Raw genomic sequence first — 112986 nt, forward strand, 5'->3', positions numbered from 1 at the left:
ATTTGCTGTATTACAAACTGGGTATGTGTGCAGAAATTAATGTCTTGCTGTATTGAGTTACTACTAATGCAAAGCAAACATTTCACACAGCTGCAGCTTCACACTGACAGCATTTCACCAACGAAACACAAGTTGACTCATGAAGTTGTCACAGGAAGTGCAAACGTGTGACACTATCGTCGCCTCCAACTTGTCAGCGAGGTAACCAACTACTTCCACAGACTCCTGCCATGTGCAGCATAATATCAGGTCACGGTTGCTCACAGAATGAGATGAATGTCAAGACGCATCCTGACAGCCACGTTTCCATTCAACTGGTTTCAGTTCTTTGAGACCATAGTCGCAACCAGCTGGTTGACAATCAAAGAGCTCTGGATTCACCGCGGTTGTCTCCTCTGTTAATGATCCACAGGAGAAAAGACGTGCACTAGATTCCAGCTCAGACTGCATACGCCGATGCCAAAGCGAGTGGCACAAATTGGCTCTCACCCTCTTTTTCATCCACATAGGATTGTGTGTCTTCCACGCAACAAGTATGTAATAGGCTTAACGGATCACAGCTGAAAGATCCCCGGTCCTGAGCCTAAGCCAGTCTTGAAGGCAATTACAACCACAATGCCTTCACGCCACACAGGAGGAGCACAGACAGGGGCGGAGTGGTTAAAGCCTTCATCGCTGTCACACATTCCCTCACGGAGGCCGTCGGCTTCATGCGACTCCTCCAGCGAGGGAAGATTGTTCATTTCAATATTCAAACAAGGAATTGGAAAAAGGCAACCGACATTGCTACCACATCAGCCTATAGTCATTTTGGGTCTGACAGGTGACGAGTTCCCCCTCAGGCACATACAATAGGCAGACCTGTCACGGTCCATATCTCATCTCCGCTGCCCGTCAAAGCCATTTTCCCCAAATACAGGCAGGAGAGTCCAAAACATTTTCTACAGCTGCAAAGCCTGTCCCTATAGTTTATAAATGTAAATCTGACATTTAAACTCGCTGCAGCTCAGAATACTGAGCGACAGAAAGTTAAACGTTTGGGGTTCGAGACTTCATTTAAAATGTTTTAGGAAATATGATTTTTTTTTTTGTCGGTATGCAATTGGAGCCAGCAGTTGTTTAGCTTAGCTTAGCACAAGGACTAACTCTTGGCTCAGAGTAGTACATACATCCAAGTAGAGTGGAGACAATTAGTTTTTACACGATACTTTTTGGCTTTTGTATGCTTAAACAAACTTAAAAGTGCTACTAGGTGGATTTTGTTACCTTTAGATGGAGCCAGGCAAGCTGTGAACTCCTCTTTTAGTCTTTGTGCTAAGCTAAGCTAACCAGCTGCTAGCTGCTACATTTAACAGCCAGATGTGACAGTGGTATTTTCTGAAATCAAAGTGAAAAACTTCGTCCAATTGCTGCCTTAACTCAGGACTAACATTTTAATACCATGGGCCGCACCTTAAATCCTCTCTTAACCGAATCAGGTTTGAAAACAGCCCATAATGAGGCTCTACCTACAGAAACAACCACAGAGCATCCTTTTCTTCAGAACTTGAGCCACAGGGAGCTCCAGCAGTCAGTGCCAGTTTGGACCAATCAGCTGTTCCGTGTCTCCTCCAGCAGCTTTTAATGTTTCGCAATAAGACTCAAAACGATAATTAACTTACTGTCTGCAGAGAATAGGTGTCCATTTATGCTGAGAACAGTTTATTTGAATTTACACAGCGCAATCAAGCAGGTAGTTCAAACAACGCCAGGAAGACAGAAGTCACAGGCAGACTGAGCGGTGTGGTGCCAGCATGCATCTGGGGATCGCTTATGGGCCTGGCTTACAGTAACTACCTCATAATGTTAGAGAGAGAGAGAGAGAGAACATTCTCCCCCACACACTTTGGCTGTGTTTCATCTGCTCTTGTTCTCTGCTTCACTGCGTCTGTAAAGGCTGGTCTGAAACAACAAGAGGCAAGGGCCAGGCTTCTTCTGGGTGTATCGTTCTGTCTCAGTCGTCTCAGTTAAATGTAGGACACTCCTGCACTTTAACACTCACTCTAAGGCAGCAGCCTATACCTGCGCCTTTGTAAAAGTCAATTTTGGAGATTAAACGTTTCAAGATATAAAAAAAAAACAAACCTGATGCCCTGTGCTGAAAATAAAGATTGGTCCAAATGTCAGTAAATAGTGCACAATACTGGCACAAACCGGCAGAAAAATAACCATACATTCTGATAATTGATTGACTGTTTAATACATTTATTCAGCAAAAATGCCAAAATTGTCTATTCTAGCTTCTCAAATTCACAGATTTGCTTTATGTCTTCATCTTTTCTTTATCTTATACAGTTTGAATGGATGAAAAGGGACCAGCAGACAAGATGGCAGCCAGTCCCATGAGGAAGCCCATAGAGCTCTTCAAAATCTACATTTGCCTTGATCGCCCCGCTCTCCTCTTTTCTTTATTCAGTAGACAGACACATCGTCGAGGTGGAGGGGATTCTTGCCAGCCTCTCTGCCTGCCAATAAGGCAAAACCTGAGTTCGATGAGGGGCGGTGAGGGGGTTGGCAGGTAAGAATGCTGCTATTTACTGTCTGCTGGCAGGAACAGTGCTCCAGGTGATCACTACGGACCTCCAGGCCTATGTTAGGCATGGCCATGAGAACATCTCATTTGAGCAACGTCATTAATTTTCACAGCACTTGGAAGTGATCATAGCAGGAAAACCACAGGTAGCGTTCACGGAGCAGAGCCACCATTCAGTCAGCGCTGACACGGGTTAAGCTAAATGGATTGCAGCCCTCATTATTAACCACACTTGTGGTTTTTCCTGCTATGACACGTTAAAAAGGCTCATTGCACTGTGTGGAGATTTCACACAAAAAGACAACAATAGAACTGTAGCAAGATTGGAGTTGAGTGGAAAGGGTTACCAAACAATCGCTAATGTTAAACTACTGGAGGTCACCAATAGTGGAACAGAAACACACATTTCACAAGCAACGCACTATTTAAGCAGCCTGATACAACACACTGATGCGTGCTTCAGTTTGCACACGTTCAGTTTTATTTTCACTTTCAAAACAAAACAAAACATTTTTTTTTTAAATCAGCTGCACGCTACACTTTTGCTAGTTGCCCAAATGTGTGTCTATAACGTACCCTAATATCATAGTTTAATAGATTTATTTTAATTAACGTTAATTGATAAATCAATTGTTAGTCTGTTAGCCACACAGAGATAATCCTTCCGCGGGTTTACTTTTCACAACACGTACCACTCTTTTGAAGAAAGGTCCCGATTTCCAAAAGACCTCTTTCCGGTTGAAACATTAAAAATAATCCGTTCTTCGTATTTCTTGGAAACATGTAGCGTTAACGTGACACTTTTCAGACACGTGAACGATAACGTGAACCAGAAGTGACATTCGTATCGCAAAAAAAAAGAAAAAGAAAAAAATGCACACGTTAATTTATCTTTAACAGTCTTATTTGTTAATTTAAACAGATTTAATTTTGTAATAATTAGGCCACTTTTCATCAGGTGAACACTGAAGAATGTAATTCCTTAGAGTAACCTTTTTCAAACATGTTATTTTTGTGTCTAGCTGGGTTTCATAACTGTATCGATTTACATGCATTAGATATTTGAGAAGCCCTCTTCAAGCGATCGATATTGTGAGATTACCATAGATACACTCCAAGTCTGGTATTCTGTCCAAACACGCCATAGATAAATGTGTGTTCCCTACTGTAACACTTAAGGAGGGCAGGCCCACACTGACCTGCACAGTTCAATGCCCATTTAGAGTGAGAGGAATGGAAACGTCAACCCTGGAAGTCAGGGAGCCAAGAAAACACCAGAGAAATACAGTGAAGTCGGTCTGATGTTGGAAAAACCAATAAAAAAACAACAGATGACTTAAGTAGAGCCTTGACAGTTCTTTGCAAATGAGGGCAATGCTCAGAAATTGGCCTAAATTGAAGCTAGATAGATTGATGGTCTCTCTTGTAGCGGAGAAAATCAATGTTAGAAGATATGAGAGCCGTGAAGCATCAGAGATAAATAGATGTGACTGTATCTATTTGTTTGTGGACATATTAATCAGGCCCAGCGCACTAGTAGCCTACATCAAGTCAGAAAATGAATTTCAACCCAGTCCATATGAGATTAGTTAAATAGACAGGCCCACAACTCAGATGGAGGAGGCATTAAACATGCACTGTTTTTCAGGTTGCACACGTCACGGTAATACAAAAGGCCTCGATTGGAGCTCCACATTCACGCAAAAACAATCCCGGACGAAGTTTCTCTTCCAGTGCGTCTAGCCTCCTAAAAATAATCCAGCGCTCTCCGTTTCAATTAGCGGGGAGGTCAGGCTTGTGAGAAGGAAGCAAATGAAACACAGGCTTAGGTTTGAATGAAGAGCGCTACAGTGAGCGTGACAGGATCTGTAATAAAATACAATAGGAAAAAAAAAAGCCATATTAACGGCTGATTTGATAGGCTGAGAAGTTAGGTGGGTTGATATAGTTTTATTTTTAATTAAGAGCGTTGGTATTTTGACATGGGGAAAGTGGTTCACGAGTAATTATTTTGAGAAAAACTAGAATAAAAACAACCCCCAAAAAAATCAGCCCCATGTTGACTATCCCCACGCCTGCCTCTGGTGCTTCTGAGAGCTTATTCATTACCATGTAGATATTCCCAGTGAAGGCTGGGATGTTTATATCTGTAACAAGTCGGAGACTGTTTTAGCAGCACATTATCAGTGCATTCCTCCTCCTTTGCTTGCTGTGCTCATCAAAGAATTAAGAGATCTAGTGTTCCTGGTTGCAGTTTTACTCCACATTTTAAATTGACTGCTGCTCAACCCTCAACCAGCAGCTGATGAGGCAGACTAAGGGAAAAGAGCAGATTCTGACAGACTATGTAGGTGGGAGTGAATCTTTAGGCCCGTTTCTTCTGAGACAAATTCAAAATGATCTTGTTGTGCTTGTGATGCTCAGTACAATTAAAGGATAGTAATACTTTAAACCCATTAAACTGACCTGTGCACCATACCAGTTTTCTATTTTGCTTATAATAGAAACGTGAGGTAAAAATCATCCCATAACAAGAGGTCCAGTGTCTGAACAGAAAATGCATTTGTCACAAAAACTACAAAGATGACCTCTTATTCCAGGATTGATGCACAGCCATGTACGGTTAGTATTAAATACGACTCACAAGATGAACTTTACCAGTTTAGTACAAACATTTATCCATCTGGTTTGAGGAAGAGGGTGAAAAACAGACTCCCAGTGAAGGGATATGTGGATATGTCACACATGGTCCTCAGAGTTTACGAATGACTTTGGTGATCCCATGACTTTTTGATACACACATTCATGATCCCCCCCCTCCACCATTTGTAATAACGTGATCAGATGTTCTTCTGGGGAATGAGCGAGACCCTACAGAGCTGCTAGGCTGTAGACTCTCAAAACCACGAGTTCCCCACAAAGCAGATTTTAACTCAGCGGGGGGGGGGGGGGGGGCATGTGGAGCTACTGCCTCCCCTGATGCCCCCGTGTTCAAAACAAACCGCAACTGAAGAGCCCTCTTGGATGCCTCTATCGTAGATAAAACCCGATGAGGTGCCCTCTAGGACCGCCTTCAAATTCAGAAAACATGACGCCATAAAGGCTGCCCAACATGCGACATAACTTTATGTGTGCTGGTGCCACACCACAGGCCTCCCAGCCAGCCTCAGTTAAGTTCTGATAAGATCAACACAGCTTCTGTTGAGCGCCTTTTATTTCAGACCAACTCTGTGATCAATAAAACATCATGTGACCCCGTAAATCATTCCACTTGGCGGGCCGTAGGTCAGCTCCCCGTCCCCGCTTCACAAAGTGGTGTCAGGCCAACCACAGATGTGGATGCATTATGAGGTGATGCATTATTTAGAAGTAGTTGATTGACTTACCAAAATGTTGTTGTTACCCCGTATAATACACCTTGTTTTTCAAACCCTGCGAACGGCAGTAAAATAATTCCGCCTTAAATCACATCACTGCTCGGGAAGAGGAGGTTTTAATAGCAGACGAAGTGTATCAGGAGAAAGAGGCGCTGCTATTTATCTGGACAATGTGTGTCTTGGGAAGTCATTAGAGCAAGCTGGGTAATTCAGTAAATAAGCTTCTGGCAAAGTCACTACACTTCCTCTTTCTAACAACCCTGACATCACCAGCAGGAAGTCAGGCTCCGGTTCAATCAATCCCTCAGAAAACTAAATCCACCTGACTTTGTGAATAGCGTCGGGATAAGCAGCAACACGACAAGTTTGGAAACCAAGAAGAAGAAGAAGAAGAAGAAAAAAACAACACTGGGAAATTCAATTAAGCTTTAGCTGGAAGCATCTGATAAGTTTATGGAAATTAAAGTTTTATGTAAATCAGTTGTCTGCCTGGCCCTGTGCCAGATCACAAGGGGCTGCACTATATTGCATTCAAATTAGCAGCCTCAGAAAACTCAGCAGCTATGACTAACAAGTCCAAAAAAACAAAAACCAACATGAGATCTAGAGAGTACGCTGCATATTTTAAGAGATTTCTTACCATTTGCTCGCTCTTAACGTCTCACCTATTGCTGTAAAAATGATTAATAACCCATCTTTAGAATTACTCAAAATTACTAGCGTGCTGCAGCGCTGCTACTGCAGTCATTGTTTTCTAAAATCCAGTATAAAGACACAAACACACTCTGGAGGTTACATCAATATTAATGCATGTGATAAATTCTTTATTTAAACCATTTTTTTTGGGGGGGGGGGATCTCTTAAAAGAGCAGACAACGTGTGCGAGTGTAACTGCAGATCTGAGAGCAGTGAAGTCACAGAGTACACTGACATCTTGTGGATGATAGAAGCAGCTGCCTGCGTTGCACAGACACTTTGAGTTTCAGCTTCATCTCATGTAAGAACTGCTGCTTGTGACACATCTGATTTTTACATGTATCGATCCAACACATGCACAGCAAAATGTTACGGACACACATTTACTGTAATTACAAAAACAGATTTGAATTTGTTATGTTGTGCTATTATGAAAAAAACAACAAGTCAGTCATCACATGGACAGAAAACTTCAATTAAAGTTAATAATACAAAGATTTGTTAATTTATAAACATTTCCATAAAACTCTCCTCACCTCCATGTGTCAGGTTAACGTCTCATTAACAGAGTATCAGTATAAGGCTCCCTCTCATTGGAGGCGTAAGGCACAGTCGAAATAAGACGTCGGGTCACTGCTGTTTCAAAACAGCTGGCGGGCAGATGCTACCTCGAGACGGTGGAGCTGGCGTGTGATTGGCTAGAGGAAGTAGTGGCGGCGCTGAGCTGGGAGAAGCCACTATGACTGGACCCCAGACTGGTCATGGATCCCCTGGAAAGAACAGAAAAAGAGACAGAAAGGAAAGAAATGTTCAGGCATGATTCTACCCAACTGTCAAAACAAACAGGTAACATATGCACAGTATAACAGGTCTGTAAAACACAAGGCGAGTGGAATAAATAAACTGACCTGAAGTCATGGGAGGCCAGCACCTCGGTGTAGTACATGATCTTACACTTGTGGGAGGAGACCTGCAGCGAGGCCAGCACATCATCCACTCGAGGCAGGCTGGAGGCGGAGCAGGCCGGGGAGCTGTGGAAGCGCCACTGGAGGATGTAGAAGCCGGGCCAGCGCGTTACGTGGGAGCCCTGTTTGAACAGAGGACGAGCTGCAGGATCAGTCTGCGCTGGTGGAGACTTTCATTTCCTTTGATGCAACAACAGCAAACGAGGACCAATAAAGTTTAGTTGACAACCGCAGAAGAAAAGAGCGAGAGCAATCTCTCTGACCTGAACGCTCTCTCCCTCCCTGCAGGTGAGGGCTTTCTCCACCATGCTGTAGTCCTGGCCCAGCACCCAGTTCCGGTCGATCATCTGGGCGTTAGCGGCCCCTGGGGACGCGATGCCGTGGGCTCCGAGAGTGTCTTTCTTCGGGGGCTGGGGGGCCCTCTTGGAATGGTAGATGTTGAAGATCACATCTCCTTTAGACACATCGAAGTCCCAGGTGATGACGGAGGACGCCTCGTTGATCTCGATCAGCATCTGCAGGAGGATGTCAGGAGATTGGAAACAGAAAAATATTAACCATTAATCAAATAGTTCTCGCTTGCTGCAATATATATATTTCTACCAGCAGGTGGCATCCTCATCCACAGAATATGATCCATGCACTCATCTCTATGCACCATTAAGGTAGCCTCGCTCTTTGCTACATGTGGGTTTGAGTCTGTACCTCATACGGGGCTCCCTTGAAAATGCTGGCACTCTTATAGATGGAGTCGGTCAACAGGCGGTTTTCCTCACTCTCCAGCTCCTCTGCTGTTCTGTACAGAGATTTGGGAACCAAACCTCCTTCAGGGATGTCACACTGGAGAGGGCAGAAGGATTAAAAACAACACGTGTGTTAATGTGTAATTGTCTTGTTTGTATATAGAGTTGAAAGAGAAGCCAAATGAACACTGCACACTAAAGACCTGGACTAAAACTCACCATGCAGTCGCCTCCCAAGAAGTCGGGGATGATTTCTTTGTCGATGTAGTCCACTAATCCTCCTGGACCCTGGTAGTCGTTTCCAGCGTAAACGAGGAACTTCTTGCGGGTGTTCTCGTCGATCAGGGGGCTGACCTGGAAACAAGACCCCAAGAGTCACGAGAGGAACAGCAGCTTCACGTTACGAACCGCAAACGTAGATCCAAGAGTATTGGAATCATTCATGTTTAAGAAATGAACAGGTTGGCTGGTTTATGGATCTGTATGGGAACTTTATATTGCTTTGATCATCATAATAACTGACTATATTAGCATTTCTGATTCAATTTTCTATTAGTCGATAGTTATATAGTTCTGCATCTATGACATATTGCTGTACAGTAGCAATGATCAAATCCCCATGAGGATCTACATTATCGCCATCATCGTCATGATTTGTTCTCACCAGGGTCCAGAGCACTGGAAAGACTCTGGGCGCCCTCAGGATGAGCAGGCGACCCAGAGTCTCGGGGTAGTTGGCCTCCACCACCTCGATGATTCTCAGCAGAGCCTTAACACCCGGTCTCCACAGGTGACGCATGTTAAGACCCTCCAGGTCCACCAGGCAAGTCCAGCAGCTGACCAGCACATTGACAGAGACGTTATACGACTATAAATATATATATATATATATATACACATATACATACACATACACACAAGCACGTGTAAACCTGATGAGCTGTGAGCCAATGAGACACTGACAGAAGACAGATTCATATTTAGGCACCTAATGGGTCGACCGAAGACTCGGGTGTTTTCTTCACATCGCCTCAGTCCCTCCTCATTGATGGACAGGACCTGGGTCACATTAGATTTATAGCATTACCGATACTTTAAATTCAAATGTTCACGCTAAGGCTTGAATCTGGTGCGTGTGTTCATGTCACCTGTCTCAGCAGCCCCTCCTCTCCTGAGGCTCGCACCAAGCCCTTAGTGTCCATCAGCCCCAGACGCAGGATGTACAGAGGACGGCCGTCTAAAGCACACGCACGCACACGCACACACGCACACACACACACACACACACACACACAATCAATCAATAGGCAGAATGAGTCACAAGGGCACTTCCTGGGTTCTGCCTAAACCCTGGTGGATCAGCTGAGCGGTAAAAAAAAAAAGAAGCAATGACTCATTTTCAAAGATGGGAGCTACAGCAGATGGTGCTCAGACTTTTTACAGTCAATAATTAACAGGCCATTTCAACCCATGAGGACGTTTTAAACGTAGAAGGCTAAATATCTTAAGGTTCACTTTCAGTCGTCTAGACAAACCACAGAGAGACAAACACAACGGAAATGAGACGAGGTGAAGATGGAATTGGCAGCGAGCCGGCGGTGTTCTCACAGTACCTCTGTCGTGGTGGTGCCAGCCTCCAGTGTAATAGTCCTGAAGCAGTTGAGGGCGCTCCCATGTGTCTAACAGGAAATCTACCTGATGCTGCTTCCTCCAGGTCAGCGACTGGCACAAGAACTCTCTGGCCTTGTCCAGGTTGAAGTCTCTGGCCCTCAGGAAGCGGAGCACATGCTGATCCTTTGGAATCTGCAACAAGAACAAGCAGGGGTCACAACTCTGACGTAAAGCTCCAAGTCAAAGTTACTAATAACCGCAAAGACACGTCGTGACCTTTCAGCCAATGGAGGCTTGTTATTTTCTACTCGTAACCTACAGCACATGCGAGAGCGGAGCAGAAGTCTGGCTTGCTTGTGTCAGTGTCCAGGAATAAATGTGTATTTTACATAACTGCACAATATCAAAATCAGACAATATAGGTTTGTGTTTAAGTGACCTTTCCCTTGTGGGTTTCCTGGAGCCACTGGCGCAGTCGAATGAGACAGCTCTCCTGCAGAGGTGTTAAATCACCAAGGTAACGTCTGATGTAGTCAGCATCCAGCTTGTCTGCGGGCCAAAAAAAACCAACCATGTCAAGTGTAAAGTTAGGACATATTGCGTGAATCTGAGACACCAGGAGCTGTACAATAGCCATTAAAGTAATGTAACATACTTAAATACGCAACCAAAGTTATACAAGTAACAAACACACTAAAACATGATTCCTTAAACCTGACAAAGTAGCTCCAGTTTCAGTTCAAATTCACAATTTTATCCGCGTGTTTAAAGCTGCGACTTTGTTGCTGGTACTCTCCAAAAGTTATTATACGTGTCTTTTTGGGAGTCACTGGCAAACAACCTATTCTCAAAAAAATAATAGGTTAAGTTGGTTCTGCAAGCTTTGCCTTGTATCCTGCTTTTTCAACATTGTTCTTAGAAATAGAGTCAAGGAGGGTTAGTGCTGTGAGATTAAAAGCTCGGTACACATCAAATACTACATGTAGTACCTTTAAATCAATGGAGTTTCTACCCTCTGTAAAGATCTCGATCAAGTCGATGAGGAAGGAAGAGCATGAAGTATACGTATTTTAACTTGATCACGTCTGTGTTGCGTGTCGGCTGCTGCTCTGTACCAGTGAGGAAACACTGACCGTCTGGAGAGCCGGCCGCCAGCTCTGAGGGACAGGCCGGGTCTTTGCTGTCCGGGCCGGTCTTAGCACCGCTGACTGGGATGGCTCTGGCGGTGGAGCGGGGCAGCAGCTGAAGCCTGGCAGCGCCGGAGACAACAGGGGGAGTCCAACGAGGTATGTGAGTCACTCCTTCCTCCTCCAGCTCTTTGAGGTAGTACTCAATCATTTCTTTACCCTACGACACAGGAAGGAGACTTCAGGTTCATCACCGATACATGTGAAGCAAGAACAGACCTGCTCAACAGATCGCAGAACTCCGATACCGTGGGCACATGACATTTTTTACCTTTTTACCGAAAAGATTGGAAGACGCAAACCTTTTTAATGCTGCTGGCGTACTGTTTCATAGCGAGCTTCTCTGCCGTGCTCTCAAAGCCGAAAAAGGACTTAATGTCCAGACTGGCCGTCTGTTCGAAGCACGTCCAGTCCTCGTTCTCTGGGTGGACCTGTTGGGAGAGGACACACACATCTGTGACGGGGCCACCAAAAAACCTCAACTAAATACATCATAGTACTTGACTTCTCACTCCTGTGTCACAGCGAACTACGAAAGCAGCGATAAAATACTAAATGACAAACGCGCATCACAGATGAAGTGATCACATGCAGCCGAAACGATATTGCTGGTGAGGGTTATGTGCTGGAAATTCAACAAATGTTTCGGCAGGGTAGGTATTATTTGAGTGAGTCACGCTACATTGACTTTAAAGACTCCACCTGTTGACACAAGCGTTCAGTGCATTTGGCACACTATGAGAGGATCATTAAGATCAACGATAGGAGCGCTGAATATGAAGAAAAAAACAAAAAAAAAAACACATGCGCATTTAACAGAGGGGATCTGGACTGACACTTCAACAAAGGAAATGAAAAGAAAGAAATGAAACTGTGCAGCTCACCGTGTAGTTGCAGCACTCTCGGATGACGACCCGGTTGGAGAAGGTCTCGTTGTGGACCTCGATTCGGAGCGTCCTGTCTCTGCGATTCAGCGTGTTCTTTTGCAGAAAGTACAGGTAGTCGACACCAGCAATCTGCAGGCAGAAACAAAGTCAGAGGTGTGATGGCTTATAAAAAAAAAAAACAGGACAAACGTTCCTTTTGTTGTTCTTCGAAACAAATGATGTGACTAAATGATGGGATCGCTTCGTGAGGAGAGGTACCCGCTTCAGGAGCCGAGGAGCCTCGATGTCGATCACACACCGCCGCTCGGTTACCAGCGTGGATCCGTCCTTGCTCGGGCTCTCGCTGATGATCTCGCTGTCGACGAACACCGGGATCAGCGGCGACTTTGGGAACCTCCTCACGTAGGCCTGAGAGTGGAGGAAATAAAGCCCGTGTGAAAGAAACGCACTGAAGAAGTTGATGTTATGAACATTTAGGCATTTGGTTTCGATGAAAGACTTTCAGGAAGTTCACATTGACGTGTTGTTGTTTTTTTGGGCTTTCTTTACAATAGTGTATGTGTGGATTCTCCTTTAAGGTGTTTCCTCAGGTTGATCACATCTATTTCAGGTCAAATTGATCAAAATGATTATTATAACCAAATTTCTTTCTTTCGTTTTCGTCACTTTCGCTATTTACTGAATTTTATTGACCGTTTCAAAATTAACAGGTTACAATGAGAATAACTGTAGTCATTATTATTCCTCCATATGCTGTCATGTATGGAAAGACCCCACATGAACACTGTAAGCGGACTACTTGAGCACTATGAGCCCATTATTCAAGCAGCGTTTGTGTCGGAACCATTCCGTCCCGAGCTTTCAGATCCATCGCTGTAAACGGGATCACTGTAAACCGTTTCAACTGCACTTGTGTTCTTTTTTGAGGAGCGCTGGTCCTCCTGGTTCTGTACATTCTGTTCCCAGAGAGGGGTTTTTTGTTTTTGTCCTGCCCACTTTAAAAAAAGGCAGCTCTCTGATTGGACAGGAGAGTCTCTTTGAATGGACCCATTATAGGGTCACTTGTATTTGCCAGAAGAGTAAAGCGTTCTGCTGCTGGACTTGAGACGACAGCGTGTGATTTACAGCACATCCTTTCTGTGTCTGGTTAGGAGACGCATTTACCAGTTAGTGGTTTTAACAGATTATATCAACACAAGCTGCTGCTGCTGTGGCAGCTTTTTACAAGCAGCGAGTTGCTTTTTTTACTGCCCACAGCCCGCTGCATGACCATCTGTCCAAGCAGCTGTGACCGCAGCTCACCTGTAAATATGGATTGAGTCACTGGGTGCAAAAAAAACCCCCACAGTCCTTAGTCCATGGAACTAGTAGCTGTGTGGTTTTTACTGATAACACACTGACAAGATACAGACGGCAGGGAAGGAGCTCCACCATCACAGTAAAGACAGCTGTTCAATGTTTAGAGTAATATTAAAATGAGTAGAAAACCTCGTCTTCCACTCTTGAGATGAACTGACAACCTGAGCTGCTACATGTGTGCAGAGTTCAACCTACTATAGTATTAAAAAAAAGGTTACAAATAAAAACACACATATTCTTCCACTGAACTGTGGTGCTGTTTATCACTCTCGACCGTGTTGGTGTGAGTTGTTTAGTTCTGTAGTTAGATGCTGTACAGATGTCGGCCTTCTCTCAGTAAAACTCAACAGCAATGTCTCTTTCCAGGAATCATGACCCGGTTTGAAACCGCTTGAAACCGCTCATAACAAGGTTATTATGTAACACGGTTTGAGATTTGTTGTTGTACAACAGGGTCGCACAACAAAGTCCCATTTTGCTACACAGGGGGAATGATATATATATATATATATATATATATATATATATATATATATATATATATATATATATATGGATATCATATGGAGGATGACAATCTACTTTGACCAATAGCACTACAGGTAAGGGGAAAAATATGTCTTTTTGATTTGGGGGTGAACTGTCTCTTTAAGCGCTGGTGATTCAGCAACACACACACACACACACACACACACACACACGGCTTGTATTGATATTTCCCAGCATATTATATATCTAATCAATAAGATGACATTATCCACTCAGCCTATGAACAGCAGAGGTTGCCTTTGGTAAGTAAGCAGCACTGACTCAACGGTGTTGAGCGTCGTTATGTTTCACTGATTGCCGACTAATTGAAACGGTCGTCCTTCCTATTCTTCTCAGAGCTTTACGCATTAATTGGAGCACAAAATAAAAAAAAAAGGATGAGCAGAGTAGAACTGTCAATGTTCCCCGGAACATTTTGTCTGTAATGTCAGGAAAACAACATTTTCCACCATCATATTTCACATGTGAGCTGTGCAGCAATGCTTTGTTTCCTCAGGGGATGTCGATTAAATGCACTTCTTCAGGCGTCAATCACGCACAGCTTAGCACATCTTCTGCATACAAACCACAGGAAAATGAAGCAGCTGTGTCATTAAAAAAGGGACACCGGTGATGTAACTGGTTAAACATTCAGTGCTATCCAGGACACAGATTGTGATACCAGCCAGGGGACTCATGACAACGTCCAGAGATAACTGGGGGCAGACTATACACTGGAGTCTGTCCTTCAGGCTGTCGAGGCCTGGATCTTTTCACAGGAGCTGTTATTTACTGCTCACAAAAGGGCCTATTATGAGATCCCTTTCAATAACGTGCAGTGACGCGAGATGAATTTCAGAGCCGGGATGTTTCATTGGAAATGAAGTCGGTGTAGGCGTCGACTTGGACTGCCCGGCGAAGGAAATACAGTCTGCAGAGCGTCAAAGCCGCGCTGCCGTCTAAAGACATCGCTCACATCTTCGGCTGCAGAGAGACGACTGTCAAAGTGGGTGAAGACAGGATCTTGGAAATTTTTCCCTTTGTCCTACTTTTGCTTCAGAGAGCCTTGAGGTGAAGAGACTATATCAGCATCATAAGGAGACATCTCCCTCCATAGCTTATCATCCACCTCTGTTTCAGTGCATTTCCCTGGTATGACTGTTGAATGCTGCTGACATAAACATGTTGAAAGCTACATTAAAAAAAAAAAAAAGCTAGAAAAAAAAAATTCTGCTGAATAACTAAGCCCAGATAATCAATAAAACCGAGTTTCTCCACCAAGAAGCACCAAAGATGTGCTCACAAGTTTCTTGGAAATAAATCATTCAGCATGAAAAAGCATAAAAACACTAAATAAATCTCAGTAGACTAAAACCAAATGACAGATCAGACGACTGACCGGAGGGAAATATATGCTACAGTTTAATAAGCAGCTTCTCACAGTATTCACTGAGCTGCATATTAATGCATTTACCACCAGGAGGAAACAGTGTATTCTGTGAATTCACTGAACACCAAGCATTAACGCGGGTACGTTTCTATCATAAAGGGAGAGACAGGTGACCCTGAGAGGCAGACACTCTTCTTCTGAAAGTGTCTGGCTTCCTGTGAACTGACACAGACCAGGCCTGGACCACATTCATCCTTCAATATCTCTCCGTTTCACATTTAAAGTGCTGGCCACAGCCTCACAGATGCACCGTAAACTCCAGTTTAGTTATGAAAGACCCCGCATCATTTTAATATCCTCATAGTAAACAATGTCACAGCTACTCACCGCCATTATCAACTCAAACGGGTGCTTGTAGACCCGGACCGGGGACTGGTACTCCTGCACCATGGTGGGGAAAGGGTTTCACAGGGAGCCTCTGGGAGAGAACCACAACACACCGGGTCATGACGCAGCGAGGACATCGTTAAAACACAGAAGCATGACACGGTGCGTTCACTTGTAAACAGCATCAGCTGAGAGTGCAGAGACAGGAAGACGTTCACTTGACTCTCATTTGATGCTGCTGGGGTGAAACCGTAGAAGAAGAACCATTACGAGCCATCCGGGGGGGTTTAGCATCGTTACATAATATCAAGTAGGCGACGAGAAGAGATACAATCAGGCCGAGCGCAAAAAAACTAGAAACACCGCATATTAACTGCGCATATTGTGCTATTTAGAGACAAGCGGCCTGAGCAGCGGAACACAACAACCAGACGAACCTCACTTACTTTGTTCAGAGTCCTGCCCGCTGAATGTGTGGTGCGTTATATCTGCGTTTATGCTCGCTGCTAACTTGTATCGTCCATGTCGTCAGCTGACCGACTGTAGCGGACTAGTTCTCCGCATTATGAACCCGAAAAAAAGAAGTCAAACAGTCATTTTGGGTCCGTCAGTTGGTCCGTTATCACACAGACTGTTGACTCCGCCTCTTCCTCACAAACAGGAAGTCCGCGTGACTCTTTCCTTTGTGTGACAAGTTGGAAGTTCAGTCGTTTTATTGTGAAAGGCCCGCACACGTCTGTTACATTTCCCAACTGATGGCCTTTACAAAAGTCATTTTACAGCAGACTAAATAATAAATACAAGTAGGAAGCTTTTAATTTGAACATATTTATATTAATGACGTACTGTGGTTTCATTAAGACACTGATTGCAGCAGAGCTAATTTGCATACATTTCACATAACTGTCTAGTAGAGTCAGTCAATAAGGCCAGGGGTAAAATGTACGTTTCCTCAAGTACTGTAGGCCTATTTAAGTAACCTGCACTTTTAAAATTAGTAGTAAACAAAACGAATATGCAGCAGAATAACTCTGCTATAGCCTGCATCAGACGTTCCCTTTAATGGCTTCATATAATAATTTGTATAATCATTTTGTACAATAAAAAGGTTTAAGGAAAACTTTCTTCATTTCCAGCCATACTGACGTTTAAATAAGTGATTTTAAACCAAAAGCAGCACTTTAGACTGTTGTCCACAGAGTCTACATACATGTATGATGGACATTAAGACTTTAGAAGAATTTAAATTAGGGTTAGCCAAAGTCAAAGTCAAATGAATTTACATTAATGTACAGCTTCAACCAGCTGCTTGCCCAGGTGGCTCTGCCCCTGACTGATCTGATCTTCACCTTACAGGTGACACTAGGTGTCCATAAATATTGCATATATCCATATATTTTTCACAAAGTAAATATTTATTTAATTTACATTAAATTCCTGGCCTGATTATGCCTTCCTAATTCTCTGTTATAGAGGTGAGTGATATTGTTACTTTGTAGTTGTTTAGTTTTATAAGGAATCATCCCTTTGTATTGATCAGTTCTGTCCTCCACAGCGAATAGACTACAGATTGACAGCATTACACTAACAGCTGACATTTCATCCAGGAACATGATCTTGTAGAATGATCCAAACGAGTTGGTTCAGATTCACAAATAGGCGACAATTTCATTTTAAAATGCTAATTCGATGATTTACAAGTGAATTTTAGGATTGTGAACGTTGTTTAAACATGCAAATGGGGATGTTTGAGAAACATTATCTCAAGCAAACTGTTTGTGTTCATTTACAAACGATGATATAGAAGTTATAGAGGCACAGATACAAATCCTATTTATGAGACTGTTTTGACACTGTATATATTCGCTGTCTCTTTACTGCCTCACATCAGCTGTTCCAGGGAGATGCAGCTGCTCCCACACTGAGACTCCTGAAGCAGCATCTGTAGGGGGTGGGATTCAAAGCTTCTGGATCTGGCAGCCTACAAAAGGTACTGGAGTCCAGCAGGGGACATCCTGAGAGGGGGAAGTAGAGTTCAGATAAGCTCTTATTCCTAATCAGCCTCAGGCACAAAGAATAATGTTTCCATCAAACAAGCTGCTCTCAGTAACCGTCTCCACGTTATTTGGGATAAATAATTGAACCGCCTCAGTGCAACACAGTGGTCTCTCTCTGAGAACACCACCAGTGGTGTAAGAGAGGTACAACGGGCCCCAGCGCACAAACACACACCATCAAATCTATCGTCACATAATACAGAGATGACATTGGACAATATCAACATTCATATTACAGGCGCTTCTCATACAGCGTTTGTATCTGTACCTGAAAATCAATGCGCTGGAATTCTTAGATATATCCCACAAAATCAATTTGGATATAAATCATGTAATCATGAGCCAGAAAGTAAAAAAGCAGCGAAAGTCCACACGGGGAGGTCGGGAGTGGAGCTGGATGGGTCAAACAGAGGTCGATCTTCAGGAGACCGTTGTTTGTGTCGCTTGTGAAAAGGAGAAGTCACTGTTGATTTATTTGTCACATATCTTCCGTAGTTATTTTAACCCAAAACACAATATTTTCTTAAACCTAACCAAGTAGTTTTGTTGCCTAAACCTAACTAAGTTGTTTCCTGTGAAGACAGACGTTCATCTTGGAAAGAGTGTATGCATGTAACAAGCGGAAATTGACACATGTTGCTGAACGCACAACAAATGAAGAGCAACTTTTTTTGTAAGATGTGTAAGAACAGTTGCATGAGGACACGTTGCATATTACCCAGCAATACTCATTGCATATCTGCATCTGGTTTTTCTTTATAGTGTTTATAGTTTTAAATGATGCTGTCTATTTCCCCCCAAAAATAAAAACAAGACTGAGATGGGTTTGCTTTTTGGAGGGAAAATATGGCAAATGGGAGCAATCAGAGGACTGGAGCTGTAATTTTAATGCTGATGGTCAGACAAAATCAAATCATCTTGTTACAAAAAAAGACCAGGGACTGACTGTACTGTATAAATAACACATCCTTCCTGCAGGCCTCAAAACGTCTTCCTGTCTGTGGGTGATTTCACAGAGTGTATAAAAGTCATTTTCATTTGATACTCTTATTATGATCAAGGGCCATAAATACCCTCCTGACTCTATTATGACAACAGCTATTACTTTGAAATTCATATCCTGCCACATCCCACCGCCTAGTCGAAGCAATTCACAAACGCAGTGACTCATCTATTCCCTCTGATTTGAATATTCACCTACATTCTAAGTCGTTGGTGGTAATTATAGTCCAACAAAGTAAAATGTGAACACTGAGGTTTACTGTCCGTCTCCTCACAGCGCGGCTCACCAGCTCTCTGAGCTCATCATCCTGTTTTTTTAGAATCCTCTTAGCACTCCTGTTTAATTAACTCTAATAATGACAGAAGCATATTGCTTGTATTTCTCTCCAGACTTCACAATGACACCTCAGGCACTGTTGAGCTGCAACCTCTGGCAATAACTTTCCTGGAGATTAGGCAACCTTCTGCAAATCGTTTAGTGCGTGCATCGGTAATCCAGAGCGTGGAGAATCCTCGTTTTCAGCAGCTCAGATGCATCAGTGAAAGAATGGCGCGTGCAGAAAGAAGGATCTGTTCATTAATATTGCACATATAACAAGCAATTACAGATGTGACCTCCAGTTAGTGGTCATTATACAGCAGATATGCGCAACTATTAACCAACATAAAGAAAGCGATGCCCGTGATGTTCAAGCTGCATATCAAACACGCCCTCAGTCCACGCTACGGTCTAAGGTTTCCCATCTCCCCCTCTATGCTGCTGCTGCCCTGCATCAGCATCATCGTGCTACCTGCTCTTTCAGCATCCACCTCCAGGCTGCCACCGGGGGGGGGGGAGAGTGTTTCATCATCAAGTCCTAGTATCTCATGTGTTCATATCTGTGGGGAACGACGTTGGAGTCCAGACGCCAACGTTTTTTAAAAAATAACAAACATGTCTGACTGAAATGTTAAGTTGTTTGTTTTCTCTTTGAATGCAACTTAAGCTCTTAATGAGTAAGATGGGAGGTAATGAAGCTCGTCAGCATTGCTACTTGTGGCCGTCAGCTCCAGTGATTACTGTTTCATTTGGCTCCTGAAATCATTGTTGTTTTCCTCCTCTGCTTCTCTGGAGAATGCACCGCAGAGAAGAAGTCAGTTTGAATTAAAAAGGAGAGCCATCTCAGAAAAAAGATAGACCAAGCTTTAAGGAATTTCAAATGATTCTCAGACGAGGACGGAATTTATCCAGAGGCTGTTTAGCGTTGTGAATTAGATCATTTAAATTTAAACCCTCTGACCCTTTCCTACCCAACTTTCAACTCCCTGATGACATGAAGCGTGTCTATGTGTGTGTGTGTGTGTGTGTGTGTGTGTGTGTGTGTGTGTGTGTTTGTCCATTTACTTTGAGAAGAATACTGATTCTAGGACAAATCCCAAGCAGGGGAAGTAGCTATACTTGTATTCGTGCATTAGCCAGGAGGGAAAGCTCAATTAATTCACTTAACTCAACCAACAAAACTGAAACATAGAAATTGTGATTTGAGAGGGAGAAGCCATTAGAGATGATTGTGATACTGGAGTATCAACTTGAGTAGATTTACAGTGCAAAGTTGAGAAAGTTAGCTGAAAGTCGTGAAAAAGTTGAAAGTTGGAAACATGAATAAATGGTTGAAACATTCAGCAATTAATGGAAACTTCACCAAAGGTTGATCAGTTAATCTGCTTCAGCTGCTTATTAGAGCGAGCGCTCTTTCTTGATATCAAAATGAACATTATCACAATGCAATAACAACATCGAGTGACAGATTTCACTTTCATTGAAAAGTGAAATCTTCATTCCTTGTAGAGGCAAAAGGATTCAACGATGACAGTTCACAAAGCAAACATAAAACAAATCACACAAATTCAGTTTGTCATGAGAAGGTATTGAAACTATGAAGTGATCTGTCAGCCAGTTTGTGATTAAATGTGTTGAACAGGTGACTCTGGAGATTGAATGAGCATCAGAGAACTTTTCTTTATTTGTTTTCATGTTGCAGTGCTGCTCTATCTGCTCTGTTATCATTATTAGATTGTAATATTTACTCTCACTTTAATCACTAATCCTCAATACAAATATGTAAAGATGGAAACATACATTTCCCCGATGAAAACACGTTCACCTGCTGTAATAAACAGTCGATCTGAAGATTTGCCAGCTGGTTAGACGAGACACCAACACACTTAGTGCGACAGTGTAAAGGTCAAACTACAAGGAGCAAGCGTGGGAAGCTTATTACCGTCATATCCGGAGAGGGATTCGTCTTTCATTTGAGTGGGAAGGCTGCAGGTCATAAAGGACGACAGCAGCGGCAGCGTCTCCCCAGGTGAACGCCGTTAACATGGTGCGTAGTGACGGAGCTCACGGTGGAGCGTGCTGTTCATCAACCGTCCACTTGAGGTCCTCAGTCAATTACCAACAATTGGGAAATTGAAAAGTAATCAACAGGATATTAAAATGAATGTGTTAAAAATAAATACACAAGGATACTCTTTTATGTCTTTCAGGTGGGAATCAGCGCTGATGGGCAGACGCACCGGACCAGAACATCAACTATAAATGCTCCACCACACTGCTGGTATGAGATTAATAATCTTAATTAATAATTGCATGTCTCTGTGTTTTGTAAGATGCTATGTTTCTCTTACCAAATGTTCTTATTCTGGATCCCAGCCGGCAGACTGAAGGTCAAAACAAACCACTTATTAATAATAGTGAGAAGGATTTTGTGTGTGTGTGTGTGTGTGTGTGTGTGTGTGTGTGTGTGTGTGTGTGTGTGTGTGTGCTCTGTTAGTTTTAAAGGAAGGGCATTTCATGCATTGTCTGAACCTCAAGGATGTTTCCTGTTATTGTGTATCTTATTGCGGTGAAAAGAAATCATGTAACTATTTATTTCAAATGGTGAAATATAAATGCAATGGCTGCTATTTGTTTGTATTTTTTTTTTTTTTTATTAACAGCGGAATTATTTCCTCTCCTAGTCTCTTCCGCCCACACACTGACCCTGTGGAAGCGCCGTGCGTCTCGCTCTGCACACTCATGAATCTAATCTTGAAGCATGCTGCTGAGGAACAACAAACCAACAAGAGGTGAATCTCTAAGCTTGGATGATAAAAATAGATTATTGTTTTATTAATTAAGACGTGTTGTAAATTCATTAATGCACAGATATTTTGGTCATACTTAATTGTTATTTTGCACAAGAACAGCAGAAAGAAGTTCAGTATTTGTTAAGATAACAATTTTGTCTATTGGACAAAGATGAGTTTATTTTTTTTGACATTTTTGCAAAAATCCAAAGTATGTCAGCAGTTATATACTGTACATCTATATTGCAGAAAGAGGTGCTACATGCAGCGCACATGCAAAGGCTAATTAAATGTATCGCATCCATCCTCTGTAAAACCCCACATCACACCGTGGCAGCCTCTAGTTCACCCTCAAGGATCAAATTTGTAACAAGAGAAATTCGGTGTGATTTATGAAACCCCATTCCTCTCATCTAAGGGGAAATGGAGATTCTTGAAGTGCGGACTCGTTCAAAGACACATCAAGCAGAGCGGGAACGCTTGAAATTAGCCTTCTAAAGTCAGTGTGAGACAGAAAATCACATTATTGCCTGGGAGCGGGCTAAAATAATTACGTCTGAGAGCAATGTATTCCAACATTGGATTAAAGAGGGACGTGGAGGGAACCGACCCAGCAGTCACTGAAACAAGAGGCAACCCGATATCCCACACATCCAACACATCCAACACTGACCCCGAAAAACCTACAACAGATGCCACGTTCGAGCTTCTTCCAGCTCAACGGGCATGTTGGCCTTCACCACAGAACATGTGACATTTTAGGAGAAAGGCTGCAGCTTTCAGAGCGTGCCGAGATGGTGAAGGTTTGTCCACACACATAGCAGGATGTGCTGCGACAGCATGCTAAGTGTTTCCAGGTTGGGCTGGGTACTTTTCATTCAGCTGGGAGAAAAAGCGTTGGACTGGTAAATTAAATTTGGGCTGCTTTCGGTTATGGCGGGGCAATAAAAAATATTGTAAAAACAATGTCACCAAACAAGCTTTCGTTTAATGGCAAAGACGTCATCAATGACACTGACATGGAAATATGAGGGGCTGCCTCAGCGTACTTATGCAACATTTTATCTTTGCTTATTTGATGCGGATTCAAATCTGTTTTCTGTGGCGTGTGGGGTGACAGTGGCTAAGTGGAGAGCAGGGCCGCCTTTCAATCAGAGGGTTGGTGGTTCGATCCCCGGCTCCTGCTCTACTAGTCTCATGTCAATGTGTCCTTGAGCAAAACACTTAGCCCCTTAACCACTTAATTTGCTCCCGTAGCTGCGTCTACAGTGTGTTGATAGATACTGAATTGTGAGTCATTTTGGATAAAAGCGTCTGCTAAATGACAGTAATGTAATGTGGCTCAGGTAATGGTTTTACACATGGTTCCTGACAAGATGAAGATTTGAGCTGTTTGTTATTGAACTGGACGGGTTTTAAGTTGTGATTGGGCTGGAAACTGTCTGATCTGGCAACACTGGGCACGCGGCTAGCAGAGCAATGCTAACGGGCGCAGACGTTCAGACAGCTACGGTTGCCAAAATACATTCGTTATCCATAGAGTTGGCAGCTGCAGCTCTCATCCAGATGTGACGATGATCTCTGAATCGCTACTTAATTAGTAGATCTATATGTTGGCCCTCTGATAGAAAGACAGATTGCAATGCTCTGGACTCTGAGGCACAACGTGACAAATGACTCTTTCCCCCCCAATCTGCTCAGAATCAATCTTCATGATGGATGCTTCCAGTGCCCTTTCATATTCAAATGAGCAAGACGTTGGGAGCGTGCGGGACCTGGGCAGGTGTGGAAAGAAGAACGAAGGGGGATCACTGTGCAATATCAGTCGCCTCGTCTTCGCCCCGTTGTTTTATACCAGTCCAGAACCCCAGTAATCAGTGAACGCATTTCTTTATGGAGTTTTTAACTTGTTAAGGCAGAAAATACCATGTTGACTCAGGTGTTCATGGTCACTGGTTGCTGGTTAGTATCACATGGTATGAATTATTGAACTCATGCATAAATTCCTGTTAACAGCCTGAAGGTTTTATTAATCACATATCATTACAGAGACATTTATTTGTATATATATTTACCATTAACCTGGAACAATATAAGAGGAAGAGTCTTACTTTTTGATAAATATGCTTCTTCACTATCTTGCAGAGAGTTAGACGAGAGACACGATTCCCTTCTTGTGTCTTAGTGGGCTTAGTGTGAAGCAACAGCCATGAGACAGTTAGCTTAGCTTAGCATGAAGACTGGAAACAGGGGGGGCGGGGGGTGGGGGTGGGGGGGAGACCCTATCACACCGTCTAAAGGTAACAAAATCTAAAGCTCACTCATTCCCATGCTTCACGTTTTCTTGGCTTCTTGTTGAAACTTCCTGGAGTTGTGTCAAGACTTTGGGTTGCCAGGCAACCAGATACTCCAGAAAGTCCCTGTACCCAGTCACATAATAGTCCACCTCATAAGCCCCCCCGTAAAACCTTTTTACTTTGTATTTTCTTTGCTGGCTGCAGATATGTTACAGTGATATTGATCTTCTAATCTGACTGCAAGGAAGCAAATAAGCAAATATCCCAAATGTCAAACTATTCCTTTCTTTCACTGAATGGATCTTATTACATCTCCAGAGGGAAAGAATTTGGTGATTAGCTGTGCAGCGACTGGAAGGCATAGCCTGCCTAAAGATCTTATTCTCTTTTCATGCCCTGTCATTTTCAGTAAAGATATCACCACGCAGAATATTGCATAAGACACCCAGATATATTCTGTATCAACATTTATTCTTCCGTGTGAACAGACAGCAGAGTGTGTGGGAGAAGATACAATGCGGTGTTCTGCTTTCGGCTGCCGACTATCTCGGCATATACGTCGGGCTTCACAGACGATGTTGGAAAGAGGAGAGCCAAACAGAAACCCTCCGGTGTGCTTTTCTGTGAGGCCACACTGTGTAGACGTAGATCTGTGTCACACGGTGGAGGTAACATGTGATTAGTACGTTCCAACAGTCAGGCAGCAGTTGTGTCCAATTTAAACAGCTCGAATTAGATCAATGACACACTTATTCTCACACTTATTCTCACACAGCTGCTTCATTTTAGTGTCATCACGAAGATCCAACACCTCAGGAAACTTGTGCATGAGGCTTAAGCGATTGGGATAACTATCTCCTGCAGCTCCATTTGTTAGGGTTCTCAAAATAGCTGATATACCATACAGAGACAACAAACAATGCAATTATGTCTCTCTTAAATAATTGCTGACAGAAAACAAAGTAACCGTCAGGAGAAACAATGAGGAAGACACAAAGTTCCCTGCGAGCTCTCTCTCTTGTTGCTACCGATTCATTTGGGGATATCAATCAATCGCGCACAGGTCGCTTTATACGGCAACAAAACACAAGTTAGCATTATTAGACCCTTAACTGAGTCATGGTTTAAATCCACAGCAACAAACAGGAAGTCAGGAGAATTGATTAGCCAAGCGTCGACTCATTTGTCAGACATCGTCTTTTGCCGGCGAACAGTGAGCCGAGGTACTCATCAGAAGTGTTTCGAGGAGATGGACCGTCTTTAATCGCGGGTAAACAGCTTAATCATTTACCACTCAGGATGTGCGTTTTGGCACGAGGCCATTCGCTGCTTCAGGGACGTCATCTGCGACCGGGGCCTTCGCCAAAACAAGCTGGGCTAAGCTCACAGATTTCCAATTTCACAAATGCTCCAGATGAACACAGAGGAACACGGGGCCATGCAGGGGAAAAGCCTAAGGTAGGAATCATGCTCATGCATAGATTAACATTCATTATTATAGCTGAATGAGAGCTAAAACATTTCAACGAGGACGCATGAGACACTCAAGCTTTACTTTGTGGTTTATCAGTAAACTGATTCTGTTTGTTATCCAGGAACACGCTTCATGTTCCCAGAAACAGCAATGAAAGGAATGCTGAGTGAGCAATACATGTCACTCATTCATGCCTTTGGCTCCAAAGACAGAGGCTAAAGCTAACAGACAGCTAAAGCTAACAAGTCAGGCAAATAGTCTGTACCCTCAGCAGTTAATGATCAGTGAAGAAGATATGCAAATAAAGACACAGCATTGTTCTTACTACATACTATAGTATATCGAATAGTATATCCAATATAGATAACTAGAGTTAACATGTTTTTTGGTTTTTACATAAACATCAACTATGTTTTGAGTAATGTCTGCCGACATGCTTACAGGCAAAATGTTCAAATTGTTGTCGTTCAGTCTCTCTCTCTCTCTCTCTCTCTCTCTCTCTCTCTCTCTCTCCCTCTCTCCCAAATTGCTTAAACTCTTTAAGCCGGTCAAAATAAAACATCTATCTTATGATTGTCACGTAAAAAGAGGGATTGATGCATCTGCAACACAATACATAGTCTACAAACATTATGGCCTTTGAATTAGTTGCACTACGAAGCTGATATGAAAAATGACTTTACTGTACATCAAAACATTTCCTTGCATTTTCTTTCGCCCGACGGTATCTTTGACCAGCTGTAAGTAGAAGCATTCACACACCGTTGCCTCACTTTTCTAGCTTCAGGGACAAACTTGAAGCATTACTGCTGGTACAGCAGCTTCTTAACTCTATAGCTCTCTCTGATCTGATTCGGCAGCCTCTTCACCTCCCACATCAATCCATAGTTCACTGAATAACTCATAAGAACATGCAGCATGCTGGCTGGAAAGCTGCATGGTACTTTTGATCTCGGCAAAAACTTTTACATCAAGGTCCTGACAACTAGATTCAAGATCAACATGTTTTTCGATGAATCCCATTTGAGACCTTTTACTGCATGTCCTTCTTATGGCGTTTGTAGAGGACCACTTTGAAGTCGCCCAGAGACGAGAGCTGTCATGTGCACACGCTGCTCTTTCCTATTTCTACCATCTCTTTCCAGACTTTTATAAAAAAAAACTAAAAAAAACAGCCTCTAATCCTTCAGCCTTGATTATTTTTCCCACTTTTCAATCATTTCATCTTTTTCTCTGCAGGTAGACTTTTTTCCCCCACTTCTCTCTCATGCACCCCACCGTCTCAATCACTGCTGTTACAGCTTGACAGTCCACTCAGACAGCTGGGTCACAGGGCGGACTGTCTATACGGGGCCAGAATCTCTCCCGCTCTCTAACCCCCCCCCCTCCCTTCAGGCTCTCAGCCTTCCTTATTTGTCAGGATTAAAAGGTATATGTGGCCACCAAGCCTCTCAGATCTACCCAAAAGCTGAGGCAACCCTCCTCTTATGTCCGCCACACAGAAACCATGGAGGATTAGTTCTTATACGTCTAGTGTGCTACACACCCAGCTCTATGGATTCAGTAATGGAGAGGCCTTTTGCAATTGCACAGAGGCTGACAGTGAGACAGCTGTGACAGACGCAGTCTGGGCGTCTGTTGCTGGAGCTGCCAGCTGGCAGAGGGACCCATGACTCAGTGCGAGAGAATGACTGTGGAGTAGCCTCTTGACTTCCTCATTGTGCTCTACACTGCCACTCAGGACATGCATTACTGAGGAAATGCATACAGATGTGTCTAGTGGGAAATGGGTCCATTTAATGAAAGAGGACGGAATATCCTGCAGAACGAGACACTGCCCGGAGGCCATAACTCAGCAGGAGGCTGAAAATGTCACAAATGTGAACTTGAAGACATGTGAAAAAGGATTTCCCCGGACTCTTGACTCTCCTCTGACTACAGGACAAATGTCATTTAAAGTGGAACCTCCACCGAATAGATTCACACAAAAAGGCACCCTGGCCTGCGCTCCAGACAAACTTTACTGCCACTGAAATTTAAAGGAATAGTTTAAACATTTTGGGAAATACACTTCACTCACTGTGTTGAAATAACATTATTTTTCTCCTAGTAAACACTGCAGTTGGCCTTTCACAGTAAGCAGTGTTGCATGCAGTATGCATTCATTTGGGAGATACTTCTTCCTCATACTGGCTGATGTTCACTCTCCTCTGAGTGAATGCAGTAGTGAATGAAGCATAGTGTGAGAGTATATTGTTTCCTATCAGAGGATGTGAAGCTGAAAAAAATCGACATGGACCTTTGTGATTCCATATATTTGCTCCGTTTGCCTGCCTCACTTATGAAATGAAGCGGCCTTCACTGTGCTGGACAACAGAGCTTTATCACACGGCAGCAGAGCGCTTTGTAAGTGGGCAGCAGCAGTGTTACCTCAGGAGCTACACACACATCCAATCCTGCAGAAACAGGCACACAGAACCCCGAGCAAGTTTCCATTTCACTTATTCATGTTGTCAAGTGCAAACGGAATATTGACCGTCTGCAGCCAAAACCTGGGGAATGCAGAAAAGCACAAAAGAAGAGAGAAACAAATCCAATTTTTCAAACCAGCCAATTAATCTGCATAACGGACAAGAATGCAATTACAAAATGAAGTGTTTTCACGTTCTTTAACGGCTGCTGAATTTTACGTTATCGTTTGCATTCACATGTGATGAAGAAGCTGAGGGCAGAGAGATGATGAAGAGGAGGAGGGAAAAAAAATAAACTCGCAGACAAAAACAGATGTCTGCTAATAATGTCTGAGCCATCATAGATCTGTTTATGACTGCACAGCCTTACTGTTAAAACTCCTCTACTACCGTTATAACTAATACGACTACAATGTGTATCTGCACATCACTGACCTGCAGCGCCACAGTTTATAGTGAATGGTCTCTCAAATTGACAACTATTTCTTCCACTCTGCAGTTGTTTGGTCATAACAGGTGCACGCTATTTAGTGTCATATTTTCAGACACCTATTATTATGGAGAAAGGCATTAGCATACAGGGTTCACACACACACACACACACACACACACACACACACACACACACACAGAGAGAAAGAGAGAGAGAGCGGAGCAAAGAGTCATTATGTGTGATGCATTTATCTTTGTGGGAGGCAGCCACAGAGTCTCCACTCTGCCCCACATACTAAAGAGTCAGAGAGAGAAGTGAAAAGAAAGAAGCATCAAATACACAGCATCCATGTAAAGGGTGGGTAATTGGTCACGGGGAAGGTTTCAGCATCTAAAAAAAAATAAAAAATGAGGTGAGGATTGAGAGGGGAAAATAGAACCTGGATGAATTGAGAGACAAAGAAAAAGTGAGAGTAAAAGCGTAGGTAAGCGGAGAGGGAACGGGGGAGGAGGTGAGCGTGAGGCAGGAGGGATGAAGACGCCTGCTGTGTGTGGAGAAGAAGTGATTAATGGAGGCCTGTGTGACCTCTCTTTTTCAGGATCGCTGGCCAAGCCATGCCATGAATCATACCGTGTCATGGTCCACCGTCTGATTCACAAGCCAAGAGAACACACCTTCACAGCGCCGGGAGAGCTGTTGTGTTGCAGCTCTGAAACAACCCACCCACACACACACACACACACACACACACACACACACACACACACACACACACACACACAGGACATTATAGACAATATATACACAATGCAGTCGTATGTGTAAATGAGACGGGGCCCATGCTGGGTAATTGCGTGAATGGTTCTAATGTTCAAAGATAAATCTTCTCTGTTACACCCCGCAGCTTGATTTGTACCATTGTTTTCTATATATGAGAACTTGGGAGGATTGCTACAACAAAGTCTTTTCAAATTAAAAATAAGAAAAGAACGATCTGAAACAACTTTTAAAAAGGAGGTTAAACCACAGACTGGATATATGAAGTGGACTTAGTCACAGTGACGTCACCCAGTCGCTTTGAAGCCTTCAGTTCGGTGTTTTCACCGTCACCATCTTGATTTTTGACCGTCACCATCTTGCTTTTTGGCCGTCACCATCTTGATTTTTGACCGTCACCATCTTGATTTTTGACCGTCACCATCTTGCTTTTTGACCGTCACCATCTTGATTTTTGGCCGTCACCATCTTGATTTTTGACCGTCACCATCTTGATTTTTGACCGTCACCATCTTGCTTTTTGACCGTCACCATCTTGATTTTTGGCCGTCACCATCTTGATTTTTGACCGTCACCATCTTGATTTTTTTTCATCTATAAGTGACACTGGTGATAAGTACAACTCTGAATAAGACATTTGACAGTCATGAAGTAAAAGCACAGTGTGAAAGGGTTAAAGTTGTCAGACGGACACACAGACGACCGGACAGTGCCGCTGTAGTGAGATAGCTTTACGGTCTGTTTGACTCTAAACGGATCATAATTTACTAAACGAACATCACGCTGTACTGAAGAAGACTTGAGACTTGGAGTCCATAAACTCATGTTTACAATGTTTACTGAGGTAATAAATCAAGAGAGAAGAAGGGTCATTGTCTGACTTACTGCAAGTACGTGTGAGAGCCGGTCTGTAATCTGTGAAGGATGTTTACAAGGACGGTTTTATGTTTACAGATCGCTTTGATTTTCTTAAAGTTTGGCTATTCAGGCAGAATTCAGAGTTATCCTTCACCATAAAGAACAATGGCTCCTGGCATTACAAACGTAGCTTTAAAACTCACCTCCTTTCTTGTCCAGGTATTATCAGACAGAAAACAGCATTTTAAGTTTGTTATGGTTAAGTGTAGGAGGATGGTATAACATGTTTTAAGGCCCCACTATACCTAACATCTGCATAGACTTTCTCTCACATGCAGACTAGTTTGTTTAGTTATCGACAGGCTGTGTTCTTCTCGTCACTCTTTAATTATTTGAGTTTTATTGTTATCTTTTGGCCAGCAAAGCTTTCCCCCCAGCTTCTCTTCCTCCTCACTTCACCGTGTTTACCTGAAACAGTCGCCGCTGAGCCTCCCATCCGGGGCACGCCGAGTCCCAGACCGATCCACATGGATCCGCATCTGTGCGGAGGACCAGATCAACAGGTAGTCGGGACAAAACACCCGCCGAGGGAGCCCATCTGATCTGCAGGATGTGAAGCCGTCATTGTGGGGATTCTGCGGTATATCTGACAGTTTCTTATTTTGGCATTTCTTTCTTGCAGGTAAATCAACAGAAAGTGGTGAAAAACATATACAAAGGTGAGTTTTTTCTCTCTCCGTGTAGCTGAATAGCTAAATACTTAACTGTGGATGCAGCATTACAGAAAAATACCCTTTTCAGAAAACGCTAAAGTGGTGGATTTAAATCCTATTTCTTTTCAACTTTACAAAGTTTTTGTTCAACACCTGAATTCACACCATGAAAGCCGTGAAGGATTCAAAGCCTTCCCGACTGCAGCTGCCGCACATGTACTCTTTTTCCTTTGGCGTTAAGAGAGAAAGTTCAAAATTAGTTCAGAGATTATGGATTGCAGAGGCGAAATGGGCATATTGTGAAATGGTCCTTACTATCAGTCAAAGAGACACCAGCACCATCATGAAATGAAAAGTGTGACTGTCTTTTGAGGATGTCTCATTAAAACCCTCTTATCTTAGCGGAGGGTTTCTGCTCCAGTGGAGCAACAGCTCACACGATAACGACTTCAGTGACATCGCATTGTTTCTGCGCATATCATATCATATCATATTAACGTCTGTAAAGGTGATTTAAAATAGCGCTGGATACTCAACTTCACTGAACTGTTTCATTCACGAGGACGACACAAACCAAAGAGCGGAGAGGAAAGGATTACAATGGAAATGAAGCTTTAGTCTTAAAATTAATCTGTATGTTGATATGGCTCACAAGAAATATGACTGGATTAATGAATAGAAAATAACATGATAGTTGTTACTCATGCTACTGTCATGCATGAGTTTTTTGTTTGAATTAATTGTCCGTGTGACAAATCTTTTGTTTGTCTTTGGAGGATTAGTTATTGTGAAAGATGGGACTGTACTGTTTGCTAATGTTGATTCATACTGTGTGAAGAAACAGAAAAAAAACATTGAAAACTCAGAAAATAATGACTGTACATTGTTAGTGGGCGACTGGGGGGGGGGGGGGGGGGGGGGGGGGCAGTACTTTACTGTCATCTTCTTGAAAAAGAAAGTCTTTCCAGGATTGTCTCATTAGGTCTACATACCTTATTTCTCTCTTTTCTTCCTTTCACTATGTGACGCGTGATAACTGGACGCCATGCTGTGAGGTTTGAAATGAGTCCTATTGTTCTCTTTGGTGCTAAAGCTACAGTGTTTAGTCATTAAAACCCTGCTGCAGCTGCCTGTAGGCCTCAGGTTACGTTCATCTTTTTTTTACCAGCCTAGTCCTTAAATGATAGACTTTGAAAAAAAAAAAAAAAAAGTGAACCTATCTTAACACACACATTCACATTTTGTGCACTGACACACTTCTTCATTTCTTACTAAAACCTATTCCACAGTAAGAGGTAGGGAACAAAATCCAGTCTCACACAGAGAGACAGAGATTCATCCTGGAGGTCGACTAAAGCTGACATGAGACATAAGGAGGTATTACTATTTCCTCTTTGTGCTTAAACTGCTCCTTTTAGCTTCAGCTCTGGTTTGGAATTAATTTGCACAGAATGAGGACGTTGGAGTTTACATGGACATGAATAACCTGTTTATGAGGGTTATCCTGATTATTATCACACAGGATATGATGTTTACATGAGAAATCAGATTATTCATATCCTGAGGATAAACGACATGATAATACTAGCAACAGGTGATCAATAACTGTGCTCTATTCACACAGGACTAATGGCTAAAACGCTACTTACAGAGTGACAGACTGATGATCGGACACCGAGTCAACATAAACACACAAACTGAACACACAAGGGAAGGAGGCCGTACACGAGGGACAGGTGAAACTAATCAATCACAAAGGCGGGAAAAGACAGGAAATAAAACAAGAAAGGACACAAGAGGCGAGGACTTTCAAACTAAAACAGGAAACGTTGCAAATTTCAGACCGTCCCAGTTTGGTGTTTAGTGTGAAAAACACCTGCAGTTGTTCTCTGTGTCTTTGGAACACAGCTGCAAAGTCTTTCGTTCTTGCTGCCACCAGCGCCCCAATTTCACACGACAGTGACATAGTTGGTGGTATGAAGACCTCCAGGCTATTTCACACACACAACAGGGTTGTGCTGCGAAACGCAGTTTGTAGTCCCATTTCTACTACAATAAGAAAGAAAGAGCTGCATTATATGTGGAGGGTGGAGGATGAGTTAAGTATTTTCAAAGACGTCTGGTGGTACGGCAGCTGATACTTCTGTGTCTCTTGCCAGATGGCAGCCGGGTGAACAGGCCGCGGATGGATCTTAAATTCTTTGGGCTCTTTTCAATATCACAGATACTCGGTCGATGGTTATCAATGATGTTCTGGGCGTTTTTTGTTTTTTTTATCACCGGTTGTAGAGCCCTCCTGTCCTGGGCCCTACACCTCCCATCCCAGTTTGTAATGTTTCCAGTTTCCAATATTGCTCGTCTGTAAAAGTTAAGAAGAACGAGGAAAGGACTTTTTTGCCCTCTTAAGATTCCTTTAGAAATACATATGATGATTCGTCATCAAGACTTGACCAATCAGATGTGATTATGTAAATTCTTAATCAGGGACATCCATACCTTTACAGGATGGTAAAAGGGTCAAAACTAAAGAACTGGACCAAGTGTTGCTTACGTCAGCAGGGGAAGAAGGAAGATCCATAGCATCCCCAGGCCAATGCTGCCGAAAGAGGAGATGAAAGCTATGTGAACTTGGCAAGGAATATTCCTCTGTTTCACTCTCTCTATGCTCTACCAATCAAAGTTAGACCCTGGAAAGACCTGACAGAGGTGGTGGGACAGAGGACACCTTGAGGCAAAACAAGGCATGATATAAACAGAGGCTCCTGTTCAACAACACAATCTTACACAGAGCTGTAAGAGATGAACTACTGGAGACGAGGGCGGTAGAAGCAGGATCCCACGAAAAGGTCCACAAGACAAAACCACTCGAGTGTTTCCTATGTGAGACTAAAGGAGGTGAGCTGAGAGAAGCAATGACAGCGACAGTGAATCAGAGAATAATTAAATGTGAATTGAAATATCACCCGGCCTGCTTAGATTGATGACATCTTATAATTATGAATTAATCTTACATTTTAAACGAAAAATTCTTACGATTATATATAATTTCCACCCACATCCTCCTATAAATAAGGGCATCAACTATACTCTTCCCCTGTATTTTATTAAACAACACTTATGTACAAATATATTCGTTACAGGACATGTAAAATAGTACATCTCAACATGGTGTAAATGGCTTTGGGTGCATCTAGTACAAATATCCAAACTCCACTATGATACTGTAGGTATTCACACAACACTGAGTAAACACACTTGTGAATTTCAAGCATTTGCAATATATATATATATATATTTTTTTTTTAATCAAAGCTCTCCGTTTGATTGTTCATGGTTTCTCTACTAATCTAACTGCTCCATCAAATGAGACATTTCATCACGACTTTAGTTAAGACTGTGGTCCTAATGCAGCCATGTAAACCTTTAACCCACCACATTCAAAAGTACAATCATGCAGCTCCCTGAGAGGTTATACCGTCTTACAATTTTGGCAGCCAGTCCTTGTTCAGAGGTAAAGGAGTAGAGTTTATGTCTTACACCGTTTCACCGTCGACTCTCCTTTTCAAAGGGATCTTGCCGAGCGCTAGAAAAGAGTCTCACAGATCCTCCTCTAGTCATAGGCAGTCTCTGCACAGCGCCACCTGGCCGATGCGATAGTCTCTGCAGGGGCAGAGGCGCTGGTATTTGGCACTGGAGCCGGCGCAGCTGAACAGCAGCGGATCCTGCTGCAGGCCACATTCAGCATGCTCTGCTGAGAAGGCAGGGAAGAGGTGGTTCATCTCCGACTCCACTCCGTCACACTGGAGCTCCAGCCTGGAGACAAAGACAGAAGAGGAGGACACAGATTAGGAGGCAACTATAAAGACTTTTAAAAGGTTATTATTCCACTAATACACCGCAGTAATATAATTCATATTAATGTTAACAGTGCTGTCCCTTGAACCTCAAGGAATGAAGGGAGATTTGACAGGAAAAAGGGTGAGCTTTGGTCTTCCTCTGGAGTTTGTGCCGCTGCATCATTTTGAAACTAGAAGCGCCAATGAGCCGTGATGCTGTGGAGAGGGAGAGTCACTGAAACCAATTTATTATTTTGCAGAATGAGCAATTCAAGAAGTCCAGAATTAATCAAGATGAAATCAATAGTGCGGATGGTGCATCGGGCAAGGACACAGTTCAAGATTCATTTAGTATTTGAAGAGGGTCAATGTACTGGACATCACTATCATGGGTAGAAAGATGACTTGAAAATGGTGAATGGACTTTTTCAACCTCTCACCGATTCACACACCGATGGCAGAGGCTGTCATACAAACTGCCCATTAGGAGCTAATCTATATGTTAAATTCACACACACACACACACGCACACACACACACACACACACACACACACACACACACACACACACACACACACACACACACACACACACACACACACACACACACACACGCACACACACTGATGGACTTCGGCAGCAATTTGGGGTCCAGCATCTTGCCCGAGTACACTTCGCAATGCTGAATGGAGAAGCCAGGGATTGAACCGCCGATGTTTGCATCCAAAGATCACTGCTAAGTTTTTTTCAATTCAATAAAAAAAAAAAAAAAAAAAATCTGCATTTTAGAATAATGGTTTGGGGCCAAATTGATCGTCAGTCAATTTGTCAGTCAACAAAGCATCCATCATCTTACGCGCTGAAGGCCTCCTTAATGTTGATGAAACGATACAACGCCGGTTCACAGATGAGCCCTGCACTCTGGCACGCCCTCACACACGACTGGCCCTCCAGCGAAGCCAAAAGGCGCAGAGCGCTGAGGGGCGGCCAGGACGAGTAGGAGCTGGCGTTGGCGGCCCAGGTTAGGATGCTGGAGTTGGGCAGGAGGACAAAAGGACCGGGAGCGCTGCTCAGCCAGGACGAGTTCACTGGAGGAAACGGAGCTTCAGGGGAACAGAAGTCCTGCGGGTGAAAAGACAAAACGGCCCAGATCAGAAATATGTTGGGCGTTATGTTGCAAACACTTTGACCTGTCGTCCAAAAAGAAACTCCACACTCTGACAAATCATGCATTCAGCTCTGGTACACACGGTCTGGACAGCTGATAGAGGAAATAATAAAAGAACCGTTATGATACAGAGGTGCTTATCAGAGCTGACAAGTCCTCGTCAATCTTCCAGGAAATGATATGAATGCAGTTATGCCACCCAATAACAAATGATGTTTGGAGGCAGAATTAGGCTCTGGTGAGAGGCCTGATTAGATTCCCCCTCCAGCTGAAGCTATTCATAAGACCCAGGTAATAACATTTCTCTGACATGTCCCACTGGCCTCCAGACCCGTTTATTAAAACAGGCTCCCAGCGCCCGCAGGCAATAACTAGGCTTCTGATCTCTCCATCTCCGCTGCTCTTCCACTCCTAAACACAGACAGCATCTGTGACACACACACACACACAGTGACACACACACAGTGACACACACTCACACAGCTCATCGGGAATGTAACGAGGCATTGAAAGGGGCAAGGTTAAGAGACAGAGATGAATAGCAGGGGCATGTGGAGACGCTACTATTTGTAATTATCGGGGTTTTTTTGTGTACTCAAATAGTTTATTTTGAATGTCTGCATGTGTTTTGTTTTGAATGTGGGGCTTGTGAGAAAATTCCCACAATTCTTAGGTTTTATTTTGTCCGGTAATCATTGACAAGGTACATGTTTATGGGATTATTTCAATTTTATAATTATATGTTATTAATACAAACCTGGGTTGTATTTCTGTAGATCTGAAGTATTTATACTGTAATGCTGCTGAGGTCTGGAGGAGCCATTTGAGCCGTCAGACGCCCACACAGGTGTGTTTTACCCGCGTCATGGACTGTACATGTGCTCTGTGCTTAATAGGAGGATGTGCAGGCGAGTCACGTGACACCTTCTTACTTATCATGTAACTCCTAAATCGTAATTCTTCACATTTTATAATGCAATGGATGACTATAATAGATACTTTGCACATTTTATTGAAAAAAAACACAACAGGCTTTTTTCAAATCAGCCATCTTGACTGGTCAGAGTAGTAAAAGTACACCAGCATGCACAACCGTGGTACCCTGAAGCTGAAGCAGCTAAATGGAATCCAGCCATCACTAATCTTATCATACACACCTGTGCTTTTCCTGCTTAAATATGGCTATAAAACAAACACTGCTTTTACATTGGCTATTAGCATCCATTCCATTTCACCGGAGCCACCGTTGTTTGTTGATCTGCCATAGAGCGGGGAAAGGTGACCTCATCAGTAAGTTTCACGTTCATCCAATCCGGCATCTCAGATCTACGTTGTCTAGTTGGATTAAGCTCCTGCTGTAAAGGGTCAGCGGGTCATTGTCATTCTGAACCACGATATATATCAAAATGGACGACGCCACGGCCCGTCACGAGAAATCGTCCTCACTGATTGTTTTTCACAAACGTCTCTGAATGTGTGTGACCTCCACCAGTGTGTCTCTGGAGCTAAATGAGAAAAGTCGATCAAGTGACTCCCCAGCTACGGGGACACACAACAAAACAAATGTGTGCCATCAGGCAATCATCCAGACAATGTTTACAGAGGAAGAGACTGAGCTGTCATCACAGCTGATTGTAAAAAGGGACAGATGAGGAGGAGAGGTTCAGTCACAGGGCAGAAAAGAAGTTGTAAGTGACTTGAGAAGATAGAAATAAACTTGAAAGTTTGAAAATGGTGGTAGAGAAGTTTAAGAAAAGTGTAAGAAAAGAGAGAGAGAGAGAGAGAGAGAGAGAGAGAGAGAGAGAGAGAGAGAGAGGAGAGTCTGCTGGGAGTCTGACAATGTACATGCCAGACGGGCAGTGTGTGTGTGTGTGTGTGTGTGTGTGTGTGTGTGTGTGTGTGTGTGTGTGTGTGTGTCTGACAGCCTGGGAAGTGACGGTGTCACTTTCCTTCAACCTGCCACAGACGGACACTATAGCAACCATCCCATGACGGATGTACCAGAAGAAAACAACATCTGTAAAAAGACAGAATAAAATGTGTGTGTGTGGGTGTGAATGAACAGGAAGTTATACAGACGGACGGGTAACTCGTTGATACATGTCCAGCCTTACATATATATATATATATAGATTTCACATTCAGCAGATGGATTTTGAAATCTCTAAAATCACACAGCTGCGATCATAAAGTCCTGTGGTTGGTGCGTTCGATTGACGGCTTTCTCAATCAATAACGCGACATCTTAACGACGGACTCATTTACGTGTTCATGTGCGTAAAAAGGTTGGATAACTAGTCCATTTTTAAGTGCGAGTATCATTTGTCTCTTTCATCGCCATCCTCGAGGACCATCATTGCGAAAAATGAGTCACCGCGCTCGTCTATTGAACTCGCAGCTGCTGCCGCCTGCAAAGAATTTAATAGCAGACCCGGGCAGTGTGGCCGAGGAATACGCATTGTGGCTGAGTAAATAAGAAATCCCAGAAAAGGATCTTCCTCAATAGAAGTTCAGTTTATTAGTTGAATTCTATGAAGGCTTTTAATGAGAAGAGACCTTGTGTAAAAAATCCTCGTGCTGTTTCTGTTCTTAAATGAACTAAATGAAATGAATACAGACACCGACACCCTTTTGACGAAAAACTTAACCATGAAGGTGAGCAGGGGGACAAAAGGTGTTTTGTGCACCTGTTCCTAGAGATGGACAAATGATCAAATAAGGAAAAGTGCCTCATGAACACTTAAGAAAATAAAATGGATCGGCCGAGGATCAAGGACCCAACATGCCACAGAGAATCTATTCTTCTCTCCTGTCAACAAAGAAGGTGAGACGCCTCGCAGTGAAGACTGACCGAATGAGCAGAGGTGAAGACACATTTCCTTTGTAGCGCTTCATTAGCCTCATTCATATTCCGTCCTGGTATTGTGTTTACTACCAGCGACACGCATCTTTTTGAAATGGGGAGACTGTGGATGTTTGGAAAAGCTGATGTTTTGTGAGAAGGCCTAAAGCTTATTTTCAGGCTTGTTCAAATTCTAGAAATGGAGTGAAACCACTGCCAAGCTGCAGCTTAGCAGCCTATTTAATTGTAAACAACACAAAACCCTTTTAGACTGTAGCCTAATTATTATCTGTTACAGCAAAAACATTTGATATGCGTAGGTACTGTACTATAGTGTATCTGAATTATACACAGTACAGTTATTCGGTTTGTACAGTAATTATTAGCTCCGCCGTGAGAATCATGCGATCGCTGATGAGTGAGTGAGTGAGTGTGCACCTCTGTGTCCATCCACGGCTAGTCCCAGCAAACTGAATAATATTTTGGATTCCCAGTTATGGCTGCATGCTCAAGGACCTCTCATAGTTGTGTTGACTCACGCTTTCTCAAAGCACCTTTTATTGCCTGTGTTACACGTCCATCAAGTGACCGCTGAGCCCTCACTCACTACTCTGGCCCCGGTTGGATGGTAGGGGCCGATAGTGATAAGACAGCTGAGTGGATCGCTGAATCCCTGCTGCTGCCCTGCGCCCAGAGACACAGTGGGGGGGGGGGGAACACTGTTTGCTCACTTTAACTGTTTTTGGACTGGATGTTTAGCCAACGGAACTACTCAAACAGCTGACTGCATCGCCGCCGCTCCGCAGTTTTTTTTTGTGCCTTTTTTTGTTGACAATCAAACTCACGTTTTCCATGCGTACGAACGCTGCAAGCCGCGGTTTCGCCCACGGGACGGAGCTGAGACTGCAGAGAGCTGATGCAGACATCTGCGGAGTTATGAAACGGGAGCGTATCGGTTGTGGGAGACGTGTGAGTGAAAAACGTGTCTCGTACTCTTGTGACGAGCAGTCAGCCAACTGACGGCCGTTGCAGACACACACACACACACACACACCTGGCGGAGAGCTGCCCTCTACTGAGAGCACCTTTGTGGTTAGAAAAGTGTTTGGAACAGCTGCACTGTCAATACAATTTTGGAAATAATGAAGTCGTCCTTGTCATTACTTTATATTCATGTCATAAATATGTAAATGAGATGGTAATCTGCATGAGAAATAAAGCAAATGAATAGTGATGAATTTGACCTAGACAGATCACTGTCAGCAGTGTTCACTATATACAAGACATGTACTGTAAAAGCACATATTAGACACACTACTACTTCTACTACTACTACTGGTATTTAACCTAAACTCCCTTTGTAGCAATGATTACAATGGTAATTTAGTAACATCATTTATTAACTAAGCTGTTATAGTTACAGGAACACGGTATTGCACTTCTTCTCTTCTTTTATAATGAGCCACATTGAGCCAGGCACAAGCAGCTGAACAATTAATCTGGTTTCTATTTCTGTGTTTCATTCACACCACCAAACTGCGACCAACCTGATCTGCTATGATGCAACAAATGCACCTAAAATATATATATATATATTTCTCTTGCATCATCATGACCTTACCCAGCATGCCTGCTGGCTTGGTTGAGTTTTGAGAACCCACCTGGTTCTGAATGTAGGCGTGGACTCTTTCAAGCATCCCCTCACAGGTGTACTCATAGGGCAAGAAGGGCTCCACCTGCAAACACAGATGTTCACACAGATGAAGAAACAGTGTGTGTGTGTGTGTGTGTGTGTGTGTGTGTGTGTGTGTCACCACAGAAATAAGAAATTATAATCACAGGAACAGAGCATCTGATAGTTAATCAAAGCTGGCATATTCATTAGCGTGATTGTGAGAGGCTTATATCATGCCACACATTAAAATCAATGGCCTAATACATCACAGGTGACAGCTATGAAAACTGATTTCATTATGTTTAGTGACGACTACATCAAAATGTCAAACGATGGATTAAACTGAAAGCGAAGCACAGGTCACCCCGTACTGAGGGGGGCTGATGCTTTTGTGCATCCTTTGTCCTTTGGATGCCGTTATCAGTGCCGCTGTTCAAGCCTGTCGCTCACTGTCTGACTCTTTGATGACAGGAAATATATTCTAACTCCCAGAGACACCGATCAATAGCTTTCTGGTGTTTTATGCTAACAGGAAGACATTCTGCTGGCGCTGTAGAAAAATGACCGCAGTTTAACGTCTTTGGATGTAAGCAGGTTTATATTACCGTAATCACTGCATTTCAAAAACCTATTGTATTTTGATGGTTTCGATTATTATGAATATATCAGGATACATTCTGTCAGGAGTCTCAGCGCAGGAAGTGATTGTGCAATGAATCTCTCCCATGGTACCTAAAGTGAGATCTCATTGTTTACTATCAGGCCACTGAAGCACTCAGGCTTTTAAACTGATAAATGGTTCCTTTTAGTGTTGTGTTCCTTTTAGCACTCTCTTATTACTTTATTTCATCTGAGTTTAATGAAATGTATCTGGCACTTCATCAGATATTCCACAGTGCAATTTGCCTTTTGGGCATATTTATATAATAGAATCTGAGCGAGAGAGAGAGAAAAAAAAGCTTCATTGAGGGTGATTTGAATTCAGCGGTGGAAAACTTTTTTTAAAATGACTTCTATACATAAACTGATTGCATTGCTCTGCCACAAAAAATAAATAAAATAAATGCGAGAAACAACCATCATTTCATGCTATCATCGATGACGATAAAATTAAACTTCCTCCACGTTCCTGAGGTGGAATATGTGAGGAGCAGCCATGTCCAGAAAAAGGCAGACAAAGCTAGCTAGAGGGTGAGATCGGACCGGTGTCTCAGGCAGTTTAGTGCTTCTTTATCAGCTGCTTGTTGCCTCATCTCCATCATGCACTGTTGCCATGGAGCCGTTAAAATCTGAGGTAATAGTGTGTAAGATGGCTCTTGAGCTCGCTGACAGAAGAAGGTATCTAACATCAACAAGTTGAGTAGCAGCAGGAACAAACCCTACCTAAATATGTGTTGAGCAAAAAACATTATGTGCTTTGATATGATATTAGTAAACTAGCATCTCATTAAACTTAAACATTTCATCACATATACTCAACTGCTATTATCCAAATACTACAGAAGGTGAAGGAAAGCTTTGTTATTTTTGGGAAATGAGCTTATTTGTTGTCATATGAATATTGACTCTCATGTTTGTACTGTAAATACAAAGCTACAGCTAGCAGTCCGTTAGCTTAGCTTAGCACAAAGAGTGGACACGGAGGGAAACAGCTAGCCTGGTTCCTTTACAAACTCCACCTTCCAGCAACTGTAAAACTGCCTAATTAACATGTTATATCATATTTGTTCAATTAGTACAAAGACAAAAGGGTAATCAAAGTGACCAGTTGCCAGGCAACCATTGGAGACAGGAAGTGCTCTCAGCCAAGAAATAGTCCGACGCACCGCATCATTTAATTAGTGAGCTTTAGAGGTGCAGATATTTATTGTTTGCACAGAGCCAGGCTAGCCGTTTCCCCCTGCTTCCAATCTGTGTGTTAAACTAAGCTAAGCTAAGCTAAGCTAAGCTAAGCTAAGCTAACTGGCTTCTAGCGATCAATCAATCTTCTCATCTAACTCTCAGTAAGAGAGCGGATCTCCCAAAATGTCACACTTTTTGATGCTATATTTACAGGTATTATCTATACTATGAAAACAAATCGTAATTATTTTACAACTGTGTCTGAATTGAACACACACGTATGCTTAGGGTATGATGGGAAATGAAGCAGCTGTTACTTTCATTTAATCCTTTAAAATGAAGGGGAAACTTGCCCAGTCAGCCTTCGTGATTAGTATTGTTTTTTCTTTCACTAGGATCCACCTTTCAAGCACTTACCAGCGCCACAAGTGGTACTTCATTTTGCCTCTATCAGCAGGACACACAAGGTCTATTTAACGAACGTGGCAGGTAGAGGAACACACTGCGAGAGGCGGCGGCGGCGGCTCTGTGTTGTTCTGGCGACAGATTGAGCACAGCGTGATTGATTAATATGATCTGCTGTGGACAATGCCTCTCTGTCTGTAGGGCTGGCCTCTGGAAGGTTGCCATGTAAACCCAGGTGTGGGCGCAGTGTACCTCCCGAGTCGCATAATATCTCAAGCAATTAGCAGCACGGAGTGCGGAGAGCGGGCCAGCTAAGCATCGCGCTGTAATGCATGACGCCATGATGAAGAGGTCTATTAAAGGCTGAGGGCTTCAAAAGTGGGTCAAGGCAGGCTTTAAAGCGTGCCAGAGCACACTATTATGATCATTATGCAGCGGTGCACTGTGGTAGACTATAATATTATAGGGCCGTTATTTTTGTTGAATGACTAGTGCTGAGCTTTGGATAGTAAACACCAATAAATTAACACACATTGATTCTTATGATCTCACGGATGGTCGCCTCAAACTCCTCAGAGTTATTGAAGTCGATAGTGATGACATGCGGCCTGCCAATGTACTGCTCTGCATAAGGATGCTGAGAGGACACCTGGGGAAGAACAAATGGGATGCGTTATTCACAGTCACAATAAAACAAGTGAAGGCAAGATCTGTGTACTTCATATTTATTTGCTTGTATAAGTGCCTTCATCCTCATGGCCAAGGATAAAAAATAAGAGCATCTACCTTCCTGGAGGTGGGCTTCCCTCTGAAGAAGTCATGATTGAGGGAGCTGTGAGACGGATTAAACTTGGGTTGTAGGAAGATGCAGCCATTGGCTATGGCCTCCAGAGGGGCGGGACCTTCGTAGGGGAAGCCGAACCCAATGAACAGCTTGACAGGAAAATAAAAAGGAGATCATGAGTCTGCTCATATCCAGGTCAACACACACATTTGCTCAGATCATGAAAGCCTCAGTGATGTTCCCACCTTGGCCTTTCTGAGGAGCTGCTGCAGCTCCTGCTGAGGCAGCAGACCGTGGTTCTTAACAAAGGCAGGCACCTCTGGAGGACGCTGTGTCTCATAGTAGACCGTCCCATGGATCTCCATGTAGCGATGCAGAATGGCCAGGAACTTTTCCTTTCCCTTTGAAACATACGACATACAACATGAGCTTAAAAATGGACGCTGTGGAGTTATATCGTTGCCAACACTGCTACAAGGGTGGGACTATTTTTTTTCCCTATTGGTTGATTTCAGCCTTTGATTGCTCACTTTGTTTGGCAATATGGTTGCAATGCCGACACACTGTGAAGTTTCCCCTGCAGCACCGACATCCACTATGTCCGGTTGAATTAATTGAATAGATTCATCAGTATTACACACAACCGCTCTTGAAAGGGCAGAGGAGAAAAGCCCAAAGGTGTTGGGGAGGGCAATAGTATCACCCCAGCCTGAACAAAAGTATCGGTTAATGGAAATGAGGCAAGCAGATCAAATGAGGTGAGTCTGCTTTTGTTAACTTCTTAGCTCCAACATCATCAATTTGGTAACTGTCCAGTACCCGTGAAGTGACGAAAGACTTAAATCAATGTGTATATCTTCTGCGTTGCCCCGTGGAAACAATTTGCTTGAATTATTTCACTGACGTAAAACTGAATTAGTTTATCTCAAAAAAGTGTTTTTGGGGGAATGATATGAATTATTCACTAATGATGTGTCTTCAAGGCATAAATCATTTATAAATGTCATCTGAGTGTTATTCATCGTTTTTCATCTTGGGCCATTTTAATGTCTTCGAGCAACATGGAGATGAAACCACACTTTATTTTACTTCTGCTTACATTCAATGAGTTACAATGAATTTCAATTATGACCAAATTTATAGTGAAAAGGAAAGAATGACACACCTTCTCAACCTCATTCCTTCATTTACTGAAATGTGTTTAAACGTTTTTATTTTTATGCTTCATTACAGAAGAAGCTCATGTTTTAGTAACAGATTTAGATGTTGGGAGATATTTTCAGGAAACAGAACTGATATTCAAAAGTTAGGCTCTGATAAAGTCATGCCAACACAACTGAAGAGAATTATATATTTTTTGGCAACAAAAAGCAGAGAAGTCTTTTTTTTTTTGCTTTTCGAAAAATCAATGATGCCAGTGAAAAGCAGGTGTACTTACTTGAAGCTGTGGGAATCCATCAATGATGCATCATGGGATGATGAATGTAGAATAGTACAGGGTGAGAAGAAAAGTATGGAGAGGAGGGCAGTGAGAAGCAGGTGTAGAGGAAAAGACAGAATATGACATCAAGTATTAGTCCTTTTTCCTCTCATAGGACCTTTACAGATCCCAAATCTCTCATGTGAAACTCAAAACCTCAAAAGATGAAGGAAGAGGCAGCTCTCATCGGGGGGGTGGGGGGTTTCACTGTCTGGAGAGACCCCAACACAACCGGCTTCACGGTGCAAATCTGTATCCGGATGCACAAATGTTACACTGCAGCTCAAGTTGTTCAGAGAAACAGGGAATGTTGTGTTGGTGTAGGAACAAAGCTGCAGTCAGTGAAGTGAAGCAAACCTTGAGGGAGGCTGCAGCACACTTCAAAGATACAGCAAGAACGAGAAATCTTGCCAGCAGCTCGGAGGGAAAATTTACTCTCTAAACAAAACCGATTGTTCCTCTACCATCACACTTCAGGCCAGATTCCTGGAGGACAAACCAGTAACATCCAGTGGGGGTTGTGCAGGTTGGATTAGGAAAGTGATATTGAAAAGTTCTCCAAACTTTACATTTACCTTGATTTGATCAGATTCACAGAACCTCATGAATGCAACAACTGTAACGTGCGTTAGATCTGTCAGTGTTATGTGTAGGGGTATAATAACTCCCCTAAAGCAGAAGTTTCAAAGTATGACGCCGTGTTCCAGTGGAGCATAAACAGAAGTTCAAATCTTACCTGTGGGCTATGACTTGAGCTCTCCATTTAGCCTATATTTGTTCAAATTTAGGCAAATTGGCAGATTTAAAATGACGCCAGATTAGCAAATAGCAGTTCCTGTTTGCAATGTCACCATGGATGTACAGACAACTTTCACTGGTTGTCTTGATACTGGAGAAAACTTAAAAAGTTCTGGAGTTATAAGCCTTTCTTCTATAATTTCTGAGCGGATTTATAGATTTTATTTGTGATCAACATCGGTGTTATCGTGGGTTGTAGGTCACACTGAATCTAGAAATACATTGTAAGTATTGTGTGAGTGTTCTGAGCTCAGACTCAAAGGAGGAGTACAATTTTTTTTTACTCAAATTCACCTCATGCAGTGTCTTTGCGTCACGTTTCTCCTTCCCCACCTCCCCTTTAACTCTCCCGAGCCCCAGTGGGGAGGCACGGCTCACAGTTTGAAAAGCTCTGCCCTTAATCATGGTTCTATTAATACGTTGCTGGTGTCGTAACCCAATGAGAGCCCAAGAACGTGTCCTACTGGCAAAGGACATCTAGCAAGATGAATGGGACTCAATATCTCCCCCACGTATTTCAGGCCTTTACACACAAAGCCCAATTTCTCTTCTGAGCCACTGCGAGTAGACGTCATCATCCAAAATGTCCCCTGATAACATTCACCTCGTCCCCCAGCACTTTGCGTCAAACAAAGTCAACAATACGGAGCTTGTTCATTTAAACATTGTGGCAGGCGATTGCAGAACCGCTTCGAATCGTATCAGAGAACTCAGGATGTACGACGGATCGTACAGGAGCGATTGTGCTGCAGGCAGCTAAACGATTGCTTCTCGCCAATGTCATGAATTCATTAGCCCTGTTTGGGAACAGCGCTGTACATCGCACCCTTCTTAATACATTCAGCTTTGTCTCATACTGCCAATTTTCACCACGAATAGAATATTAAAACGCATCAGACTCGGTGAGCAAAGTTTGTGTTGCGTAGAAATTGTTATCGGAAGACGGATTCAAAAAATGACATACGAAAAATATGAACTTGGTGTGCAAAGACCTCAAATCTGTTCTACTTTAATGAGAGCCATGGAAGCCATGTGAAAGCCTCCAGCAGGGTGTGAACACTCAACAGGATCACCTTGAGTTCTTTGTGTCTCTCTGTGTGTCCTTTAAATCTATTTGTAATTATTTATTGCAAAGTCACAGACTAAACGTTTCAAAGTTACCAAATTACACAAATTCCCGTCTCACAAATTAAAAACATGCAACATGCAGGGGATACTGTGTGACACTGACCTTCCACATGCTGGCTTCTTTGCCGTAGACAACAGCCATGTTGTTAACCTTGTTCCGCTGAATGTTCAGTCTCTCCGTCTCGTTCAGCTCCTCCGCCACAAAACCCATAAAGGAGTTATCTGGAGTGTGGGCTGCCAAGGATAAACAAAGCAACCGGCAACACAACCATAAAAGTCCAATTTCATGTCTCAAAAGAATACGACTGAACTAAAAGGACCCAGAGTGGAGAACGAAGGGACGACTGTGGGGATTGTGAAAAGCTGAAATGTGTTTTATATGAATAATTGTTCCATTGATTTGAGTGGTAGAACAATGCCACTGATAACTTTATCAGTTAAATAAACAAGACAGTGTATTTGCATTCACATCAATTGTGCTGGTTGACTTTGGTTGCACACCAAGAATGAGGTGAAACAACTTTACAAGACACTTCCTTCGCCCTCATCTTTGCTATAGTTTTAATCTTGAAAGACTTTTGGATTGCAGCTTTAAAGTGCCACAGCTTACAACTTTCAGGATTCAAAACAACACGATGAATGAACACACACAAAGGAAGTCTACTACAGCGGGGAGCTATCAAGTGGGAAGGTAAAAGAAACAGTATTTTCAGTCAACTCAAACCCGAGATGAAAGCTTTCACACTGTCTGTTATATTGTGGAAGCAGCGGGGCTGCCGATTGTCTCTGAATTAATCAGAGACGACACGAACAGCTGAAGCTTCTCCTGTCACCAATTTCACCAAATGTGCCCTGAAGGCTGGTGTGTTTTCTAGCGTTCTCTTCCCGTGTCTGACTGGCGGTGCTTGGCCTCGCCTGTTACCGTCTGAAGACAATCTGCTCGCACGTTCAGTCACACGCGAACAAATCAAGTTTTTGATATCATCTGGGGGACTTATGCAGATCATCTCCCTTCAGCAAAGAGACAATCTGTCTGAGAGTAATTAAAGCCCACATACGGAACATGGTCATGTACTGCTGCCCGTGAAGGTTCCAGTAGCCCCAGTTGGTCCTGTAGCCGTGCAGAGTGGCGTACTCCTCGTGGTTATAAGCAGGCTCCGTGCCGAAGGTGTCAATCACTCGGATGTGGCACCTGGGACAAAATGAGAATTAGGCTGAGCTAAAATGAGATCACAGTTGTCTCTCAAATAAAACTCATCGCTCCTAGCCTGGTTTATTCCACCTAATGTAGCACATACGCCTGGAAACTTTGGAAACCAGGCAAAAAGCATTGGAAATTGATAGATCCATTAGTTTCTGAGCATGACTAGCTGCCACTCTGGTGCATTTTTCCTCCAGAGAACCAGAACAGGCATATTATTGCACCAGCGTTGCACTAGTTCTGCTACAAGAAGAACGAGCAAACTGCATGTGAAGCTTTTCTTGAGAAGAACATGTTTTGGCTGTACTTTCGACAGGATTTGGAAAAAGTTTAATATTCAAACTAATAATGTACCAGCTCATCTCTACTCACTGTAGTATGTTTACATTTTCCGTTGCTCCGTTTACATTTTTTCCCAAACTGCTTTTCATCAAGTACCGCCCTAAAGTGCTGTGATTGACTGGTAGTTAAGTGCTGTGATTGGCCATCTATCGCACAAATCAAGTTCTATTGGCAGACCTGGGTCACTGGTCACTCAGCGCCACAGCAGGTCACATGTTGATGACTCGCTGATGAAGCCCCTTGGAAAAATCGAAAATGAGCCGAGAGGTTTCCAGACTATTTCACATGAGAGATTTGGTCTGTCGATGTCAGTCTACATAAACAGTATGCAAAAAAAACAAAAAACTGTCGACAACACGACGGCCATGAAAAATGGCGACCCCATTTTGAGCGATAAGAGTTCATTTCAGCACGACGACTGTCTTGTTGCCAGACTGTTGGTTTGTAAAGCTGTCAGCGGTGATGGATACCAACGCCCCCCTGCCAGTCCCTCCTCACTGAGCCGAGCTTACGAGCCTCAAGGTGAGACGTCTGAGGCTTAAATCACGGCCGTGTTTCACAGCCACCACGAGGCCCTCGGCTGGAACGGATCATGATGCAACCCGGACCAGTCTGAGATGGATTTGAGTCAAACACTTGGACCGATCTCTGGAACGCATGTGAAGGAGATGCTAAACTCTCTTGCAGTGCGTGAGTCTGTTTGGTTAGACTGGAAACATGTTTAAAATTCTCTCTGATAATATGAAGGCAACGCTTCAACGGGGAATAGATTGCACTCCTTCGACAGCATCAACACTGAAACGTCTTAAAAGATGTCGTGTTAATGTCCTCCCAAATCGAAATCAAACAGAAAAAGCAGGGAGGAACAGAGGAGGAATCATGCTTTTAGTTTACAACGAGAGAAGAAGAAAGTTACATTAGCACTTTAGAGGCAGTGAATATTCACACGAGCAAATCAAAAATCAATTGATGTAATCCAATCTGAGATTTATCAATGTCTTGCCTCCCTAATCAGTGTAAGGGCAGGAGAGGAAATTAAAGTATTGGTCTTTCGCTGCGTGACAGCTGAGGAGTGCTGGTCGATCAGCCGCCCTTGGTGGACTGACGCTGATTGGAATCAGCGAGGTTTCCACTGCCGCTCTGCCAGCAACTCGTCTTACAGAGCTCAAAACGCAGGAGAACCACGACGGATTATTGGGAAATGTGAATTCTTTTAAAGAATGTACCCTTCTCCTCTCATAAGTAAAAACAAACCGCAATCCAGCTCAGTAATACTACCTAACAACATTACACCCAACATGATCACTATTTACGCACGGCTGTGACCTCTTTCCCTCTTTGTAAATAGATTTTCTTCCCAGAGTTGCAATTTGCACATTGTTTTTCTGTGTTTGGATAAAACAGAGGATTTGCTTTCACACTGCTCTACTGCTGCTCAGCTGGAACAAAAGAACAAAAACTGGATTTTCAGAAAGAAACAATTGCCTGGAACCGTTCAGAATAGTTTTTTTTTTAAAAAGCATTTACAAATACATGAACTATATTTTAATGTAGTACATATCTATGTACTTGTGTACAGATTTATTCATTGATTTTAAGCAACCCTACTCCAACTTCCCTATGTGATGCATATAAAGACCTGGTTGATTAATCACTGTGTAAAGAGGCCAAATAAGATCCCCCATAAGGGAGAATTTTGCTGATGCACAGTAAAGTTTCCGACCCAGTGTCCCCCAGTCTGTAACACCAGCCAGTCAATAAGCCAATAATTAAGTATTTCAGCAATAAGACAATTACTGGTAACAAAAAATGGGAATGACAAGACACACTCATGAGAGAGAGAGAGAGAGAGAGAGAGAGAGAGAGAGAGCATCACACTGACTTGTGCTTCCTCAGTGACAGACCCATGTGCTGCTTCATTTGCTGCAAGCCGTGGTAGTCGGTGTAGATGAGGTCAAAGGGCAGCGGTCCTGTCAGAGGGCAGCTTCCTCTTCCTGGAGGGACCCCCAAAAACCTGCAGGCAGGTCAGATGTGATTTTACTGTCGAACTGAGACAAACAGTGTGCACAGCGGCATACAACAACAACAACCTCTGTCGCCCCAAAGAAGAGATGAAGCACACAAAACTAAAGGGGAAGAAAGAAAGAGAGAGAGAATTTAAATAGCCAATGTGCAGTAATGACAGAGGCTGATCCATGAGTGGACAATGGGAGTCATAAACTGTTAAATTAAACGTAACAGTTGTTGTACGTACATTTCCTCATTTGCACAGATACAAACATATAGGGAGGATTCTGAGAGTCCCACGTTGTTACAGCTGTACTGTGCAACTTCTCCCATTTCTCTGAATATGTGTGGGTGCTTGTATAACTTGAGTTTGGTTGGGTGAGAGACACAGAGAGAGAGAGAGAGAGAGAGAGAGAGAGAGAGAGAGAGAGAGAGAGAGAGAGAGAGAGAGAGAGAGAGAGAGGGGAGGACAGGAAGAATGACAGAGTCCAGTTCCGTTGAAGCATGTCAGTGTTCTCAGCGAGACGGCTTTAACCGCGCGTCTTTGACTGATACTGAGGGATGGATGCTTTCAAGCAGTGTTTGTGCTCGATTCGCCTTTGTCATGACGCCTTCCAAGCAATTACTGCATAAACGTCGCCACACACAGAGAGAGCCACAATAGTGACTTTTTCTCAAGTTTTTCTTCTCTCTTGCACTGCTGGCTTTCTTTGTTTACAGCTGTGGGTGAAATTGTCATCCTGTTGGTCGGTCGATCCTCTGCTTCCAGACTGAAATGTCTCAGCAGCTACGTGACTGCCATGAAATCAGGCGCACGCGTTCATGCTCCCCAGAGACTGAACTGTAATAATGTTCATCCTCAGACTCTCCATCGTGAACCATCGTCAGGTCATAATTTCAGTGAGTCCAATTTTTTGGTTTCTAAAAAAATGGCGGGCAGTAAATGTGGTGTATGTAATGAAAAGATTTTGGACACAACATTGCTTACAGCATGTATTAATTTAGCTTATGTATTTATTTATTTATTTTTTTTTCCACATAAGCCACATGTGCGAATGATATTCTTTCATATTCACTATATGATACAAAAATATGTGAGCTTGCAAGTCAGTGTTGTATGATCCAATTTGTCCTCGTTAGTGTTCTGTTCATTGCAGTTGAACGAGACGGGCTTGATCAGTCGCGAGAAAGAAGGCATGAGTGAAACCCAGACGAGAGCCTTATCTCACCAAAACCAGGAAAGACAGCAGATATACATTTGTTGTCCGCTATGACAGAGTACAGCGCAGACTTCAGAGCGCTTCTGCTTTCAGCTGGGATCAAGGCAGCGCTCCGTTTGAGGAAAACACAATCTCGTGTGTCTGTTTTTATTACGAGAGGAAGCGCCGCTTTGTCAAACCTCAGCAGTCCTTTAGAGACGCGCCACAGTGCAACAACAGTACGGCAGAAGGAGAGTAAGTGGATGTGCAGATCTGTAAAGCACTCAGCGGTGTACTAAATGCAATTTACTGAATGTCAAGATAATACAACAAGGGGCAGTTTGTAAAATCTTTGTTTTAAATATGATAACGCAGCTCTGAGGGACCACTACAGACACAAAAACAGACTTTTACTACAAAACATTTACATTTTCTTTTGACAGAAAATGAAATGAAGATGTGAGAAACTTAGCCTTGGTTTCTAGCTAAATAAAAGAAAAAAAAAAGAAAAGGGCCTGGATGTTAATTCCTTTTTAAAAAAATAACAATGTAAACGTTCTGTGATCAAAGAAGTTCATATAAAAAAAAAAAGAGCTCTGTCAAGGCTTCGTATTGAGTCTCGTATATTTCAAAGAAAAGCAAACCAAAACCAATGTAAGCAACTCTGTCATGGACAGAGTTCAGACCTGTACAGGAAGCAGTGAAGAGAAGACCGTCTTTAGTCGCTGTGCTGGAAAATATCAAAGCTTTCAGTGTTGTCAAACTGCATCCACTTCAAGAAAGTTTTGCAGCGGGCCGATGACCTCACACTGCACTCCCTCTTCCTCTCGCTGCTTGGCTCAGAAACACACGCCGCACAACCCAGCGGCCACACACACACACGCACACGCACACGCACAGAGATACCTGCGGAACGAGAGCCTGTATCGATCTATCTTTGGACAGTGAACATGTTCAGTCAGCACCGCAGCCTTTGGAAACAGACATGGCGGCCGGTTCCCCTACAGCAGATGGGATAATGAGCGAGAGTGTGTCAGCCGACGGTGCTTTAAACTGCGGTTTCATCAGTCATAAGGTGGACGCCCAGGCAATTCAGCGCTTACACAAACAAAAATGCTCTTCACTTCTTCTTCTTCTTCTTCTTCGCGCTGTATTTCTGTTCTATATATTGTGTGCAGTACGCAGCCAGGTGGGCACAAAGCAGTCCAGCTTATCACACCAAGGCCATCATACAGGACATTTCAGCAACGTTTGTCTGCTATCTACTATGGCCGCGTTTTAGGGTTATTGCAGGTTAAAAAAAAATTAATCTTTCGCAGCCATCAAAGTCGTGCATTTACGAGAAACGAATCTGAAATTTGCAAGATTATAAAGTTTCATATTTATGAGAAATAATTCAGAAAATGGTGGATAGTAAATAGTTTTATTATGATAAGGATGACACATATACATGTGGTTTCATGTTCTTTCTGTGTTCCTTTATGAACATAAATACATTCTAAAATTGTACAGAAAAGAAAAAAACGAACAACTTCTATCTTTGATTACACTTTAATTCAGCACAGTAAAAGAAGGCATTACCCTGAACACACTGCTGTACTCTAGTTACACAGTGAAGCTCTTAAGGGACTGTGCCCAACTGTTACTGTGCCAGTTTGAAGGGGAAACAACACAGAAAAAGGTCCATAACACATCTGTGTTGAACCACAGATTATGGTGAATTATGTCCTTAGAGTTTGTCGGGGGAGAGGGATGTCCAGAATGCTCTGCTGAGCCTGCTGCTGAGACCCAACACTGGATAAGTGGATGAGAATGGATGGATGGATGGATGGATGGATGGATGGATGATGGAGAGTCTGCTCCGATGTAATATGTTGCACTCAGCGGCTCACGTTAGCGCGGTGTTTAACGGCGCCATCTGTGGTGTGATGAGGTCGATTCCTCCTCGCAAAGTGAAGCAATGTGCTACCTTAACATCCTCTCCCATTATTTGTCATTACCGCAGTTTCGCACTCTTCATTTTACACATTTTTCCCAGTTTTTTCCCCTCATAAATGTATGAGACTTTATAATCTCAAAAATTTGCGGGTTTTTTTGCTTGAAAATTTGCCAATTTATTCTCAAACAATATCCGAATTCTGTTCTCATGCATTTTCAACTATTCCCTCCTCCCTCAGCTACCTAATTATTATTATAATATTACTCCCTAATACTCTGTTGTACTAAAAAGGATTGAGACTATTTTAAAGTTATTTTACATATTTTTGACCTTAATTTGGACGTTTTCTCCCAATGACAATGCTAACATGCTGATGTTTATCAGGCATAATGTTTACCATGATCACCATCTCACTTTAGCATGCTAGCAATTGCTAGCGGTAAACACAAAGTACAGCTGAGGATGATGGGAATCTCACCTGTTTTTAGTTGGTCATAAATCAAAGAATAAGCAAATATACATTTTGACAAGATGATGATGGGACTAAACCCAAAGTTAAAGGACAACCAAAGTTTTTACAATTCATTCTGAGGGGAACAAGACATGTTGGACACTGACATTGACTGTCACACGAAAACATCACATGCACTAGTGAAACTCACTTGCACATGCTAAAGATGCCTTTTGTGATACATACACATGTATTCTGTATATCTTTCAGTCACATGTCCAGCTGTGTGTCTGTGTGTTTAGGGTTGAATCGTGGCCGGTACAGCCTCTCACGGTTAAATGTGAGAGCAGATGTATTACAGTGACTGAACGTGACTCCGCTCCTCACAGATCCACTGAAGCTGCTGCTGTTCAGAGGTTTAATTGGATATATGCAAATCCGGGCAAACTTTAAGAGAAGAGTAAAGGGATTAAAGTGCATTAAGGAGCCAGGAGTCTGGAAATGGGAGCACACACATACTGTAACACACAAGCACACATACTTATATAGTACGCATATACAAGCAGGCACAAACAACTCTATCGCTCGTTCTTTTTTTTTGTTTTTCCTCTTCACAGATGCACACGCAGGCTGGCATTATTTAATCTTTTTATCATCATCAACAAATCCCATAAAAAGACGACAACCAGCAATGAATGTATCCCACTAACAAGAACTGTAGCCATGATTTACAGCTCCATTGTCCTCTAAAAACGATTAAACACACATAAAAGAGCCGTTCTTGTTGGTGAAATCTATTGATATATGGTATATTGGTGTTGTTTGGTCTACTGTGATGAAAATGTAGTTTATTCCTCTCAGCAGCATAAACACGTCCATGAGCACGCTCGACAAGACAGAGCTGCTCTTCAAATATTCAAAATGCAATTACAGAGTTGTTTCAGAAGAGATCACACAGGCGGTGTCCTTCAGAATGAAGGATTACGTCACTGTGTACTATTTTATGTTTCCAATTGTGTTTTTAACAGGTTTTGGACAACATAAATTGTGAGAAGGATAAATTCAGCTTTTATTTTGTATTCTAACAGTATGAAAGTGAGCTCTACAGAAGAAAAACCATCTGTTTTAATGACCTGCTCAGCCTTTAAAATGGAGAAATAAGTCGAGAGAGTGCGACTGCAAAAAGAGGAACAAAGGTGCTAGACTTGCATAAATTTCCCAAAACCATTTGACAACCATCGGGCACAATTTTCTCTGTTTCACAGCTGGCCACTGGCACCATGGCAACTCACCAGTTTGGGGAAAAGGGAGAGAGTCAGACAAAAGAGTGTTAGAGACTCCTTAGTGAGGGGAATTGGCTGAGGCAGATTTGCAGGTACATGTGAGGGGCAAGGGGTTTAGTGATAGCAGCAGGGCGGCTTCTCAGTGAGGGGGGGATGACAGAGAGGAGGAGAGCTGATGTGTGTGAAGCCGGCCTGCCAGAGGGAACAGAGTCTGGCATGCTAATCGACCACTTGAGACTGCAGGATAACAGGGGAGAAAATCTCAGATGTTGACGCTGTTGTGATCAGAGACAGCTGATGGACCACTTTGATGTGTGGTATGGCTCCAGCTCAGCCCGCAAAATGGTGGCTATGGCAGCCTTACTTTATGTGAATGTATGGAGTAAGTTGTGCTCATTATCTTCAGCTTTGATTCAAAAACTGGAAATGTGTCTGCATTTAAGAGGGGTGGGATTTTAAACTGCTCGTTTGTCTCTCCTCATTTCTTTCTTCAGTTTTGATTCTGGAAGCACTTTCTGAGCTGTCAACATCACAAGAGGGCCTCGTTTTCTTAAAATGTAAACAAAGTCCTTATGCTGCAGAAAAAAAACAAAACAATTTTTGGGTGAGTACGGAATCTGTGTGGTCATTAAAAAAAAGAAGAAAAAAAAGTGTTTTTCTGTGGAAATCTATAAAAACAAAAAAACGGAGCCTTAAGGGCAACATATATTTAGAAACACTGCCTCTAACAACTCTATTGTTAAATTAAGGAATATCACAGAAGCACTGCACTGTTAACCTCAATTAGTCACCATGCAACACAGTGCCGAAGACAAATCCTTAAGATGTTACCAAACTCATGGCCTGCACTGGCTATTTTTATCAACGCTGCTGTGTTTGCATTTAATCTGAAAGCACGCAAAGAAAGGCACATCAATCAGAAGGCTGCAGGGTGAGAGAGGGCATCAGCACTTATGGAGAGGCACAAGCTGAGACTGGCAGCACAATAAGGCTCTTTGTTGGAGCTTCGAGGGAAAAGACAGCTTTGATTTTCCAGTGTTTTTTTTTTTTAACACTTCAGAAAGCCCTGCACATGCCCGTCATTACTCCCACTGCTCTGGCTGCAGGATTACACACACGATTGACCACCAATTTGTCATTTGTCAAATCATTTCTTAGGATCACACAGACACGTCTGTATCGTTTGCAGGGAGAAACGAGGAACCAATCACCTGGCGTTAACGTGCTCCGTCAGGTGAAGCCTGCTACACATAATTAATATAGAACCACCATCGGCAAAATGCCTATAGGCACACAGCAGCACTCGCATATCGTGCATGTTAAACCAGAGCCAGAGATACAGTAGCGTGTAAAATACAGTGGAACTAGATGAGCACCAGTCAGGCAGAGAGAGTGTGAGAACCATCTGGGGATCACAACACTACTAGGTGGCAGTGTGTGCTAACATTGCATCTCCGCTCTGCTTGCTAACAGAACTTGCTAAAAACCTGCAGCTACCTCCTCCCTCCTTATCCTCCCCCTCCTCTGTTTTCTCACTCCGTCCTCCCCCCCCGTCATCCACTTGCTCCTCAGGTGTTGAGACGCCATGCTCTGTCGCCGGCTAATTACCCACGTCGCTGTGGGAGGGGACGAGATCCCCCAAGCGGAAGTGACAGCTGTCTTTGCCGCCCTGCAAAACCGCCGAAGGGCCTCCCTCCTCGGTGTGCCGGTGTTCCTGACAGAAGTGATGTCACAACCGCTTCAGTCTCCAGCTCAACTACAGTAACTGTGCTTCCTCTCTTGAGCCTCTGTTACTGCTCTCCCTTTACATGGATCTTCCTGCTTCTCTTCATGACTGAAATCTTCAGTCAACCAGTATCAGATTCCACTATGACGACGCTCCTGAACAGAACAATATCAAAGATATAAGTTCACAGTTTCATTTACAATTTGCTGCGCAGTTGAAACCAGCAAAGTCGCGAGTAGATGATAACGAGGACGAAGTGAAAGAAACGCAATATATTTAGGCTTTTTTACGGAGCAATGGCTGCTACTTCTGTGAGTGCAGAGCCAGAGCTCGGAGTGCTGGGATTGTGACGTGAACGGCTTTCACAGCGCAGGATTGTCGATGACTGTTCAAGACTTGAGGTCGCATTGCAAAAAAAAACAAAACAGAGTGTGTGGAAAGAGAAGAGACTGTGACCGGTTTGTTCACAGATGGCACCTCGGTGAAGCATCAGCAGGATCTTGAATGGACAAGACTGGCTTGAAGGCGGGATGTGTGAGCATAACTGATTTCAAAGACGCCAGCCAAAGTGAATACTCAGTGAAGCCATCAGAGAGAATGAAGGTTGCCAATTAGAGGCAATTATGTGATGCAAACCAACAGCTCGACTCCCACCATGGCTAAGCAACCGTTGTGACTAATCTTTCCGTCGGAGAACACGCTAAACATATCAACTATCCTGTCCACGTACGAACCACAGCAGGCGGTTTAGTGGGAATAAACCTTCTTTCCAAAGCCTGGGTAGGAAAGTGAAGAGCAGGAAATGTAAATAGATACAAGCCCGAGGGAATCTGTAGGAGCACATCCCACATAATGATCTGTCAATTTGATAGCGCGTGGGAGAGTAAGGGATGGAGAAAAATGTTCCCTTTTTATATTCGCTAATAGTCACAGGAAAGGGATTTATGGGTGTTCAGCGTCTCCCATTAACTGGCCAATTCAAGATGGCCATGAAAAGAGTGGGATATGTACACGGGGTTGTGTTTCGTGGGGAGAGTGACTGTGGTCTGAGCCTGATAATAAATCCACTTGCCTTCAATTTCGGCTTTCCCATTATATTTTCTCTAAGGCTGAACATTTCATTTCCTGATGAATAGAGACCAATATCAGCCCTAATGGAACGCCGCAGCACACTTATATAAATGTACAAAATCCATACAAATCTCCAAAAAAAAAAAAAAAAAAAAAAAAAAGTCCATCTCTCGCTCTTCAGTGGCACACACACATGAACACACATGGACATGCACTACATTCATCTGTTGGAAAGTATTAGCCCGAACAATGGACGATGTTTCTTTGTGAGTCTTCAGCAGTTTTTTTTTTAAACATTTCTGATTTTATTCCCAACGGAGACGGTCTGCAGTGATTCAATACACCATGACACCAATTAGCGGGGTAAATAATAGCACGGTTAGCGGAAGCATTCCCACTGCGGCAGCTTACCCACCTCACTGCTCTCCCAGGGTCTATAATTATCAAGGCAGCTTTTTCTTCGCACATTTTTGAGATCAAAGGGCAGCTCAAACTCATCAATGCCCTTACCTCTCGCCGACAGCATTGGATACAGTGCTCAATAACAAGCGGCCATTATCATCAGCCGGTCTGCCTCAGCTTCACGTCGCCCACCGGCAGAAAAGAATCGACAGAAAATCCCATCTTGTTCACGGGCCGTTTTCCTGAACCAGCCAGCGCGAAAACCGGAGCCTGCTCTGGAAGATCACGACGGCGAGAAAACGTCCCGAGACAGGACCGGACCCGCCTGAACTCTTGCACCTCGCCGGCGTGACAATCAATAGTCTTATATTTTTAGATGTGAACATCTCGTCGGCCTGACCGGATGGTACTTTGTGCAAACACACGTGTGAGTGTGTTGTCAACTGGTAGAAGCACTTGTGTTTGCGATGACAAGCGACAAGCCCGTTATCACTCTGCGGCGGGAAAGAGGTGCACAAACTGTAGAGATGCTGTCGAGCCCTCGGGCTGAAACAGCATCTCTGCAGGAAGGAGAGATAGCTTATCTGTGCGGCCAAAGGTGATCGAAAACGCTGTGTGAGCAACGGCGCCGTGATCGAGCTGCCGATCCCTCGCAGAGTGCGCAGAATGGACAACAAAAGCATTTTTCATTCAACAATTAATAATAAGAATACATCATAAACCAACGGGCGATTCCTGCACCGATGCCCCACGGAATCTCACATTAAATATGGATGTGAGGAACATCAGCACACAAAGCTGAGTGTTGTACATTGACTGCGGCCGTTCTGCCTACAGCTTGAAAAACAACATGATCAGAGAGGAATAAATCAAATCTAAACTCACCCGTGCAGCTCCTTGAGAGAAACCGAGATCTTGAGGTTGTGTCCCAGCACATGGAGGGCAGTGAGGATGTCGGCCCACTGCACCATCTCACCCAGAGGACCCCCCTTCAGCACTTTGGGACTGAAAACATCCCCAGACTCCTCTGTCAGAAAGCCCACATGAACTAGAATCTGAATGCAAAATGAAAAGGAATAAAGTCAAGGCAAGAGAAGAGTGCAGCGCACGCCAGCATTGTGTTGTTGTTGAACCCTTTCTGCACTTGTTATTGTAGAGAACAAGTCATTATTTCCATCATTCTTTTAGATTTTTAGATTTGGACATTCTCTAGTTTTTGTTCGGTAACTGAGACTTTGTGGGAGCAATTTTCACAAATGCTTTAAAAGGATTCAAACGGAAATAATTTCAAATATTTGTCATGGATCGGTGGTGTCAAGTTTAAAATATCATTTGAGTGTCCAATGAAAGCGAGAAAGCAGAGTGACAGCAAAGTCACGCCACGCAACTCCGAAGAATTACAATCAGCTGTGCGTGGAGTTGAAATGAAAATTGACCTGCGGAGAGCTAATTGATATGCAGAACGACGCGCCAGCGCTTTAATTGCTGATGGGGAAGGATGGAATTTCCAGGCTGTTAAATATGTAATGGAATTAGATTCTTTTCTTTCTCCATTTTCTTTTCTTGAAAAAACTTTCCATTTTATTCATCTACTAGAACACTCATTTATTCAACTTTTTGTTTAAAGGTGTGACAGAGAGTTCTCTCAACATGAACCCCTTCCACACGTGTTTAAACAGACTGTCTTATGTTACTATTCCCCAAAATACATTTCTGAATAGAGCAGCGTATTCATGTTTAAAAGACTTTCCCCATGTTTCACTGACTGGTCTATTCGTAGCTGACTGGGCTCAATTGCTTTTCAAATGGGTGCTTTTCAGACTTAAAAGCCAATAATTAGAAATTCAAAAAAATAAATAATTTCAGTTCTGATACAAATACCAATACATTACAAAATGTCATCTCCCTCAGTGCTGACACAATGGTGTGTGAGCCACAAAGCTGTTTAGCCTGCAGCGCTGCACACATGTACGAGTACCTCGTGTCAGATGTAAAACTCGCCGCCTGAACAACCCTGCCAAATGCGGTCGGGCAGATTTCTCCGTTTAGTGAAGGAGGGGAAGGGAATAGCTTATTACATTTGATAGAAATAGAAAACACACAGTGCTCACATACAGTATACCGTTTCAGGTCCTCCTGAAGGCTAGTCACCCTAGCCATCCTAAAATGAAGTCCAAAGGGCCTAAAGGGGAGGGGGGGGTCTGTGTTTGACAGCAGCTGGCAGGCTGAGAACAAGTCTTGTGTCGAAGTCTGTTTTACCCAGAAATAGTGTCTCACGCCTGTTACGTTTTTTTTCCCATACCGGCACCAGCAGGAGAACCAGAGACAGAGTAAACAAACTTTGGCTGTAGCTTCCAAGCCTTGGGCAGACCGTTTGTTGTTGGCGGTGGTACCGAAGAGTCAGGACGGCACCAGCATCTAAACGGGTCCGAGTGACGATCGCAGGTACGTTTACTGTACATGTCCTTTACTGAACTGAGTTAGCTAATGACTAATTAGCTACCTAGCCTGCAAACTGACATTCACAGTGCGCTTCACCCCGCCATCATGTTCAAGTCATTGTGCTTCCAGTTAAGAGTACAACCTGATACAACCAACACAATACTGATGATTCATAACATCACAGAGATACCAGGTAAAGAGTGTTAGGAGCTAAATATGGGTTATAAAGTGCACACTAAGAACAACCCGGGCAGAACAGGAAGTAGAAAAAACAGACAAGCTGGCAGGTTCCATAAAGCATCTCTCTTCTCTACAAATCTTTCTATTTCTGTATTTGTGTTTCAGCGATGGAGGCCGAGCCTGCAGGGTCTGGTTAATGGACGGTAACTATTACTGTCAAACACACCCTTACAATAGACAAAGCCCTCTGCCCAGTCGGGAAGAAGCAGGCATTTTGGAAGAGTGAGTTATTAACAGAACGGGCTTTGATTTATCCAACTGAAAACGAGCCGATGAAAGAAAATGTTAAAAAGGAAAAAAACCTACTCACACCAGGATACTGTCAGCTTGTTTACACAAAGCAAAAGACTACAAATGAATGTCGTTCATTCCTTTTGTTTCGTTGAAGCTTTTTCAGTATCAAGCCGGTTTTTAGCTACAGAGGGATTTGTAGAGCGCTATTCACAGCATGCTCCGAAACCATTTGGTGAAACTGATATCAACAATACAGTCCTCCGCCTCTTCACTATTAGAATGAAACATAATGACACTGGTCTTTATCAATACACTACACTCCTTTGAGCCATGCATCTAAATGAATCACATATGTCAGGTACATGAATGAGGCTTCAAGCTACAGAAACATGAAATCCCCCAGGTAAGGTTGTGTTTTTGTTTTATGAATCATTTTATACATATGAAATTATAAGGTTACTGTACATTTCCTCCCCGCAGTGCCGTTAGCATGTGTTGAGTATACAGTATGTTTATACTAGGGTGCTGACTTTGATAACTAAATTTGACACTTAAAAGAGCAACATAAGTCACCACAATATGGAACCCACGGTCAATAACTGCATTCACTGCCTTTTTTTTGCCTTGAGTTTGGCATTTTGGCCATTGCACACTTGGTTTTTGACTGTTGCCGTATTGTTTTTTTGCAACCAGAAGTGACTCTAGAGGGTGAAGGTAAGTACAAAATGGGACTCCATAATAAATAAAGTGAGCAGTAGGGCCATTCTAATCACAGACTTCTATACGATCAGACTTATAACCAGAGGAATCGAAAGTTTAAGGCACTTCCTCATTGGCTTAACTTTTCAGACCCGGAGGTTGCCGCCTGGTTTTTGAAGGATGTTTCCAGGATGTGAAACTGAGTCTGAGCCTGAGAGCCTGCTGAGGGGCGTGGCTTAGCGAAGGGTCGATTACAGTGAGTAAATGTGGAGTGTGGCTTTAATGGACAGTGGAGATACTGTATATATCATGAATATGATTACTGCATATTCTCTGGCTAATACATACAGTGAGTTTCACATGTGTTCAACAGATATGAAGGTCTCTTATCTTTTAAATGACCGAATGTCTCATTTATTGCTCACCTATATAAAAATAGTGTCGCTACAATGACGCCGTTACGCACGCCAATATTCTACGGTTAGTCATATGTTCGACAGCGTAAATGATCCCACAGGTCAGGCAGTGGAGCCTTATGTTGTGTATGAATGTGGGTGTCGAGTGCATAGGGTAGAAAAGGGCACTCAAAGCTGCACACATTCTGGTGGCGCTATTTCAAATCTATAATCTCTGTGGGTCTGAAACAAAATGGACTGAAAAAAATGAAGCAATCCAAAGTAAAAAAGAATGCTGGCACAGCGCCTGGCAGCAGTTCAACACAAACAGCTACATCCATACTACTCCGTCCACACAGTGTTTCAGCCATCGTTTCCGAAATGATCTCCGTCCATACTACACGCCTGGAAACCGACTCTTCACGTACACTGGGCATGCGCCGATGTAAACAGGAAGTAGATTGTCGTATTTTGTAACTAAGCAACCAGAGTAATAAAGTAGTCTTTAATGATCGTAAGTATGTGTTTGATACTTAAGATCTTCTCTCAAATCTTCCTCTATAAACTCAAACAGATACAGTTCGTGGGAAGTTTAATAAGTTGTATTTTTCAGACTTAACGTTAGTTACAGCGCTGCGGGTCTCTCTCTCTCTCTCTCTCTCTCTCTCTCTCTCTCTCTCTCTCTCTCTCTCTCTCTCTCTCTCTCTCTCTCTCTCTCTCTCTCTCACGCCGCTCACTGATCGCTACAATAACAGCTGTTTCCTCCGCAGACATGCAGACTTTAACCGGACAACAGCTGCTAGTAAAGACAACAAGGTCAGTAATGCCTGTAATCAGTTGTCCGCGTTAAATTAACCTGGTAGTCGATCGCGGGTGTCTACGTCATCGTTTCCAAACTTATGCGTTTTACGTCCGTCCACACGAATACGCTACCCGGAGTTTTCAAAGTTATCCGCCTTCGGGATCGTTTCTAAACTCCTCCGTTTACGGTGCTCGAAAACGCCGGCGTAGTGTGAACGCTCAGTGTAAACGGAGCAAAACAGTAGTGTGGATGTACTCTTAGTGATAGACATCGAAACATTAACTTTTTTTATGGGTTAATCTCTTACAAGTTATAGTGTCTGGTGACACGCTGGAGGGGTCTAATGTCATTTCATCAAACGTGTGTTCCAGCAGGCAGCGCTCTTTGACACTTTGTGGAAATGTCTCCGTAAATGTCAGCGATGAAACAGCATGAAAGACAACCAATGCCTGCCAGGAGTAAATCTGCATCGTCTGCCGTGTCTGTTACTCAACATTCTGCGATTCACGTGAAGTAGCTTAAGATAAAAGAAGACGTTAGTCCAACAAACTCACTGGTGTTCTGATCACTTAGCAGACTAGCATGTGGGCTTTAAAGGACTGTCTGGCTTTCTGAAGTTTGATCCAAAACATCCTGAGCTAAGAGGGTTTTTTTTTTTTCTTCCTCTCTTTAATGCCTAAATTTGGAGCCGAGGAATATGTTTCCAGAGTTACAGAAAAAAAAAAACAAGAAAGAAAATCTGTTGAAACTGTAGAAAAGCACTTTTTACTGGCTCGTCATCCGCAGTCTGTTTGCAACCACAAGGCTTTGAAAAGATGAAACCGCAAAACACAGACTCCTTCTCTTATCCCACTCTTTCATCCTCCAGTGTGTGCAGAAGCATATTGGTGTGTGTGTGTGTGTGTGTGTGTGTGTGTGTGTGTGTGTGTGCCTCATAGTCACCCTTTTCTGCTCTCTCCAGTGGTTGCGGAGCTTGTCATCCAGCCGTCGAGCGGCGGAGGCCCACTGCGCCGCCATCCTTCGTATGCGTCTCTTCATGAAGCTCAGTGACTCCTTCCCGGTGCCCACCTGCTCCAGCAGAGCCCCGATGTCAGACTGGAGTACAGCCTGAATGACAGGAGAAGTCAAAATCACTGCAGAGAATCAGGAGTGTAGAGAAACTTCTGACGTGTTCTTTTAATGAGCCGCTGCTTCATTTCTCTTTGTGTAGACCTTGTGCAGACGTTCTACACCAGAAAACACTAAAGAACAGGTATTTATAAATGTGAATACAGGAGATAGGAGGTGGGATACTGAAGAAGTGAAACCCTTTTCATTAGAGGAGACTGCACAGACAGCCTGTCATTGCCTGTTATCTGGTACAGCCCTAGGCTAGGCCTCTCAGACAGGTTGCCTGAGGGATTCCTGGATCATCCTCATAAATAGTCTGCTCTCATTTTACACCTCCTCGTCTGCCCGCTATAATCACTGCATCGCATCCCAATAACAGCGTGCGAGTATTAATCAATGGAGTAAGTGCATAAGGGAAGCACAGAGGACTTAGAAAATGTACAGAAGAGAAAACTGAGGCACACAAACGCAGACCGTCCGCCTCTCTCGACGACACGTGCGCCAGAAAAGAGGCGGAGATTCTCTCAAAGGCAAAAATCAATATGCAGAGCTGTGCTGTACTGTACTCTCCCAACGCAGGTGAATTATCGCTCTCAAGAGCAAGTTGTGTGCGGCACGGCAAAATGCAGAGTACTCAAGGGAAGCCCTGGGATTAGTGTCAGTGAATGCAGGCTGGCAATTAGAGCAGAAGTTAGACCTGCAGAGTGAAATCACATCAGGGCCTGTCCTGCTGGCTGTACATTACTCTGGGGAAAAAAGGGGAGGGAGGGAGGGGGGGGGGGGGGGGGGGGGGGACAGACCTTGAAAGCTGCACAATGCATCATGTGTTGATGCTGGAAAATAAGAAGTAAATGATGCAGAAAGGCAAACGGCAATGAAAACTGGGAATGACAGCCAGCTCGCTGTGAGAGACGGTGTGCAGCTGGGTGTTCATATTCTCCCCGGAGCTTTTGATCAAAACATGAAGTAATAAATGCTCCACTTGAACTTGGGGAATAACTTAAAAGCATTCTGTAGCATCTAGCGTCAAGCCGCTAAAGTTACAGAAGCAGTATTTAAACAGCGCCTTGGTGTTAATCGTCTTTCTTTCTCAATCGACTATGAATAATTTTGTCAGTTTAGTTACTAATTTATACCAGATTCCTTGTCACTGCTAGATGATGGACACCTTTGTTTGAGTGAAGAGTGCACACGTCCATGAGCCTCCTCAGATGCCTCTGCTGTCGTCTTTTTTTACTCCCAGCTGTAATTTTTAGTTCCATCAACCTGAACAGGTGTGAAACTAACCAGCCGATAACCTCCCACTTGAGAAACTACTGTGCCGCAGGCTACTTGTGCTTTCGAGGAATCTTGAAGTCTCTGCAGTAATAATTTTACCTTTACATCAAACTGTCGCCCATGTGTTCCGTTCCTATGTCTCCCCTTCAGCTAGCTGATTGATGAAGGAATGATGAGGAGGTGTTGCGTTACCTGTTTCTTGGGCGGAGGCTTCAAGGTGGGTGTAGCAGTCTGGTTCCTCCAGGCCAGTGGGGGGCAGAACCACTCCACCTCGCTCAGGTAGACCAGGAAGGAGCAGTCTGAGCCGTCCACACCATAAAAGGCATAGCAAGGGTCCGAGGTCCAACGAGCCCGCATCCACTGGAAGACAAAAACCCCCCAAACTCTTGTCTCTCTAAAATACTACAGGTCACAATGTGGACATCAGCAAACGCTTCCATTTGACAAAGGGCTGTTTTAAAATGCATCCCTTGTGTCCTCTTATCATTTTGAAACTGACTGGGTAATTTTTATTCACTCTCTCATTATAACTTCAATTTGATGCCTCTGGTCCTTTAATGTGGGATACGTGCACAGAAAAAAAAAATCCTGTATCAATAAGATGTTATCTGGGTTAAGCTGACGACATGAACCTGTGATGCAGTGCCCCAGATAATTGGTACTTGAAGCCAGTTTAAAAGTTGAAAAAAAAAACAGCACGGCGAGGTCATCACCTTTAAGGTGATAAAGATGTTAGACGGGGGGCAGGCTTTGTTTGTGGTGCTCATTTTCTGACGTTCACTGCAGGCTGCAAAGAGTGGACATCCAAGGGGAAGGAAGCAGGCAGGACACTTAAACTGTGCAAACGACTAGATGGCTTTTAAAAGATAGTTGGGAGCTGAAGGAACATCTCCACCTCCAGGGTGGAGGCGCTTCTGTTTTTTTTTTTTGCTGACGGACCAGAAAACCATTTTCTGTTCAAAAAACGCCTGAAACTGTGAGGTTGAACTACAGCAGGTGGCCTTTACGATCCACACAAACTAGAGCCGTTTCAAATGAGTGTGTGCGTATAACGCATTCACACGTTCATATGGTGAGGGACTAACTGGCATATTTATGGAGGCCTACTTCATGCATAAACATGATTGTGATACTTAGAATGAACAGCGGTGCGCCTAGCACACGTTTTTCTTTCTATATGCTACGGTTTAGCTAACATAAGGCGCATATTTATCACACTTTTCTTCTTTGATATCCACACGTTGAGAGTAAGGAGCACACTTTGGACATGCTTTATTGTTTATGCTTATATTGTACACACTGACATTTTCTGCTGTTGGCTACAGCTGCTGGCTGTGATTCATACAATGTATATAGAGTATAAGCAGTGTGTTTATAAAACCATATTTTGTTTTATTCTTTTCTATATTCTGTTTGGTTTTTTTCAGACAAGCTGTTCTCCGCAAAAGGAGCCTTTATTCATCCTCTTGACTTAATATACAGAATTGATGTCGCACCAGGATGAGTCCCCAGTGAAGGACGATGAGATATTCGCTCGCTGTGTGAAATAGTTTGGACTTAAGTGAGACACAGTGTGGATACTTACATCCATCTTGCTGGGGCAGTCTGGATAGCGGCGATCTTTAGGAGTCTCACATTGTCCTAACGTTCCTTCCCTGACTGCATGGAGAACAGAAACAGAGCATTTATCAAAGCCTACAAGCTCCAACAAAAAGACCACAAACATCAGACACAATCAGGCACAAATCAACAAAAAGGCTGCATTGTTTTTTTGTTATTTTTTATACCATTATCTCGAAAATTCCGTCACTATATTAGATTTTGTGTGAGGTTAAGTGTGTGAATGCAACACCAAGCCTCCACAACACATACGTATATATGTATAATTACCACTAGCCTTGGACCTCTCGAGACTGAACAGTGCTCGTTTTGATCAAACATGGATTAACGGTGCTTCTCCTGGGCATTACGTCTGTTTTGTCTTTTGCATTACAGCACATATCCTCCAGCCTTTGGGATGAGCAGAGATAAATTAGAGAGTAGAGATAGCTAACAAGCTCCTGTAAAAGCTCGGCGTCCCCTGCTGAATGGCCAAGTCTCTGTTCCACCTCACTCACTGGATTTACTATACATAGACTACACCCCCCACCGTGTCTTCTGTCCTCCCTTTTCCTTCTCATCCCATCTTTCCTGTCTCTTTCTGCTGCTCTCACTGCCTCTCCTCTCCTCTCCTCTCCTCTCCTCTCCCTTCTTTCTTCTCCTCGAAGCCCCGGCTCTAGTGAGTCTAATTAAAGGAGCAGTTGCAGCTCCTCCGCCAGCATCCTGCCAAGCGTCGAAGAGCACAATCACAGACAAATAATTGCCAGCCATTCTGTCTGATTATCACGATGACGGCAGAACTCTCCGGATGAAAAGTGCTACTGCCTGCTGCTGTCAAAACTTAGCCGGGTTTCACATGAGCCTCATTTAAATGATATCAGACATTATGACAACGGGAGAATTATCTGATACATATTAATGAGACACTGAGGCAAATAGCTTTCAGTCATAAAGTGCAATGTGGCGGATACAGGAGGGGAATTGAATTGTGAATTAAATGGCGCTGTCCGATTTCTATTCTGCGCCCCCAATAAAGAAATTGAGAGTGGAGGCTAATAAAGAAAGCTGACAGGCCCAGATCCCATTAACCAGGCAGTAATTCATCATCATGATTTAAACATCCTGTAGTCGTGTTGTTATGGTACGGCGGCAACAATGGAGCGCCGTGCTGCGCCGCACAGGGGGGGGGGCTCCTACACCCTGACACTAACAGCGGCTCTCCGTTTGAGCGAGTAAATGTGCCGTGAATAATGTCTGTCAGATTCTATATGATCAACCAGCGAGTGAACATGTTGGACATAAATCCTGCATTCAAGTGTTGGGCAGGATCAGGGCTCGACGGTCGGGTTTACGTGGGCAGAGCGGAAAAAGTGTCTTCAGACTGGATGGATTTGAGATGAACGGGGGGGGGGGGGGGGGGGGAATTCATCTGAGGGGTGAAAGCTCTATTTGGTATTCTCCAGGTGTGCGAGTGGGCAGGAAGGGTCCGTGTGTTTTAAACCGTACCTTTGCTGCTGGCCATGCTGCGCTGAAGGATCTGCTCCACCCTCACCGCCATGTCAGACATGTTCTGGGCTATGGCCTGAATCCGCTCCACGAGCCCTATAGGCTGAATCCTGATGAAGAGGAAGAGGGAATATCTCACCTTATTCCACAACAAACACCTTGTTATAACCTGAATTATCTTTAACCTGCAAGCAGGACACTATTTCTCTTTTATAGCTCCCTTTCATTTCAGCTGTATTTGTTGTTTTCCCACTGATGCTACCTCTCTAGAACTTGAGGCGTGAAATCGAAAAAAAAAAAAAAAAGCTTTTAAAACACTGACAGATAATTCATTTGTTAAAGATAAAAAAAGTAACTTGGCATATTAAAGCGGGTCCCTGGGAGGGATGAAAGCAGAAGACAATTAGGTTGTTAGACCTCTGTGACCTGAAAGCTGTTGGCAAAACAATCAGGAAGCAACACTTACAACGCAAACGGAGATAAAGAGAAGACAATGGTTTTACAATATACTGTATGTGCGGTGTTATAGTTCTGAGAGATTTGGGAAATATGTACCGTGTCTATGAGAAGCAGAGCAACGGCAATGTATCTGAATCGTAGTTAAAAGTTTCATGTTACAGCAGAGCCTAAGTTCATCAACATACATTGACACCTGCTGCTAAATCTGCTCTATGAGCTGCAAAGAGACGTCGTCTCACCAAATGTTAAACTTTCCGTGGAGCAATGAAGCTTCAAAAGAAAGAGCTTTCAAGAGTTTTCACATTTACGCTGCAACACCTGGGGAATGCACTGCAACACCTCCATTAATGGTTAATGGATTTATGCAATGAATTATTAAATGTTCTCCAGAACAACCTCAGAGAAATAAAAATCTTCTTCCTATTGGTGTCCGAAAGAAGAAAAAGAAAATAGTTTGAAAAGTCCGGTCGACGTGAGATCTGCTTCATGAGCAGCGGTGTAAGGCTGGTGCAACTCTTCATGAAGCTAGTAGTGACTAAACCATTACTGTCACTTTACTGCCAAAGACAATAAGAACATGTTCACATTTGAGAACCTGGAGCCAGCGAGTTTTCAGCCAAATGTTAATTAAAAGACTAATGTGTTACACAACTTCTTGATTATTATTCTTTTGTTGATCTACAATAATTAATGAATCGACTAATTGTTGTCGCTCCAGCCACAAATAACAATTATTGTGATTATCCATTGATCCGTCCATTATTTTACCAGGGAAACATTCGTCACATTTCGAATTGCTTGTTTTGTCTCACATACGTCCAAAAGCTCAAAAGTTGATTGAATTACAAACAGAAGTAATCAGCAAATGTTTGTCATTTTCACTTGATAAATAATTACTAAAATTGCTGGCAATTAATTTTCCGCCAGTTGGCTAATTAATCAATCAACTTATTGTTTCAGCATCACAAACTATAGTGTTCCTGTAACATCCAGCAAACCAAGAGGAAAGTCCATCTTAACCTCAAATCTTTGCACCGCAACACATGACTTCAATGCTGCCTTCGTTATAATCAACCAGCATTCCTCATCCTCATCCTCATCCTCATCCTCATCATCACGGAACTGCTGTATCGCTGCCTTGTTTGACATGAAACCAAACACGCAAATGGATTATTTTAATGAGCTCTCTTGCTATGTAGTAGTAGTTCTGGAAATTAACACAAGTCCTTTAAAAGAGCTCTGAACATGGAAACTCAGGAAACTCACCAAAACGAATGGAACAGCGGTTCAGAGAGCAAGCAGTAAAACTGGGACTTTCGTTGAGGCTGCATGCGTTTCTGCGAGTGCGTCAGGGTAAAGCAACCTAACCGTGCTCATGTGCATAACTTAACATAATAACCTAAACCGCAATTTCATTTTTCCATGCGGTGCCCAGGAGGCAAGTGGTAGCCAAACCTTCTCATCTATACTTTAGACTAGCAGGTCAGCACAAATTAATTGCCAATTACACAGACACACATACGAGTAAAGTACACACACACACACACACACATAGTTGTGATTATCATGCAGTGGCACAGAAGCTGCAGACATTAGTGGTCAGAACCATCCCGTATTTACAGGAGCGGCTATCAGCTGTTGAAGAGCAAGAGGACAACCTAATCACTTTTTTTAACGACATACCAGGTGGGCAAAGTTTGTCCTGCCTTAAGCTCCCACAGTAATCTCCAAGGTCAACCCCCCCCCCCCCCCCCCCCCCCCCCCTGACCTTAAGCCATGCAGAGTTTTTTAATCATCGGAGTGAGGTAGAAGAAGGAAGCGAGCATGAGATACATCTTTACCACCGAGTCAGTTTTAAAACTGTTTGGCCTTTGTCACTGTAGCATTTTCCAGTTTAGTCCCTGAGAGGCCAATTAAATGATTGTAAAAACTATATGACTGAGAGTAGATCCATGGGGCATTTTCAAGACAAAATAAAATTCTGTGTAATATTAGACCGCCAGTATAAAAATAAAACGCGGCGTTTTGGCCAGAGCGCAATACATATTTCCCCCAGGCTTCTGAAAAGCAGGTCAGGTGAGGCGTCGCCGCCTCTTCTGTCATTGTTCATCATTTTACTGCCAACAACAGTTACACCGCGGCCAGACAAAGTGTAAACTTCATATTTTATTACAATATCTTTTGTTTTTATGATCAGAGGGGGTTTCATTGCTGTGTGAGGCGGCGCAGCCTCCACTGAAGTGCCTTTCAGAAGAGACATTTCCCCGGCTGTGAGGCAGAGGGAGGTGATGTCCAGGAGCCAAACGAACAGCCAAGGCAGAAAACAGGAGGAAGCTTCCTCTCCTCAAACCCAGAGCAGGTGCGGGTGTATGAGGAAAAAGGTCTGTTGCCAAGGCAACCGCAGAGCACACACACACACACACACACACACACACACACACACACACACACATATATACACACACATATATATGTATAACTGAAGAGAGGAGGAGAGGTTTGCTCTTACAATCTTCTTCATCACCAGTTATCCTGAGCACACGGCGGCTCTCTTCACTGCATGGACCTGCTCTACCGGGATGTCCCAGGGCTCCTTGGCCTTCTTCAGCCTCCATGTTTTTATCTTACCATTACTACGCCAATGAAATTCACCGTTGGCCCACAGGTTGAGCTGTAGAACTATAGACAGAATGTTTAAACTGGACAGCTTTGAGCTGCTGTTACTATACCGGCCTGTGACAGCATCTGTATATGATCACTGACAACCTCCGAAACAGGAACATCTTATTTTTGTGTTACTTTTAATAAAATTAGCACCATTTAAAGATCCCAGGGTCAGTTAAGAAAAGAGTATTTTTTGACAGGCTGCCACATTAATAATCCCATCCGTACGAAGCACAGCACCTGATATTCAATGCAGCTGTCATGGAATTATAAATGTTAAAACTTAAATTTTTCTAAGCATTTTAAGTGCAATACAACCAGGCAAAGTCTGCCGATAAAGATTATTTGATTTGATCGAAAGGCCCTGAACAGTTACAACACGGACTCTGAAGCAACACTGTTAGTGGAGGATTTTTCACTCAGCGATCGCCTCAAGTGGGGCCTGAGGTTCACGATCCCATTTCCTCCAGTTCTTGAAAAATGCTTTTTTGGCCGAGGTGAGCAGAAACAGTGAGTGAGCGCTATCACTCGTAAAGAATGAGAAGAACGTAATGTTCAGCCTACCTCGGAAACATACAGCGAACTATAGGGCCAACCCTACCTGTGCATTGCAGCATTTTACCTAAGCTGTGTCTAATTGAAACACCAAACATCTTAGAAAAGCATTAGAAGCTGGGGCTGCAACAAGTCATCGATTAAAAGAGATTATAACAATAGTTTATGTTGCTCCTCCGGGGGGGGTAGTAAACCAATGCCTTTGTAACTGATGAATGATTGTGACTGTCATTACTTTTTTTATTTATTTTGTGGTTTTAATTTGTATTCTCCTTTTATTACTCTTGGATTTTAGTCCCCACAGATCGTCTGTATACGTTCTCCCTTTAATGTGTTTTCCGAGGTTTTTAACAAGACAAATGAGCGAATGAGATGAATGGATTATCAACTGGTCGTTCTGTTAGCAGCCCTATAGAAACCGAGATGCTGTACCTGTCCAGGGCCGAGCTGAGCTCATCTATCCTGTGGGTGTCTGTGGTGTTCCCCAGTTTAGACAGAGCGTCCATCCTCTTCATAATGACCTCCAGCATGTCACTGATTTTCCTCAGCACCCCACGAGATTCATGTCCACCGAGCACTGAAAAACACACAGACAGACAGTGTGAGACAACCGTTACTAAAGGACATCATAGAGATGCGAGAGAGTTCTAGACATTCTAGAGAAAAGGAGAAAGTGATGAATAAATAAAAAGTAAAGGTAGGTTACAGTGTGTTTACAACAACATCTCACGTACAATATATTTCTCTTCTTTGAATTGCTTTAGTGTAGCAGCAGCTTAAATCCATCAATTTAACACCGATTCACTCACCGTCCCACTTTCAATCTATCCATTTTCTGTTCCATTTTACTGATTACTTTAAAACATCACTTAGTTTCTACTTTCTTTTGTCCTTCTTTACTAAAGCAGCAGAGCCATGTTTTCCAGCGAAACACAGGAACGGGTGAATTAGTGTGACAGTATCGGATTTGTCTTCCCCGCTCGGTTCAAATTATTAACGAGCTGACAGGTGGTAAAACAGAATGATGCCGTTAGTGAACACCTAGTTAATTAATGAGCCTGCAGCTACAGGCAATAAAAGGTCAAAGCAGGTCTCCAGACTGCATCGCTTGTGAGACAAGTTCCTGATCCTGAACCGTTTTCTTGATCACATTTAAGCTCTACGCTGAATACCGAGAGTAATTATTTAAGCGGTTTAAAAACACCAAAGGGTTCATGTGCACCTAGAAGGAAACACAATTCTAAGCATCAAAGTCCTTTTTGATGAAGAAAATCCAAAGAATCAAGATGACTAACGGCACTCTCGGGACTCGGGAGTGAATTATTTGTTGGTTTGAACCGGAGAAAATACTGGCGACCAACAACGGCCTCATATTGTTCTCGGGGGCTGTGAGTGAAAATAAAGCCTCACCTCTCAGTGTTCCCTCATCAATTGCGTTAGGCTTTAGAAACTGCAATGTGTGCAGACTCACTTCTGCTGTCAGAGTTCATTTATCACTGCCCAAGCCAAAGTCACCTTTCTCTGAAAAGAAATTGTATTACATCACCAGTAAATAAAATAAGGACAAAGAGGAAAAACCACCCACATCTATTGGTCTGTGTCCATGTGTGTCTGCCTGTGTGTGTGTGTGTGTGTGTGTGTGTGTGTGTGTGTGTGTGTGTGTGTGTGTGTGTGTGTGTGTGTGTGTGTGTGTGTGTGTGTGTGTGCGTTGATGGCATTTTAAAAAGGAAGAGAAGAACTCACATCACAAACAAGAGTTACAAACAAAAAGCTGCAGTCCAGGGCCAAGATATCCCATAAATCTCGTCTCTTTATTGCCTCTACCTAATTCGTCTTTGGCTTAGCACTGTTTCAGTCATTTCTAGAATATCTCCACACAAACTGGACTAAAGACGTCTCGCTTTGAATCGTTCAGCGGTGAGACAACTTTATTTTTTTTGCCCTCCACAGACCTAAAGAGACTAAAGGAATTCCCATTCAGATTGGCAGCAGTTTAATAATACACTTTAAAAAGAAGAATGACACAGGATAGGAAAGGAGATGAGATGTAGGAGGTAGCAAAGCACTGCAGGGTAATACAGCATTGTCCAAGTGAACACACTCTGCCCGTCGTCGCCCACCAACTGTCTGAAACCTGTTGCACGTAACTGCAACGCCAAACCTTGAGCGCCAAAATCACCAAAACAATGACTGTGTCATTCTCATTGTATTTAGTTTTGTGGACTCCTGGCTAAGTTCAGAGGATCCTCGATCTGCTCCAGTGTACTCGCAGCACTAAACCCCAACAAAGCCTCTGGGTTAAAGTGTGGGAAGAACTCACATTTCTTCACAGCAATGCTCCTCGCGCACATTGCGCCCGTAAATCACCATTACCGAGACCTAACAGCCTTCCTACGCAGCGCTTTTTTAGACCCGAGCCTTATATATATATGTTTGCAATCAACTCTTCTTCAGACTGCTTTTTCCCTCAGTGATTCCTGCTGCCTCTTGGGAAACAATGGCTAATGCGTTTTATTTTCCAATGCACAGTCTGGCCCGGCTCACAGTGGCACAGCAGGAACTGATGGTATCTATGTGCTAATGTAGAGCCTCCTCTCTGTCATTCCTCATCTGCTGCTTAATAAAGGGCCGATTTAGCAGCAGCTAATCTCCTTTAACGACTCAATTTCGGAAGTGCCACAGCACAATCGATATCATGAACAAATTCCAATTAGATCGCCATTTGTACTGTGGCCTGCTGTGTGCACCGCGAAACACCAGCCATCCAGCAATAAACAACCGCCCTTGGAGGGATTCGCTGTCTACTATATTGACACACAGAGAGATGCTTCAGTTTAACAGGCAGCTATGATCACAACTGAATATTGCTGACAAGAATGAAGGATATAAATGGATGTTGAATAGGACAATAAGCAACAATTGGTCAACCTCCAACCAGCTGTTTTTATTGACAGATTGAAAGATGCTCCCTTGCCTCTCTTATTTGTCTTCTCAGACGTCACCTGATGCCCACATCGTCACACCTGCTCCTAACTTTCTCCTCAGCCTCGCAGTAAACAGTAGCTGTGTGTTCTAATGCCCATACTACCATAGTAGTTAGTTAATGTCAAAATACCAGGATGTCCTACTACATCTGGTCGCATTTTGCAGCAAGCATGCCAGCAAGCTTTTTCTGACCCTGTCAATAATGGTGGGTGCGAGACAACAAGGGAGAACCCAAGAGGCAGAAAGCGTCTAAAATGGGAAGGCAGTCCGAAACGGCCAACAAATCCTGAGAGAAAGCAGCCGGTCCGGATCAGGTGAAAGTCCAGTCAACAGGTAACACTGGAAAACTGTCTGGGAATCAGTGAAAAAGGGGCTGGCTGAATACCGCAGGGCTGACGACGGAAACTGGAAACAGGTGAGCAGGTGAGCAGGTGGGCGTGGAGGTCAGGTGACTGGGGGTGCGTCCCAAGTCTCCTGATTGCATCCACGTTTCCCTCACTTGCGTCTTTTTCTTTGTGTCTTAGCCCCTCCCACCAGGGATGCAAGGAGAGAGGAGACGAGGAAATATGTTTCTAGAGAAATGAGACGTCTTTTCTTCTGTAGCGTTTCGTGAAGTAACGTCCGCTTCTGATGACGGCGGCTGTAAAGACGGCTGTAAAGACTTTTGATGGAGTTTGTGTCTGCACATATGTGCACTGTACTAATACTAATAAAGACACACAGCTATCATCACCGTCAGAGCAGAGATGTTTCCTCTCTGTAGCCTGTTTCCTATTTAACAAACTGCATTTGTGTATGTATACTGTGTCCTGTATCCTGATCGTCAAAAGACCTCCGTGAAGGCGGCTCTCGTGTTTCCTCGCTCATGGCTCCTCAGAGATCCCTCCTGGCTCCTCAGAGCAGAAATAAAAGCTTTGGGACGGTCGTCAATATGGAGGAGCAGAAAAAAACTTCTGGTTCAAGCGAGATCGAGGAGCGAGGAAATGACAAATAAGAGACTCGGGACGTACCCTGGGACTGGAGGGAAAAGCCAAAGCTCATCCGGCGGACAAGTAGAGAATGGCAATGAATGGGTTTGGGGAAGTGGCCGGAGGGAGGGACATAGAGCCAGAATGTGACAATCTCAGCCTTAGAGGCTTGTTATCCTGCTGAATTGTGGCTCTGATGGACGACCATTACCTGTTCTATCTGTGAGTCACGCATTTAAGTCCTCACCCTACTTTACGGAGCCATGGCAGCTAAAGCATTTTGCGTGACTGACAGATTAGTATTTCGTTCAGCTATCAAAAGCTCCCCGGAGAACATCTGCTTGCATACAAGTGTTACAGGTCCAAGTCAGACAGTGAGAGGGGAAAGTGCTTTTATTGATCAGTCCGTCTATGGTTCATTCAGAATTCAAAGATCTCTTTAAAAACAACACAAAAGACTGTCTTTGTAGTCATCACCGATTCTGGTGTTCAGTGTGTTTCATTGAAATCCCCAGCCAAAGTCTCTGGAGGGTATTATTAAGATGCAGCAGTGACACTCAATAGATTTATATAAGTGGAATCGTGTTGACAGTGCCTCTCACCACCATGGCCCTCATGCAGCGTGAGGATTTAGGCGCTGCTTGACATTGTCTCAGAGGGAGCCTGTGAACACAGTGTCTCACAACACTAGGCTGATTCTGCTACCAGCAACTCCCACACAACACACACACACACACACACACACACACACACACACACACACACACACACACACACACACACACACACACACAAACACAAACAAACACGCACAGAGCGGTGATTATTATGCACAGAAGCGTTCACTTGTGCAGACATTAGTGGTCAGAACCGTCCCATATTTACGCTGCAGAGACTCAGGAGCCGATGCAACTTGCAAGAAAGAAGCAATAAAGTTGCTGCAATTGAACCAGTCTCACTTTCTTTCTACAGAAAGGTGAAATGAGCAACTTATGTTAAAATACTACTCCAACTGAAGACATTTTCTTTGTCTAATGTTGAGCGGAGGAAACATTTTGTCCAGCCTCAACAGAAGCCAGTAAAATATATAGCTCCATAACATCTCATATAACATTTTTTATTATGAAACTAATTCAAACGTAAAATGTAAATACAGCACATCTGCTCGTAATAAGTTATCCATCAATAAATGATTATAGCTGTGTGTCATGTTTGATTCGTATTAAATAAATATTTCTCCTCCCCGTCAGCATAATTGAGGACCAAATAAATAAATCCTGTCATCCCCGCTGATATGCATGCTGGCTGGCAAGACCGGTGGCGAGACCTCTCCATCTCACCTGTCACCAGGATGAATCCATGTATTCCCTCCTGATCTGCAGTCTCACACATGCACAGACGTCCTGTCGCTCCCAATTCAAACATTCATTACAGAGAAGGCTGAACGAGATTGAGTTTTTCTCTATTCTTTGGTGGAATGCGGGCAACTGACATCCAGATGCTATTAGAGCAGAAAACCTGCCACTTATCCTCCGGGCAGCTGCAGCCTCTCATTGCACCTGACAGCCAGGAAACGGGGAAACTACCTGCACTAGCGTTTCTCTTTTCTTTTTCTTTTTTTAACATGGCTCTCTCTTGCTTTAATTAAAACCTGAATCTGTCTCTTTCCTTAGTTATGTCCTCTGACCCTCCCAGTCCCCCCAGTGTGCAGACAAAGAAGTACGGTGGTGTTTTAATAAACTCCACAACAAAACACTGCAGCCTCATGTTTATTGATTTTTCCACAGCTTTGAGCTATCATTTGGTGTTTGGTAAAAGCACACCTTCGAAGGTGAGGAGAGGCTGACTCAGACTACAGAGCTCAGGGTCTAATATCCCCTTATTAAATACACACACACACACACACACACACACACACACACACAGTGTCACTGCACACAATCATTTCCCAGAACGGGAGGTTGGTTTTATTCTCTTTTATGCTCTCACTGCTCAGATTGTGTGGAACCATAAAAATGTGATGAACATTTGCATAAACATATTTCCTGTTTTCACACTGACAATTCTTGCATTAATGCATAAAGAAGCAACAAGAATAGAAAATGCTACCTAAACCAAGTTTGGGAGTGAACTTCCTGACCCAGTTTGCGGCTCAGCCTGCATAGCTGACGATGCCTGATCAACAATACATACGCCCCGAAAAAAGAGGCAGGAATAAACCCGCATGCCAAACTCACTTTCAGATAATATTAAACAATGACAGAGCACAGGGCGGTGTCACGGTGTTTTAAATGAGTTGCTCTTTTGTTTGTGCAATAATTGCTGTGAAAAGGACTGTGTGTGTCTGTGTGTGCTGCATGTCCACACTCAGATAAAGGAAACAACGTTGCAGCATCTAATTTACAGAAACGATCAAAACTGTAGGACTTAATTTCCCCCAGGAGACAGTTTCATCAAATGAGGGGTACACCGACACGTGTACGTATTGTTACCTAATTATTCTGAACACATTAGAATCATCTGTTTAATATGTGTCTATTGTAAAGCCAAACAACACCAAGAGCCAAAAAAACATGTTGCGGATCAGTCTCGGCCTTAAATACCTATCGGACGATGCTTTGAATACCACAAAGCCGTGAACAATAAAAAGCAATCTGAGACACAGAAAACGCGACTTGCAGTTGAATCTGGTAACTGCCCATTTTGGCGAAAACAATCAGTAAACCCTCTGTTGTTGCACCTTCCTCACAATCACAGAGACAATCACTGGTCTCTCCACCTGGTGACAGGAGCTTGTGAAAAGAGTGAACATCGAGCAGTCATCTTTTATTCACGCGTCTGTCGTTCTATACAAACACAGAGCCAGGCAGTGGGCTGAGCAATTCATCTGCAGTTCTTAACCACTGGTGCATCGGTAGAAAAGATCTAGAAGTTTGTTTTATTCAGAACATCTACGCTCACTTCTCTTCCCAGCAGATTACTTATCGCATCTGTCATTGAAACCAAGCGATGAAGTTCACAGCTTTGATAGACCGACGACTGCCACGCCCTTACAAGGAGCGGTGTCGGGAAAGACTCGTTTAGACTAATTTTCATGCACCGCGCAGAGACGGGACTGCTGAGCCATGAAATAAAAAGAAAGTCCTGTCACAGTCTGTGAGAGGATCGCAGAGAACAGGATACTGAACACGACGCCGCTTCCACACCTGACGCTCCGCTACGTGACTCGGTGATGGATTAAAATGTTGTGGAGAAGGCAGAGGCTCAGTAGTCCAGCCACACACAAAAAATGTGCACATTTGATCATAAATTAAGGGGCAGTAGAAATACAAGTGTGGAAGAACGCATCTGCTTCTGTTGACTGATGCAAGACTCTGTTTGCAAGCAGCCAAGTGTGTTTTCCCATCACTTAAGAGGACGGTGGATCTAAAAAGCTCAGGTAATGGAGCTAACAGGTAGGGATATAGAAGGCATTAGCATCTGAACCATTTAGTCTCGGTCTGACCGGGGTAAAAGCTGATAGCGTCCTCAGCCTATTTATCCCCAAAGCTGCAGTAAGACCCCTGTGGTAAAAGGACACACTGTGAAGGTGGTCTTCAAAGAGCTTATTAGAAAGCTACAGTAGACCTCTGGAGCCTTTTAAGATATCTAGGATCAAACGCTTTCGACTTTCATGCTCCCTACTCTGGTAAAAATCCCCCCCCCCCCCCCCCCTCTTTTTCATTTTCTCCACATCATTAGCTTCCTGTACCTTCAAAAGCAAGGGATGAAGGAAATGCACGCATTTTAAAACTGGATTAATAACTTGGTATCCAAATGCAAAACTCAATGATATTCTGGGTCTCTGGCTCTGGAGTGTCAACGAGTGCACACACAAAAATATAGAAATGCAGAAAATAGCACATGTTTTTTGGCAGAGCAAACCTGAAAAGCAGGTGTAAGATTCTTTGTGCCGCTTTCTGACGAAAATAATACAAAAACAGGCAACATCGACTGAGCTGGAGAGGATCATGAAAAAAAAGAAAGAGAAAGAGGGAGGCAGGGAGGCAGAGAGAGAGAGAGAGGAGAGAGACAATAATTACATATTTTTCTTCACACCTTTTGCTCTTCAGGCAATTCACAAGACGAGCAATAAACAAAGTGGGTTCTCTCAGCACAGACCGGCCATTTTGTTTACCCTTTCAGAATCAAAACACTGCGCATATTAACGTGCCTCCACTGCTTTTATGAGATTATGAGATTCCCTGCATGAAATGTATGTCACACACACACACACACACACACACACACACACACACACACACACACACACACACACACACGTTGAGTGACAACATGGCTGCAGGTGTAGGTGTGTGTATATATGTCCTGTAGCTCTGTACGGCGCTCAGCGACTGGATGGCTGTGAGTATTATCAAGCTGCTGCTCCACTGAACAGTTCTTCCCGGCTCATTCATTACGCAAACTCCCCCCGTGCCGCTAATCCTCATTCCCAAACATTCTCATGTACACAAACACACTCACTCGCACACAGACGGTGAGGATTTACATAGCTGGGCTCTCCCCCGGTTTGCGGCGAGGCGGTGTTTAATGAGTTGGAGGCCGAATGCCTTCCCTTGACTGCGGCCTGTGAGTGGTTAATTAATCAGACAGCTCTCCTGTCTTCCTCCCCTCTCTCACCCCCCCCCCCCCCTCTCCTGAATCAGCCCTGCATACGTTATTTCTTAAACGCATGATAGCCTTGAGATTGTCTGCGGTGAGGACACCTGATGCACCGCCATACAACATCCCCTTCATTACTACACTCTCAGGATCACACCGATTCAGTGCTTCAACTCTGAGCCAATATTTTAATAGCACAATCATAACATCAGTCACGAATATTTCAACACTTTAGCATCTTGCACAACAAGCCAGCGCAGGGCGACATGCTGCTCACCGATTGGCCCAAAATGATGGACTGTATTATTCATGAGGGATGAAATGATTACCGTCGTCTCATTTGCATCGCTTCTGCCCGTGCCAGCTGGTATCCGTCACAGAGGATGACACGCAGCATCAACATTGTGCCAGGCGGCAATAAAAAGGTGAGAGACAAAAGTCCAAAAGCTAACACTGACTCTCCCAAATGGCGAGCGCTGTGGTGGTTTATATGCAAGGGCACAGAGCGCAAACACAGAGAACGTGCTGAGAAACATAACACGTTTCTCTCAGGGATGGCACTTGGAAATTGTTTGGATTTTTTTATTTTTTATTTCTGCGAAGGCAAAGTGAATGTTGCTGGCTTCACTGGAGCGGCCATTTGGTTATTTTAAGACACGAGTTGTCTAAAGGAAGTTGTTAATCACCTTTTTATGAGCAAAACATGATCACTTGTGCTTTGTGATACATGAAACACACAACTATCACTAAGAAGCAGCAGCACCACTGTCTCATGACTACGTCACATTCAATAGCTCTAGTACTGGCTCACTATCTCATAAAACATATACTATTAAAAGTATTAGTTTTTGTAATTTCACTTATAAATCTTCACAGCCAGATTAACTCATTTCTGCAAAAACTTATTTTTGCTTCAGTGAGCTTACAGGCAAAAAGGAACTTCCTCTATAAATGTAATGTATTTGTCCTGCATGAATACACCCAGGGTCAACATAACATATAAAGATTCATAAATAGGGCAACATAAATCCTACTTCAGCCTCCAACATCTTTCAGCGAGTAGAACCACTGCTACTAAAATGAGTTGCTGTGGGTCAGAACAAGGTCATGTGGGCACGAGTAAAGATGAAAGCAGGTGTTAAAAAAAGAAGATGGAGCCTCTCCAGGCTACATGGTCTCTTCCCCCCCCCCCCCCCCCCCCCCCCCCCCCCCCTTCCTGACGCACTCATGATGAGCAGAGTGAGCAGGTCTGTCAGCCCCCCTGGCAGCAGTCAAGGAAGCCCCACGAAGCTCTCAGCGTGTTCCCGGCCTGTTCATTACCAGCGCTGTAGTCAGAGGCGAACAAGCAGCACCGACGCAGGCTTACCTTCGGATCGCACCGTGAAGGGGGAATCTCCGGATCTCTTGGCAGAGAACTGGCCCCCGAGAGAGGTCATTAGAAAGCACAGGCTGAAGAAGCCAATCCCCACCACGAAGATCCTGCAGGAGACACGGGGGAGATCAAGCGACACGAGAGCAGGACAGGGTTAAAAGCTCACGAGGAAAAGAGGTCAGAGGACAGAAGAGGAACATTTGAAACAAGACGTGTGCAAGAGAGTTCACGTCAGCAAAGGGTTGGAGGATAATCTGATATCATAATATTTCCTCTTTCAATGGGATTGTGATGAAATCGTATACCGAGATATTGAGATGTATAATTGTGTCGTCTAAATTGTTAATAACAAACACATACTGACATTTCTCAGAAAATCTCACTTAACTCAAATTATGTCTTAATCTAAATACTATGCATTTGTGTGCATACATGTAAATATAGTCAGTGTATAGATAGAAATATAATTTTTTTTTCTCTATAATTTCACTTGAAACTGTTATGTTCATTTTGCGATGTTCAGTAAATGAGAAAGTACTTTTCATTTGTCAAGTCTTTAGTCCACACAGGAGTATACGTGTTGATTTAATAAAGACAACCAGGAAACATGCTATATCGTGATATATATACATATAGTTATCGAGATATGAAATGACCTGTGTTGTGATAGAGGATTTTGTCCATATCGCTCAGCCCCACATCATCATGAGCTCTTTGAGACAACATCACTTTCAGTCCTTTTGTCAGGCTTCATGGAGCGAGGACATATCCTTGTAAAGTTCCTATTGTACCAATCAACCCACAGAAAAGCATTGTGTACTCGCTTGAGTGTGTCATCTCAAATGAATCATTACATGGTTGGGTTTTCTGCGCTCAGCGAGCTAACATCCAAAATAAAAGCATTAGCTCACGGGCGAATGGCTGCATTTTGGAGGAAACACAGCGAAACGCACAGCAAACATGTGTGAAGTCCTGAAGCTTTGACAACAAATGCTTTGGACCGATTAGCTCAAAACTGCCTCGTCTGGCATTCTCCAGTGGTCGTGGTGAGAAAACAATCCTTCTTTAAAGCGTGGAACTGCAGGGCAGACCGTCGCGCTTCCATTCTGTACACCACAGTCTGCTAACTGGCATTTTTTTTTATAAGGCGGAAAACTGTCAACAGAGAGGCCGCAGTCGCTCAGCACGAGTGTGTGAGAGTGCCGTATCACTATCCAAATTGTGAGGTAATGGTGATAAAATGGGATTTGATATTCAGGGAAGCATGCATGCTGTGTGGGGGGAAGAAAAAAAACAAGTATGACTCTGCAGTGAGAGTTGCGTGTTAAAAACAGTTCTGGAGCCAACGGCAGAGCGCATAATGTGAACACCGTTGCATTCACTCGGACAGCTGTAAAACATCTGGGAACTTTACTTCCGAAAGAGAGCCTCCTCAGAGTGGAATGGACACCATCACTACCGTATTAATGCCAGTGAGCCCTGGAGCTTGTGTACAACCTATCTAGTCAGATGTGTAAGTTTTAATGAGTTTATATCTGCTTGAGTTGCTTTCACTCCTCTCCAGCTGCTGCTGCTGCTGCTGGTGGTGCTGAAAGTTTTAGCTGTGTAAGCAAACGTTAATTATAGCACAGCAGGCATTCTGTTGTTCCAATTACTGCCAATGGCTCCAAAAAAGAAAAAAAAAGGGATGCCAATGGTTTGAACTTGTAAGATTTGCTCTACTGCAGAAAACAGAACAGCAGACATAACATGCATAAAATGATTGCATACACATGGTAACTTAATAGCGATCTATTTTGAAGGTTGTCTGTATTCGTTTTAATTTCATCATATCATTTTTCGTTTAATATTTCGTTTTTTTCCCTCCATTTTTTAAACAACAACCAATGTATAAAAACCAACCGGTGTGTGTACTTTAACATGTGAGTAAACACAGAAAAGGTTTCAAGCTGTAAAAGATCCACTCCAACATGTTCTTACCTGAACGGTTTGAAAGTGAGAAGACATCTTCTCACCATAATGGAAAGGTCGGTGCTGGTTGCAATCATTTCCCACACACGTAGAAGGCGCCTGGTCCTCTTGACATTGTGCGAGTCTGTGTGACAACCAGCGTCAAAAACATAACTTTTAACCAGAGTCCTGAGGATCGACAGAGAGCAACTTCCCGGTCCGACAGCTGGCCGTGTTGTGCTGCGTGTGCGTGTGTGTGCGTGTGCGTGTGTGTGTGTGTGAACAACTTTAGCGGGAATCCCGCCGGTGCGTCCTGCTGCAGCAGCGGGTCGATAGTGCTCCTTTCCGGTTGTGAGGAGGAATAAATATGAAAGAAAACTATGTGAATCTCCTGTGATCAGTGGTTATGGTTGTATCCTTTACGGTGTTGGGGATGGAGCGGCATCGGGTGCTACAACACATGACTGTTGAGTTCCTTGATTTCCTCTGAGTCGATGGAGCCCTCACTGACTCTTCTCATAGTGCGAGGAGATCTTTCGCTGCGGCTCGTTTACCGACAGCGCCATCTAATGACTCGCACTAGAAAAATAAATATTTTTATTTTATTTAAAAAACAAAAAAAAAGCAGACGATGGATGAAGACACAGACAATAGGCTTTATTATTCAAACGTCTAGTAGCCTGTAGGCTGAGTAGTGAGTGAAATATTATTATATTATATACAAGTAGGATCAATGTAAATGTTAGCAGGGTATGATTCTGCACAATAGGGCTAATATAGAATTAGTTCTTAATACAAGTGAACTAATCATCAAGACATGAACTGATCCTATTTATTGGATTAATTCAGCAAAACGGAACACTTTCCATAACGATGACATACTTGTCTCCAATAATACATTTAGCACCATTTTAAACGTAATATGGTACAGAAGCTGTTCCCTTTGAGGGTTCAGGACTCATTTGAGCACCACGGACAGCTCCGAGTGTGACCCTGCAGACGGACAGCAGCTCAGCAGCGACACCCAGCGGACTGAACACAGAATACACTCACAGCCCTGCGCTGAATTCAAAGGCAGTAGGAAACTATTACTCTTTAATCTGTATTTATGGCTCTTAATTGTAAAACGGTGGCATTTTTCTTTTGAGATGGAGACTGTGATACCTTCCTCATAATATAATGACGTTGGCTTTTAATTTAATTTAAAAAGGATATCCAATCAAAAGTTAATACATTGTGAAATAACAATTATAACAGTTGAAGTATCAGTTGTTGCTGTTTTTATTGTTGTTGTTGTTGTTGTTGTTGTCTTTTATTTTTTTCTTGTCTATATAGAAAAAAAATGATGAAAACAATACAAACTAAATGTTGACTTGATCTCAGTACACCTGGTGAACCATCTTCATTAAGGAAAGAGTGACCATCGTTGAGTCGGCCAAGGACACATCCAGCGTCGGCCTATAATGGACCGCGAGCGACGGCATCCTCTGTTGCCATGGAAACTGTTTCCACTCTTCCGACGTCGGGCCTCGGCTCTGCCTGTTGATGCTATTGTCTCTTGACTTGCAGCCCAAACAGACTGGCTCCGCTGACATTACAAGCCTGGGCTGAGATGTAAAATGCACCACTGGTCAGATCACATTCACTTATTGTAAAATGACACAACATGACTAACTGCAGGGCTTCATTACAGGATTATGTGTGTGTGTGTGTGTGTGTGTGTGTGTGTGTGTGTGTGTGTGTGTGTGTGTGGGCTACACATAATGACAGACAAGAATCCTTTTCCTCCATTTGTTTTCTTTATATTTTAAAGCAGAATCTAGCTTTGGCTGCAGAAATGAGCAAAACAATCACAGAGAAGCAAGTGTTCATTGAATGGGAGATAACCTCTCCCGCTCTTTCGATGAAAAGATGAAACGTGGAGAGAGTTGAACCAAGGAAACTAGCACCAGCAGCATCGTGTCAGGATATCTCTCACACTTCATTTTATTTTTTGTGTCCGCTTTTCTCCAGTCCAGTCTTGAGTCTTATCGTCAATATGTTCCTATTTTTTGTCTTTCTCCTTCTACTGCTTAATGATAACCTCTTAACCACCGCACTATCCACCAATATTTGTTATCTCACTGACATATACTGCCTCTCCGTCTGAGCCTCTCTATCTTTGTCTCCATCTGCTTACTTGTCTCTTGAGTACAGTTTCTCTTCCTCCCACTGTTTGGTTTGGACCCACAGAAGCAGACACCCAAGGACAAAGAACTCTTAAAAGCATTCCCTTTATACTAAACACTGTATGCATATAACAGGGAAATATACATCTGGGAAAAGCAAGTGTAAAATGCAGGCTTAGGTGTTACGAAATGGGAGGAAAATCAAATGCACTTGCAGCTTTGATCACAGTAGAAACTAGAAGGGCATTCAGAGAGTGCAGACATCCGCCAAGGCCAACCCGCTGCAGCATTTAATGAGCTCTTCTTTGGCCATTGCTACACTCGTAGCAAGTAATAAGGCCAGAAGTTTTCCAGTAATCCTGCTGATAAACAAACCAAACCAAAAACATCTTTGGCAGAGGAAATAAAACCCAGTCATACTGAATCTCTATTGTTTGTCTGCCAGGAATGTGAGAGGAAGACAAACAGTAAAACCGTGGAATAACATTAGCCCACAAACATGATATTAATATTCGGTTGTTCAGCAGTTCCCAATCTTGTCTGATATAATGTTGTCCCCACAGCCCGTTTCTGATGAAGCTACTCCTTAATGTTCCAGTTGTTTGTTGGTAAAGATTGTATATGTACTAGCTGCTCATTACCACAGCAGAAGCTGGACGTTTCAACCAAACTATTTGAACCATTTAGCCATTAGTTTAGCAAAATATTCCATCCATTTATCTATTATGCTACTTTTAGCTAACAATTTCTACCAATTACATCCATTACTTTTGGCTAAATATTTCAACCCTCTAACTTTTAGCTAGCTATTTTAGCCATGTACCCTATCCATTGCAGATACTTTTGGCTGACAATTTCACCAACTTAGCTTAGCCATTGCCTTTAGCTAGCTAACTATTTGAACGGTTTATTACTTTTAGCTAGCGCTTAACGCTAACTGTTTCAACTAGCGTTACTGTGGTAACGAAGTTAGCTAACGTTAACTGGTAACGTTAACATAAGTTAACGTTTGTGTTCAGGTTTTACAACAGATTCAATGTGGGAAGTTTAGCTAGTGTTAGATTTTACAGATTTGATTATTAGATCATTCAGATAATTGCTATTTTGTTATAATTAAATGAGCCGTAGCGTCACTTCACAGCCACTCGCAACTGTAGAAGTAGCCGATATCTCTTGTGGTAAGCTAGCCTACAAGTAGCTCTAGCTTTAGCTGCCTTTCTTGAGTAATCACTGCTGTAGCATTAGATTGTAGTTCATATAAAATGTTACAGTACAGAGGGGGGCAGAATATTAGAAACAACTCTCAATATAATGCAGTACAGTACAACACCACCACCAACTGTGACCTCAATGTCAGTGTAAAAAAAGGCATCATAAAATTAAACTTTATGATTTTTTTAAGTTGCATTGTAGTATTCTACTGTTATTATAGTAACACAAAACATTTAGACATATAGAGCAACAATCTATAGGTTATTCCAACAAGTTTTCACAAGCTTCACTGGTTACAGAAAATGACAAAGTTGTCACTTAACTGGCAATGGTGACAGGAGTGTGTGAAGGAAACCTGAAGTAATTAAATACCTCCACATTGTTTAGTGCTAATTGCACCGTGCTTCCTCTTCAAGCTTTTAATGGCGTTCTGTGACATCTAGTATCCTCATCAACATGAGGGACATTTATTTTATTTTAGTAAATTGTCTAAGAATTAGATGGTTACCCTGTTTAATTTTTATATATACATAAACATGCAGCATGGTTTAATAATCATGTTATTGATTGAATTATATTACATTTCAGAAACCTCTACATAAAGGATCCACAAATCCACAAATTACACAATAAAACTGCATGAACAAACTATTACCTGCTTGGGCACATCCTGCTTTGACTTACAGTAGGCTTTCTCTCCTCTAAGCAGCTGTTGAAACACATCCATGTTTCAGGATTGAGAAATCAGTTCCACACTGAGCTACACTGGTCTTTGATATTGACTGACTCCAACCAAGTTGAAAAACAAGATTGTATTTCCAACATGTGCATTCAACCATGTGGGTACAACAAAAATGCAGGAATCATGCCATTACATCTTTTTACTTATTGGACTTTGTGGGCCAAGGCGAGAGTCTGAACAGATGAGTTTTCAGTCTGCGGTGGGAGATGTGTCGAGTTTCTGCTGGCCTGATGTCAGAAGTTGTGAAGCCAGGAAAACCAACAGTTGTGACTCTGTAGAGCTGTAGCCCCTTAGTGGTGAGAGAGTAGCATATTTAAACTCTTCATTTCCCTCTCTCCAGCTACACATGACGAGTTATTACTCACGTAGGAGCTCTCAGCCGATATGTGCCCGCTCATAGATAGATCACCTGCTCTACACTGCCATAAATGTCCAAAACACCCATTAATGTAACTGGAAGTGATGGCACTGCAAATGTGGTGCTCTAATATTGGTGCTGAAAACAGTCTTAATGTACATTTATACAGCTCCATCAAGATTTAGATGCATTACAGTCTAAATGGTAGCAGTGTCTTCCTCCATACCGCCTCCCTCTGCAGAGGCTTTTACACTCACATAATAATTCGATGAAATACATACTGCCGTGCTTAGATCGATTGATAGTAAATTATTCAGTCATCGGTTACACAGCGAGTGTACAGTATTGAGATGTCTGTACATGTGAGGGCCTGTACCTGCAGTCAGAGCAACCATCACAAGTGAGATTTTTTTTTTTTATCTTCACGCCACACTGCACGAAAAGGTGTGCATCCTTCAAAATGTGGGTGCAGGTGTAGATACAGGTATGAGCTTGTGTGTAGGGGTATACGTGTGACGGTTGTGTGAAAGGCAGAAAAGCTGGAGGATTTTTTGGGAATCTATCAAGTTCAAGTTTCAGGGGACTTTTGGCTGACTGCTAGCCAGGCGTCACAGCCTGTAGTTGCACTATATTTATCCGACAGCTGCACCAGCTACATTGCACATTTTTAGAGGAGAAGTAAATAAATCCTTTGTGGAGGATATGCTTTTCCAGCATTGGCAGCAAGTACATCCCTGCAGTACAGCTCTGTTGGCAGGTTACTGTCAAGAAGCAGCGTGGCAAGTGAGCCTCATATCACTTATATAACTCTATAAAATGAATGGTGAATATTCTCAAAGATAAAATGAGGAAATGTTAAAAGAGGATTACATTAGGCTGTGCTGCAAAACAGTGTCTTAATAGGATTTATACAATATCATGATCAGGTTTAGGTAGGTTGTGAAATAAATCTCTACATTTAAAAGAACTCAAGTAAATGCAAAGCACTTTAAGCTTGTTTTCACCTGTGCTGTACAGGAAATGCAAACCAGCTTCAGATTGTTTTTTCGATCATTTTGCAGACTAAAATAGCGCTCATCAGTTCTTTTGTATACGATCCTTCACACATCAAAGAAAACTGCTCCTGGAGGTTCAGGGCTGATCAGTTTTCTCTCTCTTCTCCCTTCGCTACAGACGCTGTGTTCTCCTCTGGATACGTTAGGAAAAACCTTGTCTGCCAGCTCTGCAAAACGAATTAGCATATTGCGCCAGATCCTAAAGTGGGCATATTCTAAGATAACAAAAACACATTTTAATGCTATTAAATAGGGCGTTCGTTCTGTAAATATAAACATGATTTAAACAAAGGTTCCTCACTAATAGAAGTTGATGACGCATCTTTTTCATTTTGAGTAACTTGTCATGTCATGCCTGCCCTCATACAGGATCACTGAGGTATTTGGAGATGTCTGGACAGATGTCTTTGCTGCTTTGTTTGCCAGTTTTTAGATGATACAAACAGACTGCTATTGTTTTGATCTTTGCTGCAGCCCCCGCCTTCTCCACACACACTGAAGCTCTTTTTCAGTGTTTGTTGTAAAAACTCGAGAATGTGGCTGAAGGTTTCAAAATGTGGAGGGTGAAAGTAACGTGGAATCCAATACATCTTGATTGCAATTGTTGCTCAGATGTACTGTAGAGACTTGAACTTATTTACGGCTGAAATACTGATTTGCTGTCAGCAGGACACACAAAACCATGCATCACATGCAGCAGCAGAATTTTGGAAATGAGCCCGTTATTTTTGTCTTTTATATTTATTTAATTACAGCCTACATGGTTTGTTCTTTGGGCATTACAAAAACTTCCCAGGCCAAGCTGTCACAGCTCAACTAAATCCAGCTGCTGCAGAAAGGTCAGTCCTCAGCAAGACTTATTCTTGGACAAACAAAACCCAGTTCCTTAGTAATGGATAAGATCTGACTTCTGACATCTATGCCATCAAAGCTGCTATCAAGTCAATCTGAGCTATTCTCAGCTTTGCCCTGCAGAGAGAAACACCTTTTTTGGCGTCTCCTCCCCGAGACGAGTGGTTTGAGTGAGTCAGAGTGAAAAGAAGTGTTACGCAAACCTTCACCAAACCATAAACAAATAAACTGGTGAACAAAAAGCTGATTACAATGTGAATAAAGAAGTGCATCTTTGTCTTTCATACAGATGGCCACTTGAAGGAGCTTTTTACGGGATCGGTAGCATTTCTATTGCTTCTCCATGGCTCTCAACATGGCGACGGCTGAACAAGCGGCTCGCAGCTGACGGTGCTAACATCGCAAACTACGGCGAAAGTGCCGACAGCTAACAGTGTTTACCTGAGGGGGGCGCTAACCAGTGGGTCACGCTCACGTGCACTAAAAGCAAACACAAAGGAAGGAGAAGCTCTGCTAACAACACACACTTAGAGAAAGTGACTTCATTCTCTGCTCAGGCAGATACATATTCACATAGCGAATAGTTGTTTGCTGCTATATTAATGCTCTGAATGTTGTATATTGCACCTTTAAATGTTGCTTTTCCATGCAGTCAAATTGATGCCCAGAGTGATGTCTCTCTATAATTATTGCATTGTCTAGTGAGAGTCAGAGAAGCTCTAATTATAACCGGGAGATTATATTGAAGTATTTTCAATACAGAAGTTAAGAAGCCCAAATTAAAACCTTTTTTCTGGTGTTTGTTGGCAAATTTGAATGATCAACCATGACTTAATGCAACTTAAACACCATAATCAACAAGTGGAAACTCCAACTATCAGATGGCTCACACTGCACATTGTCAAGGCAAGGCAAGTTTATTTGTATAGCACATTTCAACAACAAGATAATTCAAAGTGTTTCACATAAAACCATTAAAAGCATCAAAACATTAGGCAAAAGAAAAGGAGATTTAAAAACAATTAAGAACATTCATTGAAACATTAAAAAAAGTCATTAAAACACTAAAAAGCAGTGTAAGAAAAATAAAATACAGTAGTAAAATGCAGAAATGGATTAATATCCTTGAATCTGGTTCAATCAAAGGCAGCAGCAAACAGAAAAGTCTTCAGTCTTGATTTAAAGGAGCTGAGGGTCTCAGCAGACCTTTGTCCGGGTCAAATTATCATGCAAACAGCAACACTGATAGAAAACCCCTGAAGTATATTCAAATAGCCTTTGATCTTAAGGAATTCACAGAATTGTTTACATGATGAATAAATAAGTGACTTCTCTCTGGAGTAAAGGGGAAGAAAACTGCTAAACATCTCTAACTGACCAACATTTCATAATACATACATATTTGCTAGAATAAATGTTCTATGACCTTTTAGGGCTAAAAACAATAAAATAAAAATGTTGTTGAGAAAAAAAAAAATCTATATTAATAAACCAGGAAAGGCCAATGTGGTGGACTGTGAGTTTAAAAATATGGTTTCTTTTAAAGAGGGGTATTTTGAAGCAGGCAGAAAAGTTTCACTTTTGCTCTTGTTTCTCCTCAGCCATTCATTCCAGGGCATGTCTGCTCACGTTAGGAGCTGACACCACATGACAGAGTTTACCTTCAGGTGGACTCAGGGAGCCTCCTTCCACACAGTAGCTCCTCTGCATGGTGAGTACACACAGCCCTTTACTACAGTCAGTTGTCCGTGTTTAGCTTGCATCTGCTTCATCTAATGCAATATTGATCTCAATGCAGATGAAAGAGATGAGTTTCTCCTCTGATGTGATGACTCGGCATGTTTTGGGCCGGGTTTCCATCCTCTGGTTGGCTTCAGCAGTCAGCATTGCTGGTGAGGTTTTTGTTTTGTGCATAAAAAGACACGTTTATCAGAACATCTTTTCTTGTAAAAGTGATTGAAATGTGTACAGCTTAGGCAGGGCGTTTTACTGAATATGTGCATGATTGTGGGATGGTTGAACACTGTTTTAGGATTTAAGGAAAAAGACCAGTTTAAGAGAACAGTTCAAACAGGAGACCTCAAGCTGTTACAGTCTAACCTTGATTTCTGGGAAACCTCCTGTCCTGAACCCCAGTTTGGACTTGAAGGAATAATTTAACATTTTGGGAAATAGAGTACTTGGCTTTCTTGCTGTTTTTACTAACTGAGCGTTAGATGAGAAGATCAATAATACTTTTATGGTTGTAAGCATAGGATGTAAACAACTAGCATGGTTCTTCCTGATAACAGTCCAACATATAACCCTGAGTGAGTTTTAGAGGTGCTGGTAGGTGGATTGTTTTTGTTATGTCTGGACAGAATCAGGCTAGCTGTTTCCCCCCCGTTTCCAGTCTTCGTGCTAAGCTAAGCTAACTTGCTGTAGCTACATATTCATCATTCAAAACTGAGAGTGGTATCAATCTTCTTATCTTGCTTTTGGCCATAAAGTGATTATGTGTATATTACATTACATTACATTACATTACATTACAGTCATTTAGCAGACGCTTTTATCCAAAGCGACTATAGTCACCAGAAGTCATAAGTACATTTCCTTTTCCAAACAAGCATCTAAGAGCATGAAGCAGAGCATAACTCAGAGCCAAAGTACAGAAACAAGAAACACAGTTAGTGCTATAAGTAATATATCCCAAAATGTCTTACTATTCCTTAAGATAGTCATAACCGCATACTAACAGCTGCCCCAGATCTAAATGAAAGGAAACCAAGAGACTAAAGACTACTTTCACAAAGTAATTACCATAATTTGAACCCTCATATACTTACTTCAAAACAATATTGACAATGGAATGATAAATGACAATGTTAGCAGGAAATCATTGATCAGACGGTGTTTTGTTTAAACTTTAATCATCCCTTTCTCTGATAATTCAGCCAGTCAAGGTGTGACGCTGCAGACCATGTCCCAGGTGGTTGCGCAGTGTGGAAACAATGTGAATCTGACATGTGATGCCACCTCATCGGGACGTATTATGTCATTTTCCTGGCTGGCTAAGGATAAAAGTGTCTGTCAATATGGAGACAACGGATCTGAGGTTGTGTGTGAAAGCACGGCCCAGTCTCTCACCTACAGACTCACTCTGTCTCTCGTCAACGTGATGCCGGTCGACCAGGGGAACTACATCTGTAAACTACATTCCACTAGCGGAGCAAAGTCTAGCACAACTAATGTTAAAGTACAAGGTGAGCTACAACTTTTTCCTTTTTTAAACATATTTTTCTCGCTGTCTTCTTTCATCTGTCTAAAAGTCCTTGATCATTACAGACTGCATTGGAAGAAGTGCCTCCTACATCAATGAGTCTCATGCTGAGTGCTGGTTCGATGGCTTTTACCCCATTGGCACCGTCCACTGGTCCCAGGGAGATGTTAACTTCACGCACTCGGCCAGCACACAGGCAGAGAAGGACCCTCATGGACGGTTCAATGTCTCCAGTACAATTAGTGTAAAGGGAGGAAACCGGAATCAGTCGTATGAATGCTCACTGTGGATACCCTCCACAGGGAAGTGGTTCCGTCAACTGCTACCTTTGGTTGAGAAACAGGTTGCGATCAGGTCATCAGGATGTACGGTCAAGCTGCAGTGGATCTGTATAATGGTGGGAATCATGACATTTATGATTTGAAGAAAACAAACAGTGTTCGCAAAAACAGAAATGAGAGGAGGCAAAGATTGAGACATGCCACTAAAAAGGGAAATGTCTGGTAGACTTCTTGTAGTTCTGTTTGTAACTATTGCTGAGTGCTGCCATTGAGTGGGCATAGCATTTGTTTTCAACATGTTATCTAATAATTGAGAGCATAACGGGCAGCTATCTTCTCTGGGAAGATGAGAGTTTGTAGGTTTCTTTCATTCCCTAAAAAACCATAAGCAACACTTGTTATGACTCCCATGTCAATCATGCATTATCAACATACTTATAATGCGTTATAAACAGCTTACAGCATCGTATAAATAAACTCATTAATGTTCATAATGCTTTGTAACTATAACACATTATGGAACATTTGAATGATTGTAAGATCAAACATCATAATACTTCATAACTGTTGGTCACTCTGCAAGGGTGAGAGTGCATTATAATTCTCACAGTTGTAATATATTAAAGTCTTTTTATAATGCATTTTAATCACTGTTATAATGTATTTCAATGTGATTCAAAGTTACTCTAATAGTCAATGTTTTCTTTAAGTCAATGTTTTCTTTAAGTAAAGTGGAATAAATATTAGACTAAAGACATTGTACGATTATGTTTTACTTTACTTATAGAAAACAATGACCACTTACAGCTCATTATGATTTATTATGAAAAGATTTCTTTTTTTTACAACTATGGGAATTTGAATACACAATGCCAGTGAGTGACCACTAATCATGATACCCTATAACACATTATAAAATGCTAAATAATGTGTTATGATTATTGTTATAAAGCATTATGATTATTTCTAAGTGCTTATGATTCAAATGATTTCGTGCCATGAACTGATTATAACACACTATACGTATGTTTATAATGCATTCTATACATGGGAGTCAAAGTGTTACCAAACCTTAATATTTCACTGATTGATAAATCTTTAACTGGAGATGAGGAAGTCAGCTGATTCAGTGTTTGGTTTGAGTAAAAATCTAAAAGCGTATTTGGACTTCCCCTCCTGCTTGATTAGGGAGAGTTTGCTTGTCTAAGCTCACTGGTTCTCTGTTGGCACTCAAGACGAATGACTCTGAGAGGACAGAGGACTTCGACTGATGAAACAATGTGCCTAAAAATAGACTTTTACTGTTACAGATACAGCATTTGTGTCTTTAAATGCCAGAATCTGTTTTTGTTTTACTGGTAGTTGTAGGAAATGACTTTATCAAACTTTCACTTCATCCTGATGGCCAGAAGGAGGCAGTCTTCCCATGTAGTAAAAATAAGGACAGCTGAATTACTGCCTTTATGCACCTCTTGTTTATTTTAAACAAGAGTTTAAGAATTTATTACAAATACATAAAAACTAAAGCAGATCAAATTCACCCAGCAAAAATCCTTTAAGAAGACAGTATTTCTTTGAATAGTTTCGCTGAAGAGCAATACAAATGATATGATATTAAATTGAATAGATTAGGGACACATAAAGGAATGTATGCTGTGAAATCCCTTCATTAAAGAACCGTTAACTATTTCCTTTGGTTGTTTTTAAGATGTGTTTTCCATTCACATTCGTGGCTTAAGTAGACACTGAGCTGAAACACAGTTATTGATAGTGCAAATAAACCAAAATACAATGTAGTGGATATTGTGTATTGAGGATTCTTTTTTAAAATCTGCTTTGTAGTTATGCTACACAAAAAGTGTAAAATGTAATGAATTTCATCTAGGTATGTTTTGTGAGAATATCATTTAAACCCTAACCTACAGACAAAGAGAGCTTTGCTTCTTTCACACCTCATTCAAATCGTACATCCTCTCTTTTTTTAGGATTTGTATATGGTGTTCCTCAAAGCTAAGTTTCTGTTCCAACTAAATGCGTTTGCTCATCTGTGGTGTGACTATGTCTGTGGAAAGGTTATTTGGTTATGTGAGTTTAGACATCTGTATACTGTAGGTAGTGGCCTCGTACAACAGTTGTGTTTTAGTTTGGTGTCCTTTGTTGAACTATTTTGTGTTTTTTAACAAAGTTTCACAACCTGTTGAATATGCTTTTGTATTTCAGTTTGAGTCTGTGGACAATTTGCTCTGTGACGCAACGTTGGAATGACACACAGGTTTTGCTCGGGTGGATAGTGGAAAGCCAACTTTTCTTTGCATTTGTATTTGTATGCATTTCTTCTTTTGTGATACTGAAATAAACTCAAAAGACCCAATGGAGTCTCTTGCATTAGTGGCAAAACATCATTAATTCTGCAAGTGGATTTAAATGAGCCACTGAGATAAGATTGCCATAAATATAAACAGTACGTAACCAAGAGTGCAAGCGAGGACATGTGCAGGTATCGTGTTGCGCAATTACTTTCTCTCATGTGTGGCTTTCATCACAGTAGACACCGCTACATAAACAGGAGCAAAGCCACTAAGAGAAACTTTAAAATTAACTTCAAGGCTCAGAGTGAAGAAAGTGATGTAAGTGATACATCAGTGAACTAGAAGCAAATCCTCTCTAACCTTCTGCTGCTCCGCAGAGTCAAAGACAAAAGACATCCATCACCAGGGGCTTTGAGTTGGTAAACCAAGCTACTGGAGCGGGAGAGGCAGATAAGATAACATGACCTCAGGAGACCTTGTGGAGAGCAGATACACACTGCACATCATTACTGAGGACAGAACACAGAGGAGACAATCCAACAATATTGGATTAATTGCAGATCAGTAGTGCTTTATCCAGTACACTCAGAGAACAAAATCTATTACCTATAATCATTCATTATTAATATCAATAGAATAATACAATACTACACACTACATGTGGAAATTAGTATGAGCATCATTATCAAGCCTTAAAGGAATACTTTGACATTTTGGGAAATACTGTTTGCATATTCAGTTTGCAGATTGATACAGTGGTATTGATACAGTGGTATCAATCTTCTCGTCTATCTCTCTTAACTGGTTTGAATCCTACTTGAAGGACAGAGAATACTTTGTGTCTGTAGCTCATTACACATCAGAGCTGACTAAAATGACATGTGGTGTTCCCCAAGGTTCAATACTGGGGCCTCTTCTGTTCAACATCTGCATGCTTCCACTAGCTCAGATTATGGAAAACAACAAAGTGTGTTATCATAATTATGCAGACGACACACAAATCTACATAACTATATCACCAGGGGACTATAATCCCATACAAGGGCCAGCTAAATGCATTGAACAAATCAACAACTGGATGTGCCAGAATTTTCTTCAATTAAACAAAGATAAAACAGAAGTCATTGTTTTTGGTACCAAGGATGAACGATTGAAAGTCAGCGCTCAGCTTCAATCACTGATGTTAAAAACCACAAACAAAGCCAGAAACCTAGGTGTAGTTATGGATTCAGAGCTCAACCTGAACAGCCACATCAAGACAATCACAAAATCAGCCTGAAGAATATATCAAGGATTAGAGGACGTATGTCTCAACAGGACTTGGAAAAACTTGTCCATGCATTTATCTTCAGTAGACTGGACTACTGTAACGGTGTGTTCACAGGTCTCTGTAAAAAGTCAATCAGAAAGAATTCAGAACGCTGCAGCTCGAGTCCTCACTAAGACCAAGAAAGTGGATCACATCACTCCAGTTCTGAGGTCTTTGCACTGGCTTCCTGTCCAACAAAGAACTGACTTTAAAATCCTGCTGTTGGTTTATAAAGCACTGAATGGTTTAGGGCCAGAATACATCTGTGATCTGCTGCTACCTTATCAACCATCCCGACCCCAGAAAGCTGCAGGTCTGCAGAGACCCTCAGCTCATTTAAATCCAGACTGAAGACTTTTGCTGCTGCCTTTAATTGAACCAGATTCAAGGATATTAATCAATTTCCTGCATTTCTGCATATTACTACTGCATTTTATTTCTTACGCTGCTTTTTAGTGTTTTAAATCTCCTTTTCTTTTGCATTATGTTTTGATGCTTTTAATGGTTTTATGTGAAGCACTTTAAAATACGTTGTTGTTGAAATGTGCTAAACAAATAAACTTGCCTTGCCTTGCAGGAAACTGAATATGTGCATCTTATAAATGTTGATTCACATGCTGTATTGTAGAACGTATTATAAAAAGCAGTGGCTAGTACATTGCATTTTTTACATTACAGTCATTTAGCAGACACTTTTATCCAAAGCAACTTACAATTCAGATTCTATCTATCACACCGTTGGCACAGCTACGGGAGCAATATTGGGGTTAAGTGTCTTGCTCAAGGACACACCGACATTCAACTAGCGGAGCCGGCAATCGAACCGCCGATCCCCTGATTGAAGGACGGCCCTGCTCTCCACTTAGCCACGGTCGTAATAGGGTATTTCATAATGGGAACAAAAAATATTCATCCAGTTATGTTAAAAAATCGAATCAATACAAATAACTGTTTGTCTTTTTTTCAAGTGAAGAACGTTGTTTATCTCGTGTTGTGTCAGAAATATTAAAAATATGCTGTTAAATAATCCTACAAGACCCATGTGTAGGTGTGTGGAAAACACTATAAACCACAAACGTAAGCACACAATGTATATTATCGTACAGAAGAAAAGAACATCTGTCAAATCAGATCTACTCCAGATGCTTGCAGGCTAAGCTGGACCTCAACCTTTGGGTCTGCAAAGACAACAGGATTGAGTTGAGACTAAAACACTGTTGCCATGGTGAACTTAAGCTGCTGAAGCTTCTCATAAAGACAATATGTCGGCTTTGTCTCAAATTTGCTGGTTTTTATTCTTTTGGTGCAGAAAATTGAGCCCAGCAATCAGATATGCTTGGCTTTGAAGGACACTCCGGTTCGAGGAGTAATCCGATTCCCCATCCAGTAAGAGGTCAAACTCATGCATGTCTGGGTATAATTTATTTGACATTTGCTTTTATTTGTGGTTAATAAAGGGATTGTGGTTTCAAACAGAGCACTATGTGGGACTATAGGGACTATATTCATCTCCAAAGCAATTCAGCTAATCATTGACATCAGTGATGTCTTTTGTTTGATTCTTATTTCATTACACATGTCGTGTCACAGAAAGGAGAGCGGACAGCAGGAGCCAATGGAATGAAGAATGATAATACAGCGTTAGCAGGAAATCAATCATCATTCAGACTGGTGCAGTTCAATGATTTATACAGAAAAGCTTACAAATGGCAGCAGGTCCGGCAGGCGGGTGACAGGCAGACAGGTAGCTGCATTGAAACACGACAAAAGAACAAAGAACCTGGGCTGGAGTTAAACAGCAGGGTCTAATGAGAGGGAATGGGGAGCAGCTGGGTGATTGCAGGTGAGGAGGTGAACGAGGGAGGGAGGCCATGCAGAGCAGACGAGTGAAGCGGAAGACGGGGCGCATTGTTTCGCTACGGTTTCCACGAACCGTTGTGAAACGGTGAGCAGCGGGCTCTGAGGCATGTTTTCTCTCGTTAGGTGGATGTGTCAGAGGTGCTACTCATGATGAAATAAATAACTGATAGAGCATAGCACAGTCTCGAAGGTAAGAAGTGGATTATTGGTAACCTGTTGCTAGTCACCATGAAATGCGAGGCAACTGTTGGATCACTATAATTAGGTACCACTGTCTCCTCATAACCCGTCACTCAAGTGAGATGTTCTCTGTTATTATGGACAGCAAGTACAGTGTGTAAGAGCACAGTGTATACAGAGTTCATCAGGAAATGAAAAATCTGAAAGAAAAGCCTTCTCTGGAACAAGACTTGTGTGATCCGTCTGTCAACGTTCACCCTCTGAAGAGGAAACAGTTCAGCTGAACAATTCAAACTTGTGAAAGGTATACAAGAACACTCCCTCCACACACAAATACCTGGCCAGTTTCCTTAATGCGTGACTGACAAGTCAGCCAGGTGAAACGCCTCCTGTTTAAAAGGCATCCGCGCAGACCTTGACAAGCACACAATGCCGTAAATCCTGCAGATCATGTTCTGTACCGATGAGGAGAAAAAAAAGAAATAAGAATACAACGAGCTCACAATATATATTTGTGGTGAGAGTCATTCCACAAAGAGAGAGGAGCCATCATCACAAACCTCTCAGATCCTCAGAAGCTGAAGACCACATCTGTACTTATGCGCAGCATATTATTCAGCTTTCACCTCCCACATATATATATATATATATATATATATATATATATATATATATACCCAGAACTGAGTTCACAGCAGCTACTACTTACCCTTTTCATCATGAGTGGAAATGGTTTCTCAGAATAACGCACTTCTCCACATTCATAAGTGGAGAAGTGCGTTAATATATAAATAAAGTTCCAGGAAAGTTGTAATTTCTTCTTCTTCCAACCTTTAACAGACCAATTAGGTCATGCATCCCAGAGTGGAGTGAGAAGAAGCACAGATGTACTTTTACAGACGGAGACACGTGACTGTCGCTTTTGTTACAGTTCTGTATCTCCGCTGCAGACGTCTGTCACTGACAGTTAATCAGCTGCATGCTATGTCCTCACATACGCACATTATAAAATATTAAAACCTCCTCTTGACATTTGCAGTAAAATGTGTTGCTCATTTTCAACAGAATGAATACTTATGGTTGCCTTGGCTCTCGACACATTAAGCGACTCTCATTAAATGCTGTTCACGCAGAAAGCAGAACAAATTGGATTTTTGGACTATTTGTGTTTATTCCCCGAGCGTGAGATAACAGTTCTTCCTGTAATTTCCCTTCAATCTCTCTCCTTTTGAATGATGTTTAATAATGATGTGAACCTTGACGATTAGATTAAGAAAATTAAACCCTATCTGTCTCTATGAAACAGATTCACAAAGCCCCAGGATAAGCTCAACAGTTTTGCTCAACTTTGATTATTTTCATATAGCTTTTCATACTGACCTGTCCTGTCTGCAACAAGCCCTTTGTATGGTAGACATTTTAACACAGGTGTACACAATAGCAGTAATGATGGCTAGCTAAATTCAACAAGCTAAAGAAAATTGGGTTGCAACATTACAACTCTAAGATATGTCTCTAGCGCATTAAGATTTGTAAAAAGGTTGCTAGGAAACATTTGTAATGGCACCCAGTTAAAAGCAAACAGGAAGTCATTGCAGCATAGCAAGCTAGCATAACAATTTTCAGAGGTGGAAAAGATTTATCTTTTGTAAATGTAAATGTTTCCTTATGTCTCCATATGTTTTTCAGAGTAGTAGTATTAAGTCAGAGAGTATGTAATGAGTGGGATATATCCAATAACTTATATTATTTACCGAGTCAATCAATTCCATTGAATTCAATCAAATGTTATTGGAATAATGTCTTGTAATGGTCAAGGTTCACATCATTATTAAACAGCATTCATCAAGTTTCAGGTCAGTTATGTCAACTGTATTCCCATTACCTCTTTTACTCTTCACTCCCTGTTGTGCTTGTTCATGAACGTACTCCTTTGATGGATCCCCATTCAACGAAAAATAAAAAAATAATTCATCGTTTCACTTCAGCTTCTACCTGAAATACATTTGACAACCATAATAGGCGGTATTCTGTGAGTCACAGTGACATAAGTGTATGTGGGAAAATGAAATAACCTGCAATCAGTAAACTAATTGACAGCAAAAGAGCAGCAGGAGCGCCATCAAAACCATCTACCGTCAAACGTTCAACAGTTATATAACCCTCCAATTATTTTATGTAACTGTGGTTGTTCAGGCTCCTCCTCTCCGCTCTGATCCTCTGCATTCTTCCATCTGTGGCTACTGAGCACCGTCACCACATACAGTACATCCACAACACTTACTGTAAACACTCACACGGTCTGCAGCGATGTGGAAGATGTGGCAAAAGAAATAAGGAAGGCGTCATCTGAAGATTTAACTAAATTAGAATAATTGTCTACAAACAATACAGAACAATAAATCTATGACTTTGCTACATTTCCAACGTATTTCTCTAATAAGGCACAATAGGACAGTTGAAAACGTATATATGTGTAAAGGAATACATGTGTATGTATAATATTTTTCTGACTTTCTTTGCAGTATTGGTGTTCCAAATTCATTGAGCTTTTTTTTTTTTTTTCATATTTTAGTGTCAATTTGACTTTGATATGTTTGTATTATGTTGGGTGAAATGGTAAAATAACTGTATAATATCTCTAACTGTATGTAGTGGAGGTGCAAACAATATGCCGTTTGTAGTATGCTTATATATTTTTGGTAAAAAAAAAACTTGAGGAAGCGTGGGGCTGTGTTGCCATGGTAACAGCTAATGAGGAACCAAACAAACAATTCTACGTCTATGAAAATTAATGTAATCTTCATTTCATCTCAACGTTTCCTGAGGTGGAACTTCATATTCAAGGATGCAAAAAACACCACATGTTTGTGAAAACATATCAGGGATCAAAGAGCAACCTTTAATCAAATGTCTTCATGGACTGTTAGAATAGATATTCTAGAACAATTATGCCTAAAGATATTACGACTGAATGTGAATAAAGATATCTTATAATTGCAGTTGGCCAATAAAACCTGATTTTCTAAGTCCTTCCCAAAACTTTAATATTATTCTAGTTGAATTCAATTTGTACACAGATACATTAATCCTAATGACAAAGAGAAAAAGGGAATTGTGTTATTTTCTGTGGCCCCTTATTAACCTACTATATTATTTATCATGAGTAACTATGTTGTTTATTTATATTTAATTTAGTTTATTTGCTTTTCATATTTAATTTGATTGTCATTAACTTTTTTACACAGTGGAACCGTGTTAAAATGTCCATGACCCACTGAACGTCATGTCAATGTTGTTCAATAAAAGAATTTTAAAAAATGAGCTTCATGAGCACGTCATGACAGGTGCATTAAAAAATAGACAAGAAGTCTGTTTACATTTAATTAAGTTTGTCTGTTTGTTGAGCAGGACTATAATAGAACTATTGGAACACTTTTGTCCTCCTTATAACGATGCATTTTATTAAAACAGCAACAACTGCCAAACGGCGCTCAGCCTTTTTTTTTGGAATCTTTCTCTGAATAAAGATTAAACTACTGCTTCACCCAGAGTAACACTACCAGAGGGAAACCAGCCCGGGTGTTCCGGGTCCTCTGGTCGTCCCATTGGTAGACATGGCTGATCACATTACTACCCATTATCTCGCTGCATTACACAGTCAAACAGAAACCAACCAACTGCGCCTTCTTCATGAGCTGCATGACACTCAAGAGTTTTTACACTTCCGCCTCAGAGGCAGAGGGCAGTGTTTGTGTGTATGTCAAGTTAGAGATGGAGTGTGTGTGTGTGTGTTCCCGTGTGTGTATGTCTGTGTGTGTGTGTGTGTCTGTGTGTGTGTGTGTGCAGTCTGCAGCTGACAGCCCAGTAACATTAGGACCTACCCTGGGAAATCAGGCGAAAGGTCACAGTTTAACTCACTGACTGCTGAGGAGGACGATGTCTGCTGATTCAACAAAATCAGCTCTGTGTACTAACAATGGAGACGTCTGTGTGGAACCACAAAGTCTTCAGTGTATTAAACAAATATATAAAATATTAATGTAAAATAATATATGCTATATCAACCAACAACTTGTGAACTACTGTATTTATATTATTATGAAAGTTGTATTTGATGATGTTGTCACCACCAGCTAACTTTTTAGCTCCTGTCTCTCTTTTAATTTAACGAGCTCAACAGCTGCAACCACCAGAGAGAAACCTCCGGGTCTGACGGGTCTATTGTAGGGGTGGGTGCTGAACTGCTCACATTCATGTGGTGTCCACACACAGACAGCATTGCATGAAAAGGTTATGTAAGATAGTCAAGATATACATTTTTTTTAAAGTTAAAATGAATTCCCATTTCGGCTGTGGGGAAAAACGGTGGACATATCTTTAAATAATAAAACAGCAGTGAGAAAATCTTTGAGCTGAATAAATAAAAGGAGATGTTTGTGTATGTACCTGTGTATTGTGTTCATTTAAAGTACAGCAGCTGTACAGTGTTGTTTTAGAATGGACAGAGTTGTTGTGTCTCGTATAGCATATAACATAACCATAACAGGTTAGGAGCACTATATCAAATAAAACTTAAAACCTTTTTTTTTGTTTGAGCAATCCTAATATATAAAATGATCTCATTTGTTATTATGAAAATAAGAATAATGAAATAAAATGTGTTGAGTTTAAATAATGACTTCAATTAACAAATTTGTGTTTCAAAACATTGTACAATAAAAAAAAAATACAAGATAAGATAAAATGTGTGTTGAGCGTTGGCAGCGCCTTCCTCCATTCCAGTCAAGCTGGTGCTGAGGTAACCTTGGTCGCTGCCTGGCTGTATTGTAAAGAGCTTGGAGAATGAGTTCACCTTGAAGGAGCGTTGAGAGGCACAAACCAAAGGACTTCAAACCAGTAGATGAGAGAACATGTTTATCTTGCACGGGGCACAATGTGCTTGAAGATGGAAAACAAACAGACATCTTTGAAGTCATTGTCAGCAGGTCCCCATGTGGTTTATTACTCAACAGTACCTAAGGTAGCAGGTTGCATAAGTTGTTCATGATTAAATTATGTAGATCACAAAACTGCCATCGGTTATCTCATGTCTCATTGATCTGTCACGCTGACAGCTCTTCTACTTCTGTAGATTTGTCCAACAAGATGTTTTGCTGTGACTGAATGACATTGGTTGATACATTACAGTCATTTAGCAGACGCTTTTATCCAAAGCGACTTACAATTCAGTATCTATCTACACACCGTAGACGCAGTTACGGGAGACATTTTGGGGTTAAGTGTCTTGCTCAAGGACACATTGACATGAGAGCAGTAGCCGGGGGTTGAACCGACGACATTCTGATTGAAAAGCGGCCCTGCTCTCCACTTAGCCACGGTCACCAGTCGATCTGCAGCAGGGTGAACCAATCCCTGCACCAGCTGTCTGTTTAGAGCCTGGTTCACACAAAACATTCAGGTCATGCAATTCTGCTGTTCTGCTGTTTTTTTTTAAAGATTATCTGCTGGCGTTTCTTTCTTTTTTTGCCTTAATTGGAAAGGACAGATAGAAAGGGGGAGAGAGAGGGGACAACTTGCAGCAAAGGCCGGATTGAAGCCGGACTGCACGGTAAGAACTCAGTTTCGGTGCGTGGGGCGCCGGCTCTACCAGGTGACCTAGTCTGAGTCTGTATGTGCTCAGAAATAAGAGAAAGGAGGACCACCAACCCTCGGTTGGGCTCACTTTCTGTACCAAGTGTAGCATTACATTACATTACATTACAGTCATTTAGCAGACGCTTTTATCCAAAGCGACTTACAATTCAGTATCTATCTACACACCACAGACGCAGCTACGGGAGACATTTTGGGGTTAAGTGTCTTGCTCAAGGACACATTGACATGAGACCAATAGAGCAGGAGCCGGGGATCAATCCGCTGACCCTCTGATTGAAAGGCGGCCCTGCTCTCCACTTAGCCACGGTCACCCACAGCATGAGATCATGGTGGAATTAACAGCACAGGAATGAATAAGCACAGTGCCATCACCAGACGAGTGACAACAGCGCACTGAGAAGAAATGGGGTCTATAGCAACAATCACACACTGTACATACACTTAGAACTTTGAGAGAGCTGGCCTTGGCAGCGTCGCCGCTACATGTGTGTGAACAAAGAGAGAAATACAAAAACACCAAACACACACACAGGGGACACCGAGCCTGGCCATTATAACTCGGCCGTGAAAACGTCAGGAAAGAACGGCGCTAAAAAAAGGCAACGGGAGCGAGGGGCAGACAAGAGAGGGAATACACTACGGGGGGAGAGGTGTGAATCGCTTGCAGGTAATGTTTAAAAATGTTAATTCTTCCTGGCATGTACAGGCCATCAGGCAAACCAAGTCAAATCTGGGCTGCTTGTGTCTGTGGGTCGGTCAAATGGATACAGCTTATACATATTTATCTGTTTCTATATCGTTACCGCCGGGCCCTGGGGCTCAAGCACGGCCCTGAATACCGTAGTGACCCGGAGAGTGAGGGGGCTATATACAAGGGTGACCTTTGCTACAGTACCAACAGAGCAGGTGGTTCTTTGTGGGTCGTCTTGGAGCACCGTAGGGTCTTCTGGTATCCATACTGCTGATGGCTGGATCTGAGAAAACCCTCTGTTAAGACCACTTCATTCGTGAAAAGAATAACACGGAACAAACCAGCCCTACAGGCATATTTTTCCCTCTGAGATCATATTCAATGCATGGTTCCTGAATATCAAGTACCTCCACCTATACTATATACAAAAATAATAGGAATAACAAGAATGAGTGGCAGGTGTGTGTGTGTGTGTGTGTGTGTGTGTGTGTGTGTGTGTGTGTGTGTGTGTGTGTGTGTGTGTGTGACTGAGTCTTGACACCACATGTTTATGAATTCATGAATGTCACGACAGGTGTACAAGATGTATGAGCTCACTTATTGTGAAAGGACCTGAAGGGACTCAGCAGATTTAAGGATCATGTGGCGGGTACACTGACTTTATTTATTTACATGTAAATAAGAAAGTAGAAATCCTCTCTCTTACTGTCACACATAATACACAAAATAATGAAATAATGCTGCACAAAAACACTTGTTGTCCCATTTCAACTGAATGTTGTAATAGGACTTTAATTAAAAATATTCAACAAATACACACCATCTCTCTCTCTCTCTCTCTCTCTCTCGCTCTCTCTCTCTCTCTCTCTCTCTCTCTCTCTCTCTCTCTCTCTCTCTCTCTCTCTCTCGAGGACCTGATAAGCTCACACCACAAACTAGCAGGGGAAGGTCAATCTCCACCACCTCCGGCTTTCCTCCTCACATCTTATTTTATGCTAATTCTATGCTGATCTAATTTGCATATGCTGGTCATGGTGTTTCATGAGATGAAAGTGAAAAAGAAAAGGTTAAATACGTGGATTCAACCAACTTGCTTTCATTACATGCAAGACTAAATTTTACTGGCTTCTGAACCTCTGAACTTAATTTAATTTTCGATCTGGTGCACAGAGAATATTAAAGTGTTAATTCTATTAAACTTTATCATAATAATTAAATGTGACATTATTGTTTGACTGGTGGGCTAATCAAAAGGCAGAGAGAGAACCACTTGGTATGCCGTGCAGCTGCCTTAGTTCTCATACACTGGGGGTCCAAATTTGATTCTAGGATTTATAAAGCAATTTTCACAAAGGTCAGTTCGCTAAACCCTTTTCTCCTACAGCAATGGTCCAATCATTACTTAGCAACCGTAGCTTGGAACAGAAAGCTTTGGATTTCGCCCCGTGTGCATGCGGCTTCAGTGAGAGCGATACTCAGCATATAGTTTGGATGGTGATGCATCTTTTAATCACCTTTCCAAAAATGCAAGAGCAAAAGCGCAAAGAACGGATTAAGCTGTGTTCTTCTGCTCTACCATAACATGTTAGCATTCCAGGCTAGCTAGCTTACTATCTAAAGTGACAACGGCTACTTGGCAAAGGTCATTCACTGTATTATTATTATGTGACATTACAGCAGGTAACATTAGAAGAATATCTGATCAGGACCGGAACGCCCACTGTTAAAGAGCCAAGAGGCTATCGTGATATATCTCAGTTTGTTCTGCTTCTTCTTTGATTGGTGAAGTTTACGTATCAGCAACTTTAGCTAAGTTAGCTATTTACCTTTGCACTCCAATCCTTTTCTCTTGTAAAAGTGAAACAAGTAGTTTGAAACGAATATTAAAGCTTAAATCTAACCTCTGTGTTCCTCGTCCAAGTATGTTTTTCTATAAGCTTTTAAATTGTGATCATCAGCTGGTAAAGATGCAGAATCTTTGCGTTGGACATAAAGCGTTAGCTTTAGCCTTGTGTGCACATTTCACGTTTCTTTTACAAGGTTCTTGTTTGAAACTTGGTTGACAACTGTCACCACCTGCCTTATTAATGCTTCCAGAAGATTTGTTTTAAAACACTAGCGAGTGACAGGAGGCCCACAGCAAAAACTGCCAACAACAGTCAATAGACAATTAAATGTGTGTGAATCAAAAATGAGTGCCAATTTAGAGAGGTAAATCTGCCACCATTATCAACGCGACAAAGGGGGACAGGGTTTAGCTGTTGATTACCCATCATTAGTAAACGTGAAGAGGAGTTCATTGGGACGTTCATGTTTTGTCACATCCTAATCTGTCAAAGTGTTAGTTGGAAGCGGGAAGGCAGCCGTCTGCAGAGAGCACACGATGCATACTAAAGCAGCAATATGAATAACCAGAGGGCCAAAGGTGTCTGTGTAAACGTCTGTAATGTTGTGTAATGGTTTAAGATGTAAAATTGGGAAAAAAAAGAAAAATAAGAGCAGCAACAGCTCTGGTTTCACACTCCAACCAATGTATCCTATTACAAAAATAAATAAATCTATGCAGCCTATAAATATAATTGTACATTTTCATCTTGGACTCACCCTGATGTGAAGTTCTGAAAATAAAACTTACATTTTGAGAGATCCATATAAATGTGTCTGTCTCCCTGATGCTTTGGACAACTGAAAACAGGCTTGGGAACTGATAACCTCTCGGTAATGAGCACAGCGGGGCACATAACGTCCGGAATGGCATTTGAGTGTGTGAGACGTTCTCTTGCGGCTTTATTTTTGGGAACCTGGCACCGTGGGGCACATTGCAGTCAAGTGTGGTGCCCTGAACAGTGCGTCGAGGGGGGGGGGGTGCCAAACACACTTTTGGTAATTTAAAGTGTCCAAGCATGTACATGTACCAAAAACATGACATTCAGCTCCAAAGTGAAGCTTTACTTGAGAGAAAATGACTTAAATATTACATGTATTGCGAATGGAAAACAACAAAAGCCGAGAATTCATGTGAAAAAGGATACCTGCTACCTGACATTTCACTCAAACCCAAAAATAAGTCCCTGCTGCTTTTCTCCCCACTTTATACCACAGTTTGCATAACAAAGTCCTCGAACATCCAGTCCACGAGGTTTTTAGCTTCATCATGGGATGTTCTGGTTAAATGTGCGTTTGTACGTGTGTCTCCCACCGCCTTGAGCTTCTCTAATGGCTGCAGACCCCTGATGCAAGCAAAGACTCCTCTTCCATCCTTATTAAACTCCACACGGAAGAGAAGCTGCCAGAGTTGTCTTGTCACATACATGTCGACCCTGAAAAATGAAAGAGGAGACTCTATGTTGATATATGAATGAGGATTCAGGCCCAGAACATTTGATAACTGTGTTAAACGACTGGTGTGTGTGTGTGCCTTAAAGGTTAATATCTTAATTTAGAATAAACCACACACACACACACACACACACACACACACACACACACACACACACACACACACACACACACAGGTAGAGCCTTTTAACTCAAAACAACACTGCTGGCGACATGCTCCTGCCCCCCCCACACCTTTTATCCAGGACATGATGTTCCAGAGCCAAAGGACAATATCAGAAAACCTGTCGCCAAACTTAAGAGGGAGGAGGTTTGAACACACACTCACACACTCATTAGAGCCACCTTTATGTGCGCTCTCGAAGTCACAAAGCCACTGAATGAAAAGAATGGATCAAGAGACATTAGTGGGCCGGTGTTAGTGGGCTTTTGTGGTCTGTACTTGTTGTTGACGTGCATATAAATAGGGGTCTGTAATTTACAGGATCAAGATTCTAGATTAAGAGCAATATGAGAGCGAGTTAAGACGATCTCTGGATTTATTATCCCCACGTTTCAGCTTTTGCACAGACCTCTTTCTGGACAAACACTGGCAAAAGCAGACAAAGCAACATCAAGCTGTCCCTTTCCTTGACTTAAGGCTGAAAACAAACCCAATTTGTTTCCACGCCCGGTTAAAACCGACCAAAGTCGATCCCTGGCGAAGCCGCGGTTGTAAATTCTGGCCTTTTAATTTAAAAAAGTAACTCAAATGTCTCCACGGGGAAGAATCCATCCAAAAAAATGCGCTGTTAGATCGCTCCCTCGTTGAGGCCATTATGGATGTGTCACGCTGGGTCAGAGGAGCCGTCTGCAGAACCAGGCCTCAGTGATGAATGTCAGGTGATGGTACTGTAACTGTTCACCCCCCCCACAAAAAAAAAAAACAGTGAAACAGTCCATCAAAGCTGAGTTTATTTAGGCTGAAACCCTCCTGTAGTTACTGGAAGGAACTTCTGCAAAGTACAAGTTTGACATGCGGCCAATACAATTCTGTTGTTTGAGTAAGAACAAACTGTACGCTCCTATTCTGCTCTTTACGGCGCAATTTAATGGGATTAATAGCTTTCTTAAGCAATCAACCTCGCATTTAATCCATCGGCAAACAAAGTGTGCAGACCGTGAGTCTGTTCGGACTTCACCACGCCGTCCTCTGGAGTGCGGCCCTTAAATTGCCCACTTAGCTCAGCCGTAAAGATCAAATGACTTTACAGCATGGTGCAGCGTCGGCAGGGTCAGCCTCCTTAACGGTCGATGGTACATCTTGTGTTTATGTACGCCACACATATTGCACATCCACATTAGCAATTACTACAAGCTCTTTTTGTACTCCAGTTCCTGCATGCGGTGCAAACTGGCGGCCTTCTCACCCGAGTACACAGCCAGTGGCACTGGACCAACGAAGCGTGACGGGGCTAACTGTCCCGTTCACTTATTAAAACACGACCGTTTGACCGACGGGCCTCTCGTTCCAACACACCCTGCTGAATACACACATATACATGCCTTTGTCCTCCAGCTACTGTTTTATTATTAACTATTAATGGCTGATCAAACACTGCTGAGTAACTTAAGGAAATATCAAGTGCCATCTCCTCCTTTTTTCTGGGTGTTTTCCTTCGAACAGCTTGCTGAATGATCCACAGGTGTACAGAATAATCCTCCCTTTCTTCCTTCATAATTACTCTTTAATTAGCCACGGGTGAGCGGTGTGCAAAAAAAAAAATCACACTTGATCAACAGAGCGCTCGGTCCCGAGGGATGGTTTCCGTCCACCGTGCCCAAATAAAAAGCCTCGTACTCTGAGAACAATCTGTTCCTTCCCACGACGAGTCGCCATAACAGACTAGCGCCTCGCAGCCAGTGTGGAGGACCAGCAGCTCAAATCTGCAACACAGGCCAGGACAACACCTGCTGCTAGAAACACTATACCAACACACACACCTCTGTGAATCAAGTGGTAAAAAGAAAGGTTTGCTTGTTGTTCATGAAAGTCTCTCAACGAGACTTCAACAGAGAGAGAGAGAGAGATGAGCAGGAAAAAATGACTAGTATTTAAAAACAAGACCGTCCATATCAGCGGTTCCTTTAGCAGGTTAGCATGCCAACAATAAAACAGATTAATATATAAAAAGTGGGTTGATTGTTGTCTGATAAAAAATGATTGAAATGAATGGGATCACGCTTAATGTGGCTTAGAAGAAATGTAATCACCCTTTTATATTGGCGCCCATGTTAACCAGGTTAGAGCTGAACATGTGATGAACATAAATAGGATCTGTTGCCCTCAGAAGTCTCATAATCGAAATGTCACATGATCATAAAATCCACCATTACAAAATGGAAAGAATATGGCCTCGCAGCAAATGTACCAAGAGAGGACCGATACTCAGAGACAACAAAGAGACCAAAGAGAACTCTGAAGGAGAAAGCCTCAGGAGTGTATCTGTCCATAGGAGCACTTCAAGATGGACACTCTACAGACATATAGATATAGGTTTCATAGAGTAGCAAGCATTTCACATTTAGTTCTTATTGAATTTAAAGCTGAACAAATCATTATTTCTACATTAACAATGGATCAAATGACCTTGTGTGAGAATCCACATCTGGCTGTAGTTTTCCTCATTTCAGACTATTTATTTGGGTTTTATAACGCTGCAACTTTCGTGTTTTGGTTGAGTCTCACAGCTCTCATCGACCTTGTTTTCAGCCACATAAAGGAGCTAAATCTGACTGAAGTCTACAGCTGCTCAGCACCGAATGACAGATGTTTATTTCACGTGTTCTCTGATTGTCTGAACTGACAATACAATCAGTTACATCTGCTTTAAAGACACCGTTACATTCACCTTTTTATTTGTGTTGAAATATGACATATTTGTGGCATTGCATAGGCTCCCATGCGAGGCCCTGTCTTGCTGCGTTTGATGAAGAGAAGAACCTGAGGGACGGAGTCGTACTGTGAGCTTAAGTTTCACACCGGTTTTCGTCTCAGGGAGGGGAGGAAGGCCACAGTTAACATTCCAGAGTTGCTTTGCTGAGAGTTTATGAAATGCACCATGTAACAGAGACATCAGGAAATGTGCTCGAATTGTGATTCAAACAGACACTTATTGTCAAGAGAAGCAGTCTCTGCTGCAGTGAATGAGATTTACACACATCTAGACAGACTAACAAACACACACAGTAATAACTATATAAATATATAGAATGTGGAATCTTGGCACAGACATGAGGTACAAGAGGAACTCGCATGTTTCCCCGAGGTACCA

At 42.5% G+C, this 112986-nt stretch overlaps 2 protein-coding genes and 1 long non-coding RNA gene across 3 annotated transcripts; 1 reads left to right on the plus strand and 2 right to left on the minus strand.

The window, feature by feature from the left end:
* Positions 1–6752: 6752 nt before the first annotated feature.
* On the minus strand, positions 6753–16341 carry LOC137885656 (SEC14-like protein 1). Its single transcript, XM_068727988.1, has 16 exons — positions 16149–16341; positions 15703–15793; positions 12297–12446; positions 12036–12167; positions 11454–11582; positions 11098–11311; positions 10404–10513; positions 9967–10156; positions 9502–9590; positions 9342–9412; positions 9018–9189; positions 8573–8707; positions 8316–8450; positions 7874–8125; positions 7554–7732; positions 6753–7415 (listed from the first exon to the last, which is right to left on the minus strand). Exons 2-16 carry the CDS (start codon positions 15763–15765, stop codon positions 7310–7312), a joined length of 2127 nt encoding a protein of 708 aa, XP_068584089.1. The 5' UTR covers positions 15766–15793; positions 16149–16341; the 3' UTR covers positions 6753–7309.
* A 17651-nt stretch (positions 16342–33992) lies between these two features.
* On the minus strand, positions 33993–84797 carry LOC137885698 (alpha-1,6-mannosylglycoprotein 6-beta-N-acetylglucosaminyltransferase B-like). The gene is made up of 17 exons (XM_068728040.1): positions 84427–84797; positions 82441–82553; positions 72892–73036; positions 68782–68891; positions 67262–67335; positions 65869–66036; positions 64231–64395; positions 59362–59531; positions 50281–50412; positions 47914–48047; positions 46953–47089; positions 43695–43850; positions 43452–43598; positions 43198–43314; positions 40405–40479; positions 35590–35855; positions 33993–34708 (listed from the first exon to the last, which is right to left on the minus strand). The coding sequence occupies exons 1-17, from the start codon at positions 84492–84494 to the stop codon at positions 34510–34512; spliced, it is 2376 nt and encodes a 791-aa protein (XP_068584141.1). The 5' UTR covers positions 84495–84797; the 3' UTR covers positions 33993–34509.
* A 7612-nt stretch (positions 84798–92409) lies between these two features.
* On the plus strand, positions 92410–96697 carry LOC137885665 (uncharacterized). Its single transcript, XR_011104843.1, has 4 exons — positions 92410–92494; positions 92582–92675; positions 93720–94028; positions 94111–96697. It is a non-coding gene; the product is annotated as an uncharacterized lncRNA (long non-coding RNA).
* The last annotated feature ends 16289 nt before the right edge of the window (positions 96698–112986 follow it).

Source organism: Cebidichthys violaceus, unplaced genomic scaffold (assembly GCF_023349555.1).
Source record: "Cebidichthys violaceus isolate CVI_PGR_0920_01 unplaced genomic scaffold, fCebVio1.0.p SCAF_40, whole genome shotgun sequence".
NCBI classification, from domain to species: Eukaryota; Metazoa; Chordata; class Actinopteri; order Perciformes; family Stichaeidae; genus Cebidichthys; species Cebidichthys violaceus.

Coding starts and splice junctions, on each gene's coding strand:
- LOC137885656 (XM_068727988.1), bottom strand. CDS start 15,765: ATGGTGCAGGAGTACCAGTCCCCGGTCCGGGTCTACAAGCACCCGTTT. Junction 11,312..11,453: donor ACGCCAGCAGCATTAAAAAG/GTTTGCGTCTTC, acceptor CCTGTGTCGTAG/GGTAAAGAAATGATTGAGTA. Junction 8,451..8,572: donor TCTTGGGAGGCGACTGCATG/GTGAGTTTTAGT, acceptor TGCCCTCTCCAG/TGTGACATCCCTGAAGGAGG.
- LOC137885698 (XM_068728040.1), bottom strand. CDS start 84,494: ATGATTGCAACCAGCACCGACCTTTCCATTATGGTGAGAAGATGTCTT. Junction 43,851..46,952: donor CCAGCATGTGGAAGGTCAGT/GTCACACAGTAT, acceptor TATGTTTCAAAG/GGAAAGGAAAAGTTCCTGGC. Junction 34,709..35,589: donor ATTAAGGAGGCCTTCAGCGC/GTAAGATGATGG, acceptor CTTTGTCTCCAG/GCTGGAGCTCCAGTGTGACG.